This window comes from Urocitellus parryii, chromosome 14, assembly GCF_045843805.1.
Source record: "Urocitellus parryii isolate mUroPar1 chromosome 14, mUroPar1.hap1, whole genome shotgun sequence".
In the NCBI taxonomy this organism is placed as follows: domain Eukaryota; kingdom Metazoa; phylum Chordata; class Mammalia; order Rodentia; family Sciuridae; genus Urocitellus; species Urocitellus parryii.
In genome coordinates this window covers 49,088,118-49,232,296 of record NC_135544.1, presented here as the reverse complement: position 1 = coordinate 49,232,296, position 144,179 = coordinate 49,088,118, and the positions used below count along the sequence as shown (strand labels likewise).

General features: G+C 37.7%; 2 protein-coding genes and 1 pseudogene across 6 annotated transcripts; all 3 read left to right on the top strand.

Annotated features, from left to right (window-relative positions):
* The first annotated feature begins 28,288 nt into the window (after window positions 1-28,288).
* On the top strand, window positions 28,289-94,013 carry Ppp2r2a (protein phosphatase 2 regulatory subunit Balpha). Of its 2 annotated transcripts, XM_026411599.2 has the most exons (13): window positions 28,289-28,589; window positions 28,973-29,050; window positions 30,374-30,448; window positions 56,971-57,109; window positions 57,972-58,090; window positions 67,034-67,131; window positions 79,102-79,267; window positions 83,634-83,746; window positions 84,383-84,560; window positions 85,837-86,001; window positions 86,798-86,967; window positions 89,153-89,244; window positions 92,679-94,013. In XM_026411599.2, exons 5-13 carry the CDS (start codon window positions 58,063-58,065, stop codon window positions 92,956-92,958), a joined length of 1,290 nt encoding a protein of 429 aa, XP_026267384.1. In that variant the 5' UTR covers window positions 28,289-28,589; window positions 28,973-29,050; window positions 30,374-30,448; window positions 56,971-57,109; window positions 57,972-58,062; the 3' UTR covers window positions 92,959-94,013. The 2 variants fall into 2 exon arrangements, with proteins under 2 accessions (XP_026267384.1, XP_026267383.1); XM_026411598.2 differs by lacking the exons at window positions 28,973-29,050; window positions 56,971-57,109; window positions 57,972-58,090 and having other exon boundaries at window positions 28,291-28,589.
* Window positions 94,014-106,216: 12,203 nt separating this feature from the next.
* LOC113198748 (cytoskeleton-associated protein 2 pseudogene) lies at window positions 106,217-108,049 on the top strand (annotated as a pseudogene).
* Window positions 108,050-115,054: 7,005 nt separating this feature from the next.
* Window positions 115,055-139,430, top strand: Bnip3l (BCL2 interacting protein 3 like). 4 transcript variants are annotated; one of them, XM_026411600.2, is made up of 6 exons: window positions 115,055-115,240; window positions 122,086-122,269; window positions 128,441-128,513; window positions 133,765-133,868; window positions 133,973-134,122; window positions 136,665-139,430. In XM_026411600.2, the coding sequence occupies exons 1-6, from the start codon at window positions 115,141-115,143 to the stop codon at window positions 136,711-136,713; spliced, it is 660 nt and encodes a 219-aa protein (XP_026267385.1). In that variant the 5' UTR covers window positions 115,055-115,140; the 3' UTR covers window positions 136,714-139,430. The 4 variants fall into 4 exon arrangements, with proteins under 4 accessions (XP_026267385.1, XP_026267388.1, XP_026267386.1 ...); XM_026411603.2 differs by lacking the exon at window positions 115,055-115,240 and adding an exon at window positions 115,392-115,425; XM_026411601.2 differs by lacking the exon at window positions 115,055-115,240 and adding an exon at window positions 117,158-117,244.
* Window positions 139,431-144,179: the final 4,749 nt, after the last annotated feature.

Sequence of the window (144,179 nt, the reverse complement as noted above, 5' to 3'; positions counted from 1 at the left end):
TGCACTGTGTTTTTACAAATGCACATTTAGATCTTTTGAGCTGTTGTTGTCTTTAAAACAAATGCTATGTGAGGGGTCAAGTCCATAAGCACTAAACGTAAACATAAAAAGATTTCTTCAGAATAAAAGTATTTAATTTAAAGCACTTTACTGGCAGTCATTCCAAACACTTGGAGTATTACAGTTGTTATTTGTCTTTTTTGCCCACTAAATGGGTAGAAGCCCAAAGGTTCCTCATGCCCCTTTTATTAGTAGGATGACCATAGACATGTTCGTAAGTAACCCCTAAACAAGTGGAGGTGGTTGGTACCTCACAAGTCAACCTACCAAGCCCTAGAGAAGGAACATCACTTTATTTTTTTTAAAGATATTTTTTAGTTGTTAATGGATCTTTATTTTTTAATATTTGTATATGGTGCTGAGAATCGAACCCAGTGCCTCATGCATGCTAGGCAAATGCTTTACCACTGAGCCACAACCCCAGTCCCTCACTTTATTTTTTATTCAGGTTATTCAGTTTGGGTTTTGGCATAGAATCATATTTGTAAGTTACTTAGAGCTTACTTAGCTTGAAGCGCAACAAGTTCTGGATTCTGGCAATCACTCCAATTGTCCGGCACATCACTCCAGTATGGGGCAGCCCTGCCCACAACTCCACAGCTACCGGATGAGAAATCTTCCTATCTACTTCCTTCAGTGAGTGTGATAGCTTGAACTGCCACAGCAACTCACACGGTGCCAGACCCTCATGTGAATTTTATAGGACTAGATATAAAAGCCTAATGGAGATAAATTTGAAATTAGTGCTTCACTAAATTGGAAATGCCCTGGGGCATATCCTCCCTCTATCTCCCTCCCCTTTGCCCTGATTATTTAATGTAAGTTAAATTCAGTGTATAGTTTCAGCATTCTATGTGTTATAAATTCAGAGTTAGATAATTTACAAGGGACCTCAAAGTTCATTTATAGTATGAATTCTCAAGAAGGGCAAAAAAAAATCTTATTTTTCAAATGTATAATGCATTGACATGCATGTAGTCTATAAGCAGATATTCAAAATATCTGACTGTGTTACAATTTTATTGTGGGAAGGCTGGGTTCAGTGACACATACCTATAATCCCAGCTCCTCAGGAGGCTGAGGCAGGAGAATCACAAATTCCAGGCCAGCCTCATCAATTTAGCAAGATTCTCTTTCAAAACAAAACATGAAAAGGGTTGGGAATATGGCCCCTGGGTTCAATTCCCAACACCACAAATAAGGCTCCTTTGGGAAGAAGTGATGAACAAAAAATTGGAGAAACACTGATTTTGACCAGTATCTTCAGACCAATTAAGTCACAATTTGTAAGGAGTGGAACCCCAACAATACAATATTTTTTAGAAAAGACTATCATGATTTACACATTTATTATCAGTCCTAGATGAGAAATACCAAAAACATTATTTTTGCTTTGATCCCAGTGGGCTAAGAAAAGTTCATTAATACAAATATCTGGAGGGATTTTAGTTTCTTTAGTTTCAATGACAAAGTGTGTTTTGCCACCTCTATGAGTAAAGTTATTTAGTTTCCAATGCGCAGTTTTATGCTAAAAGAAAATTCAAATGCAATTCTTTTTTCCTAAAAGAGGGATGTCAAAAGTTCAATATGCCCAAAACAAGTACTACTGAAATACAAAGAAGCATACCCATAATTTAGACTTTTGAATGGTTCATAGCTCTAAGCATTGACTACAAAACTTTTTCAAGCTAGAAACATCACTATTACATAAATATTGAAAACAAAACATAATGTTTTTTAAAAATATCATATGAAGCCTGGCGTGATGGCCTATTCCTGGCTCCATTTGAGGCTGAGGCAGGAGGATTGTAAGTTTGAGGCCAGTCTGAACTATTTAGCTAGAGATCCTGTCTCAAAATAAAAATTTCAAAAGGTCTGGGCATGTAGCTCCATGGTAGAGCATTTGCCTAGCCTGCAGGAGGGCCTGGGGTCAAGCCTCAGTCCCACAAACAAACAAAAAAAAGCATACAAACTTTAGAAAAATTTCTACTTTCAGATTTCCTAAGACTAGAATTCAGATATGCAAGCAAATTTACATTAATTAATCAAATTATAGCAAAAAGTACAGGTTGTCAGAAGCCAAGCAATACAAATTTTTAAAAATTATTTTTCTGTGTATCCACAGACTTAGACTGATGCCCTATTATTCCATGGGCCAGTTGGGGACCAAAAAGGAGAAATAAAATGGCCAGCAGCACAGTCCCTCCTGCCTGTGAGGGTGTCGGCTTCACTAGGCCAAGACGTTCCTTTCAACTTTCATTCTGTTTAGTTTCATGGCACTTTATTAAATATTAGCCTGTTGACAATTCAGTGCGCATTTGCAGAACAAATTGTATCCTGAAAGCTTGAGGAATGAACTATAGCATTGAAAAAAATTTGACAATGTAACGTGTATACAAACATTTTTTTTTTTTAATTTAGATACAACATGTACATTAGGAAAACTGGGAAAACTGTTTCCTAGCCCAGCCTTTCATCTCCCACTCCCCTGTCTCCCTCCACAGCACAGGCTCCTTAACTAAGCGTCTTCATCTTCTGTCCCCAAATCTTCCTGCCTCCTTCTGTTTCATTTAAATCACAAAAGTGTTTGATCATTCAACAGAAGAAAAGAGAACACTCCCACCAGGGCTCCCAGGTGTGTAGGTTCACTCCCGCCTCCCTGGGGTCTCTCTGAGGATTTAGTAATAAGCAGCACACACCCATCTCCAGAATTCACACCACCTTGAACACCAGCCCAATTAAACCTCCATTTTGTACTAAACGTGCCTCCACCGGAAACAGCCCCCCTGTCCACTAGGAGCACCGCGGGCAGCCTCATTGTCCTGCTGGAAAGGCGCAGTGCCTGGGGCGTGACCCGCACCCCAGCCCCTCACAGGACAATCGCCACTCAGAGGACGAAGACTGTCTGGCACAGATTTCCTTTTTTTGTTTTGATTTGTTTTGCCTTTTAAGCACTAAATGATCCAAATCCGGTATAACTGATGTATTTGGTCCACCGTGAAAGGCCCAGAAGTCTTTTCCATGTTTCCATGTATGTAAGCAAATACTATATTTGCTGGGAAAGGCAATAGTTAATCATTGATTCTTTTCTTTTGTGAAGAGAGAGAGAGAGAGAGAGAGAGAGAGAGAGAGAGAGAGAGAGAGAGTGTGTGTGTGTGTGTGTGTGTGTGTGCACGTGCGCTGTGGATTGAGTGCAGGCCCTTGAGCAAGCTAAACATCTGTTTACTGCTGAGCTATAACCCCAGCCTCAAAATGGGATTTTTTTTTTTCTTTTTGATAGAGCATTTTCCTGTGTTCCTCACCAGATATTTCTAATGTCATAAAGTTACCTGGGGCTGTGACAAGCCATCATCTATAGACTAATTCTAGGTGATGACTCATCTCTGAGATTCTGCTCAGCTCCCCCTCCCTGCCCCCAGCTCCTACATGTTACCCTGAGAAGAAAAACAAAATTGTATTTCTCTGGGAAAGATAAACTCTTAAAAACTGTTCTCTTGGAATTTATCCTTATCCAGAACATGCTGACATAGAAGTGATAACAGTTAAATTTAGAAAGTTCCTTCTCAAATCAAAGAATACTCAGGCTGAGAGGAAAAACAGAGCTCACAGGAACCTGTTATTTCATTTCGCAGAGGAGGAAATGGAAGCCTGGGAGGTCAACTGGCTTGTCCAGGACCCCATGGGAAAACTCACAACTAGTTATTGAGTGTCTACAGTGAGGCTAGCACGTCCCACCCCAGGGTGCAACAGCCAGAGGGTCCTGGCAGGGAGGCAAGTGTCAGAACCAGGGCTGGAAATCAAGTTCTGGCCTCTCTCTTTGCAGGACCTCTGGCCTTGCCTCCTCAGCAGATTAGCATTCAGTGATTAAAAAAAAAAAAAATCTGAAAGACAAAACTCATTTGTTCTCAGTTCCTTCTGGCAGCAATGGGAGGACATTTGGAGGGAAGCCAGGGACATGACTGTGTCCTTATTCATAGAGATGATGCTACTGTCCCAGAGCCATGGGACGTGGGTCTTGAGTCACTTTATGATGGCCCTCCAGCCATCATGCACCATGTGAATCAAGAAGATGGTAGAGGCTGGGAGTGGACCCTGTAGCCACAGAACACAGACCTGGAAGGGAGCTGGCCCACACACCTGGGGACTCCAACCCAGACCTCTCGTCCTCAGGAACAATGCTGGAGTCAACACAGCAGCAAAGAGGAAACCAACAGCCCCAGAACCTGATTTTCCAACCCACTATGCACTTGTTTCTGAAAGATCTATATTTATCTTAGCTTCATGACTAAACAAGAATAGTGCAAGGTAAAATGACATGAATCACTTAAAGCCTTTCAGATGCAGAAGCACCAGCCTTGACAGGGGAAAAAACAGGGAGGTTAAAGGAAAAAAAGCATGCACATGTGTACACGCGTACAAAATGAAACCTACCCCACCAAAGTCGTGTCAAGGGCTGGGGTGTGGCTCAGCTATAAAGTGCTTACCTAGCACATGTGAGGCCCTGGGTTCGATCCTCAGCACCACATAAATATAAATAAATAAAATAAAGGTATCGTGTCCACCTACAACTAAAAAATATTTTTAAAAAATCATGTCAATTAAAATAAAATCTTCAATAGGAACTTTTTTGGAATACTAGCTCTGGAATATCCCTAAAATTGAGTATTTCTTTTCTTCTTTCTTTTCCTCTTTTGGTGATGGTTCTAGGGATCAAACCTACAGACTCCAAAACAAACAACAAAACAAAAAATACCTAGAGACTTGCACATGCTAGGCACATGATCTACCACTGAGCTATAGTCCAAGTCACTTATGAGCAGTTACTTTCTTAACAAATTCAAAGAGTGTGCATGTATGAATATGTCACAACAAATCCCATCATCATATACAACTGTAAGCACACGTGCAAAGAAATTCAAAAAGAAGCAGGACGTGCTCTCCCATCAAGAGTTGCTGTATGTGAGCTATTGTAATAGGTCTTCTTCCAAATATTAAAGGAGGTGCTTATATATTTTCGAAAACTTTTATCAGTATGTATGCCAAGTGAGCCTTTCTCCCTCACTCAGGATTCCACGATTCTATATGGCAAATAAATAAAATTTTGTGAGGCCTTTGCCTGTTTGATTCCAAGCCACAAAGGCTGAAGCCGAGAGCTGCAAAGATCTTGTGAAATCAGTTGTTCTTGGACAGGGGTAGTGAAATCCAACAATAGGGGACTATATCTTGGTTCAAAGATGTGATTTCACTCATGGGAGGCAACTGAAGAGTGGTACAAAGGATTTTATTTTTGTTCTAGGTTCAAACGCCCAGAAGAAATGAAATGATAAGAACTTGTCCCTCAGAAAAGAGTTGCTCATGGGCTCTCATGACCACAGGGTGCAGGTTGACATTGCCTTAATGGGATAGAGTTGGTCTAGTATCATTTCAACATTGCTTTGGTTCTTAGAATTCTATTTGCTTGCAATTTCTCTGCAAGTATTTACAGTAAGGCTCATTTTTATAAAGTTGTCCAGGCAGGGTTAGAAATCTAACTTCAAAGTGTGGTCCCAGACTGGCACATCACAGCAGGAGAGAGCTGGGGTCAGGGATCTGCATTCCAAGATTCCAGGGCTCTGGTTAGAAATCTGAAGTTTTGCATTTCACTTCAGTGAATCTTTCCTAAAGTTTGAGACCCCACAGGCCTAGAAGTTTCAAGTTACTTTAAACATTTTATATAAAAATATGACATCTGATATCCACTGAATTCCTATGACAGCGATGATTCATCTCCGGAGAATTATGAAGAGCAGGACTTTCTTGTGTTAGATGGAATTTAGGGAAGGCTATTGGTTTGAACTAGGCTCCTGCCTGCTCCAGGTCTAACGGACTAGACCAAGCCAGAATAGAGTTACTCCTGCTCAGTACCACATCATTATACTGAACTCTGAATTAGGCCAGTTTTCTAAAAAAAAAAAACAGAAACTCACAGCAACCAATCAGAAGGGACCCCACTTATCAGAGCTGCCAAAATGAGGAAGTCCCCTCTGAGTCCTATAAGGAAAGTAACTTAAAAATTATCAGTCCACTTTTTCTTCCCTCTTTCTGCTTTCTTCACTCTTTTCTGCCTATAAACCCAAGCTCCCCCAAATAAGTTTTCTACATCTTTAAATGAGATGATACCCAATTCATGAATTGCTAGCAAAAGTCAGTTAGATCCTTCAACTAAATTTGTCAAAATTTTATTTTAACACGATAAACTTTGCACGACTTTATTTCTTTCAAGATATTATGTCCACTAATCTTTAGTCTGGTAAAGGAATCATGAGCCTTTTATAACTACCACATTATCAATAGGACGTTATAATATACAATATGCTTTGATAGACATAATTCCACAAATATCAAACCGAAAAGTGATCCATTTCGTTATCTCTAGTGTTTTAGTCAGCTTTTCTGCTGCTGTGACTAAAAGATCTGACCAGAACAATTATAAAGGAGAAAAGTTTATTTGGGGAATCACAGTTTCAGAGGTTCATAGACAGCCAGCTCCATTCCTCGGGGCTCCAGGAGAGGCAGAGCATCGTGGTGGAAGACTGTGGTGGGGGAAGCAGCCCACCCCATGATCAAGTAGCCAAGGGGGGTGGGAGTGGGGAGAGAGAGAGAGAAACTCCACTCACCGGATACAAAATATATACCCCCCCCCACCCCCGCCGCTGAGTAGCACGCCCGCCTGCCATGCGTCAGGCCCAGGTTCGATCCTCAGCACCATATATAAACAAAGATGTTGTGTCTACCGAAAACTAAAGAATAAAATAAATATTAAAAATTAAAAAAACAAACAAACAAACAAAAAAAAACAAAATATATACCCCCAAAGGCAAGCCCCCAATGCCCACCTCCTCCAGCCACACCCTACCCACCTTTAGTGATCACTCAATTAATCCCATCAGGAGATTAATCTACTGATTGTGTTAAGGCTCTCATAACCCAATCATTTCTCCTCAAACCTTGCACTGTCTCACACGTGAACTTTTAGGGGATACCTCACATCCAAACCATAACACCTACATTACAGACAAAGATGGTGAAGCACAGAAATAAAGGTCTTAAGGAAACACTGAAAATCAAAGTCAAAATAGAATCCAAGTTTTAAAATTATTGTTCTTATGAAAAACTCCAAAGATTTACAACATAAAATACCAAAACAAACCTTTATATGCTCATTATGATCACATAATCATTCATTTGTATGTGTATTTTTATTTGTTTATTTATTTATTTATTTATTGGGGTACTGGTAGTTGAATCCTAGGATGTTGCAACACTGAGCTATATCCAACCTCTTATTTATTTGTTTATTTATTTTGTTTTGAGATACAGTCTCACTAAGTTGCTAAGGCTAGCCTCAAACTTGCAATCCTCCTGCCTTAGCCTCCTGAGTCCCTGGGAGTGTGCCACCACCTGGGCTTATTTTATATATATTTAAGGTAAAAATCACCATACATTGAAATGTGCAAATCTTATCAGGATCCTATTTTTTTTCCCTTAATTCCCGTCTCCTTTAGCAAAAATCTGGCTCTACTGCTTCCCAAATGTAAATGCTATTGACGGATTTCCTGTGCCTTCTTACCCTGAGCTGAATCACTCTTCCCTGGATTTGGGTTTGGCCAGGACAGGAGGAATGCCTTTGTTCTCAGAGAGCACATGGGTGTCAAATCTGGCTGCTGCATTGTTACCCACTCACAGCGACATCCAGGCAAGTCTCCTTCAAACTGTCCTAGAGGTCCTTAGCCAGGAACCTCCTTCCACAAGGGAAGCCCTGATGCCCTTAACCACAGCCCACGCCCCAGCCAGCCTTGCAGTCTCCACCTGAATGTTGTCCACTCCATGTCAGCCATTCGGGCCATCACACATGCATTTCATGCTCATTTATTTAGTCTACTATGTGCAGGGCACTTGCCTATACTTTGTCTCATCTCCAGAAATAGGAACCTGCAGGACTCCCTTTTCCCCTTACATGCTGGAAAAGAAAATGTAAACTGGTCTTCCATCTCAGGGCAGGAGATGAGTCAGCAGAACAGGAAATTCTCCTTGCACAAGTCCCTCTGATCCCGTGGGCTGGGCGTGTGTGGTATCGAGTGAGGGCTGGGAAAGGAGCCGGCTTCTTCTCTGGAAACCCTCTGAAAGGTGAAGCAGGCAACGCAAGCTGCACGGCGAGTTTAGAACTATTGACGCACACCTTGCCAACTAGAATCGCCCCAACTTGTTTGGAGAAAAGCTCAGCTGTTTCCAAATAAGGATCAGGGCAAATAAAGAAACGGGTTGTCAATGTCCAGGAGGCACCAGAGTGCGAGGTGGGGAATCCAGGAGTGAGCACAGTGGAAGTCAACATGCACTTGAGTCGCAAACCCAGCTTTCAGGGAAGTTTGATGAAGGAACTGAATTGAGGTGGGCTTCAGGGAAGGTTCCTGAATGCCACAAAAGGCCTAGCAAGCAGGCACATATATGAAGTGGATACCCAAAGGAGTGAGCTCTGGCCCAATCTCTAACTGTGCAAAGCCCACGGAGGAGACCCAAGCTTTACTAAGGGTGCTGCTCTGAAGTAGCAGAGACTAATCTCATCTGCAACCAGAAATCACTAACTCAAGGAGCTCTTCCCTTTGTAAATCCTCAGCTCTGCAGCCGATTTGAATTGGTTCAACTCTAACCCTTTCTCCTTTCCTTCCATCACTTTGCAGAGATGATGAGGGAGAAGAAGCTGAGGGAGGATGCTACGTAAACCAGGATTCTTTAAAATAACCAGGCTATGGGAATCGTGATTGTGCATGTGCGCGCACCCATGTGTCTCATTCTATTAAGTGGGGCGAGGAAGCAGTCTGCGGTGTAGAGAGGGGAAGCAAGCAGCCTGCTCTTAATGTTTCAGCTTTGCAGAAAAATACGTGCAGCCAAGAGAGGACTGAGATTTTGCATATGAGAAGGAGGTGGAGGAGGAGCAAAGGAGCTGAGATTCCAGCACTGAATTAAAAAAGGAATGAGAACGCACTTAGAAGGGTAGGCTGAGAGTCAGCCAAGAAATAAAAATGTGCTGGGGCTTTTAAACAGGGTGTAGCCACAGCCCGTGAAATCCTCTTCCACTCTGACTGGCTTTTTACATTCATCTGGCCTTCCCCTCACCCCACCGGGACCCATTCTGAATTCTTTCAAGGCTCTGATTCCTCCCTCCCCCTCCTCCCCCGCAGAGAAATTATATAGGAGCCGGGGAGGAAGTGACACATTTTCCTGCTTGAATGGAGCAGGCCTCTGCGACGGAGACTCGCCTGGCCTTGTCAGCAGTCTTATCTCGCTCTGGCCATCGCAGGCGCCCAGTTCCTTACACAATGCTTTCCTCTGGATGAACCCCGCGTGTTGTCTAGAATGCCCTAGAAAGCTCCATATAAAGGTTTGGGGTATCCACGCATGGTTCAAGTTCAAGTTCTCAAGTGCAACTTCCAGTCAATCATTAATCACAGAGAGTCGTATAGCACCATTAGACCAATGAGCTATGGAGTCCTGCCCCCAACCCCTTGGATCATTGGGAAATGGGATGGGAAAATCCCAAGGTTTGTAGTCTTCAAGACATGACTTTTCCTTGCCAGCTCCTCAATTCCTAGCTGTGTGACCTTGGACAGTTACCCCACCTCTATGATCTAAGAGAGGAGGGGGATTGGTAATCACAACTATTGCGCAGGATCTAGGGAGGATTTAATAAAGTGGTGGTTATGATGGTGAAGCCAGATTTAAAATTAGGTAGTCAGTGTAGTTAGGTAAATCGGGTCTAATATCGAGTAAGATTTAAAATGGAGGCCATGCAGGCCATGCTTGAAAATGAATTCCGGGAAACTCTTGAAATGTTAATGAAGTCCCGAGAAAAGCCTTAGGCCCAAAGTTCATCCCAAAGAAATGTTAATGAACAGCCCCAGCAGATTTAAAGATAGCCCATCCCAAAGAAGTGTTAATGAAGTCCTTCCCACCCAGATTACTTCTTTGGTCCACCTGTGTCCCAACCCTTCGGACCCTCCCACCTACATTCCATCACCAAAAACTATAAAATGGAGAGACAAGCGCACTTCCATGGATTCCATCTCTTGGGTCCCCTTCTTCCTCCAGGAGAAGTCTTTTCTGCTGTCCTTTAATAAACTTCTAATTTTCCACTCTGACCTTGCCTCGGCGTGCTTCTCTGGTGTTATTCTTCAACCTTGGGGAAGCAAGGTTCAACAGCGGTAACAATGGGATTGAAATATACATATAAAAAGAAGACCTCGGCCTTATGGAAATGTCCCCTCTTCCTATGCCAAGCCACACTATTTACCTTTATGTTACATTTTATCTATCTTACCTGATTAGCACTTAATTTTATATAGTAGTATCATAATTCCCACAATAGCACCAAATTTTTTTTTTTTTTTAGAGAGAGAGAGAGAGAATTTTTTTAATATTTATTTTTTAGTTTTCGGCGGACACAACATCTTTGATTGTATGTGGTGCTGAGGATCGAACCCGGGCCGCACGCATGCCAGGTGGGCGCGCTTCCACTTGAGCCACATCCCCAGCCCGCACCAAAATCTTAAATCAGTCTTCTGATCTAACATCTCAATGAAAGCTCTCAAAATAACTAAAAATGCTAACTGGATTATGAAGGATAAAGTTAAAATCATCGCAAGCAACAATGAACTGCTTGCAGTCTCACATGACCTGCTACTGCTTTCTCCCTGCCTAGTAGGAGCATAGGATTCCTAGCATATAGGATTCATCTTACTGTGTGGTGATTAGATTTCACATTCTCCCACCAGTCTAGAAGCTTCTTGAAGAGAGGGACGATGCCTCCTTTATCTGCATAAACCTGGAAGGTACCTAATGACTGTTCAACGAATTGTTTGGGTTAGGCAAACCCCTAGACTGTGAGATGTTGAACCCTGGTGTTCCCTGCCTGCAGAACAGTGACCAGCAACAGCAGGCACTGCTAAAAGGAAATTACAACAAATATATTTTGCAGATCTTAATTGATTTATTTGCAATGCTAAAATCAGAGGGCACTTGCATCCAGCATGGTACAGAAAGCACAGCCTGGCCGAGGGCAAGGTTACATTTATAGCCAGAGGAAGGAAGTGGCAGGCAGAAAAGGGAAATGAGGTAGAGACAGGCGGCCACGTGGGTTACAGCTCCATCTATTATACTCCAGCAGGGTTGGCGGCTTGTGATTGGCTGAGGCTCTGCAACTTGTTACAGGGATAGGTTGCATTCTGTTCCCATGTAATGTTAGGTTGCAGTTCACTAGGTAGCAGAACTGTTAGGCCAAATCTAAAATTTGATTTCTTTGGGCCAAATTTAATTCAGTTTAACACGTGTTAGATGAATACTTTGAGACTCTCGTGGATCTCAGCTTCCTAGCCTGGGTGAGAATGATTCTTGCGCCAGTGGACTGAATCAGATCCTGGTTTTCCAGTGGGCCACAGGGGATCTGGGGGTGGGTGGAGGATTTGAAAAAAATACAGATTCCTGAACTAGTCCTGACTAATTTGGTAGGTCTAGAGTACAGCCTATAAATTACTATTTTAAAAAATAAAAACAAGAAAGAAAAGAAAATTATCTTTCCCATACAGGACAAAACTTAGGCCTCATTATCAAAGAAATGTCTGACAGTCCTCAAGTAGCAAGATTCTAGATATCATTCCCAGTGTTTTCAGAAGATGCCAGATAATCAGAGTAGCTGACCAGGCTGAAATGATGAATTTTTTTTTTTTTGAATTTTTAAATATTTATATATTTTTTTCTTAGTTCTCTGCGGACATAACATCTTTGTTTGTATGTGGTGCTGAGGATCGAACCCCGGCCGCACGCACGCTAGGCGAGCGCGCTACCGCTTGAGCCACATCCCCAGCCCTGAAATGATGAGTTTATACAGCTTACCTTAAACAAATGGTGCCTCAGGCAGACTGGTAACCACACACACTTTAACCAGACTTTTTTTTTTTTTTTTAAGAGCTTTTAATATAATAATGTTAGGAACTGATTGTTCAAAATTTGTTTTCTTTAAATTTTTCTAAAAATTTTTTATTCACACATAATAATCGTACATATTTATAAGACACGATATGATGTTTTGACATACATATACATTGTATAATGATAAAACCAGGATGATTGATGTGCTCATCACCTTAAACAATTGTTATTTCTTTGTAGCAAAATATTCAAAATCTGGCTATTTTGAAATATACATTAATATTGACAATACTGATTTTATTAAGAAATATACCTCTTTCAGGTTCAAAAATAGGAGATTTGTTGTATTTATTTATTTATTTTCTGAATTTCTAAAGCAGGCAACTTCTTAGAAGGCAGATACACAAATGAAGTTATTCTGGATAAACACACTGTGCCATCCATTATTCAGGCACTGTCAGCTGGCTGCCTTCAAGGTAGAACCTGAATGCAGCTGCACCTGGGCCTCATGAGCACACCTCACACAATGCTAAAGTGGCCAGGGAAGGATTTATTTTTAGTCAGGAGCACTCTCTACTTTGGGGGTAGCATTACCTGTTAACTTTCACCAATAGGTAAGAAAACTGCTGAAAGAATCCTCCATGCAAGACAATTCGTCGGGGAGAATTCCAATTTTATTGCAAAAGGCTGTGTGCTTATATAGATCTAAGGAGAGATGGCAGGGCTTTGATAAATGGCAGGCCACCCGTTTATTGGTAAGTTCTTCCAGATATCAGTTCCCGGAGCCCAGGAATTAGTTCTTATTGGGGCTAAAGTTCCCCCCCAGTGAGATTTGAAATTGGCGCCTCGGGAAAGTTCACACCCGCGGGAACTTTTCGCCCCAGTGAAAAAAAAGGGGAAAATAGGAAGAGAAGGTCCTTAGGCGCCATGTTGGGGTTTTTCTCTGGGGTGCGCCTGCGGTTATACTTTTCCCAACAACTGCCTTACCTGACTGGAATTGTTCAACTTTGATGCAGTGGATAGTTGAACACACCTTCCAAAGTGATGTTCCTGATAGCCTTTGGCTGGCCAGCCCTTCACTCCTCTTTGCACTTGAGACAACTTAATTAGATGACAGAAGCTCACTTCTACTCCCTTATAAATATGTTCTGTGTCCTTAGGTCAGTATTTTGGATTGCACCTATTATTTAACCATGCAGGTGAGGGATGAGGAGGTCAGGAGTGAAGGAGAAATGCTGTTCTGTTTTGAACTGGAGCAAATCCTGCCTCCTCCTCCAATCTTTTATTTATTTATTTATTCTTATTTTTTATAGTTGTAGATGGACAACATGACTTTGTTTACTTTTATGTGGTTCTGAGGCTCGAACCCAGGACCTCACATATGCTAGGCAAGCATTCTGCCACTGAGCTATTTTGAAATATACATTAATATTGACAATACTTATTTTATTAAGAAATATACCTCTTTCAGGTTCAAAATAGGAGATTTGTTGTATCCTTCTTCAATTTGTACTCTTGTTGTACTCTTCTTCAATCTTTAATTAGAGCCTTTGCTAAAAAGCCATGTAACTGGGAAGAACCAATGGGGAACTTCTAGAGATTCTGCCCGTATTAGCAAGGGAGCCAAGAAGGAGAGTCAGAAATGTGTGCACCAAGGAATGCAGACCTTGTTAGCAGACAATCAACAAACACATCGAAAACAGCCAGATGTAACACGGCCCAAGTAGGGATGGGACAGGGAACGTGTTGTGATTATCAGCTGCCTTATACCAACGTGTTGTTAGCTATTCTTTGCTTTTATTTTCTTTTTTTGATGAAAATTTTGCAGTTTTTACATTGTCACTGAATGGGACCCATGACATTTCACAACAGGCAATTTAGAAAACTTTTGAAAGTTTTAGCACGTTTCTGACACTTGCAGAAACCTGTTCATATCCTCTAGGATAGTGGGCCATTGCCTGTCTGTCTTTTTCATTCCCCCTGCTTTGTGCATGTCACTGTGTGACTGCTGGTGCTCACACAGCCACCCAGGATCAGCAGTGTGGCTGCCAGTTTCCCAACGATGTTCTTTTCAGCAGCAGAGATGATCATACCATCCAACACTGCTTCCCACAGGGTACTGGAGGGAGGGCTCCAAGGAGTCACTGGCAAAGCAACTGCAGCCTGTTGAGGTGCAGAACGAAGTTTAGGACTCAACAGTGAAATGTGAAAATGCGGAGCTTTGGCTTACCTAAACACTGAGACATGCACAGACACCCCAGCGCTTTTCATCCATTTTTAGGGGCTAGCATGACTTGATGGAGATGATAGACATTTTCGAATTTGGCTTCAGAGTTTATTTCTCTGGAAGGTTCAGAAATTTCCCCTGAAAACCATCAAAGACCCCCACCCCTTGTCCTCTCCTCTCCCCCCTCCCCCAAAGCTGCCCAGCATGGCCAGGAGGAGATGACTCCTTTGATACCACGCAGGACTCTTGCTTAGCACGAGATTATTTACACAGTACCCGGTGACGACAGTGATATCAAATGGCACGTATTTCTCCATAGCACTTTGAGACCTTCTTTGGAAGGATTCACTCCAACCACAAAGGAAACTGGGGATGAATCTTCCAGATAAGACTAAAGCAGCTTGATGTCATCTTCAAGGTTTTCTTCAAAAACGTGTCTCCAGTGGGCAGTTAGGAGAGAATCTGCATTCTTAGCAACAACTTTTAAGGGCATATTTTGTAAATAAGTAGGAATGGAATGTGCTTCCTCACCTCACGCTCCAGTTCCCATTGTGGCATCGGCACCCTAATACATCCCATTGTCTTATCATCATCCTACACATCAAGCCCACGAATAACCATGGTGAAGACAAAAAAGGAGCCTCCCTTTTCAAATTGTCCACTGCAGGTTGCTGGCTTTAGCTTTGAACCCATTTCTGTGATAGTTACTTAGGCTTGGCCCTGGAGTCAGACCATCTGGATTTCAATCTTACCTGATGTTTATTAGCTGAGGGGTCTCGTTGAGTCTCCCCCGTCCTTCTCTCCCTCTTTCCTTCCACTAAAATGAGGGTAATGGTCTCTACCTTATGAGGTTGTTGTGAAGCACCAGTCAGTTAATACAATGGTGCCACGGAACAGTGTTTCTGTCCATGACAGATCACATATATGATGGTGGTCCCATAACATTATAATAGAGCTTGCTGGGCACAGTGGCCCAGGCCTGCAATCCCTGCTACATGGACAGGAGGCTGAGGCAGGGGGATTACAAATTTGGGAGCATCCTGGGTGACTCAGGGAGTCCTTGTCTCAAAATTTACAACAGGGCTAGTGATGTGCTTCAGTGGTCAAGCTCTTGACTAGCATGCATGAGGCGCTGGATTCAGACCACAGTGACACACACACACACACACACACCCCCCTTGTAGCCACCCTAGCATCAAAATACAACACATTGCTCCTGTGCTTGTGGTGATGCTCGTGTAAATAAACCTATTGTGCTACCTGTCATTATACATATAATCATGCACATACATGATACTTGATAGACAAATGATTATGTGACTGGTTTGTACATTTAATATACTAGACTTTTTATTGTTATTTTAGAGTGTTGCCTGTAGGTCAATATGCCCTGTTCCGATGGCAGCAGCCCCACTCATCTTGTATTCACCAAGTCTCCTGATGGAATTAAGTGGCCACATGCAGGGACTGACCTACACGGTGTAGGTTGGTGTGAACACACTCTATGATGTTCACACGATGGTGGAAACACCTCACAACGTACTTCTCAGAACTCATGGCTGAAGGTAGAAGAGGCTTAGATCAGTGTCAACACTAATACAGAGTGCAGGGGAGGTATTGACGCTGCTGCTGTCGTTTGTTACTTCCTCTGAAGTAAATAAAGGCTTAGAAACGCTGGCCATGCTGCTGCTTCGCACAACACAACTGTGGACAGAATGAGCAGCCTTAACCCTATTTAATCAGAGCCTTGAGTCTAATAAAAACACATTATTGCAAGTAGCACTTTTAAACAGGAGGACTGTTTAAGATGAACCCTAAAGGGCCAGGGTTATGATTATGCCAACATACGGGTATTTGCTAACCCAATTAAATCATCTCATGTGATCTTTTTCTTCCCAATAAATCAGTGGTTCCTGAAATTTTGAGCCATGAGCCCCATTCAAAGTCCAGTGAAGACTAAAAACCCTCTGCTGGGAACAAGAGTGCATTCACATGTATGTGGAATATTTTGCATGCAATACCATGAGCTTTGCTGACCTCGATTTAGGATTTCCCTGCTATAAACATAAGAGAATTAGAAAAAGAAAGTTCTGGAACAGAGCTTCTTTCCAAAATTCTTCAAGGCTTGTCTCCATGGTGACTGTTTCAAATGCCAAGTTCCAGGGCCACATCGTCATACGATGAACCTTGGGATCCAATTATTTTTGCCTTTATTTTTAACTTTCCCTCTTGCAGTGTTTCTTAGCGTTGGTCCATATATTCAAATCACATATGGAGATTTAAAAAATCCCAGTGCCCAAGCCACACACTGCATCCATTAAATCAGAATTTCTGGAGGGTGGGACCAAGGCATCAGGAGTGTACAAAGCTTCCCAGATAGCATGGGCGTGCCATCAATAATAAAAAACACATCTCTACTGCCTCTCTATGACTGAGATAATAATTCCATCGATCTGGGCATTCCAACTCCTTTCAAATCCCTGTATTCTCCCTTCTGAATCTTTTCTGTGTGGGTATAACATATTTCTCTTTAAACTAATAATTGGCTTTCATCTCCTGCCATTTAGTTTGTCACTATGAAATGTATTGTTCAACTGCCACTTAAGAAAGGCTTCATTTAACTCAGAGATGATGATGGGGAGGAAAGGCAGCAGAAGAAAGAACAAAAGCTGCTCTGGATTCCTAAACCCCGCTGGATCTCATGAGTATGCTTACCCAAAAAGCAGGAGACAAAGAGGAGGTGGTGGCAAAAAAAAGAAAGAAAGAAAAAAGAAAGAGCTGTTTTTGAAGAGATAGGTGACTCAATGAATCTGCATAAGTGGAGAAGCCCAGAGAGACAGGCAGGAACATCTGAGAAGTGACATTCCTTTCATCGTAGGAGGTGAAGAGCAAGGTGAAGACTGAGCAGGTGGGACCCCAGAGGCAAAAAAGTTTTTTTTTTTTTTTTTTTTTTCCTGTAGAAACATAATTTTCCAGTTAGAAGAGACCACTGGGATTCTTCTGGTGCTGTTTTTCATTTTATCCAAGAGAATGCAGGCCAAATTGGTGATGTCACTTCCTGGGGCTGGGGCGGGCACAGCCTGGTCTCCTGAAATCAGTGTTTTCTCCCCATCCGTGAGGCTCCTATGGCTGAGAGACATCAGCTGAGCACAGAACTTATTAATAAGGTGACCACACAGTCTACCATCTAAACCCAAACATTTTTTCTTTGAGTACTGGGAATCGAACCCATGGCCTTGCACATGCTAGGTAAGTGCTCTATCACTGGGTGACTCTCTCACTCCTTTATTATTTTTATCTTAAAAAATTCTTTATTTGGGGGCTGGGGCTGTAGCTCCGTGGCAGAGCACTTGCCTAGCACATGTGAGGCACTGGGTTTGATCCTTAGCACTGCATAAAAATAAATATTTTTAAAAAATTTCTTATTTTGAGATAGGGTCTTGCTAAGTTGCCCAGGCTGGGTTCAAACATGTGATCCTTCTGCCTCAAACTTCCAAGTAGCTGGGATTATAGACATATGTCACCACATCTAACTGAACCTAGACACTTTTGAAAGTAAAACAATATTCTGGTCTATTCGGCTGTTATAATAAAATACTGTAAAGCAGGCAGTTTTTCTTACAATCTTGGAGCCTGGAAAATCCAAGGTCCAGATATTGGCAGATTCTTTCTACATCTCTTGAAGGCCTACTTCCTAGTTCAGAGATGGTGACTTGTAGCTGTGTTCTCACATAGCAGAAGGACTGAGCTATTCTCTGGGGTTTCTTTTATAAGGGCTCTAGTCACATCCATGAGGGCTCTGACCTCATGGGACCAAAGACCCCATCTCTGAATACCATCACCTTGGTAGGTGCAATTTCAACACATGAATTTGGGTTTTGGGAAGGACACAAAGGCAACAGGTAAACCTATGCTTATTTTTCTCCCAAGCCCATTTGCTGTCTTTTTTCCTTTTCTTTCTTTCTTTCTTTCTTTCTTTCTTTCTTTCTTTCTTTCTTTCTTTCTTTCTTTCTTTCTTTTTTTTTTACACAATCTGCTTTTCCATGACCTTCAAGACACCTGTTGACTTTTCCAGTTAAGAAGTCTGAGTTGTCAATCAAAAGAACTGTTTCCTGGTTCTAACTCCTGTCTTCTCCTTTTCCTCTCTTTCATGTGGATCCTGGCATTCCCGAGGGGTGACACAGTGGATTCCGAGTATAATTTCACAAACGTACCTGCAGTAAGGGGAGTGAGGGTAATAAGAACTCCAGTGGGTGCCTCACGGCCCCAGAGTTGACTTCCCTCTTCCCCTGACTGACCGTGTAGCCTCCCAGATGAGCATGAAATTTCTTTTTCCCTCAGTGGATTTGTTTTCTGGGAAAGCAATGCTTTGATTTCTGTGACTTTTTTTTTTTTTTTTTCCTCATTGAAAGACTGGTCTACCCTGTTTCCACACGAGGCCCAGTTTAGTTAGGACTGGATTTAAATATCCAACACTCGTGGGTTATTTGATGACAATGTACCTTCTTCTCAATCTTCAGTGGTGCTGTTCTGATATTCCTGTGTTCAGAACTTTACTTCTGGAATCTTCCCCAAACAGAGCACCATTTCTTTAAGTAAGAAGAATGCTGTTTCCAAGGGGATAGCTTTATCTCTCTGCTCCACCACCTGGTTTCTTGCTCCAGGAGGTCCAAAGTAGTTCCCAGGCTCTGAGACGTATGGCCTCTTTATCAGCCTCATTGCACTGATGTGTAGTGAATTCCTTCCCATAAAGCTCTTGAGATTGGCTTTTGTGACTCCATTTCTAATCACACTTGAGACCAATCAAGAACAGGATATACTCAATCCATGTGTGTACATATGTATGCATATACACACAACCATATGTATATACATCTCAGATATCAATACTCCACCATCCACTCAGCTACTAACTGCCTACCTTCAGTTCTCTTGATGGCAGTTGGTTAATTCAATTATCTCAATTCTTGGTGTCTTACCAAGCATTGGCATTTCTCTGTTAGTGTGATGGTACTAGAAGCTCTCGCCAACACTCATTCATTTGTTGGATGTGTCAGGACTTGAGCTACAGCGCTATCTCCCAGCTTTGTTGAAACTGTTGCTTCCTTATTGTGTTGTCCTGATTTTTACTGGCTTCCCACCCCAGACACAAAACAATGTTTTCCCCTGTACAACTTGCCCGAGGCCATGAAGCCTGTTGTGATGAGACAGGTTAAACTATGGAGGTGGGTACCAGTGCCCTCGGGAAATCTTAGGTTTGGGAAGGACTCTGGCAGGGAAGGCAGGTGGGACTCTGAATAGCATCCTCAGGTGACCTGTAAAAGAAGTCACACATTTTTCCTTCTGCAACTTGGTACGGACTCCGAACTTTGATGTGGTGGAGGAGGTTAGATTGTGGAGGTGGGTGCCTCAAATAGCATTTGCCGAATGGTGCCTCATCTAATTTTCCTTGCTGAAAGCAATTTGAAGTTTCACTTTTGTTATAGTTTTATTGCCTTCCAAATTAAGAAGTTATTAAATTTAAATTTTTATTGCAAAGCTACCAACATACCATGTCAGAGAGGTTTTTGCAGGTCTATTAAATGTAAGCCAGATTTGATTCATTAAGTTTTCAATTTTCTCTAAAGCCATTTTCAAGTGTTTATGGCTACATTCATAACTTTTTTTATTTTTTGGTGGTGGTGGGGGGTGGGGAATCTGTTCTAAAAAATGAGGGGTCCCATACAGTCTTGCAAGGACATATTTAAACTCATAGATGAGTTTACATGTTTCCCCCAAAATGAATAAAGAATTTTTACTTGGCCAATTAGTTGGATTATTTTAAAAATGTATTTGTTTGAGAACATATCTTCTAGAAGTTCTCTGAATCAGAGTAAATGCAAATAAACCGTATAGAAATCAGAAGCTTGGTGGGATAATGGAAGGAGCATTAGATGGAGTGAATTGAGAAACAAAGATGGGCCTAGCTCTCAGCTTTTCCTCTCACTAGCTGGGTGACCTCCAGCAAGCCACAAGCATTAAATAACAAATGCCTTAATCTCTTAGAACCTGAGTTTCCTCATTTTATTTTATGAAGATCTTTGAGAAAATATTCACGACAAAGCTAATGAGCTGTCTAGATGCAAAATATTCTTGTTTATTTTGTTGCCAGGCCTAGTAAGATGATCTTTGAAACCTGAATTACGGTAAAAGCTGAAGCAAGCAGGTTTAGTTCACTCAAAAACTTGGAAAGCGATCAAAGAAAGCCCTGCAACCGCTGCCACCCCCACTTCCCCATCCACGTCAGATTGCCTGCGCTCCAGGCCCATTCAGAGTTGGTGCAGGTTTTGCATATTGAGGCGCTGTCCTGGAGGCGGGACCTCAGGAGGCACATGCCGACATCCAAGTCTACTGTCCAGTTGGGTAAGTGAAACTGAATTGTTCCTTGCTCTGAAGGGCTTAGAAACAGCATGGGCTGGATTGGAATATGACAGTAATCAATATTAGAGGACTTCTCCTTTCTGAAGTTTATGAGACACAAGAACCACTTACTGAGAAATAGCCAGGCGTGGTGACTCATGCCTGTAATCCCTGCAATTTGGGAAGCTAAGGCAGGAGGACTGCAAGTTCAAGGTCAGCCTGGACAATTTAGAGAGATCCTGTCTCAAGATAAAAAATAAAAAGGGCTGGGAGAGTAGCTCAGTGGTAAAGTGCCCCTGGGTTCCATCCCCAGAACAAAAAAAGAAGAAGAAGAAAAAAAAAAATAAAAATAAAAGAAACCTTGGTAAATAGAAAGCCTAGCAAAGATACATCCAGGGATCTAGTATTTAGGATTACATGTCCTATGGCTAAGAATGTGTATAAATAAGACCTTAGGACTCCTAGAAGTGTTCTTTTATTAGTGCTGCCCATAATTCCAAGGCAAGAAATGAAGGTTGATGCAGAATCTCCAGCCCTGGGGCTTGAAAGAGTTTCTCATGATTGCTATAGTGTGCCCGGAGCTGCAGATGAGTGAATAATGGCAAGATACAGTCAACCTAACACAGTGGATGTCCAAAAGGAGGTCAAAACACAGAAACAATAGATTAAGTCCTAAAGTGCATCGTCAAACATTGGAGCGGAGGTGGAGGACTGCCTGCTAGGAGGGCGGGTGATGAGAGCAGATGGTATCCGGCAGTATAGTTAAGAGCAATAAGCAAGAGCCTCTTGCATGCTCAAATAGATCTTTATTGTAACTCCAAAGTAACCCTTCCTTCCCTTTTAGTCATGATTGGTTGGTCAGTCTTCATTCATGCCTGCATATATTCCAACATGACCATTTCGCTATCGCAATAGGAAAAAGATTCACAGTCAAGGTATGGGCACATTTTAGTAAAACACTCTAAAATTGAAAATTTAAAACAAAAAGGTCAGCCTCATATGGAGAGGGGGGTCAACATAACTGAAGCATGTGACCAGGAGGAAATGCTTATGTGTAATACACTAATGTATGGCTAGAACTCATCTGCTGCAGGTGGTCGGTGCATGTCAAGAGCCACACAGTGAATCCTTTCTACCCAGAGCTCTCCAACTTGACTGTTGTCAGGTTTTGGATGTGAGATGTCCCCCAAATGCTCACATGTGAGACAAAGCAAGAAGGTTCAGAGGAGAAATGATTGGATTGTGAGAGTCTCTCCTAGGGATTAACTGACTGGTAATTGAAGGAGTAGGGTGTGGCTGGAGGAGGTGGGAATTGGGTCTTGGCCCTGGGTAGATATTTGTATCTGGTGAGTGGAGTCTCTTTCTGTTTTCTGATCAGCAGGTGAGCCTCTTCCCTCTGCCACACTCTCCTGCCTCGATGCCTTGCCTCACTGAGACCTCTGAGGGATGGAGCCGGCTGTCTATGGATGGAGACCTGTGAAACTGTGAGCCCTCAAATAAACTTTTCCTTCTAAAATTGTTCCGGTCAGATCTTTCAGTCACAGCAGTGAAAAAAAGCTGACTAAAACAACTGTAGAATGTGCCCCTCCCCTCACGGAACACTTAATATCTCACGAAATGCATTGGGAAACACTGCTCTCAGGAGTGCTCTAAGTATCCTGCCCTTCAACATTTATTATTAATGACTTCAGTCAGACACTTTGTAGTGTGTTGATCAAGTCGGTAGATGCCACAGCAGATATGCTAAATCAGTAATTCTCAAATGTGACTGCATGTCAGATTCACCTGGAAGTACCCTTTCAAAAAAAAAATTTTTTTTTTAATGTTTTTGATGTACTAGGGATTGAACCCAGAGCCTTCAGCATGCTAGGCAAATGCTATTCCCTGAACTATACACCCAGCCCTTTTTGATTTTTGTTTTGAGACAAGATCTTGCTTTGTCGGGCTAGGATTGTGGCTCAGTGGTAGAGTGCCTGCCTAGCATGTTTGAGGCACTGGGTTTGATCCTCAGCACCACATAATTAATAAATAAATAAATAAATAAAGTTATAAAAACAAACAAAAAAGATCTTGCCATGTTGCCCAGGCCAGTCTTGAACTGTCAATCCTCGTGTCTCAGCCTCCAAGTCCAGGTTTGGAAGCTTCTCGAAAGACCTGATAAGGGGCTAGGGTTATAGCTCAGTTGGTAGAGTGTTTGCCTCACATGTACAAGGCCCTGGTTCAATCCCTAGCACCACACACACACACACACACACACACACACACACACACAGACTAGTAAGTCAGAATCTTTGGAGTTCTAAAGTCTAAGAAACTTCTTAAAGAAAATTCTCCCCATCAGAAATGATTTGTCAATGTGCTGTGAAAGACTGTAAACTTTTTGAACATGTAGTGTGACTGACATTGAACTGCAACACAGAGGACTTTAGATTTAAGAACTTGCCAGTTTTCAGTTTGCTGGATTGTTTGTTTGTTTTGTGGTGCTGGGGATTGAACCCATGGCCTTGTGCAAGCAAGGCAAGCACTCTACCAACTGAGTTATAGCCCCAAGAACTTACCAGTTTTGTAAGCTAAAATTTGAAATGCTTTTAAACATTTTGCTACCAAATTTCAAGCTAAAGCCTTTGGAATAATTGTCCAGAAAGAATTTATAACTATGTGGCTTTTTAGATACTCTGTACAAATTATAGTACCTATTCATCAAATAATACCCAATAAAATCTCACTAATCAAGAAAATAATTGATAGAGAATAAGATAAAACCTCATATTTGTTTATTCAAATATTCACCATATTTCCAGAAACTATGTATCAATCCAAAACATAAGCCTTCCGAGAATAGATTGGTGAGATATAAATTAACAGCTGTACATGGAAAGACAGATCACAGAATGAGGATGTGTGAGATTGTCTGTGTGATAATCAAATCCAACATACTGCTGGCTCTGTTAAAGGGATCATGTTTGCAGAAGGTGGCTGGTAGCTGTTTTATTCAGGTGTATAATCAAGCCTGAATCATTATATTTAGTTTTGGGCATCATTGCAGCTAACTAGACTATGTGCAGAAGGATATGTCCAAGGCAATGCTGAGAATCAAAGCTGGGCCAGGAAGAAACCTGAAGAAATTGGGTGGATTATTGTGGAGAAGAGAAAATCTGGGAGACAAAGTTATAGTCTAATAGCTAAATGACTTTCATATCCACATCGAAGAGGTCACAAATGGGAAAGCTGGGGTCTGCAGCATCAAGTTGCAATGAAGCACGTTTTTGTATAATGTATAAAGTTAGGAAGAATTACTTAGTGATGATAGCTGTCTAAAAGCAGAATTGATTTTAATTCTCAGTTACTTTGAAGTTTCTTTTTTTTAAAGTTTATTTTTCAGTTTTCATTTTTATGTGGTGCTGAGGATCGAACCCAGCGCCCCACACATGCCAGGCGAGCACGTTACTGCTTGGGCCACATTCCCAGCCCCTACTTTGAAATTTCTAAGTCAAGGGTGAATGAGCACTGAAGGGCATGTTATGCAAGGAATCCAAATATTCATTGTAAGAATTGGGTTAATGAATGCCTCAAATTTCTCCCTGTCTTAACCCTATCTGTTTCTCTTATATAGGCATAAAACACATACCTGTGTTATAGCTGAATTCAAATGCCACCTAAAAAATCTTCAGTATGGAAGGAGACTCATACTGGGAAACAAATCGACTGTTTGGATAGCAGTTCACATGACAGGACATTTATGACCACTCAATAAAACAATACTGAAAATACATTTCAGGGATAATTGTTTAATCTTATCAAATTTGCATTTCTATGCCAGAGAGATTCCAGTTATATACTTGGAGAATGCACCTGAAGAGTATAAAAACATCTTCGGTTGCAATTTATAAAGAGAAGTTAACTGCATGAATTTACTAATCTTTCCCTCATCATTAAATATGTATCTTCTGAAACAACAAAAACAAAATGCTTCTGCATTATATTAAAACCATCCGTGCACACAGTTATACTAGACTGCAACATTAACTTTAAAGGTGGAAAACCTATAACATAAATATTATCATCAGGCTCTAAACCAACATTAGAATGGACTTTCAACGTTAATTTAATTCTTTCCCTTTAATATATGTTAATTATAGAATACTTAAAGAAACTCAAATGACAAAGGAGAAAAAAATTACCCATTGTGTTACTGCCCAGAGACATAGTCATGAACACCTTGGTGTATTTCCTTCCTGTCCTTTTTAACTTTACAAATTCTTGGTGTTTATTGTACATACTTGTGACCATATTGTATCTGCACTTTGTACCCTGCTTCTGAGGCACAAATAACTTCCTCTGTTTTTACAAATTTTGACGACATAATTATCCTCCTAGATTCATTATCATTTTTTTTTGTTAAACATGTGTAGGCTATCGGTGATTTTATAGTGGGTTCTATGCCTTGAACATCACAGTTTGAGTTATCAGTAGAGTCTAGATATGCAAAGTTTTGGGAAATTGTCTTCTAAATAAAATTCATAACTATTATGTAAAAAGCTGACAACGGCTTATCATTTCCCTGTGGAGCCCTTGCAACTGCTTCAGGTTACAAGGCATGGCTGCGGTGAGTTTGCCACAATTCTAAACCACATCTATCTCTAACAGGGGTGTGTCCTCTTACCCTGGAGTTCATGGTCATTCCTGGATAACCCTTTGTCTAACTGCCTGGAGGACAGAGGCTGCTAAATGGTGCCATTTCTCATTGAGTTTGGAAGAGGGTTTGTGTCCCTATCAACTCCAAATATGCTTCGTCATGGCAAAGAATAACTCTTAAGGGATTCTCCTCTGGGTGTTTAATATACTTTGAAAGTCCATCTTGCAATAACCCATGGTAAGACCTGTTAATTCTGTTCTGCTGCTGATATTGTAGATTCCTTTAGTGCCTCTTAAATCAGAACCCAAGCAGAATATCACCGAGACTTACAAGTGCTCCTGGATCTCACCAGGAAAATCCACAGGGACTTTCCCCCTTGATGTGCCTACATGAAGCCCCGTTCTGCAGGAAACCATTATTTTGTGTGTCTTCCATGTGGTCCTGTGTTTAGGTTATAGCTAGAGCCTCACATGAAACAAAGCTTGCATTATAGCATGTGGATGAATGCATGTCCTATGGAATCCTGTTAAAAAAATTTGTTCAGGGCTGGGGATGTGGCTCAAGTGGTAGCACACTCGCCTGGCATACGTGCAGCCTGGGTTCAATCCTCAGCACCACATACCAACAAAGATGTGTCCGCCGAGAACTAAAAAATAAATATTAAAAATTCTCTCTCTCTCTCTCTCTCTCTCTCTCTCCTCTCTCACTCTCTCTTTAAAAAAAAAAAATTTGTTCAAGGGGGCTGGGGACATAGCTCATTTGGTAGAGTGCTTGCTTCGCATGCACAAGGTTCAATCCCAGCACCAAAAAAAAAAAAAAAAAAAAATGTTCAAGGGACAAAAACCCAATTAGAAGTACCCAGTTAGAAGTAACTGGAACAAACCTATGTATAAGCAACTTACATATTTAACCAACTGCTGCCTAATAAATGCAGATGAGATGATCAAGATCATTTGTAAAATGCCTCTTTCTTCCAGAGTTAAGAAGGGTGAGTGAAAACGGTTATGATATGGCAAGCTTTAAGGAGCCTACATTTCAGTCATTTTCTTCCCAAGCCAGAGAGATTTATTTATTCATTCATTAATACAACGAATTATGTAGCTGGAGAATGGAGATGAATGACATTTTTCCTACCCTCAACCAATTCAGAGTAACAACATACATGTTTTTAGATCATTTTAACAGATCCAGAAAAGGAGAAGTGTGTTCGATTTTATACGTCTTTTAGTAAGGGCATCCAACCCAGCTTAAGGTGAGTAGGGAATAAGAAAAAATGTCAGAGAAATCTTCCTGGAGAAAGTTATGTCCACATTGGTTTTTTTACTTTTTAACTTTTAATTTTAAAGTCTGTCCTTAATCTTTTGTACCTCTCCTTCAAACTGTTTGCTGCTGTTGCTGCTCCTGCTGGAGTTCTTGTTGTTTAAAGAATCAGGAGTTTTATTGGCCCAGGAAGGAAAGAATGATGGATATGTTGGGACAAGGGTGGCAGGTGAACAGTGTTTCAGGGAGAGGGACAGCATCAGCCATGGTGTGGAGTGGGTATGAAAGCAACATGTGTGTTCTGACATGTTTGAAATGCTTATTGGACATCTGCAGAAATGTTAAGTGGGCAGGCAGAAGTGTAATTCTGCAGTTCCAGGGTGAGCAGAACTCTGGAGATCTAAAATTGGCAATGACTGGTGTATAACTGGTATTATATGGTATTTGCATGTGTAAGACCAAATGAAGTTGACCAGGAAAATGAGTAGTTAGAGAAGGGTGCCCAGGGCAGGGGCCATGGAAACAGATCACCCTAACATTTAAAGGGTGGCCCAACAGGAGAAACCAGCAAAGGAAATGGAAAGGGTGGCAAGAAAGGCTGGGGGAAAAAACCCAATAAATTGTCCATGGGACAAAAAAGTACAGCTGTTTCTTGTGGAGGAATCTCAAAAATTGTTTTACAGTTGAAAAATTCTGGGGATGGAGAATAAGGTGGCAAGTGCGGATAATGGAGAGGTGTAAATATCTTAAAACTTCATCTTCTTGGTCTCTGAATGCCTTTATCACTCCATTCAGCTTCAAGGTCAAATTCTGAATGTTTTTGAAAATGTTCTGCAAGTGTGTAAAACGTGGTTATCTGTTTCATGGTATTGTGGAGATTAAATGAGATATGTAAAGTTTACAGTAGCTGCACCATTAGAGCAACTTTCAACCAAGTGCACATCCCATGTTGGCCAATGTCTGGTATTTTTACCACCTTTTACTCTTAATTCTATTGCAGATTCTTTGACTCCAAATCTAGTAATGTTGGCACACAGGGATTCTTCTCTCACAGACCCTGAAGTCAGCATTTAGCAGCCTCGCTTCAGGGCCCAGGTCTTAACTGCTGATTTTACCACTTTTAGCTGGACAGACCTGGGCCACTTCTTCAGCCAGACTGCTCATAACAAACCCAGTTTTCTCTTAGGAGCCATTCTTATTGCTTGCAGTTGCCAGAGCCTCTCGCTTTGATTCCCGGAGCCCATGAAAGGTCATTTAATTCACCCAGATGGAATCAGCCCAGCTAAGTCCTTCAAGTTCTGTGAACTTTCACCTTGGCCGGGCAGCGAGTCTGCACCACAGTCCCTTTAGGCAGTGGCTTCGGGGCTCACCCGTAGCGTCATTTTCTCAAGGAGCAATACGGGTATTCTCTAAAAAGACTCAGGGTCCCACGGAGCCCGCGGGCGAGCACGTTAACTGGATAGCTGAGGCGGCTCCAGGTTCCGGCACTGCGCGAGGTCTCGGGACAGCGTGCGGAGGTGCGGACCCGCAGCGGACCCGTTCCAGCAGTGAGCGGAGCGCAGGAACCGCAAAAAGCTACCAGCTTCGCAGGCCCGGGCGCGGCGCAGGCGGGGAGGCGGGGACGCAGGGGGCGGGTCCAGAGCGCGGCAGGAAGGGGGCGTGGCCTGGAGCCCGCGCGGCCGCTCCCCGCCCCCTCCGCCCAGCCTGCGGCTCCGCCTCCGGGTGACGTCACTGGCCAGGCCAGCCGGCGCCATTTTGAAAGTGGAGTCGCCTGCCGCTGCCGCCGCCGCCGTCGCTGTCGTAGCCTCCGCCGCTGCGGGAGAAGGAGCACGAACGGGGAAGCCCCAGAGTGAAACCCACCATCCCGCTGGCTGGTTTGCCCGCCCCTCCTTCCTTCTCCCCCGGCCCCCGCCCCCTCCCCCCACAGGTGCCATCCGCCGCCATCCGCCCTCTCTACCCCCCCATCCCCAGGTGAGGGGGGTGAGTTCAGGAAGCGGAGACCCGGAGCCACTCAGCAGGGTCACCATTTGCTGTGCAACATGGCAGGTAAAGGAGAAATCGCCCTCGCCCGCTGACAAGGCGCCGCTTCCTCCCTCCTCCCTCCATCACCCCCTAGCGACCGCCGCGCCTCTCGTGCAGCCACCGGCGCCCCTCAGATTTCGGGGAATTGGTCAAGCGGGGTGGGGTGGGGGCGGGGAGGCGCTGGTCCCCGGGAGGTGGGAACGGCTTTGAAAACGAGGGTTGGAACCTTGGCATGGGCGTGGGTGGGGGTGGGGTGTGTGCCGGCGGCGGTGGGGCGAGGCGTGGGTGGGGCGTGCAGATTTGTCCCCACGGCTCGGGAGCCCGGCGTATCCTCTGCCACCCTGCCCCCAGCTCTTTTTGCGGATCTTCCTTCGTATAATTCCTATTTTTCCCCCTGCTGCAAGCAGCCTCCTTGGGTTTATAGACAAATATATTCTACACTGAGAAGGAAGACCGCTTCACAAGTTAAAATACAATGGAGGCATGTACGTATTTTCCTCCCACGGTGGGTTCGTCTCTATTTTGAGGGGGAATTTTTTTTGCTGCGAACCATTCCCCCCCCCTTTTTTTCCCCCTTATCCTTTATGACCAAAGGGTGCAAGGCCTTTAACATACAGCGAGTTGCACGGAGGACGTAGTTTAAACTTTGCGTTTTGCATGTTAGCTTTTGTGCAAATGTCCTTTTCCCAGAAGGGTTTCGTAGAGTTAGTTAAATAGTTGTGGAGTTCAGTGATATAAATAGCCTAAAGGAGAGATTTCGTTAAACCTCGCAAAAAAAAAAAAAACCGTGTAGAGAAAACCAGGTTGGAAATATTTAGCAAGGAATGAGATTGAAGGAAGAGGAGGTAATCGCTTTGAGGATTATTTTTGTACATTTTTGGCCAATATCTTCCTTTAACTAGTTGAATCAATTATAGGTTTAGTTTAGTTTTATCCTTCATACATCCAGGACATTTTCACCATTTTTTCTATAAAGCTTAAAGTGAAATCGATATTAAACTAACTTTCTCTGCTTTTTGTAGTATTTAGATTAGATAATGGTACCTTTACAAAAGTTAACATGATGAGTTGATTTACAGTTTGCTATAAATAAGTTACTCTTTGACCTTGTTGAATAACTAAATGAGATTAAAATTGTTTTGCACAAGATGATGACAAATTAGCGAAAAGAATTGTTTGCCAGGTCTTTGGATTCTGAGGGATGAAGTGAAGGGAAAGCAGAACAAGTTTCCTTTGACAGTCTCTTCAGCATTCATTTCTGTTCCTTTTCCTCTGTTTGGAGCCAGTGATTTGCTGGTAATGAATGCAAATAAATGGGTGTTATGTTTGTGGTGTGCAGGTTTTGGGCAATAGGGTTTATAGGAATCATTACTCCACAATAAGACAGTAATGTTTCCGAAGTTTTCTCTTCGTTCTATGTTTCATGGTATTTTAACTTTAATAATGCTTCTGCAGGCTTTTTGTACACTAAAGAAAAACTCTAACTTTGGTATTTACTTTTTTTCTGGTAGGTCTTGCTTGAATGTAAGACTCCTCTGTATTCAAGGAGAAGGGAAAGTGGAAGAGAAGTTTTGAACATATGTACAATAACAATAGAATGTACGCCTTTAAATATTTCATACTTGGAATCTTGTTTTTAATGCACTTCCAATTATTGGGGAGTTTTCCAAATTGGTGTGCTTGGTGGTGGTTGTGAGTGTGGGCAGTACTAGGCTGTTAGGATCATGCCAACCATGGATACTATCTCTCTGTTTATGAGAGTAAACATGAACTGAACTCAATTTAATTGGTATGTTTTCTTTTTCCAGGAGCTGGAGGAGGGAATGATATTCAGTGGTGTTTTTCTCAGGTGAAAGGAGCAGTTGATGATGATGTAGCAGAAGGTAAGAAAGTGTTTAATAATGTAAAATTTGAATATAGAATCTTAATCTTGATTACTGAAAGATTTGAACCTGAGCCTGTTGTAATTTAAGAATATTTTGTGGGCTGGGGATATAGCTCAGTTGGTAGAGTGCATGCCTTATATGCACAAGGTCCTGGGTTTGATCCCCAGCACCAAAAAACAAAATGAACGAAGATTATGAAAAAAAAAAAGAATATTTTGTGTTTATTGCACAAGAAATGAAAGAAGTTTTAAAAGTCAACTTTCTGGAAGATAGTCTTAACTTTTTTATTTGTGCCTTTAAAAAATTATTTTTATCCTGACTTGAAATGGAAGCAGTAAATTATTTATTTATATATACACACACACACACCCCCAAAACTGTTGTAAGAAAGCTCTGAAGTTAATAGGATAGAGATTTCCTTGTCATATAAATTCCACATACCAAATAAAAGATGGTGGATTTTCATGTTTGTATGTTGTCTTTGGATAATTAAGTGGAAGTAGATGCCATCAAATTTAACTCAGAAACATTCTTGGTAGCCCTTTTTATTTATGGGAAGATTTTTAGGTTCTTTTGAACTTTTTGTACTTTGGGAGTGTGGTATTAGTTGGCTGTTCTGTGAAGAAATGCTGGCTTGAATTATTTATTCTTGTGAGGATTCTTTTAGGTGCTTGAGGAAATGGTGGGAATATATGGCTTGTCTTCTGGGAAATATACTATTTTCTTGGACAGTTAAAAACTGGTCAGTTGAATAAATCCCCCCAAGTTTTATTAATTTATTTCAAAAGTTGATCTAAAATTTTGAAACTGTTTCAATGAATGTTTGAGGTGGCGGAGGCATTATTTCCAATATAGTAGTTACATTACTTCCTTGTTCAAAAATAAAATTTAAAGTTTCTGTTTTAATGGTATTCTGTGTCTTGAATTATAGTAGGAAATTTCCAAACAAAAGTCAGAGAAATTGTGACATAGATTTTTGATTTTTAAAAATTGGTCTAGTGAAAATTTATATATTCTTTTTCTAGATTATATTGTTCTTATACCAAAATCCTAGTTCTAGCCTACAAGTGTGGAGTTCTGTTTGTTTTGAGGGTTTTTCCAGGTGGTGGTAGGATGGTGTGGTGGCTTTGTGTTGAGCCAGCCAAATGCTTGTATTTGTTATGTCAGTATCATTCCTCATGAAGTGTCTGATCAGTGTGTGGCAAATGCTGTAGAAAGCCAACTGGCATACATAATACTCATCATATTTTACAAAGTTCTCTCATCTTTCTTTTCTGTTGGATCCTCTCAATTCTTTCAGATGAGAAACCAGAAGCTTAAAGAAGTTAAGAGACTCACTGATGGTCACACATATAGTGTGAGTCAAGGTTTTCTGTTGAAGCCCATGGATTTTGACTTGTTAGGATAAAGAAATCCCAAATTCAAGGGAGGAGGAATGTATTCGTCATTTTGTAATTCCTATTACCTGTTGAATAGTAGGCACTTACTATAGGATTTTAGTTCTTTGCTGTTGTGTAATACTCACCAAGTTATGAAAGTGGTATATACTTGGAAAACATTTCCTTGGATGAATTTTGTTTATTCCGTTTATCAAAGGTCTCTTAAGTGTTCAGCACTAAGGATGTAGAGCATCTAGAACACAAACTCTACTCTTGAGGAGCTCAGTTTATTAACTATTAGGCAGAAAAACCATATGGATTTTATGTAATCAGAAGAAATTGATTTTCCAAACTCTGAGCATCAGTTACCTAACTGAACCAGTTGATAGTTTGTGATTACATAATGGATCAGTTGTAGTTCTTGTTTGCTAACACTTAGGAGCTGCATTTTGCTACTGATCATTAAATAATTTTCTGAGGTGGTTAAATATTATTGCAATGTGTAGTGTATACCTAGCCTTTTAAAATGCCAAGGCTTGCTATGTGTATTTTAGTAAAAACATGGCTTATGTATATCTTTGCAAGTATATTATGTATGAAGAGCATGCAATTTTCAAATTACACTGCTTTAATTTTGAGTATTTTTATACTAAGTTTGCAAATCATTTTTGTTTGTATTAATAGAAAGTTTTGCTTTTCTGACATAGAATAAGATTTTTAATGTATTTTCCCCTTAGATTTAGATGGTACATAGGTTATATCTAGATCAGCCTATAGCTTAGATTACCTGTGTCTGTATCATTGTATCTTAGTTTTTTCCCATCAGGCTCCATCCACATTTTCTTTCTCCTCTTCTGCAGTCAATTGCAGGACATACCATTTTTCCTTCTGTAATGCTTTTCATACCTGCTTTTACCTTTGTTCAGTCTCATATTATCTCTAGAGCTGGACTAATTATCTAGTACTCTACCTCTGAGCCACAATCCCAGCCCCATCAGTGTTAGATTTTATATTTTTCCTTCATTGATAACTTTCATAAGGTGGTAAAAACACAGACTCTTTCCTTGTTCTAAGTCAATCTTAAATGCAGTCCCAGTTTTGTCAATTTTTCCCCCAAATGTTCAGTAGATCACTATATTCACTGAATTAAAACTAAATTTGAATATTTTAGCCTAGAATGTGCAATATTTCTTCAGAATGCCTCCTACCATGGCTAACAGTTGAACTAACTAGCTACTGTTCATCAAGCAAGTCCTATATACTCTTATGTCCGTTCTTTGTTTTTTGCCATTCTCACCTTGTTATGCCTGATATTACCCTACATTTCTTCTCATAGTCCTAGTTATTCAAATTATGCCCACAACCCTTTTATTTAATTACCTCTTTTGGAAATTAAAATTTTCTTTCGGGCATTTTGTTACATAGGTGTATTTCATACCCCAAATCTTTACACTGTAAACTTAATGCTGGATTAATTATTTTCATGTTCTATGCAGAATATCCTGCGTAAACTGCTGTGCCTAGAACAATGCTGGGCACATAGTAAGTGTAGAATACTTGTTGAAAAAGGAATCTCAATATTACCGTTATTAGATTTTCTCTGAAAAGGAAAGAACATGGGTGAAAGGCGCAGTTATTGAGAAGTATTTTTTGCAATGGTGGCTTAAGTTGCTTGGCAGCCTTTGTAACTAGATTGCTGATATATATATATATATATAAATAAAAACAAAAAAGTCAGAAGACCTTGGACTTTTTCCCTAGTACTACCACAAACTAGTGTATGTCATGCTGGATAAGTAAGTACTCCTCTGGGTTCCTGTGTGCTTAGACATAAAATAACAGGACTGGATTAGAAACTGCTGTTGATTATACTCTAGTTCTCAAACATGTCTCAGAAAGGACCAGCTCAGTAGTAACCTTATTACTATTGAGGTTGTGTTGAGATGTTGAACTTAATAGAGGCCTTAATTTAAAAATAAATCTTTACTTATTCAAGGCCCAGAATTTTTTATTAAGTAAATTACAGAGCTAAGACAGAACTTAACATTGGCCCATATAGTTCATTATAGGACATTTAACAACTATGTTGGAATTCTTGTCTTATATATGTCTTTACAGGCATGTACCCAAAGTAGATTATCTTTGGTATAGCTGCTAAACTGTTTGGGAGGAGGATGAGACACTAAAATCTCTCTCACTCTGATATTCTCTTGTCATACAGTTTTTATTTTAATTTTAATGATAGGATTTTTTTTTCCTTCATGGTTCTGGGGATTGAACCCAAGGCCTTATGCATGGGAGGCAAGCACTCTACCAACTGAGCTATATTCCCAGCCCAACAAATGTTATTTTTAAAAAGCTTTTTAGTTGTAGATGGATGCAGTACCTTTCTTTGATTTATTTATTTTTATGTGGTGCTGAGGATTGAACCCAGTGTTTCATGTGTGCTATGTAAGTACTCTTCTACTGAGCCACAACCCCAGCCCCATCAATGTAAGATTTTAATTTTTCCTTTATTAATAGCTTTCATATGATGGTAAAAGCATAGACTTGGGTGCAAGGCAGCATAGTTTGAATGCTCCCCATCACTTGAGGTATGATCTTAGGAGTTAATTCATCTCTTTGTGCTTATTTTCCCCGATTATTAAGTGTGCATAACATTAAAACCTATCCGTGTTATTTTGGTGATTAAATGAGTTTATACACATAAAACATGAATAGTACACACCACATAATAAGAGTCTTATAAGATTTTGGCAACTTATTATTATTACTACTTGAATGTTTATAGCAAATAAGGGAGAGTCCTTGGAGTGTAGAGAAATTGAGGTATTGTCTTTAAAAGGCTATTAAAAATTTTCATGGCCAAAGTGAAGGAAACAGATTATGTGTGTGTTTGTATGTATTTTCTGCATTAGTAATAAAGTTCAAAAATATTCAGAACTAAGTTGTAGGTTTAGAGACATATGAATCTGGTAAAAACCAAACAAAAAACATATAATGTAAAGCGATGAAATAATTACTATAAAAGCCAGTGTAACTGGGCGTGGTGGCACATACTCTTAACCTGTCTTCCACCTCAGCAGGGGAATTACAGGTTCCAGCCCAGCCTTAGCAACTTAGTGAGACCATGTCTCAAAAATAAAAAGGGCTGTGATATTGTCCAAATTATATTGTTATATTGTATATTGTGTATATGCAACAAATACCATCAGTGTTTTCAACTGTAATGTACCAATAAATAAATATGGGGGGAAAAAAGGGGCTGGGGACTGAACTACATTCCCAGTAAAGTCCCCAGTAAAGTTGGTGTAGGGGTTACCTTTAATTGGGTGGGAGGGAGTTGTGATTAAGAAGGGAGGACCTTAGGGCTGTTGTGATCTGGAAAGTGGTATTAGTATATTGTAATGTTTGTACAAAACGTTATTTTAATATTAACATAAAATCTCTCATTTTCATATTTTATCATCTTTTTTTTTAATTTTTAATATTTATTTTTTAGTTCTTGGCGGACACAACATGTTTGTTGGTATGTGGTGCTGAGGATCGAATCCCGGCCGCACGCATGCCAGGCGAGCGCGCTACCACTTGAGCCACATCCCCAGCCCCCATATTTTATAGTCTTAAAAACTTTCCTTTTTTAAAAAAACATTTTTTATTAGTTGTTGTGGGACCTTTATTTATTTATTTATGATGCTGAGAATCAAACCCAGTGCCTCATACATACTAGGCAAGCTGTCTACCACTGAGCCACAACTGCAACCCCCACAAACTTTCTTTTATGGGAAATTATTTTAGGGCATGATTTTTAATTACATGAAGTCTGATTTTTATGGAACTTGGTTGGTTGCAGATGTATCTTTTCCCCTCTTTGCTTCCTGCATATTTTTGGTAGGATTTAGACTTGTGGATTAGTTCTTAGAAAATATTTTTTAAATGGTAAAGTCGAAATAAGGACATATGTAGAATTTTGAGAAACAGATAATTATTAGGGTATCACAAATTTAATGGCTTTTAGATTCATTCCATATGTTTAATGTTACAACATAAACAGAACTTGAGATTATTTCTCTTCTTTGCTTTTTAGAGTAGTTTGCATGTTGGATTTGGGCACTGAGGGTAAGTCAGTAGAAAATAGTAGAAACCACGGTGTTTTTTAAAGTAGTGGCATTATCAGTTGTATTCCAAAACCCAGTGACCTGTGGCAGAGGTCTTAACACTCTTGTTTGATATCACACTCTTCCTTCAATACAGCTTTACTGCTGATTTAAGTCTAGTAGACCAGACTCAGTGTAATCACTTAAATAAGTGTAAATTTGGCCATTAAATAATATCAGTGACAGGATTTATGTAGTATTGAACAGTTTTCTTGTTTTAAGATACTAAGTTTTCTCCCATTTCCTTACTAATAAAAACTTAAGGGGCTGGAGTTGTAGGTCAGTGGTAGAGCACTTGCCTGTCACATGTGAGGCACTGGGTTCAAGTCTTAGCACCACATAAAAATAAAGGTATTGTGTTCACCTACAACTAAAAAATATATATTTTAAAAAAATTCAAAGGAATGGTGATCGAAAGCATAGTAACTGGTATTTTGTCTCAAGTTATGAAAACGACTTAAAATTAAGCTTTTAGTATTCAATACTCCTAACAGTAAATTAAACTTTGGAATTAGTCAAGTCTCTGAAAACTGGAATAAGTGCAATGACAATGAGATCCTTCAAATCAAAGAATTTATTTTTATCAATAAAGGAGGTTCTCATATTTGCACATAAAAGTGCCTCATTTAAAGTTGAGTTGGAAGAAAGGTACCTACATTTTAAGTTTCTTGTGTTCTTTAATGGAAAAATTGGAGATTGGAGGTATATGTTTTAGCTGATATCCTCTGTTGTAATGTCCTTTCCCTTATCTGATGTATTGATGGAAATTAAACAAGTTACTTCCTTAGACTAAGGAAATACAGGTGAAAGCTGTATAGTCAGTATCAGGATGAGATGGCATGGCATGGCTGTGTTAAGTAATCACAGAAGCTAGCATTTTTGAGTACTTACTCATATACCAGGCAGTGTTTCAGGTGCTTTTTAAGTATTCATTCAACGATATTCACATAATTAAGTAGACATTATTGAGAAGGTTAATTTATTAACTTGTGCAGGTAGTAAAGCTGGGATCTATCTCAAGTTTTAATTTTTTTCATATAATTTATTTCAGCACTTGAAATATATTCATGTGAAAGTGTGTGAGGTTGCTGGAATATGACTGGTTTATAATAGAGTTTAGTTATTTTTTAAAGTTATTTTTTAGTTATAGGTGGAAACAATATTTTTTTTTTTTTTTTTTTAGAGATAGTGAGAGAGGAGAGAGAGAGAGAGAGAGAGAGAGAGAATTTTTTTTTTTTAATATTTATTTTTTAGTTCTCGGCAGACACAACATCTTTGTTGGTATGTGGTGCTGAGGATCGAACCCGGGCCGCACGCATGCCAGGCGAGCGCGCTACCGCTGAGCCACATCTCCAGCCCGGAAACAATATTTTTATTTTATTTTATAAAATAAAATGGATTTGGGCACTGAGGGTAAGTCAGTAGATCGAACCCACTGCTTCATGCACGCTAGGCGAGTGCTCTACCTCTGAGCCAAAGCCCAACCCCTAATAGAGTTTAGCTGTAATCCCTACTAGGTCCCCCCACCCCACTCCCACCTCAGTGTTGGGGATTGAACCAGGGCATTCCCTTGCACATGCTAGACAAGTGCTGTACACTGAGCTACAGCCCTAGCCTTTTTTATTTTGTATTTTGAGATAGGGTTTTGCTAAGTTGGCTGAAGCTGACTTTGAACTTGAGATTCTTCTGCCTCAGCCTCCCTAGCTGCTGGGATTATAGGAGTGTGCCTTCATGCCTGGCTTGCTAATGACATTTGTAAACTGAGATGTGCTGTAAGTGGGTTATAAGGACTTTAGGACCTTCTGAAGTTTTATGCAAAATTGTGTTGTATGTGGTTATACATATGAATTTTTTTGGTCAGAGTCTGTAACTACTGTCAAGGTAAATATCATTTAGTCCAGTAGTTCTCTGTGTGTTGTCCAGCAACCCTTAAACTCATTCAAAAGATCTTCAAAGACAAAACTATTTTCATAATGATACTAAGATGATATTTGCCTTTTTTACTGTGCTGACATTTGGAGCAATGGTGAAAAAGCCATGTGGGTAAACTCATAGACATGTTCTGATTAATCAGGTAGTAGCTCCAGACAGTGCCAGTAGTCATGATCATTATTGCCATATACTAGCAGTTAAAAACCATTGATTTTTACTTAAGAATGTCTTCAGTGAAGCAGTAAAAGCTGTTAATTCTCAACTTGGGCATGTCTGTTGTGACAATGGAAAGCATACCTCGAGTGATGGAGCAGTGTACAGTGAGTGATTGTCTGGAGGAGGGGTGTCAATGCAGCTGTTTTGAGTTTTGAAATGAACTAACAGCTCTTTCCATGGAACCGTGTTTTGGGGGGGCTTTCAGATCTGGTTATTCTGACCTGGAGATTTGGCATTTATTTTCTCAAATGAACAGATGACCTGTTGCTTTACTGATCAATGTTTATTGTCACTATAAAATTTGAACTTTCAGGCAACAGTTTTGGAAAATATGTATCTGTCATGGGGATATTGAGGGCTTCCTAATACTTATTTCCGATTAAATCGGTAGTAATATTAATAAATACAGTTTTAGATACTGTGTAATAAAATGTGTCAACATTTGGAAAACCTGCATTACTCAGCGAATCAGTGTTTTACAGTTGACCAGTGCATGTGATGTTATCAAATCATTCATTTTAACAAATACAAGAAAGATTGTTGGATTTTAATGTTACAGACCATTGTGTCATGCTTTGAGATTCCACAGACGTTTAAGAAATCATTGTCAAGCTGAGTATAGTATTAAAGGGATATCCATAACTACCTGAAAAATCTAAAAATTCCTCCTTTCCCAACTACATACCTGAGTGAAGCGGGATTTTCTTCTTACATATAACTGACAAAACACCTTGTCAAATATTGAATACAAAAGCAATTAGGAGAGTCCTCTTATGTTAAGCCAGATGTTGGGGATTGCAACAATGTAAAGCATTCTAGTTTGGGGGGGTATTTGGACAGTGATATAGTTACTTTTCTTAACATTTTTGTATTATGTAGAGAATATTACTATTTTATAGTGAATAAACATTTTAAAATTTGAAAAGTCCTTTCATGTGCTCATATTTTAAGAGTATAAGGGAGATCCTGCCATCAACAAAATTTGATAACTCTCAGTTTGATCTGTTAATAGATTGCTTTTTAAGGAGTCTCATGAGCCACAAGATAAGTGCAGGATAGTGTACTACCACTTTCATGTGTGAATATCTACAAAGCTTTCCTTCTATAAAGGTGGAGCCTGTGACATAGATTATTTCAGCTTTCTCCCTTACTGTTTTTTAGATACCAAATTAGATCTACCCTAAGCTCTTTTGTCTTTTGTCTTGGTGAGGAAGGATACCTTCAGGACTTAACTTACCTCTCCGTTACAGAGATTAAATGCCAATAACATTTGCCAACACTTTAGCATTAAAAATTTTTAGGATTTTTTTCCCACAGTATTTCTGCTCAGGTAACAGCATTAGGTAATGCTGTTGGATCCTGATTTAATGCCATTTCTAGGCTTTCTGGTTATTGTAAGTAAATTGATGACCTTGACATTATGTGGTATTTTGAGCCCAGCATGTAGCCATTTGATGTGTTGTCTTGGAAGAAAGGCATAAAATTGGCATGGTAACTGTTTCCCAGCTCTGATAATCAAACTAATAAAAGGACTTTATTTACTTTTCCTCTGTAAATCCTGTTAAAGTACAGTAAACTTCTATTTTTAAATAATTGCTGCATTTCCCATTTTAACATTGTCCTATCAACTGTTGCTTAAAATTTTACTTTTTTTTGTGGCTATTTTCTACCCTTTTTAAAATTTCATCTAAAGCTTCACTCTTGGCATATGTGGAATCCTTGGCAAATCATTTTCAAGTATTCTATATGCCAAGTTACCAATGGTTATATTCTTGTGACCAGTTTCTGTTGATTAAATTCTCTGTGAACGTTCAATTATCAACTGGGTTTTTCTCTTCTGAAGTCTAAAAGAGCTCATGAACAATTCAGACTGTTTATGACCAATGACCTTGTTAAGAAACTTTGCTTTAACCTGTTGTTTTGTTGTGTTTATGTGCTCACTGAAACTCTTCTATTAGACTCTGAATTTTGAAGAATCAAGGATACTTTTTATGGTTATGATAGGTTTTATGGGACTAAGAGGGAATTCTTTCTTAAGAAACCTTGTAGTACTGGTCCTAATATTATATTAGAGGGATGAATCTTCTCTAAGAAATTGGACTTGACAGATTTAGTGTCTCTCCATTTCTCTTCTCTAAATTAGAAACTGCTCTCTTTCATTGGTCAAAATGTTAGAGTGATATATTGGATTTTGGACCATTTGTACATTTTATACTTCATTCAGAGAAAACTAAACTCGTCAGTGGCCTGTATTAAAAGAAGCTAGGGCTGAGGATGTAGCTCCATAGGAGAATACTAGTATGCCTAAGGCCCTGTTTTCTATCCCCAGCACCACACACACACATACACACACACACACACACACACACAAAAAAAAAAGACAAGCAGATACAGATACTAGAGTAGATAACAGGGATTGGTGGTAAAATTTTCGAAGATTTGGGACAACGTTAGAGCTGAACAATATTAACTTTTTAGAACCTGCCATTTAAATTCACTGCAGATCTGCTCTTTCTGAAAGTAGAAACCTTTTTGTGTTATCTTTATTTTTCCAGCTTACTACAGGTAAGCTGCCTAGAATAGATGAATTTATAAGGTAGCACAGAGGAATCTTGTATTTCTTATTGACTAATAAGAGTGGGAAAGCTCTGTTTCAAGAGAAACAGGCTATTGTAGGCCACAAATCTTGTCAAATTCGATATCTAGTGAAGTGATGCAGCATGCATGCAAAAGTGCTTAGTACAGGAATTGATAGTAGTAAAGAGATTGCCTGCTCCCACTCTTTTTTTCCTCCTTGACATAAGAGGAATTATTTTTTCTAGAAGTAGAATCACTTCTTTAAGTACAATAGTTTTTGCTTCCTGGTGTCTTTATTTTTTATTATAAAAATATAAAGTTCATCATCCTAACCATCTTTAAAGGTATAGCTCAGTGTTAACTTTGTTTAGACTATTATGAAATATAATCTCCAAAACTTTTTCATTTTGCAAAACTGAAACTTAAGCCATCTCTCCCTTTCCCTCCAACTCCTGGTTGTCTCTTGCCTGCACAGTAATGAAATCACCTAATGACATATTTCTCAGAACATGTCTCCATTGTCATACAGTGACTTTATGTTTGGGGTTCTAAGGAGGAACAGGTAGGTACGTCCTTTAAATGATTGGGGGAGGACAGGAAGATTTCTAGGCAGAACATCAAAGAACCAGATATGAGAATATTTGAGTAGATATTGGTACTGTTGACACAAATCTGTTATCTCAGACTGTTTGAAAACTATCACCAGTTTATCTTATAGGCTATTCAGTATAGGATTAGATAAAATCCAAATTTTTGACTAAAGTTTTACTTCATTTATTTTGTAGTTTCTGGTTAAAAATAAGAAAATCCCATGGGTTTTATAAGTCACATTCCATGACTGTAGTAAAATTTCTTATATTAAAAGGGACAACCAGTGCATTGTTTCATGTATGTTTTACTCAGCAAAGTCATCAGGATAATAGGAAAATTTGACACATACATTGCATTTCTTTTAAATGAAATTATAGATAAGGAGTGAGTAAAGATGTATTTCTTATAGCCTTTGGGGTTTTTTCCCTTCACATTTTTTAGTGGTGCATAATAGCCTTACATAATGATGGAATTTGTTATTATATATTCATACATGCACATAGTATTTACAATAGCCTTTTGAAGTAAGCAGTGCTGTTGCCATGTTATGTTGGACACTAAAGCTCAGAGAACTTGAGCAACTGTTAAACCTAAGGTTATGAGTTAGTAAAATTGATCCCCGTGCTTTTTATGCGTCTGTGTTTCTATATTGTGTTCAGTTTTTAGAAATAGTATTTGGTTTTGTCTGTTTCTGGTTTTCCTGAGGAGGAGGTAGAGCTAAGGTGAAACTTCAGTTTATTCACTAAGTGACTTTGAAAAAAAGTATATGTTGAATTTTCAGTGCTCTGGAGAATGTTAAGAAGATAAAAAACATTGTAGGAATATTAAAAGAATGAATTTTATTGAAAATGAGCATTTTCCACAACACTTTTGCTTTTGGCATTAACCTGTCCATGCTACTATAAGATCCTTTTATAGGTTAGTGTGCTACTTGATATTGAAATGAGACTTTAGCATAAATACTTAGTTGTTTCTTGGGGTTAGATGAATGAATCATTATTTCAAGTCAAGGTAGTGCTTTCAAATGGTTATGAGTTGGAATTTATTAATATTATTGGAGTATAACTGGAAATTTCTCCAGGTGAAAATTTATTATAATCTACAAATCTTGACCTCCCCCCCGCCCCCTTTGGTGCTGGAGATTGAACTGGGACCTTGTACAAACTAGGCAAGCACTGTACCCCTGAGCTATATCCCCAGCCTTAACCACCTTTTTTTTTTTTTTTGTACCGGGATTGAACTCAGGGGTACTGAGCCACATCCCCATCCCTATTTTTGTATTTTATTTAGAGACAGGGTCTCACTGGATTGCTTAGCACCTCACCGTTGCTGAGGGTGGCTTTGAACTCTAAATTCTTCTATGGCTCAGCTTCCCCAGCCTCTGGGATTATAGGCACATACCATCGCGCCTGGCCATTTTTAACAGTTTAGCAGTTTCTTAAAAGTTAAACATAGTTTTATTATCACATGACCCAGCAATTGTACACCTAGGTGTGTATATTAAAAAATTGAAAATACTAGTACATGAATGTTTATAAACAGCCTTGCTGGTAATAGCCCAGAAGTGGAAACAATTCCAATGCTTTATCAACTGTTTCATCAGAAAAGAAAATAGTGTATTTATACAATGCAGTATTATTCAGACAGAAAATAGTAATATGTGTTACAACATAGTTGAGCTTTGGAAATACTGTTCTAAGTGAGGAAGCCAGTCACGTAAGGCCATGACACATATTGTATGATTTCAATTATATGAAATGTCCAGAATAAGCGAATCTATTGGGATAAAAGGTAGATTTGTATTTGCCAGGGGGACTAGTGGGAGGGGAAAGGATTAGGAGTAGCAGGAATAATTGCCCGTAGATAGAGGATTTTTTCCCAAGGGGTGATGAATACCACGGACTGGAATTAAATGGTGATAGTTGCATAATTCTGTGATTATACCAAAATCTGAATTGTGTACTGATTTTGAAAAAATAATAACTGTTAAAAACTAATCGAGAGGATAGATGAGGTAGGAATCTCTGAAAAGAAATAAAAATTTCTTTTTATTCTCTTTTTAAAATAAATTTTAAAAATTTGTTGATAGACCTTTATTTTATTTACATATGGTCCTGAGAATCGAAACCAGCGCCTCACAAATGGCAGGCAAGTGTGCTACTGCTGAGCCTCAGCCCTAGGCCCTGGCCTGATTTTCTGAAAAATGAATTTCTCGAGCCAATTGAAAAAATTCTGCATTTACTAAAGAAAAAAAATATTAAACTTTGCATTATTTCTGTGTCACACACAGTCTACTTGCGCATCTGGTTTTTCCTGACTTTATTAATCAAATCTGGTTTATGCATCTTTTTTTCTTTATTTTTATTTTTTATTTTTATTTTTTTTAAAGAGAGAGTGAGAGAGGAGAGAGAGAGAGAGAGAATTTTTTTTAATATTTATTTTTTAGTTCTCGGCGGACACAACATCTTTGTTGGTATGTGGTGCTGAGGATCGAACCCGGGCCGCACGCATGCCAGGCGAGCGCGCTACCGCTGAGCCACATCTCCAGCCCATCTTTTTTTTCTTTATTGACAAAGCAATTGTTAGCAAATATTTTATATTTTGTTAACTTTTTTTTTAATCTAATAGATACCCGTAATGGTAAATCCAGATAATGGTAAATCCCGTAATGGTAAATAGTACCAGAGGTTAACAGGGCATCTTCATCAGTTTAAGATTTGAAGAAGGAAAATGTATTCAGAAATACATGAATTATGATGCAAGGTCTCTAGACCCTGATTTAAAAGGATCTGGAAATGAGTTGCCCAAAAAATTAGTTGTGTTTTTGTTTTTGTTTTGTTTTAATTAACTTGGTTGTGATTTCTGTGTGAGAAAAAAGTGAGTTGCTTTGAAGGTTGTACACATTTGGATTGTGCATCTAGATACACAATAATAAATGGACTGTAAATAAAGCTAAGTGAAATTTACAATAATGTTTAAGATATTCAAGTCTAAAAACAGTATGGCCAAGGCAGGAGGATTGCAAGTTCAAGGCCAACCTTCACAATTTTGTTGAGATCCTATCTCAAAACAAAAAGTGATGTATGTAGCTCAAGAATTTATTTGCCTAGTATGCATAAGGTCCCCCAGGTTCACTTCCCAGTACTGCAAAAGAAAATCGGGTTCATTGATGTCTGGTGTATCTTTTTAATTGTTCAGTAAACACATAAGCCCTTGTATTCATGTGTCCACTATCTCTAATTCACAATCTGATTTCTTGGGAATGCTTTAACATTGTTAACTGAAGTGCATATTCCTTGTGTTGATGAGAATACAGCTTCATTAAATTCTTTTTTTGTATTTTTTTTTATATAGTTTTAGACAGACACAATACCTTTATTTTATTTATTTATTTTCATGTGGAGCTGAGGATCGAATCCAGTGCCTCACACATGTAAAGCAAACGCTCTACCATCTGAGCTACAACTCCAGCCCCTTCATTAAATTCTTGATATGCAGTAATTTGTTAATCTTAAGAATTTTTATTCTCTAGTAGAAAGGTAACTTTCTGATTGAAAGCATAAGGTGTTTGAGTGCTCAAGAAACTGAGCTAACCACCTGTCTCAGTGCAAGTGCTTTACATGCATTATCTCATCTAATCATCTCAAATAGTCTCTGAAGACAAACTAGTACTTTCATTTTATAGTATAGGAAATTGAGACTTGGATAAAGTAATTTGCCCAAGGTCATATTGTTAGTGAGTGGAAGAGCCAAAAAACCTTGGTTCTCCTGACTCTATAAGTGAAAAATAAAATCATATAATTTCACTGTTTTTAGATGACATCTGTTAACATATAAGGCTAGATATTTCCATTATAATGTTTTTTTCCTGCTGTGACTGTATATTTCTCAAACATGCATAGTTTATGTATAATTGTTACATATAATTGTTTTCAGTTTAATTTATCTGAGAAGATAAATGGCTATATTATTTAACTGGATGTCTATCTGGTGTATGTAATTTAGATTTAAGATTTTTGATGTAAATATTATGATGAATATCCTGTGAGAATCTTATTACTTAAGAATATATTTAAGGGCATGGGATTTGGGTCTAAAAGGTGTCATCATCTTTTCATGGTTTATGGTATATATTGCCAAATTGCCTCAAATTGGGGTTGATTTTTCACTTCCTCCAGCAGCAAAGGGGTAGTGTTCATTTCCAGACCTTGACAATACCCAAGCACTGTATGTATTAGTCAGAAAAAATATTTTCCATTTATTTGAGCTTGTTTGAGTGTGTAGAACTGTTTCTGTCCTCTTTTTCTTTGGTGGTACTTGCCTTTTTCTTATTCATTTGTAGTATCAGTTCTTTTTTCCTCCTTTGAATTCTGCATTCTCTTTGAGGAAAGTTGTGTGGAGACTTCAAGAAGAATCATTTGGGTCTGGGAGATAATATGGGAGAATAAGCTTTATAAGTGAAGTGATGGTGGGTAGGCAGTCTAAGGAAACAAACATTTGAGTATTGCTTTGTGCCATTTTTCTTACCTGTGAGCTAGGGTAATTGTGTTGCCTTGATAGTCAAAGGTTTAAATGGACATGAATGCTTAGTTTGAGCACATACTGAGCACTTGGAAAATTGAGTGTTGTAATTATTTAATGCCTGATTAAGATTAACAGACTTGACAACAGAGTAAAAGCCCATTTCAGTCCACAAATCCAGATTAACTTATTGTTTGGAGGGTTTGGGGCACATTGATAGGCATTTTCAGTAAATATGTATTGAATTAATGAATAGCATTTGGCTTGGTTCGGTTAGGAGTTAAGTGTGGTCCTTTTTTGTCACTCCCCTTCATCCATCTCTCTCTCTCTCTCTCTCTCTCTCTCTCTCTCTCTGTGTGTGTGTGTGTGTGTGTGTGTGTGTGTGTGTGTATGTTAGGGGGTGGGCTGGAGAGATCTGAAGGTGTGCTGTCAGGGAAACCTGGTATAAGTATTGACCCTTCCTTAAATGCTGTGGTTCTGAAACCCTCTTAACTCCTTTTACTATATAAGGCAGCATTGTGAATGCGTGTAAATTCTTTACATTAGAAATACTTTCTCAGTAAGTACCCTCTTTCCTTTCCTCAGCTGTTTGTGTGATGATCCTATCCTATACTAGAACTTTTGAGTAGGCCAACAAATGTTTAGAGCACTTCAAAAATTATACAGGAATCTGAGGAGAATAGAAAGCAAATTTTCTCATACCCATGAACATTTGAATGTCTTGAGAATCTTGCTAAAATGCAGTTTATGCTTGTGTATTTATATCCAAGATGGAACCTATGGTTTTGCATTTCCAACCAGTTCCCAGTGAGTGTTGCTTTTGTTGGTGGCAGGTAGACAGCACCTTGAGCTACCAAGTAGCTTATCCTTTTTAAGGAGAAGGTAGTCCAAGTAAGGTCATATCTTAATTGTTTCACTCAGCATTTTTGATAAAACTGAGTAGATCTATTGTGCTATTCTTATATCAGCTAACATTGTTCAATAAATGAATAAACATGCCCTTGGGAGCTTCATGCTAACCATTAAAAGTGTTTTATATCGTATTACTACATGTTAGCTATCTCTAGTTATTATATTAATTTTGTGTTTGTATTTCTGGTTTGTGCAGGTTAAGATTACCAAGTAAAGATTTGCTTTTGTTAGTAATATACCTGATTCCCAGCATTGTGAAAAGGATGAATTTAAGAAACGAAACCTTAATTTTTATCTCTGTGTTGTTCTCTTTGTTTTGTTAACCTTGAAATACTTTTCAGAGTCAGGATTTCTCTTTCCTTCTCAGCCTTCTAAGCTTTGTTTTGAGTTGATTATTTACTACTGTAGCTCATGTATGTAGTTTTTCAAAGTCAGTTTCAAAATGCTTAAAAGAAAAATTAAAAGTTTTCTGTTGGGCTGCGGTTATAGCTCAGTGGTAGAGTGCTTACTTGGCATGTGTGAGGCACTGAGTTCAATCCTTAGTGCTACCTAAAAATAAATTTTAAAAAATTGTATTCTGTCCATCTACAACTTAAAAAAAAATTAAAAAGTTTTCTGTTGCTATTATTCTTGCATCAACTTCTCAGACTTTTTCAGTAGTTTCTTCCAGTATTTATTTTCATATTTTTAAACTGTGTTCATGTAGCTGTTTTTTACATACCAATTTTTATATCCAAATATGTAGTGGTAGCTAAAACTTGAGCTCTATTCTGCTGCCCCTCTCCCCTGACACATGCCATTTTGTCAATACTATTATACCATTTTTATTATTTAAACCAGTGTTCAGAGTTATAGAAGACTGCACAATGGCCTCCTAAAGGATATTTACACTGTAATCCCTGTAACCAGTGAATGTTGAGTAAATTAAGGATTTTGAGATAGAAGGATCATCTTGGATTGTCTGACCATTCCGTCAATGCAATCTCAAGGGCCTCTGAAAGAGAGGCAAGAAACTTGAGGGAAAATGAAGATGTCACAGCGGCATCAGAAGGTTGGAGTGGGGTGCAAGAAAGGGTCATAGGCTAGAGAAGTGCAGGTGGCTTCTAGGAGCTTAAAAAAAAAAAAAAAAGGCAAGAAAATGTATTCTCTCCTAGAGCTTTTAGAAGGAACCAGCCCATCCTAGTGGAACTTGAACTTTAATTTCTGGCCTTCAGAGCTGTAAGAGAATCAATTTGTGATACTTTAAACCATCAAATTTGTGCTCATTTATTACAGCAGCCATAGAAACTTAATGCAAGAATAGATGTTATTAATGTCCATAGAAATACTGTCTATTGTTGCTATTAAATAAGTTATGATTTTCTTTTTTTGTTTATTTATTTACTTTTCGGGGGACACAACATCTTTCTTTGTATGTGGTGCTGAGGATCGAACCCAGGCCACACGTATGCCAGGCGATCGTGCTACCGCTTGAGCCATATCCCTAGCCCCGATGATTTTATTTTCTAGTATGCTATCATTTTCTGTATGTAAATAGTAATCACCTTATTTATTTTATTTTTTTAATCTATCATTACTCTTTTCTTTCTGTATCTTTCAATGTAATTTTCAGCATGGTCAAAAGAATCAGTTTGTGTTCTTCCTGGCATTCTCCAGGAATTTTTCTGGAGTGATGAGCTCATTTTTTTGTGAATATGTCACTTCACTCTTCTATCTACTATTGTGTATGATTGGAATATTCTGTACTAAAATTTTTTAAATAGCAGTTTATGGGCTGGGGATGTGCCTTAAGCGGTAGCGCACTCACCTGGCATGCGTGCGGCCCGGGTTCAATCCTTAGCACCACATACAAACAAAGATGTTGTGTCTGCCAAAAACTGAAAAATAAATACTGAAATTCTCTCTCTCTCTTTAAAAAAATGTTAAAAAAAATAAATAGCAGTTTATGCTGATACCCAATTTAGATGGAATACCACAGAGTCCATCCTAACTTCCCCATTCTATATTTGTATCTCACTTTTCCCACAGTAAGAACCCTAGTTCTCAGCCCTGTAACTATCTTTAGTCAGGATATAAAGATATAAAAGAACCTGGATCTTTTAATATTAAGCCAGTGAACTTACCCTGAATTTCTGTGTCCTATTGGAACTTCTTATGTGAGATAACATTTTTTTATTATGGTAAGATTTGCATTTAAAAAAAATATTTCTTAGTTGTAGATGGACACAGTGTGTTTATTTAATTAATTTATTTTTATGTGGTGCTGATGACCGAACTCAGTGCCTCATATGTGCTAGGGAAGCGCTCTGCTACTGAGCCATAACCCCAGCCCCAAGATTTGCCATTTTTAAATGTACAATTCAGTAGCATTGAATACATATACATTGTTGTACAGCTATCTGTGCTTTTATCATCTTCCTAAATAATCTCACCTCCACCCCAATTCCTCTGTTCTCCAGCCCCTGATAACCCAGTTCTACTTACTGTGCATCTGGCTATTCCAGGTACCTCAGTTAAATGTAATCATACATTATTTGTTCTTTTGTGACTGGCTTATTTCATTTAGCATTAATGTTCTTAAGGTTCATCCATGTAGCACGAATCAGAATTTCCTTTTTATGACTGAATACAATTCATCATTCATGTATACCACATTTTGCTTATTCATCTATTGGTAGACGTTTTCATTGCTTCCATCTTTTGGCTGTTTAGCTAGTGCTGCTCTGAACATTGTAGTTCAGATATCTGTTCAAGTCCAAGCTTTGAATTCTTTTAGTGTGTACCTGGAAGTGCAGTTAATGCTTCATACAGTAATTCTGTTTAACTTTTTTAGGAATCTTAATGTTTTCCAAAGCAGCTACACCATTTGAAATTCTCACTAGCAATAACAAGGGTTACAGTTTTTTCTTCACATTCTCTCCAACACTGATTTTTTTTTAATAGCTATCCTAATGTGTATGAAGTATTATCTCATTGTGGTTTTGATTTAGCATTTCCCTAGTGGTTAATTAAGTTGAGCATCTTTTGTTCTTATTCATGGTCTTGGCAACTGTATCAAAAATCACTCCACCGTTTATGTGAGTTTATTTCTGTACTCTATTCTGTTTCATGGTAGAATCCATTGTGTGGATTTTTCTAATTGGGGTGGTTGTCCTGAGGATTTTGATAAGAATTTGATGGTCTTCTAATCCATGAATATAGAATGTCTTTTCATTTAATGTGTCTTCATTTTCTTTTAGCAGCTTTTTAAAAAAAATTTTCAGTATAGAATTCCTTGGATAAGTTTATTCCTAAGTACTTTATTCATTGCGATGCTTTTGTAAGTAGAATTGTTCTCTTAATTATCTTTTAAGGTTGTTCATTGTTATGTAAAATGCAACTGTTTTGGTGTGTTAATTTGTGTTTTTCAACTTTGTGAAGATAACAAATAACCTTATTGTTTGAGCAAATTGCTGAAATGCTTGCCCTTTGACATATCACCTAGAAATCTGGTGAGATCATGTTTGACCCTTGACACTCTACTGTACTTGTATCTGTACAGTATAACTACTTGGGCAGGTTAGGTCCTGTGTGGTAGCCATCTGTTAGATGTATTTGTGTTGATAACCTTCTTAATTCTGTTTCCTAAGTATTCATCTGTAGAGGACAAACTAAATTCTGGTTATCCAGCTGGCTATACATTTTTGTCAGTTTCAGAGAGAACATTTATTGCCATTTGATTCTCTTTGATTCTACCTTTCTTGTCCCTCTTATCAGTATTCTTATGGTTGGTTTCCACTGCTAGGCGTGAAGTTGGGTAGGTTTTACATCAGTGCATGATTTGTTAATCCTGCTGCACAGCTGTAGGTACATTGTAAAATGTTACTGTGCTCATTAAGTTTTGTATTTAGGAATTTTTCAAACTAAGTTTAAACGAATGTTTTGAACAGCTTTAGTGGCATTGAAGTTTTTTCAGAAATCAATGGTTACTATAGAAGAAAATATCCTGGAAATTGATGGTGTGGATTAAAACATCTTTGCTTTATCCAACAATAGAATTGAACTATGTGGCTAGGAAAACTACCATTTTATTCCTACCATATTTATTCAAACAAAGTCTTTTAAAGAATGTGTAAAGTGCCTTACTTAAACAAATAACTGTGTTGATTTCTGATGGAGGATGGTGATCCAAGCCCATGTGTTAAAACAAACAGACAAACACATGCCGAAATGACCAACAAGCATAATGGGGAGAGTTCAGTATCCTTGGAAACCCTGGAAGAGTGCCATAACTAAGCTGAAAAGAATTTGGCAGGAAATAGTACAAACGAGAATTGTTGAGGGGCAACATTGCTGACTGCCTTAGTGTTCATTTATGTGGTTGAGAAGCCCTCTTGGGGAGTAAGAAAAAGGACCTATATTGAATAGTGAGAGTTAGAATTAAAGGGTGCTCCATAGGGCAGTTGGTTGATGTAAGGTTTTGTATTTGGAACCAGGAATTAAAAACTGCACAGCTTAGAATGACTCTCACCAAGGGGGAAATGACCAGCAGAAAGAAACTGGCTACCCAACCTGGCAGGAAAGAGATTCTTAGCTGTGAAGCACAGATTTGAAACTTCTCTGAAGCTGCCTTTTTTGATTTACAGTACTACTTACTTCCTGGCCACATACTTATTACTGGATCTATTACCCGACCAAGAAGTATGATAGGCAACCTCTAAGTTGGCCTCAGTGAAATACTGCCTTCTGGTATTCATCTCCTTATGTGATTCCCTCCCTTGGATCTGCAAGTATGGCAAAAGTGATGGGAAGTCTCTTATGAGATGAGGTTACAAAAAGCCTTTGGCTTGTGTTGGACTGCCTTCTTTCACTTGCTCTGAGGGAACCAGCTCTAATTTTTGTGAGCTTCACTGTGGAGTTCATATGGCGAAGAACTGATGTCCCTGGCTAGCAGCCAGTGAAGACCTGATGCCTGCCAAAAGTCACATGTGTAAGTTTAGAAATGGATCCTTCGCCATCCAGTCAAGCTTTGACACGACAGCAGTTCAGCTCAACACATTGACTGCAGCCTTCTGAGAAACTAAACTGGAGATCCCAGCTTAATCACATCTAAATTCCTGACCCACAGAAACTATGAGATAATAAATGTTTTGTTAGGCTGCTACCTTTTGAATGATTTGTTAAGCTGCCCAATACTTGAGCTATATGGGGTGTAATAATGTAAATATTTTTCCTCCTAGGTCTGGAAGGTTTGAACTTAGCTCTAATGTTTTCAGATTGAGCCCAATATAATTCTTAATATTACATAAACATGGGCCTTTCACTTTGAAGATACATAAACAAAATGATAGAGACAGATTCAGAAGTGTAAAGTAAATGACTAGTATGAGCAAGTGATTTCCTATGAATTAGACTTACTGCTAAAAACAAGAAAAACTGTTGAAATTTAAGGAAAAACCCAGTGTTTTCCAGGAGGCTAATGGGCATTTAACAGGATGGGTAAAGCAGGAAAGATTTAAGTGAAATGTGTGATTCTTGACTGTTGACTTTTTGGAGGCAGGTAGCTGCAGAATGTTAGAAATATTTCCAATTATGAAAGAAAAAAAAATGAAAAGTTTAACAAAACTATAAGAAACACAAAATTTGTCCAGCATATAACAAAGTTCAGTATGAGAGGCCAGAACAAACAGATAAAAGATAAAGTCAGAAAAACAGTAAAAAAAAATTTCCTAAGTCAAAGACAACAGATCAAAAGGCGCATGGAATGCTGCTGACATTTTATGAACACTTATTTTTGCCAAGTATTTGGCATGTTGAAACTCATTCAATATTCCCTACAACCCCTATGTGATAGGTCCTTTTAATATTATTCTCTTAACAGATAAGTAAAGACTGGACAAAATAAAGGACATCTATACTTAAGAATAACAATGGATTTTTGAATTTTAGCATATAGAAGTAGTGCGTGTATGCAGTGAAGAAGCAAATACCTGCAAAAGAAAGTGTATTAGGTTAGGATTATATGTCCTCTGTAATTAAATGGTAGGACTATTCTGTCCAGTATGGTGGCCTTATGAAGCATGTGTGGCTCTTAACCTTTACTTTACTTAAATTAAATAAAGTAAGTTCATTTCCATTGTCATAGGAAGTTGGACAGTGCTGTGTTAAAAGATGATAGAGAGGCATTCAAAGAACTCTGAGGGAGAATTATTTATAACCTAAGAATGATAACTAGGTGAAGTTGTCCTTTACATAGGCAGGACAAAGTGGCTATTTTTTTTTTCTTTTCTTCTTTTTTTTTTTTTTTTTTTTTAAGTCTTTCAGTGACTCAAAGAATATCACTCAGGTACTTTTCGGGGTTTGGGGACTGCTACTCTCATTATATCCAACAGAGAAGTTAGCATGATGAGTCAGTTTCAAAATTGTTTTAACTCTTTCCATCTTGTTTCCCAGAATAGCTCAAGGCATATAAAGGTAGGGGAAAGTCTTCATCTGTGGCAGATAGTAAGAAGGTGCCCTTTTTATAAATCAAATTTCAGACTGTTGGAGCAGTACCTTTATCTGTGACTCCTTTTGGAAAAATTGTCTTTGCCTAGCTTCCAGAAATATTCTTCCTACCTCACCAGCAGCTCCTGTGCATTCATTTCCTTACTACCTGGTTCTTCTTCATCTGCTAAATATAGGTGAGCTCAAGCTTTAATCCCCAGACCAAATTTTTGGTTTTGTCTACCCTCACTAGTAAATTACTTTTAAAATGTCAAATGTTTTCATTAAATTGATGATATCCTATTATGTCTTCTTTTCCCTAAATGGCTTTCAAAGTTATCTAGCTTCTACTATATGACATTTGTACTTGCACGTCCAGTCAAAATCTATAACAAAGATGTGAAAATGGAATATTAAGCTACCCTTGGCCCCAAACATGCTCTTTCCTGTGTCTTTTTCAGTGTGGCACTACCTTTCTCCTCCTTAGGCTTTTACAGCCTTGAAACTTTAACTTTTATCCCTCAAATTCTGGCAGTGCCATCTTCAGGATGTGTTCTGAAGTCATTTGTCTGTGACTATTATCCTATCCTGATCATTCTCATTTCTTTCTTAAGCTACAGTAGTAACTTAAGGAAATGGTTTCAGTTTTGTACTTGTTCACACAACTGATAGTCACTTTATTTTTATCATTATTATTGTTATTATTATTGATACTGGAGATTGAACCCAGAGGCACTTACCAACTGAGCCACATCCCCAGCCCTTTTTTTTAGAGACAAGAGTTTTGTTGAGTTGCTTAGGGCCTCACTTAGTGGCTGAAGCTGGCTTTGAACTGTAGTCTTCTTTCCTCACCCCTCAACTCCCCGGTGCGTGCCATTGCACTCTGCCTGATAGTCACTTTAAAACATAGATTAGAAATACTCTGGTGGCTTCTTTTCACACTTAGAACAACTCAGTCTTTTCTCCCCGGCCTACAATGCTATATATAGTCTGGCTTTGGCCAGGGGCTCCACTCTCATTTAACTATCATTTCTCTTGTTTTATGTTAGTCTTGACTTTCTTGCTTTTATCAAGTTTGCCAACTTTACTTCTCCTTAGTCTCTCTATGTTCCTTTAACACATTTAGTTGGCTTATCCTCTTTCTCTCTTACCCTTATTTAATTTTGGCTTCTGCTTAAGTAACCTCCTCATAGAGGCTTTCTCTTCTCTTTTGTCTATATTTTTAGAGCACTACTTGACATATTTGGTATTTATTATTCATTTGTTTGTAGTTTCTTTCCATCACAAGAATATAAACTCTATGAAGACAGAGATTTTTGTCTGTTATATGTGCCTCCCCCCTGCTTCCACTTCCCCTCCCCCCCAGTTCTGAGAATATAAACAGGAGTTCTGTACCTCTGAGCTACATCTCAGCCCTGTTTGTTTGTTTGTTTATATATTTTTGAGATCAGACCTCACTGAGTTGCCCAGGTAGGTCAACTTGTAATCCTCCTGCCTTAGCCTCCCAAGTAGCTTAGATTATAAACTTGTACCACCATGCCTGGCTTTCCTGTTTGCTCTTGTATCCCAGCACCCAGGAATAATGTCTAGTACATAATGCTTAGAGCAAAAATAGGGCTAGGGATGTGGTTCAGTGTAGAGCATCTGCCGAGCATGTACAAGGCCTTGGGTTCTAGCCCTGGCACCATTTTTTTTAAAAAGCAAAATAAACAAAAATTTAGAAATTTTTGTAAAAAGCAGTGTCTTTGAGGGAAGGATTTTGGCGGTATTTTTTTTCTCTGGGGATTGAACAGAACCTTATGTATTCTACTTTTGAGTTGCACCTCCAGTCCCAAGCTCAGGCTTTTTTTGTTTTGCAGTACTAGAGGCAAGCACTCTACTCTGTACCACTTAGCTACATCCCAGCCCAAGATCAGTTTTGAGAATTAGAAGAATAAACAGCCTAAGTGAGAAAAACTTTAGTAGTACTTAATCTTCTTTTTCATTGAGATTCATGGAATAGAAATTGTATCTCACAAAGTGGAATCCTGTGAAAATACTTTCCAAATCATTTGAAAAATATGATTACAATGGTTTGTGAAGTATATTGGAGACAGTGAATTGCAGTTTAGGTACAGTTACAAACCAAATGAGGAAATCATCTGAGCTAACTCATTGGAACTAGAGGAAAATGATTTTTTAAAAAAGATGTACAAGCTGGGTGCTGTGACACATTCCTGTAATCCCACAGTCCAGGGATACTGAGGTTGGAGAATTATGAGTTCAAAGCCAGCCTCAGCAAAGGTGAGGCATCAAGCAACTCAGTGAGACCCTGTCTCTAAATAATTAAATACAAAATAGGGCTGGGGATGTGGTATAGTAGTTGAGTGCTCCTGAGTTCAATCCCTGGTACCAAAAGAAAAAAAAATATGAGCAAAAATAATTTATTGACTAAAATTCTTTTTCTTTAAAAGTACATAAGGCATTCCTTTTTGTTATGACTTGGTGAAATAATTAACATACTCTTGTGGATTGATCAAACATTGTTTTGTATGTATATTTTAAAATTCGTTCAATTCTGCCCCCTTTTGTCTGTGTTTTATTTAATTAATTTGTTTATTTTTGATGCTGGAGATTGAACCAGGGGGCACTTTGCCATGAGTCCTTTTTATTTTTAGATAGAATCTTAAGTTGCTGGCCTTGAATTTGGGATCTTCCTGCCTCTTGCTTGGCTACCTCTTCTTTAGTTAGTTTTTTTTTTTTTTTTTTTTTTTTTTTAGGAGGGTGGGTTACTGGGGGTTGAACCCAGGGGTGCCTAACCACTGAGCCACACCCCCATTCCTTTTTTATGTCTCACTGAGTTGCCTAGGGCCTCAGCTGCCTAAGCCACTGGAATTACAGGTGTGTGCCGCTGCACCTGGTTTGCTTTAGTTTCTTCATCTTCTAAGTGGGTATATTAATTAAACCAGCTTTATCTAGGTTGTTGTCTGTGAGGATGAAATACTAACATGGGGAGTACATTTTTAATGTTGCCTGCTACTGATGATATTATTGCAGTTTACTGACTCAGATCACTCTTGTTCCTTATCAGAGTTCTGGAGTAACTTCAGATGGATCTCCAGTTGTTTCCTCTGCTTCCTCTCTATTCCCAATTCACTTTAGTTGTATTCCAAGGCACACATTTCTTTGGATTATTCTTAGTTAAATCTCCCTTCTTAGTTTAAAAAAAAAAGCTGATTTTTGCCATTGGAATAAGGTCTGTAACATTTTTTTATACCTAAAAGTCTCTAGCCTTTTCCTCCAGATATTCTGATGCTTATCCAGTTTGTGGGGAACCTGAGAAAATCCTATCATAAAACAAATTTGTTGGGTGTGACTACCAAAACAAATGGACAGTGGAGTATGTTCTACGTTTTATAGCATGGCCACAATAATCATAGTTTAAATATTTTTGGCTGGTATAAATAACTGGATATCATTTCTTGTTATAAAACTTTTTCAGTAAGATAAATAGATGCAGGACCTTTGTGTAGTACTACTTTGGATAATTTTCAGGAGAAACCATTTGCATTATATTTGATAGGACACTAAACAACTTTATTTGCTTTGTGGAATTATTTATGAGCCAGTTAAAAGTTGGTGAACATCTAATGATGATAACTAACTTCAGTTTTAGAATGGTCAATTTATAGCTCTTCCTTCTAACTTATATAGCAGTTATATACCCAGGCTTATTGTCTGTTAGACTCAATGTATTAGCAACTTTTTATCTCTCTGTTCTTTGTTGCAGGAGGGTATGGTTCCATTCCATTTTATCCAAACATGATATCAGATTATCCAGGAACAAGTTATAAAGAAGGGAGACTGGTTCCAGAACACATCTCTGGAAATTACCCTATGGACCCTGACTCTCATGGCAACATTACAATGTAGGTTCTGTCTAAGCAATGATAGCCAGTGGTCTTTGTTGAGCTGATCACATGACATGTTCTTGTTTACTGAGTCAGATTGAGGAAAGTCTATTTTAAAAAGGCCAGTAGCACTTATTTTATTCCTTAAGTATTTACACCTCAATGATGTGGTTGGAAATCATAGTGAAGTTGAGGTGATGTTTTAGCCAAGAGACACACAGTATGTGATCCTCTCTGAGGCCTCTGTAAATCTACATCCAAAGAGGCAGCAAAGCAAGGGAACTAATACTAGTTGCTTGCTTGAGCTTTAGCCTTGGACTCTCATGAACTAAACAGGACCATTTGGAGAGCTGGGCTAGATTGACCCAAAGCCTAGAGACAGGTTTTTGTTTTTGCTTTCAGTAGCAAAGTCACTTAACCACTGTGTTTATACCATGTAAGTCATATAAGGCTTATTTCTTAACATTTATTCCTTATTTAGCTCACAATGCAACTCTGAGAAGGGTTTTTAAAGATGATGAAACAGTCTTTAAGAATCGAATTACTTCCTTAAGGTTATACAGACAACAGTGAAGTGTGGGACCCATGATAGTCTAACTTTAGGGCATTCCCTGTGCCAATTTCCTACAGATGTGGCCCTGAGAATGTGTTAACAGGTATACTCAGATGAAGAGAGCTGAGCCCTTGGGAATGGGTGCCTGAGAGTGGGTCCTGGGCAACCACAAGCAGCTTCATCTTACCTTTATAGTATACCATACAAACATTGCATTCTGTGTACTCCATAACGTGAAGAAGGTGGGAACACACTCACTTACTACTGCACTAAAAGTAAGAGGAGGGAACTTCTACCCTCAGGTACCTACTACTATCCTCCTTTCAGCCTCTCAGGTACAGGAAGAATGTCCTATCAGTGCCAACTGGGAAAAGTGTGAAGAGGAAATCACAGGAGTCTGTTGAAGGGAGAGGAAGAAATGTTTGGGGCCTGCTTCCCGAGAGCAGGTGAATAGATTAATAAGCCTTATTCACTTTTGAGAGGGAAAAATTTCTAAAGGGATGGTACAAACTTGATTTACTCTTCAGGGTGGCATAATACAATATTCTTAAATCTTGAACATAGTACATAGTTGTGGGAGGAGTATCCTGACCTTGGGGGGAAATAACAAGAACTTTGAGCTCCCTCTAGAGGTCCACAGTGGTAAAAGCATCATAGAGGTCTGCAGGGAGGTAGGTCCCTTTAGCAATAAACTAGCATTTATAAATGCATTCTCTCTAAAAACTGTTTTCTTACTTTGGGGGAGAAATGAGCCTATGAGAAGAAATTTGAGTTAATCATTATAATTAGCTCTGGGGCCAGTGAAAAGATAATGAAAATGAATCATGTGCCAAAACAAACTAGTATGTTTCTTAATGAGAGCTCTAGTGTTGAAACAAACCAGATCAAAATGAGAATATATGAGAATCTGATTTCTATACTATTATATATCAGAATGTTTTGAAGGTGCATCCTTATATTGGACAGAGACAAAGGTGATTTGTATATCTGCCATGTTCTCAACCTTACCTCCCCAACATCTGAAAAGAAAAGAACAAGTAATAGATTAGTAGGAAAAGCAAGTTGCATTCTTAGTGAAAACATGTAGGTAAGCTAACACGTGTAGTTTTTTAATTTTTAAAAAACCTCCTCTGGATGGGGTTGTGGTCAGAGGTAAAGCACTCACTTTGTATGCGTGAGGCACTGGGTTCGATCCTCAGCACCACATAAATATAAAAATAAAGATATTGTGTCCACCTATAACTAAAAAATGTGTATATATATAAAAAAAACCCCTCCTGACTACATGAAAAATGTATTGTAGAACAGAAATCTTAGTGATGGTCAGATGCACCAAGGAATTAGTTATGGGCCTAACTTTTACTACAGTCATTACTTTACATATGCGTGTGTGTGTGTGTGTGTGTGTGTGTGTGTAAAGTTGTAGATGGACACAATACCTTCATTTTACTTTTTTATGCAGTCCTGAGGTTTGAACCCAGTGCCTCACATATGCAAGGCAAGCGCTCTACCACTGAGTTATAACTCCAGCCCTGTAGTTATTACTTTTGTTCTTGGTATATTTATAGTAATCTTCAGAACTTAGAGACTTCAGTTCTTAAAAATTAGTATGAAACTAGAATGAAGGACTAAATAATGTTTGTGGTAATATTATGAATATGTCAAAGTTAATATTTTTTAAGTTCAAATCCCATCTCAAATGTAGCAGGGTCCTGGTAAATGATGCAAGAATCTCTAGCATCAGCGTTTTGTCCTCCAGCAGTGCAGCTTTCCGCTAGAGCAGAAAGTGTTCTGCTTTCTTGTCTTCCTTCCATTCCCATTTCATCATTCATTGACTTGAAACTTACTGAAAGTACTTTTTACTAAAGAACCATTGTTCATGAATTATAGGTTCTCTAGTGGAGATCTGTGGTCATAGGTAGTTTCACACCGTTTGCCAATGTGTTATCCCTTCAAGTCTTTTAATTATCCATATGAGAAGTTTCTGAGGAAGAGCATGTTATTTCTCTCCGGGCCTTATTTGCTTTTATCTGCCTCATGTGTTCTAAGTGTCTAGATAATACATATGCTCTGTGAAAGATAAATCCTCTGAAGACAGGCATCTGTCTGTCTGTCTCCAAACAGACTTGGAGATCATAAAAATTAATTGACATGAAGCAGAGCTGTAACTTTATCTTGTGTCCTGTTGGTCTTACTTGAGGATTAGTGAAAAACCAGGGCTTAGACGGGGAAAGAGGTAAAAAGGAGAGGCAGATTTCAGGAATAATTAGGACAAAAGGGTATCCACAGAGAAAGAACATTTGAGGTTTCTAACTCTGTAGAGAACTTAAAGACATGGGCATTTTTATGCATTGACAGTTTTTTTGGATTATTTTAGTAGTTTAACTTCAGGACATAATGTTTCAAGAGTATTGAATGTTTCATAACGCATCCAGAGAAGGTTGAATGCCAAGCAGCCCTTTAAAAATATGATAATCCTTAGAGGACCCTTGAAGGTTTTAAATCAGAAAAGAAGTGTATAACAAGTAAGTAAAACATCAGATTAGGATTTAGGGTATCGGGGATGAGATTCTAGTATCAAGATCGTGTTCTTTTCCTAAGGTATAGTTGGTATACTGTGAAATTCACCCTTTTTAGTGCACAGTCCTTCAAGCATTCACAAAAACCTAGCTACCACCACAATCAAGACCAAAGCCATTCTGTCACTACAAAAAGTTCCAGGCCCCATTGTAGACCAGTATTCCACCTATATAATAGCCCCTCGAAACCACTGATCTGTTTTTTCTTCCTTTAGTTGTGCCTTTTCCTTAATATCATATAAATGGAATCAGAATATATAGCCTTTTGAATCTGGCTTCATTCACTTAGCACATTGAATTTTGAGATTCACCTATGCTATTGCTTGTATGAGCAGTTGTTCCTACTTAACGTTAATCAGTGCTGTCTCAGAGTATGTATATACCATATTATTTGTTTATTCCCTAGTTGAGGGTCATTTGGGTTGTTTCCAGTGTTGGGTGATGACAAATAAAGCTCCAGATTTCTTTTTACATCCAGATTTTTGTGTAAGCATTAGTTTTTATTTCACTTGGATGAACACACAACAAATTTAACTTAAATTGCTGAAGTTATTTTTCCCAAAGTGGATGATTGTGCCATGTTGCATTCCTATCATCATTGGGTGAGAGTTCCCGTAATTCCACACAGCACTAGGTATTATCCCCTGTTTTTCTTTCATGTTGGTATTTGAACAGCATGTAGTGATATCTCATTACTTTTATTCTCTTTGTAAAGATCATCAAGGTTATTTTTGTGCTAATGGCTTTCACTTTGGTAACTGTTCTGTAATTCCTTGTTTATTTTAGTTTATACAAATAGTATCAAACATGTTTTGTAACTTTTTAAAAATTCAGTGACATATTGTAGACAATCTTCTAGATAAAAGTAAATTTGTTATTTTTTATCCTATACATATACATGGATAGCCTTTGTTAAAATATATACTAAAATAATAGTGGTTCTCTTAGAAGTGAAATTAAGGATGTTGACTCTTTTTTCTATACAATTTCCTTGTAAAGTTTTTAAAAAGTTAATTTTAAAGACATGATAATCTCATACTGTAAATGATCCTACAAAAATAGCTTTGTATATAAATATCTGATGACTAATTTTTAATTTGCATGAATTTGCTAAGAGACTAATTAATTACCTGTGGTTATGTTTAAATAGTGGGATTTCAAGCCTTTCTTTTTGTTTTCTCTTTTGTAAGTTGATTAGTTTAAGTATTTTTTTAAATACTTTGATTGCAATCCTGATTTTTGTCTTCCCTAAAAGTTATAGTTATCAAGTGGTTGGTTAGAACCAGTGTGGTTGTTAATCTTTAGCTAATTTTATTAATTTAAATTAGAGAATGTGGTCTTTAAAATTTATAATTAGAATTCTTTGAGTCTTTTCTATTGCTGAGTGTAACAAGTAAGTAAAACATCCAGAAGAAATGTATATTTTTTATATTGATATAAACTTTCTGTGTTTATCATTCATAATTTTAGGTATCTATCCCTTTTCCCTCCCTGGTCCCATCTACTTTTCTCCACTTGTAGTCAGTCACAAAGGGGGTGTGTCAACCTTCTAGATTTTTGTCAGCTCTATTCTTAATAACCCTGAAATTATCAAGAAAGATCTTTGAGCATATAAAGATTTATGACTAGCTTTGATTGATACATATAATAGGAAAGACCTTTTTTACTATTAAATTCCTCTTTTTTAAAAAAACAATTTTTATCAGTTATTGGGGACATTATTGGTCCAAGTGTGGCAGTTTGCAGGACCATAAATTTGTTCCTTGGTCTCCATGACTTAGAATATTCTTAAAAATATGATGCTGGAAAAAAATTGTTTAAATTTTCTAAGCCTGAAATCCAAACCTATATTATTACTATGTAATATTATTATCAAGGGTTTCTTTGGAGTAAGCAGAGGGTATAGGTTTAATGGATAAACTATAGCTTACTGTGTAAACAAGGGAAGATTATATTTGTTTTTTTTCTTTTTTTTTAAGTAATGAGTTGTTTTTTTTTTTTAAAGAGAGAGAGAAAGAGAGAGAATTTTAATATTTATTTTTTAGTTATTGGTGGACACCACATCTTTGTATGTGGTGCTTAGGATCTAACCCCGGGCCGGAACACATGCCAGGCGAGCGCGCTACCGCTTGAGCCACATCCCCAGCCCGGGGAAGATTATATTTGAAGTACTGGAATTTTACAGAGTTCTTCACAATTTTGCCAAGTCACATCACCAATTCAAGGCTGCTAAAAGGCTTTCATTTGTCACTACTACATGCCAGTATAAGCTTGCACTTAGAATATGTATTAACCCTTTTGTGTTAGTTGTCTTACATAGTAGAGAATAGAGTATCATCTTCCTTGAGCATTTACATACATATTGGTCATCATTTTTTAAAAATGTTTCCCATGTTTTTTCCACCCAAGGCCATAGGGATGCATATGTTAGAACACTCGATGTCATCCCACAAGTCGGGTCTTGAGGGTTTTTTCCCCCCCTTGTTCCTTTTTACATCATTCATTTTTTATTTTATAACTAGGTCTTCAAGGTCATCTTTTCTGCTATAGTATCTGGTCTATGAATCCTAGTCATCATATATTCATATCTTTCATTTCCAACTAACTTTTCACTTTGTGGGAGCATGGGGCAGTTCTAGGGATTAAACCCAGGGCCCCGTGCATAATAGGCAAGTGCTCTGCCATGAAGCCACATCACCACCACCACCACCACCACCCCTTTTTTTGTCTTTTTTATCTTCAAGTTCTGTTTCTATTGGGTGTTCTTCTGGTTGTAGTTCATATTTTCCTGCCTCTTCATTCCTGGTAATTTTAAGTAGGGTGCCAGACATGGTCAATTTATGCTGTTGAATATATTGAATATTGGATTTTCTTCTAGCACATAGTTAAATTATTTGAGTTTAGTCAGAACCTTATTTATTTATTTATTTATTTTAATTTTAAGGTTTTTAGGAAAGCTCCACATAGGCCCAGATCCATGTTCAGCATAAGATTCTCAAGGTAGATCCCTCTAACTCTCTGTACAGTATCTATCCTTTGGGTTACTCTGCCCATCCTTCTAGGTACTTCAGCTTTCTCAAAATTCCTAGTTTCTGTCTCTAGACCCAGTGAGATTGGTGGTCTCTGGATTTTTCTGACTTACTACCTTGTCTTGGAAGCTCATTCCAGTCAGTAAGCTGCAGTGGATATTAGTGCTCGATTTCTGTTCCTCCTCCTGTGGGCTCGAAATCCTATATGCCATAGTGCCCATTGTCTGAAAACACTTGTTTCTTATATTCTGTTCACTTTTCTTCTCATTCAAAACTAGAGGAGACTGATTGCCTGGTTAAGCATTATGGGAAATAAATTATTTGTTGTTTTTAAAAAAAGATTCAGTCTATCCAGAAATAAATGAATTTCTTTCCAGGTATGAAAGGTTAGAACAGCCCTCTGGTTGGGGCTAACAGTATAGCTGGATAGTAGTGTGTGTACGCCTGTTTTTATTTTTAAAAAGGGGAGGCTTATTTAAGTATTTACAAGTTCTTTATTTCTTAGAATTTATTTCACAATTGCTTATTTTGTTTTATTATACTCCTGGAGCCAGTATATGGCTTACTCTCTTTTCCTCCTTCTCTTTACTCAGTCCTGTACTTCATAATGATTTTCTTAAATGTATACTTAATCTTTTACTGGTTAACTATTTATCTATTGTGGTTCTAGTTCTTTCTTGTAATCCTCTTTAGGAGGGTAGACTTTAGAACATGTATCACCCAGTGCCTTGAATGTAGCAGGTGCTGAATTAAGTACTCAAAACTTTACTGTGGGGAATAGGCAGTAGTTGCTTGTGGTCATTAGTAAGTAGTATACAGATGTTTAATTCTAAATATTTTCTTGAACACAGGCATTTTAATAATGAAAAAGAGGCAATAAACCGAACATTTCTATATTATTCCACTGGTCATTCAGTGATTTGCAAAATCCTGTGCTGCTTCCTTATCCATATAGTTGTTCATACCTGCTAAATTTGAATACTGGCTCTGAAGCCTAATAGTTATGTGATTTTTCTTCAGCAAGTTATTTACTTTGTCTGAGCATCCCTTTGCTCTTCTCTAAATTGGAAATAATATCTATGTTATATTGGTGTTATAAAGATTAATAGTAGAATTGTATATAAATATCGAGCACATGTACATCATGGTAGTACATATCCCTGTGAATTGTTTTCTTTGACATTAGTTCAATGTCTTTGTATCCATACAAACCGTATTTGTTAATGTCAGTGTCCAGATGCACAAGCAAGGGTTGACATTTTCTGTAAATGGCCAGATAGTAAATCTTCAGTCTCCGACTACTTATAGATTGAGCTGGGTCCCAGTAAAATATCATTTACAAAAACAGGCATTAAGCCAGACACTGTGGCACATGCCTGTGATCCCAGCAGTGCAGGGGGCTGAGGCAGGAGGATCTGTAAGTTCAAAGCCAGCCTCAGCAATGGTGGGGCACTAAGCAACTCAGTGAGACCCTGTCTGAAATAAAATATAAAATAGGGCTGGGGGTGTGGCTCAGTGGTCAAGTGTCCCTGAGTTCAATCCCCGGTACCCCCTCCCCTACAAAACAACAACAACAACAAAAAAAAACCAGGCAGTGGACCATAGCTTTCCAGCCTGTGACTGTGGGTTACTCTTATTTCTTAATTGTATGGTTCTTTAAAATATATATGTAGATCAATACAGTTATAATCATGTCTGTACATGATTGTTTCATTGAAATCATTTATTTGGAACATAATTCTCAAATGGAATTTATAAAATCAATGAGTATCTTTGTAAAGTATCACTGCTCTCAAGAACTGAAGGATTTAAAGAATGTCAAGGACAGTTGGTATACCGTAGTTATTTTTAATTATCATTTCTATATACTATCTAAATGTTTCACCTGTCTGAGTTTTAACATGAGATCATTATATATTTGAGCCCTTCCTTGGCTATCTGATTGTGTCCTATTCTGTAAAAAGAAATAGAGAAGGTAGGTGACAAAAAGGGATGACAATGAGGTAAAAATTAAACCAGTGATGCTGATATTGTCTTTCCCACCACCATCACCAACAGTTACCATTCCACCCCCAAAAGAAAATAATTATTTCACCTTCTAAGGATAAGTATGACTGCTGACCCTTTGAAAAGAAAGGGTTGGAAGAAATAAAAGATCCATTCTTTGTAAAATTCTTGGTTTGAATTAGTATATAATATAAACAAAATTTCCCACCGTGTTCTAAACAAAATTTGATTAGACCTTTTAAATGCTGCTTTTTTGTTGCAAAATTTGGAAAAGATGTTTCTAAACTCACTGTGGTTAACTTTAATCCACAGCAGGGCACATGGCTAATATTCTGAGAGGAGGTTCTCTCTGTTTATTAACCCCATATTAGACTGTTATTTTATAAGATTAATATAGGGTGGGTTTTTAATTTAATTTTATTTTTTCCCATTGTAAAATACTCTCCTTTTTCTTTTTGCAGCACTAGGGTTCAAACCCAGGGTCTTACACACGCTAGGCAATCACCCTACTACTGAACTGTACCCATAACAAAATAGCATTTTATTTATTTATTTTTTTTTAAAGAGAGAGAGAGAGTTTTTTAAAAATATTTATTTATTATTATTTTTTTTAGTTTTTGGCGGACACAACATCTTTGTTTGTATGTGGTGCTGAGGATCGAACCCAAGCCGCACGCATACCAGGCTTGAGCCACATCCCCAGCCCCAAAACAGCATTTAAAAAATTTTTTGTGTGTGTAGTTGGAGATGGACAGAATTGCCTTTATTTGCTTATTTTTATGTGGTGCTAAGGATCGAACCCAGTGCCTCACATATGATAGTCAGGCGCTCTGCCACTGAGCTACAGCCCCAGCCCCTCAAAATAGTATTTTTAAATAAATCTTTTTAGGAAAGATTATCCTTTTAAAAGTTGTTAGTTTTCTTTGGCATTTAATTGTTGGTGGTTTGTGAGAATTCATTTGATGTGTCTGTCATACTGGGCCAAGCATGAAGTTCAGTTTAAGACTCTAACATTGTTGTATCACCGTCTGTCTTTTAAAACCATCTTATAGTTGCTTAAATAATCTTAAGATATTCCCAAATATTGGTAGTTTTTATTCTACTTAAATTTATATTATCAGCCTAATCCTGTGTATGTAATAGTTTTCTTTTGACTTGAGTGAGTTGTTTAAATGTTCAGAATTCTAAGTGAGTTCTGTTTATTAATATTTGAGGATAAAATTTGAATTTATGACTATTAAAGTTCCATCTGAAATTATTTTTACATTTTCAATTTTACCCTCATTCTAGTAATAGCTGCCTTAAAAATTTTATAGGTCATTTTTGGGTGTGGGAGTATGGTAGAGCAGTTGCATAGCATGCTGAAGCCCTGGGTGTGATCCTCAGCATCTAAAAATCGGCAAACCCCAAGTTTCTCAAAGATATATAGTTAGAAGATTAGCAAGATAACTATTGTTTTGTATTTGATCATTCTGTCAAAGAATGTTGCAGAAGTTGTTGATTTCTTTGCATTCACAAATTTTAGTAAAATATTAATAAACTATTAATTTATTATTCACTGTGCTTCTGTTTGTTAAAATAGTTTTAAGTTGGTTACTATGGGTTTTTTTTTCTTTTTTAGTGGATTAAAATATACTTGAAAGAACTTAAAATTCATTGTTTCTGTTGGTGAATTGATACATAGACTTGGAATTTGTCAGGAAACATGCTCAGCTCTGAAGTCAGTGAATTGGAAAACAAACTAATGTCTTTTGTTTTTGTTCTGATTATACAGCAGATATAATTTCTACAGTAGAATTTAATCATTCTGGAGAATTACTAGCAACAGGAGATAAAGGTGGTAGAGTTGTCATCTTTCAACAGGAGCAGGAGGTAAGTGTTTAAAAATTTAATATCTGATTTTCAGTTCCATCTTAACTGGAGCTTGTGTTGCACTGGAGAAGCTCATCAGAGGATGTTGGAATGTTTAAGAAGAGGTGTTTATTGAGTAGAACGTTCAATATATAGATATTCTGGTTCTCTTAGCTTTGTGTGTATATGTATGTGTGTTGTTTCGCTTTAAAAACACAACAGCTTTAATTGTAAAATGATTTGGTTAGAAAAGAGGGTGGAGTGGTTGAATAATCCAAGATTTTAACCAGTTTAGAAGCTTTGACCCTTGGTTTTCTCTTAATTCCATAAAGCAAATTTGCTTTGACCTCCTCTCAGCGCTTAGTTTGCTTTATGTAATTGAAGGTGGGAGGCTAGTTAAAAAAGCAGCTCAATTATTTTGATATTAGCTCATACTAAAACTGTTAGTATGTGATTTAAATGTAAAGGTTTAAATGCCAATTGCACGCATATGCATGTAAATAATTTACAAGGGCAGTGTTAGCTTTTTAAAGTGAGTTGATTGGATTTGTTTCCTTTCCTCTTAAAGAAAGGAATTTCTCATTGTAGAATCCATAATTAAAGTGCAGTTTTGCTTTGTTTTTCACCTTAGGCACACTGATTGACAGGGTCTCTTACTAAAATTTTATGCTGAACAAAATTTGTCACACTGGATTTTCCTCAACTCTCCCTCCATTTGTAGATTAGAGTTTGACCTTTAAAATTAATTGTTATGAAACATCTACCCCTGTCTATCTATAATATTAAAAAAGAATTTAAAGTAATATGGATAAATAATAGATTTTTACAAATAGATGTCTAAATCAACACAGGTTTTAAAGGATTGTGAAATTCCTTAAATAAGCAAAGAATCTAGTAATAATACTACTACTTTGCACTTCTATAGCGCCTTTGACCTGAGGATCTCAAAGTGCTTTACAAACACTAATGAATTAATCCTCACAACACCCCAGTGAGGTAGGTAATTTAATTTTAAAAGAAATGATTAATAGTGTCTGATTAGAAGATGCACAAACACTAAATATGTCTCCTTTATTTATTTATTTTTTAATTTAATTTTTTTTTGGTTGGAAGAATAAGATAAATAAGACTCAAGCTTTGCTTGACAAAGAATGGTCTGGTGGGAAGTGGGTAATTAGTTTTCTGTTACTGTTTTCAAGCAACTAAAAACTTGACCGTAGGTATCTTGAAATACTGAAGAGCTGAAATGGGACCTTAGAGGTCATTACAATTTCCCTTTATTGCAAGTGAGAAAGTTAGGATTTAAATAGAACAACCAGAAACCAGAACTTCTGACATGCTTAGTCTTTTCAATGTTTTTTGCTGCCTTTTTTGTTAGATAACCAAAATGTGTTAATTTTATTCTAGTGTAGAGCAGGCCTTCCTATAGACGTTCTCTGCCCTTGAAAGTGTTTTTTTTTTTTTTTTTGGTTTTGTTTGGGTTTTTAAAATATTTTTTTAGTTGTGGACACAATATCTTTGTTTATATGTTTGTTTATTTTTAAGAGAGAATTTTTTAATATTTATTTTTTAGTTTTCGGTGGACACAGCATCTTTATTTTTATGTGGTGCTGAGGATCGAACCCAGCGCCCCATGCATGCCAGGCGAACACGCTACCCCTTGAGCCACAGATTTGAGTGCCTTACGCACCCATGCAAAGCAAGTGATCTACCACTGAGCTACAACCCCAGTCCATTGAATGTGTTAATAGCTCTCTACAGTTAGCCTTTGTTTTAAAGAAAGGAGCTTAGAGAAAAGCTTTTATAAATTAATTTTGCTTACCTTTGGTTAATCTCAAAGGATAATACACAGGTTTTACATTCTGAGGATTTCAGAGAGAGTCTTTATTTTCGTTGAGGTTGTTTCACTTTGTTATTTTAAAATATAAGCTGTCTGGATTAAAAATTAACTTGAGAATGAAGTCATTTTCACTTTCAGTAGGTGGAAGTGTGTTAAAGTCAAACCAGATGTGAAAAAAAATGGCTAGAATTTAAGGAAAATGGGTCAAATTTTTCTTTAATAATAGGTTCAATAGGTGTAATCAAAATAATAGTTCAGTGTTTTCCTAAAGATTGTCAATTATATTAGTTCGAAATTAAAGATGCAACATGTTACTGAAGTTGCTCAGTTTTACTTGTGTTAGAAAATAAGGCCCAAAATTTTATATTGAAAAAATAATAATTTCTGCTGGGAGTGGTGGCACACATCCTAGCAACTCTGGAGGCTAAAGCAGGAGAATTGTAGGTTTAAGGTCTGTCTTAGCAATTTAGTCAGACCCTGTCTCAAAATAAAAAGGATTGGAGATGTAGCTCAGAGGTAAAGCACCTCTGATTCTATCCCCAGTACCTCCTCTGACCCCCCCCCCCCAAAGAAAGAATAAACATTTCCTGTGATTCTTTACTGAAATCCCACTGAAGATTCTAAAATGCTAATATGTCAAATACATACTCTCTTAAGAAGAAATGAGCAGAATGATTTACTTTGGGGGAAGAGTCACTGGTAAGAAAAATTAGGCTTCCTTTATGTGTATCTGTCATCCTTAATCTTTTTTAATAATTCAAAATAGGTGGTGCTGGGGTAGTTCATTGGTAGAGCACTTGCCTAATCTTAGTATGGCTCCAATATCCATCTCCAGCACTGCAAAAAATTAAAATCATTGTGTAGAACCTCAGTTAAGTAGCATATATTTTTAAAATTAATTAACACAAATATATTTTTTTAGTGATAGATTAAATAACAATAATGGTAATGGTTGGATTTCCCCCCCAAACTTAATCTTGTTAGTAATTGATTTAATGTATTTTTACCTAATTAATTTTCCACATTTTAAAGCCATGTCTTAATACATCCAAGAGTTTCTAATAAGCTGTTGTCTACAGAATGCCATTGGTTATAATTGTGTGGACTTTACACACTTTGCCTCTAATTGTTGGGCAAAATTTTACGAATTCACGTCTATATATCTGAAATAGTGGTAGCTTGAAAAGTGGAAAGAAACTTACAGATGATCTTCCTATTCTTTAGCTCAATCTCAGGAATAGTTATATAACAAAGTTATATTATTTAGTTTAGTGACACAGTTCTGGGATTAGAATTTGGGTCTCTAATTTTTAGATTAGCTATTTTTTTTAAAAGTCTTGAATTTTTTTTTTTTAATAACTTTATTTATATGTGGTGCTGAGGATAGAACCCAGGGCCTCCCACATGTTAGGGCAGTGTTCTACCGCTGAGCCATGACACCAGCCCTAGATTAGCTATTAATGTTACACTATTGTGTACGCTGCCACCTGGCCCGTGGGTATTTCTTAGTCTCTGGTAATGATATAATACAATGGTGTTTGATCATTGTGACTTTATCCTTTTACCTGTGATGAGATTCCTTGATAAACTTGACTTTACTGGGGACCAAAATATCTTCACCACTCTTTTTAGTGCCCTTACTTAAGAAGAGGTCAAACACTCTACCAGAGAACTTGGCACATCCGATTTCAACATCTTTTAACCCATCTTTTCTGATTTGTTTCATCCTTCAGAAATAGCAGGTCTCCTTCCATGTCATCCCATCGAATGTCCATCTGTGTTCTGCTTCTACTGCCTGTACATCTGTCCCCAAACCAAAATGTGAAGAAACTGAGTAGTTATTTAGTGGCTCTTCATTCAGTTCAAGTATATTTCAGACTGATAATTGCTTAATATTTTGACTGCCATTTAATAGTATTTTATTGAATAATAAATGCATTACACAGATTCTCTGTTGTAGAACAGGGTATGTGAGGAAATGGAGGCACAAAGCCAGAGAGCTTTCCCTGAGGTAGTCACAGCCATCATGTGATCAGTAAGTCTAAAATTGTGATAAATAAGCCAGTGTTGTTAGAGCATGTGCTGAAATGGGTGACTCTTTTTCATTTATCTTTACCATTTATGATAGCTTTTGACAAAAAAGAGATGATGGAATATTTCCTTTTTGTTAATGTAAATATTAATGCAATTTTTAGACACTTGAAGAGCTGTAAAATATGTGCTTTAGTTTTTAGAGATAAGTAAGATAAGTGTGGGGCGAGAGTTGGGCTTGAGGAGAAAGTCTAGGTGGGTAAAGTTCCTTTTTGAGTTTCTTTTTATATTCTTTTTGATTCATGTAAGATCTTTGAGTCCCTTTTTCTAGGAGTGCTGGTAACTTTCTTGAATTTTCTTCTCTCTTTATTATGTTTTTGTTCTGTTTTGCAATGCTGGGCAAACACTGCAAACACACTGCCATTGAACTACATATATCCCCAGACTTTTTCACCTTATTTTGAGACAGTGTTAAGTTGCCCACTCTGGCCTTTAAGTTACAATTCTACCTCAGCTTCATGAATAGCTGGAATTATAGGCATGTGCCACTGTGCCTGGCTATGCTCTTTTGTTATCTTTTGGGACATTTCCAAAATTGCCTAACAGGATAACGAAGTACCCTTAAGAAAGCATGTTCAGTTGGGTGTGGTGTCGCACACCTGTAATCCCATTGGCTTGGGAGTCTGAGGCATGAGGATCACAAGTTCAAAGCCAGCCTCAGCAAAAGTGAGGCACTAAGCAACTAAGTGCGACGCTGTCTCTAAATAAAATACAAAATAGAGCTGGAGATGTGGATCAGTGGTTGAATGCCCCTGAGTTTAATCCCCAGTACAAAAAAAAAAAAAAAAAAAAAGAAAGCATGTTGTTCATTACAAAAGATAACAAGTATTATTAATATGCTGACATCCTTCCTAAATAATTTGGAAAGCTTAGAATGAGTCAACATGCAGTTAAGCAAAATCCAGTATCATTTATACAAAAGATGTTGACTTAGTTTGATATTTATCTAAGTGTAAGAACAAAATCTGCTTCCAGGTAATGTGACAGTATTCACTTAGCATGGTTTTTCCTATGTATTAATCAGAATAGCAGATGTAGCAAGGTCCGTGAAGAATGATTGGAGAGATCTAGGCTAAAGGGAAGAGAATACAAATAGAGCTTTGATGATTAAGGCTTCATGAAGAAAAAGAGATTGATTTATTTTGTATGTAGGAATAAATTCACAAGAGATAGATCCCCTAATTTGTCAGGAATATTGTAGAGAGAATACATGAGAAACTAAAGAAAACGCCCTTACACTTTGTTTCAAATCAGAGTTCCTATCTACAAAGTAAGATTATTTTTCCAGCTACAAGGTTTTGACCATCTTTTTATTTTTCATTCATCCATCAGCCAAGGCCATGTTTTTCAGAACGTAAAACAATAGAATATCTGGGGCATGTATTTAAAATGCAGATTCCCACACTCCTCCTCCAAATTGCAAAATCAGAATTTGGCGCAGTTATGTAACCTCATCACTTCAGCTTTTTAAAAAGCCTTTTGAAAATGTCACCTAATAGAATAGGTTAAAATTGTCTTTATTACAGTACCAAGATAATGAAAAAAGTTCCAAAATGCATCTTGATGCTTATATTTAAAATACTTCAAAACAGCTTTCTTAAGAATGGAACATAACATTTTTTTAAAAAGCTCACAAAATCCTAAGTGTGTAATTCATGATTGTTAATAAAACATACTTGAGTAACTCTCCCATGAATCAAGAAGTGGGATATTACCAGCACTCCAGAAGTTGCCTTTTGCCCTCTGTATCTCCTATACCCTCTCCTCCCAAATCAAGCTATGAATTTGTTTTGCCTGTTTTGAACTTTATATGCATATGGTACATTTTACAGAATTTAAAATCTGGAATTTATAGGGTTTTGCAGAGATTTTCTCCCCCATTTAATATTTTTTTTTTATTCTTTTTAGTTATACATGACAGTAGAATGTATTTTGACATATGCATACGTGGAGTGTAACTTCCTATTCTTATGGTTGTACATGATGTGTGGAGTTACCACTGGTTGTGTATTCATATATGAACATCAAAAAGTTACATCCGATTCATTCTACTGTCTTTCCTATTGCCACTACCCCTGCAATTGTGTGTTAGCATCCATCTATCAGAGAGAACATTCGGGTTTTTGGGATTTTGGGATTTGGTTTTTTGGGATTGGCTTATTTCACTTAGCATGATTGCCTTTAGTTCCATCCATTTACTGACAAATGACATAATTTCATTCTTCTTTATGGCTGAATAATATTCCACTGTGTATATGTACCACATTTTCTATACCCATTCATCTATTGAAGGACACCTAGGTTGGTTTCATAGCTTAGCTATGGTGTATTGAGCTGCTATAAACATTGATGTGGTTGCATCACTGTAGTTTGTTGATTCTAAGTCCTTTGGGTATATGCAGAGGAGTGGGATAACTGGGTCAAATGGTGGTTCTGTTCCAAGTTTTCTGAAGAATCTCCATACTGCTTTCCAGAGTGGTTGCACCAATTTGCAGTACCACCAGCAATGTATGAGTGTACCTTTTCCCCCACATCCTTGCCAACATTTATTGTTACCTGTATTCCTGATAATCACCATCTGACTGTAGTGAGATTAAATCTCAGGGTAGTTTTAATTTTTGCAAAAGTTCTTAACCTTTCTGTGGATTCTTTGGAGAGCCCGGTAAATTTTGTGAACTTCTAATCACATAAAATACATGAGATTATATAGGAAGCCATCTTGAAATTTATTTATCAATCTTTTAAAAAGGGGCTGGGGCTAAGCTCAGTGGGAGCACTTGCCTAGCATGTGTGAGGCACTGGCTTGATCCCTAGCACCACATTAAAAATAAACAAAGTAAAGGTATTGTGTCCATCTACAACTACAAAAAAAGTTCAAAAATATTTTAGAACACTTTAATACTGTGATTTGTTGCCTACAGCCATAACCAGAGGAAATGTTGGATTTCAGCAATATGAATATGAAAATTTACCCCCACCTCTACCACATTCATGAAATCCCTAGTTTCATTCTATGGATCTTTGAGGGTTAGTCATCCATGAGCCCAAAGTGCAGAACTCTGGAATGCAGTCTCCTTTTACCAGTAAAAAAAAAAAAAAATTTAGTTCAGGCAACAGGATTACTTAACTCTGATACCAGATCCCCACATGTCCTTATTCTCAGCCCATAGCTTTGCCTACTTTGACTGGGAAGCAGTAACAATTTGTGTGCCAAATCTAATTTATATAACAAAATAAGAAAACATTTATGCTTTCTATCTATGTCCTGATTTTGTTATAAATTTGAGACTTTAAAAAGTTAGGTAATGCTTCTAAGTTAGGTAATGCTAGTTAAGTAAATAAAAGTTAATTCTCTATAACTTGATAATTATTCACACTGCTAGATGCTGGTTATAAAATGGGGGGGGCACCTTTATTTGGTATGAGACTAATTATAAATCACAGAAAAATCTTTAATAGTTATATCTAATGAGAAAGAGATTTAATCCTCAGACTTTAAAATATAGGTTGAGCATCCCTAGTCTTAAAATGATAAAGCTAACATGCTCTAAACTCTAAAACTTTTTGAGCACCAACACAATACCACAAGCAGAAAATTTCACACCCAACCTCATGTGGTATTTCATACTAAAAAAATGCACACAAGGGCTGGGGTTGTGGCTCAGTGGTAGAGTGCTTGCCTGGCACAATTATCTTAAACTCCATGTATAAGGTATATATGAAACAAATTTTGTGTTTAGACATGAATCCTAACCCCAAGATATTTTATTTTGTATATACCCAAGTGTGAAATTTGAAACATTTTTGGTTCCCCAAGCATTTCAGATAAGGATACTCAACCTGTAGTACTCAGCCTATAGTTGCTATTATGAATGACCTCTTCCATAGTCAGTAAATGCCTTTTAGGGAATTAAAAAATTGATACTTCAACCAAAAATTTTGAGACTGCCTCTTTCCCCCTTTAGTTACTGTTTTTTTTCTTCAAGAATAAAAAACCTAAATCATTCCTTTACATGAATAAAGACCTTTGTGTGTGAAAAAGGCTGATTTTTCTCAGGGAAAATTTTTTTTATTTAATTATATTTCACAACTCAAAACTTATAGCTGGGCATGTAATCCCAGAGGCTCTGGAGGCTGAGGCAGGAGAATTGTGAGTTCAAAGCCAGCCTCAGCAATGGCGAGGCACTAAACAACTCAGTGAGACCCTGTCTCGAAATAAAATACACAATAGGGCTGGGGATGTAGCTTAGTGGTCGAACGCCCCTGAGTTCAATCCCTCGTACTTTTCCACCCTGAGTACAATCCCTCCCCATCACCCCCACCAAAAAAAGTTCATGTTTTCTCAGATTGATATATGGCTTGTTTTGTTGGAACCTTGAATACAACAAAGTGTGTACTTGGGAGGAACACTTTGTTTTTATAATTTCAGGGACAGGGTTTAATAAGCATGTAGTTTGGGGGTTGGCAGAAGACAGAAGGAAGCACTTCACAGAGATTAAAATGGTGAGCCATTGATCTGCAGTATGGATTTAATTGATTATAGTATCATAGAATTTACTTGATCTTCTGGACATTTGGGTCTTTATTGCATCATTATTCATACATCTTTGCACATGTTATTTTTTCAGTAGATCACACTGACTTAAAATTACTAATATTTGAAAGCGTTTAATATTAATAAACTTTGGGGGGCTGGGGATGTGACTCAAGCGGTATTGTGCTCGCCTGGCATGCATGCGGTCCAGGTTCGATCCTCAGCACCACATACAAAGATGTTGTGTCCGCCAAAAACTAAAAAATAAATATTAAAAACTCTCTCTCTCAAAAAATAAATAAATAAACAAACAAACTTTGGAATGATGTCCTCCAGAAAAGCTATGTAAGCATGTACTTCTAGTATATGATTTTTGTTCATTCTTCCAGCACTACAATAGTAGTCATTATCATGTTTTACGTTTTTTTTTGTCAGTTTAAGGGGAAGAAACAACAAGACATAGTGGTGCACGCCTCTAATTCCATCTACTTGGGAGGCTGAGGCAGGAGGAACCAAGTCAGAGGCCAGCCTGTGCAATTTAGCAAGACCCTGTCTCAAAATAAATGAAAAAGGTTCAGTGTTAGAGCACTTGCTTACCACAGGTGAGGCCAGGGGTTCACATTCCCAGCATCACAAGAAAGGGGAGGAGGGCATTATTACTTAGTTTTGATTACTAATGTAGTCATATGTGCATATCTGCTAACCATTTTTATGTGAATTCTCTGTTTATGACCTTTGGCATCTTTTAGGAGAAATGTTAATAGTTTTCCTAAGGGTTTTTAAAGACTTCTTATACATGAAAGACATTGTCCTGTTGCCCTATGGTAGTTCTGTTGTTTTGTTTTGTTTTAAGGAACCTCTGTATAGTGGCTGCATAGTGTTTTCCATAGTGGCTACACTGTGTATGTGGTGTATTTTTAACATCATTAACTAAACATACTTAGAAAAATACACAGAACACTAGTACTTTTTCATATAACAAATATCTAGATTGTCTCAAAGTAAATAGGACTGGGCTGGGCACAGTGGCACATGATTGTAATCCTAGCAACCTGGGAGCCTGGGACAGGATGATCACAAGTTCATGGCCAGCGTCGACAACGTAGGGAGGCCCTCAGCAACTTAGTGAGACCCTGTCTCAAAAAAGGCTGGGGATGTAGCTCAGTGGTAAAGCACCCCAGGGATCAATCCCAAGTAATCCACTTCACCACTAAAAAGTGTTGTGATCCTCTGTGATGTAAGAGTTTATGTTTCTTAAACAAAACCCAGAAAACTTCTTTGATTTCTGTGATGTCTTGTATGAGTGGCACAGTGTTGAACACACAAGATTGTTTTTCTTCACATTCATTCACGATACTTGATTCATGCAGAGAACAATGCTGTCCTGGTCATTATAATCTAAAAGCCCCTGGCCAAGTTGTAGGAAAGTCTTATGCTGGCTGAGGGCTCAGCTCTCCCAGTCTGCTGTACATCTGTTTTCTGTTACTGCTCCTGTCATCTCTGCTGTTAGTCTTTGTCCTATGGGTATGTTAGGAATTCTTCTCTAACTTTACTGGTGTTTCAGGAGAGGAGAGACATCCTTCAACTTTTTAGACACAAATTTCTCCTTGTGTGATGTATTTTTGTTTCCTGTTGTGAATAGATGGTGCTTCTTGCAGTCCATTGCAGTTGCCCAACTCCTTGAGATTTTGGTTCAACCCATGCCGCTGTTCTTGAGTTTTCAGAAGGATTTTCTTCTTTTGTTTCTGAACATATTTTCATACATTGTACTTTCTTTATTCCAAAAATATATTGTATGTTTCGCCCTTGCTCTTTACATTGGTGACCTGAGTTGTATGGACCTTGATCAGTTTTTGCTTTTGACTCAAGTTTAACTTATGCAAGTTATTTGAAGGTGGGGATTCTGTGTTAAATCTCTGTCCCACCTAGATCTTAGTTAACATGGTACTATAAACAATAGTCCCTTAGACAAGTGTTTAGTAAGTGTTTAATGAAAAGACAAAGTTCAAAACAGAATATTTATATAAAAAATTGAATTGCTGCTTAATATATTGCAGTTTTTTAGTGTATAATGAAAAATCTTGTGAGACTGGGTGAGTAATTTTAGGTGTAAAATTTACAGCATTTCTTCTGAAGTGATATTAAGTGTATATATTTAATGGATTAGATATTAGGTGATCTAATATAGAGTGTAAGTATGGTAATGAGACCAAAACTCTGAATATGATTTTTATTACTCCCTGCAAATCTCCAAGGTGGCTTAAGTTCTGTGGTACACTTTGTATTAATGTCAGCAAACCTACTCCCTAATAATCGATACTGTTATTCAAGGACTCCAATATAATTGTGTCCATGAATGAGCAATCCAGATCATCAAGTTATTGGGGAAAAAAATAACCTGAAACTTAATTTAATAAAGGTTTTCTTTTGATATGGAGACTAATAATAGGATTTCTTCTTCTTCTTCTTCTTCTTTTTTTTAATGGTGCCTGGGATAGAACTCAGGGCCTCAGACACAATAGGCAAATGCTGATGAGTGAGCTTAAGCAATTCACTTGATAACTCATGTTTATTTAAAATAGTGGTCCATCAGTAGTAACCAGTTATTCTTTTGTTTTAAACTATTTTTCCATTGGTTCTTTTTTGAACAGTTTTTTTTTGATCAGCTATTTAATTATGTATTCAGAAGATGAAATTGTAAACATTATTATAATTCTCATTTTTTACTGAGGTATTAAGTGTTAACTGAAAAAGTTTACAAGTAGTACCCTTATCAAACAATTTAAATTATATTTTTTCAAGCTGATACTAAATGAAATAAATCATCAGTATGTATAAGGCTTATAAGAAGGGTAGTTTAAGGGAGGGTAAGCACTTGTTGGTGGGATGGGAAGGGCGTTGCTGGCTAATGCTGAATGTATATTTAATCAGTAGCCATGTTCTGTGTAACAGTGGTCTTGGGATAGCCTGTTGAATCTGTATCTTCTGCCTCCCTCTTTTCACATAAATGCAATGAGGTCATTGCATTTCTGAGAACTCTTAAGGCTTTTCAGCAGTGAAATAATCCAAAGACACAGGCATCAATAAGGATAAGGGAAAAAACATTAAATAACAGGTAGGAATTGACTCCCTAAGGTAGACAAAGTATAGCCTCAGCCTGCTTTTTCTGAGCAAGCTTTAAAAAAAAAATCTGGTTTTTCGATAAACTTCGTAATTATAGATGTTCAGGATTGTTGCTTTTATCAGTATGACTCCAGACTATCTAATGTGTAATTGTAAATTAGCAATTTGATTAATCCACTCCTTTCCTATTGAATGAAGCTTATTTATTGAGCTTTAGTCCCCCCCTCAAAGCTTTCTTATTTATTCCTTGACGACCTTTAAATGAAGAAAACAGAATATAATTGTATTTAAGATAAAGCTAACTAATGGAATATCCAGAATTTGCAGGATGTGTTGAAATTGATTACATATTATTTTGAAATATTAATCAACAATGATCCAAATATTTTTGTTTTCATTTTAGAACAAAATACAGTCTCATAGCAGAGGAGAATATAATGTTTACAGCACCTTCCAGAGCCATGAACCAGAATTTGACTACTTGAAAAGTTTAGAAATAGAAGAAAAGATCAACAAAATTAGGTGGTTACCCCAGAAAAATGCTGCTCAGTTTTTATTGTCTACCAATGGTAAGTGCATATCTCCTCTTCAATGCCTACTGCTTGAATCAGTCCCAAAGGGCTACTCACCTTTTCCATGAGGATTCATAAGAGTTCTCTGTGAGAGACATTAAGAAACTTTACCCCCCCCCCCCATTTTTAGATTCTCGAGTACCAGTTGTTATTTAATGCATGTCCCATTTGTAGTGAAAATAACAAGCTGCTTCACCATTGGGTTAGGTTGGTGCTATTTTTGTCACTGTTCAACTTCGTAGCTTTGTGCAAGTTACTAATACTCAGTTGAATTTTCCTCATCAGTAAACTAGAGATGATAATGTCTGTATTATAGTATTATTGTATTAAATTTAACAACTTTGCTTACATAAGGAGTATGTTAATTTCCTTTCCTCCTCCTTTCTAAGTGTACCTAAGTTCTATTGTATGCTGGTTAGAGTTGACTCTACAATTTGAAGCCCTTTATGACAAGTTAAGTATTGGAAAATTTCCTTTTGTTCCTTTGTATTTTTTTCCCTATAAATCACTGTTGGCTTACCCGTGGTATCTTGGCTGTGAAGAGAGTCATTACAGTGATTTGAGGAGATATTTCAGAAACCAGATAGCAAGTATATTAGAATTTTAGATTTTAAATTTTAAATCTTTTTTGAGACTGGAACAAGGGTTGGGAGAAACATCTCATTTTCTCAGCCCCCTTGCTATTAATAGGAGAAATTCTAGCACCTAGACCTCATCGTTTGCAGAGTATAAACTCAAGTGGCTTCTGCGGTAACATGCTAGACGACATTGAATGCCCCTTCATCCAGTTTATGCCTCATAGCCTTTTTATACTGAAATCTTAGAAATGTGGTGAACAAAATATTGCAACTCCTGATGCCATTTTACCTCCTCTTAGGGAACCATTTTTCTTATCAGAGTTCTCTATATCAGCCTGTTGAATCTGTATCTTCTGCCTCTCCCTCTTTTCACATAAACTGCATTGTCCTCTCACTAAAAATAAAGTAACTAAAGCCTTTAACTCACGGCATCATAGGTGGAAGTAGTACGTTTACTTCTGTTATGTGTTGGCTTCTAATTTTTTTTGTTTTAATATATATGGTAAAGTAAATTATTCTAAGACTCACTTTCATTGATGTAAAATAATGCAGATTCCTAGTTTGAAAAGTAGAATAGCAGTTGCGGTCATCAAGTATTGGAATATTCATAATAATTTTTGACAGCTCATTTCTTATAGACTATATCATTTTATTTTTTACAAAAGAAAGTTGTAAGTGTAGACTGAAGTAGAGAGAATAGTATAATGAAGCCCACATGCCTGTCTTCCAGTTTCAGCAGTTGTCAATACTTCTTCCTTGTTATTTGGAAGCAAATGCCATTTCAACTCATGTGGATTAAATTTTAACTATCCTTCACTTCTTTTTATGTCTACATGTGTTCTGTAGAGCCTTTGTTGTGCTCCTCTGGAAACATAATCACCAGATGAGCCTTTCTAGACCCTAAATGTTGTAAAAACTCAGTGGCGAGAGACGCCGCTAGAAATTCCAGTGGCTGGATCAGTAGTGTATGACTCTGTAGTTTTTATTAACAGTATCTCCCAAATAGATTTAGTACATAAATTTAAACTTGCAAAGTTTTTGACTAGTGTTACAAATTATCTGAAGGCACTATATAGTGAGTACATTGTAAATTTTTATCTTGATGAATTCCAAATAAAACACAAATAAATTGAGAATGCATTATTTTGTTTGTGCGTGTGCTAAAAGTAGTACTTAAAAAATAGGATCAAGGTGGGAGGATAAACTTGGCATGGGCATTTTCTAAGCTGTTGTGCCTGGGTGATAGGATGCAGAAAGGATAGAGGAAGGAGTAAGACTTAAGCTACATCTGAAATTATTTAAAAGGACAAAAATGCAGGTCAGGAGAAATAACATTTGATAAATCTGAGTGAGATCTTTATTTTGTGTGGTTTTTTTCTGTGAGAATTAGCATAATACCCACTCCATACCCCAGTGTAAGGGGTCTTTATAGTCATAAAAATAAGTTCAAAACTACTACTATGGGATATAGTGAACTCACCTAAAATTCAAATGGTTTTTTTTTTTTTTTCCATCTTTTGCCTTTCTCTGATGTGTGTGTGGGGTTGGGGGACACAACCGGGATTGAATCCAGCTGCCCTTAACCACTGAATCATATCCCCAGCCCTTTTTATTTTTTTATTTTGAGACGGGGCTTACAGTCAACCTGCAACCCTCTTCCCCTAGCCTTCTGAGCCCCTGGGTTTACAGGTGTATGCCATCATACCTACCTTCTCTGATTCCTTTTTTATGCCTCCATATTTTAAAAATATCTGACCAGCTTGTTGGCCATGAGTCTTAAATATACAAATATTAGCGAATTGCACTCAGAAGTAGGTTGTTTTCAAAGCTTTTGAGTTTTAGACAATAGCTGCATTCCCACAAAGGAGGGCTTGGTGGCATGTTTCTCTGCTCTCTTTGTGTTTGGCAGATGGACCCCAGAGACTTTGGGCTTCTAGAATTTTTAATTATTTGGCAGTTTTAGTGGAAGTTATGGAAGGAGCAGATCTCATTGAGAATCTAAAAATCCTCTCCTTGAAAGATCTTACATAATCTTTCAAGTCTTTAGGTAGTTTGTTTTTAGGGTATTTTCCCCCCTGTAATACTGCAAGGAACATAACTAATTTCATCTCTTCTAAATGTTTGATAAAGTATATTGTAATTTTTAAAAATCTGGATTGTCATTAAAGATCATTTAAACAGGCCATAAGACAGCTGTAGGGATGGGTAATAGGGTTGTCATCTTTATTATCAGTGATTTCAGATATTTATTTGTCCCAGAATATAGAATTTAGGCAGTACTTCTGTCTAAATTATATAAATATGGCTGGGGTTGTGGCTCAGTGGCAGAGTGCTTGCCTCTCACATGTGAGGCACTGGGTTCAATTCTCAGACCACATAAAAATAAGTTAACAAAATAAAAATATTGTGTTCATATATAACTTAAAAAAAAACAGTTACATGTTAAAAAATTATATAAATATACACACTAAATAGTACATAGGAAACACATAGAACTTAGCTGCAAGAGAATTGTAAACAAGATTACATAGAATTTAGAAGGAATAGATTATAGGCTACTATAATTAGTTGTTGTTTTGTTTTGTTTTGTTTTGTTTTTGAGAAGGGCATCTACAGGAACAAACACTCTTTAAAACAAAGGAAATAAAGATTACCAGGCTAGAGATTCACTGGTATCTCTCTCTAGAAATTGTTTTTGCATTGCTTTTATAAAATGGCTCTAAGTGTGAACTGAACTTAATGACCCACTTCCAAAGAATAGAGTGTGTGTGTGGCTGGGGAGGGGGATGTGCTTGTGTGTTAGGGAAGCCTAGTTTTGACAAACCTACCAAAGTTGCACAAGATGCTGGCATCAGAGCAATCTGGGGGAAGGGTATATGGGAATACTACTGTCTTTGCAACTTTTTTCTAAATCTAAACTGAAATCCAAAATAAAAGTTTATTTTTAGGGGTTGGGGATTTAGCTCAGTGGCTGAGCACTTCTTTGATATGCGCAAGGCCTTGAGTTCAGTCTTTTGTGTCTTGGGTCAGGGGAAGGGGAGAGGGGACAAGATAACTGTAAAGTTTATTCAGAAATTTTGTCTTGAAGGAATTGGGTCATATGCTTTCAATCAATCAATTTTTTTTTTTTTGGTTTTGTTTTGGGGAGCTGTTTCACACTTAGGAATCCCTGACACAGGGGAAAGACATATTTAAATGGAGGCATCCAGGGCTATGAAGGAATCTGTGGATCTTTGATAAGATATGCTTAGAGAATGGACTGAGGAAGAGATGCCTTGCCATTCCAGTTGTAAATAATAAGCAATGTGAAGGAAGTTTATCGTTCACTCTCTTTGATTTTTTTGAATTAGATACTGAGCATATTTGTATACCTATTTATGTGTATATGTAGATGTGTTTACATACATACAGTTTTTCCCCTGTAGTTTTTAAAAAATATCTTTATTTATTTATTTTTATGTGGTGCTGAGGATCCAATCCAGGGCCTCACACCTGTGAGGCAAGTGCGCTACCACTGAGTTACAGCCCCCAGCCTCTACCATGTAGTTTTAATTCTTTAAAGGATTGAGATCTGGCTGTGGCTTGACTTGAATAGCACATGGAATTTGTATGATTGCCATTAATATATAAATTTGTAATTTTTGTGTATGTTTTTTTACATGATAATTAGAATTTTTATTAGATAAAGGATTTAAAAAAATCTTTTGGGTGAAATGTAAAGTTATCTCTTAAAATTATTTATTAGTATCATTTATTTTTGAGGACTTTTATTATTCTCTCCTCAGATAAAACAATAAAATTATGGAAAATCAGTGAAAGGGATAAAAGACCAGAAGGCTATAACTTGAAAGAGGAAGATGGAAGGTATAGAGATCCTACTACAGTTACTACACTACGAGTAAGTACTTAAAAAATGATTCAGATGGATAGGATTTTATGTTCATACCACGTATAGCCTAGATTCTGAACAGAATAGGAATAACTGCAATTACAATTCTCAGCCCCCACCAGCAATTCTGTAACAAGGTAAGACATTGAGTTACTCTCATTTAAAGATAGAAACTGAACTAAACAGAGGTCTTGTTGTAGTCAGGGTCAGAACTAGGACTAAAACACAAGGGCATGTTTTATACTCTACCACTGCTCTTTTTCATAGTTGGAATGTCCAAGATTAAATTTGAAGATTCCTTTTTCTTCAGAGATGAAAAAAGTGCAAAGGGACTATATGCTTTAGTTGTAACTTAATAATACTATGTGCTATGATTTAATTTCTTTTTTTACCTCATTAATTTGAACCACAAATATTTAGTATCTTTCAAGTAAATGGTTGAAACAAAGAAGGCAAATTGTCCACATTGTTTTCTTTTTATTCCCATTTCAAATTGAAAAGATCAGCATCAGTTCCTTTTTAAGTCTGTAATATTATTGCTATTTTATGTTCTCACAAACTAAAATAATGAAGTGTTCTGAACTTTCACTGCTTAATGAACATACTGTAAATTCTGCTTTTTTTTTTTTCATGTGTTATTGACAGGTGCCAGTCTTTAGACCTATGGATCTAATGGTCGAGGCTAGTCCACGAAGAATATTTGCCAATGCTCATACATACCACATCAACTCAATTTCTATAAATAGTGATTATGAAACTTATTTATCTGCTGATGATTTGCGGATTAATCTTTGGCATCTGGAAATTACAGACAGAAGTTTTAGTATCCACTTTATTTTGGTTTTGGTATTTGGTAAAGAAAGCATATTATGCCCATATTAAATTCATCTTATTTCATATATTTGATTTCTTTTTAAAATATATCTTTTAATATAGGTGGCATCTTATTTTTTCCATGTATTTAAGTGACAACACAGGGGAATTGATGAATTGATTTCAAAATTGATTCATGGAATTTTAAGAGATTTGTATGTATGAAAATAGGAATTTGGTTTTATAATAATTGAGTTTTTGGTTGAAAAGATTATTGAGTATTATATTTGAAATTTTAATTATAAAAATATTTTTATTAATTTTGGAAAAGGAAATTCATGTATGTTATGATGAAAGATGATATAATGTCAAAAGAAGTTATCCAAACCCTATTTTTGCTCTTTATAACAACCTCCTGAAATTTTCCTGTATACATGTATGTGATATATCAACCTATATACCTGTGCACATTCATATAATATAGATATAAATATAGAAATGTATTTCTTTTTTAAACCTTGATCAGTGGTAGTTGTCTATATATTTTTCAAATAATTTATTGTTTCAAAAATTAAAAAATCTTTATCATAATTCATACTCTATCAATAGTATAGAAGAGCCTATTTTTCTGTGTCTTTACCAGTCTTTGAGAAAAAGTCTTTTGTCAGGTTGGGATTTGGCTCAGAGGTAGAGCGCTCACCTACCATGCATGAGGCACTGGGCTCCATCCTTAGCACCACATAAAAATAAAAATATTGTTATAGCTAAAAATAAATATTTTTTAAAAAGAGACTTTTTCTTTTTTTTTTAAATGAGTTGATTCAGGCATCTTTTTATATTCAGTCACTTGTATTTGTATTTCTTTTTATTCTTTTCCATTTTTCCCCCTAGATTTATATGTATACATACTTTAAAGTACTTTTTTTTTATATTGAGTTGATTGAGAAATAATATCCCTTTTTTACTCTCTTGAGGTGTGTGTTTTGGTATTCTCTAATAGTTGTGAAGACAAATTTCTTGGCCTTTCCTTTACAATTTTTGGCATTTGTATCATAATTGGGAAGACTTCTACAAACTAAAATTTGCCTGTTGTTCCTGAGAGCTATTTGGTTTTTAGCATTAAAAGTTCTAATACTTTTGGGATCTATACTCACACAAGAGTAGGCTGCAATTCAGACTTAATACTTATTGTTAGATTTATGAATTCAGTTTAGATTTGAGATGTGCAGAATTATATTTGCCAGTTTTTTTTTCAAGTGAAAATTCCTTAATAAAATCCTATCTAGATATTGTGGATATCAAGCCTGCCAATATGGAAGAGCTCACAGAAGTCATCACAGCAGCAGAATTCCATCCAAATAGCTGTAACACATTTGTGTACAGCAGCAGTAAAGGAACTATTCGGTTATGTGACATGAGGGCATCTGCCCTCTGTGATAGGCATTCTAAACGTAAGTTTATTTTATCTTTCTTAATAGCAGTTAATGTATTTGGAACTCACCTCAGTCATATGTGTCCAGAGCCTCCTGTACTCTGGTAACCTGCCTGACTCCATAAGGTGTTACACAGGTTGTTCCTTAATATGCAAAAGCATAGTTTGGCTTAAAAAAAAATAAGGGGTTGCAATATTCTTATCCTGTAGTTCAGTGTTGTTAAAACTCAGGAATTCCTAACAGGCTATTATGAAAATAATTTTACATCGCTACAAGAAAAATCCTAGTATAAATTTGGATGGGTGAAGATGGCATGTTTTTCACCTTGATGATATAGGTAGAGTCAGGTATTTTGTAGAATATACCAGTCTGGTACACTGAAGTCACAGGTCTCAGGTGGGTCTGGTTCTACTAAATTAGCCATATGACTTTGGAAGCATACACTTTTGAATCTTCATCTTTCAATATCAGGCCATTTTTGTCAGACACATGCCTGTAATCCCAGCAATAAAAGGGCTAGAAATGTAACTTAGTGGTAAAGAGCCCCTGGGTTCAATCCCTAGTTAATAACAATCCCCTCAATCATGTATGTCATTTTCTTAAACTTTTAGGGGAATTACTACTTTCATATTAAAGCCAGAAAGGAAAAAAAATCATCTGATAAAGAATCGTCAGTTTTTTATTAGCTTGTGATTTTTTTACTTCATTCTTAGAATGTTTATGAATGGTTGTTCAGAAAATTATTTGTTCAAGTCAGAATATTGTTCATATTGCACTTTTATATCTCTCTCTCATATTTTTGGCTTGTTTTTAGTGTTTGAAGAACCTGAAGACCCCAGTAACAGGTCATTTTTTTCTGAAATCATCTCTTCTATTTCTGATGTAAAATTCAGCCATAGTGGTCGCTATATGATGACTAGAGACTATTTGTCGGTCAAAATTTGGGACTTAAATATGGAAAACAGGCCTGTGGAAACATACCAGGTATTTGAGTTTTTTCTTTCAATGAGCATCTACCTTATTTACTTGGAAGTGTTCATAGAGTAGGATTTTTTACTATGTGATAATCCGAATGTACTGTGTGTGTTAACCATTAGATTTTCCATTCAGAGACCCATGGATATGTTGCTTTTCCTCATGTTAAGTGTGTGTGTGTGTTTATACTATGTGTGTTTCCAATGCCACTGAATTGTGGTTTTATTATCTGTTTGGTTCAATATTGTCAACTTTGTGTGCTGATATTATGTGGGAAGGAAGCTGCATTCTTTATTAAGGTCTGGGCAGTATAGTCCTGATAGGGTTGTATAAGCTGTGGCTAGGGAACATGTGGAGAGCTTCAGTTTGGTGTGCCTAGTTGCATGACTCAAGTGTCTTGTAGGCTGGAAGTATACTGTCTTTGACCTAAAGGAAAGGGGCTTGAAAGCTCAAAAGATGGCTTAGGAATTGCTTATTATGGATTATCAGTTCAGGATTCTTTTCTAGGCAGCCAGCCACTACCCTTTACTCATCTGCCCTCCACCAGAGATAAGAAATGAAGTGCACAGCCCAGCAGGGGCAGAGGCCAACAGAAACCTGTTATGCCCTGGACTATAATAGTGTAGAAGACACTTAATGCTGCCTAAGAATACCTAGGTTATAATGATCTCTTTATGTTACACAGTCCCAATAAAAATCAAAGAACAGAATTTCTCAGACTAAGTATCCTTTGACAGACATATAAACCACTCAAGATTCTCAGTGATGGTCTTTCAGATTTCAAAATAAAACACTACATTGAAACAGAAGCAAAGATGTGAAGTACTGCTTTGTTTTCAAAATAAATTTGGGTGCCAGCACTGTGCCACCCTATAACCCCAGCCACGTGGGAGGCTGAGGCAGGAGGATTACAGAACGGCCTAGGCCACCTAGCAAGACCCTGTCTCAAAATATAAAAAAGGCTGAGATTGTAGCTCAGTGGTAAAGTGCTCTTGGGTTCAATCTCCAGTACCCAAGAATTTTGCTAATTCTTTACGTTTGTGTAACTGCAAAGGTTAATGTATCTCCTGGTTAACCTTAGCATCTCCCCATTCCCATTGAGGATTATTCATTTGGATCTTAGCTTCATACTCTTGAATCATTTGGTGAGCAACATTGTACAAACTACATGCATTGTAAAATGTGCTGAATCACAGTAACTTAGCAGATGTGTTACCTGATTTCCCAATTCCTGCCAATGCTAAATTGGATTAATAATTCAGTGTCACCTCATGCACATATAGCCTATATAAATTCATAAATTTTTTTTGAATCTGTACAGTCTTGCTTTGCTCTGTTGTATGTGATTGGGGGATACTTTCATCTTCATTTTTTTCACATTAGTTACCCATGTTCAATCCTAAACCCACAAGAGTTGCAAGTTAAGATTAGGTTGTGGAAAGCATAATTCTGATTTAGAGTATACTTTATTATTCTATTTCAGTAAAAAGAATAGTCAATAAGTCTCCTTTTTTCCCTCTAATCACAACAAATACTGTGGTATTTTCTTTGTTAATTTAGCAATATTAATATTGAAATGTATCATGTTTCTCAATCTTCTTATTTTCCATATTTTTTCAAATATCAGTAAATATGGAATTCAAAAACAGATACATTTTAATTAGCTTTTGACATTGTGTAAGTAATATGGAGTGATGCACATCTAATAACCAAACCAAGGCTTCACTGCACTGTGCTTAGCATATGAATTTACTTAAAAATATAAGCCCAAGTTTAAATCTATTCCCAGAAAATGGCATTTTAAAGGAAGTAAGCAGTGTTTTATCAGTGTTTTTCAGTTAGTGGACTGAAAAACAAGTAGGGATGATCACATATTGCTCTTGTGTTCTTTTCTTAGTCTCTTCCGTTTCCAAATATTTTCTGTTTTAGTCGGGCATTTCAGGATACATGTGGCATGCCAGAGGGAGTTTTTCCCTGTTGTACTACAGGAAAATGTGCTTCCCTAAAAGGCGATTTGTATTTTGTAAAAGGCTTTTAAAACACTGCTATTATTGTTACCAAGAGTACTGAGATTTAAGATGTTTAGGGGTGTGTGTACCTTTTTTTTTTTTTTTTTTAAATAGAGACTTTTAAATTCATTTTCCTGATTTGAGTGCATAGGCTCTTTAGGTAAACTGTTTTGTCTTTTCCCCAGGTTCATGAATACCTCAGAAGTAAACTCTGTTCACTGTATGAAAATGACTGCATATTTGACAAATTTGAATGCTGTTGGAATGGATCTGACAGGTAATTCATTTTAATTTGAATCTCTTATTCTAATAGGAATTTTATTAGAAAGAAACTTGCCATTGCATACCTCATATTATAATTGACATATTAGCTAAAAAAGATGGCCAATTTTGGGGGAGGGCGGTTCTAGGGATTGAACTCAGGCACTTGACCACTGAGTCACATCTTCAGCCCTATTTTGTGTTTTATTTAGAGACAGGGTCTCACTGAGTTGCTTAATACCTTGCCTTTCCTGAGGCCTGCTTTTGAACTCATGATCCTCTTGCCTCGGCCTCCCAAGACGCTGGGATTATAGGCATGCGCTACTGTGTCCAGCATGACCAACTTTTTCTTTTTTAATATTTTTTGTTGTCAATGGACCTTTATTTTATTTATTCATATATTGTGCTGAGAATCGAACCCAGGGCCTCACACATACCAGGCAAGTGCTTTGCCATTGAGCCACCACCCCAGCCCTCTTGACCAACTTTTTTTTAAGTTAACATAGATTACTTCATTTTCCACCAAGGGAAATTTAAAGTAAATTTAGTAATTTTAGATGTAACATAGCAATACTATGATAAAAATTAAGTGTTGATTTCACTAGTAATATGGAACAAAACATCTGCAACAAATGGTTTTATCTAAATTATTATTTGGATGTCTTCAGGTGTTTTTCTTTTATGAACCAGATAAATCACTTTTCTCACTGGCTGAGGTGGTACACACCTGTAGTCCCGCCTACTTGGGGGCTTGAAGCAGGAGGTTAGCTGCTATTTCATCGAAATGTATGTCATTATTTCCAAAGTTTAAATAATAGTCTTATTTTCAATCTTCTGTATTATCACTTAATGTGTTCCAGTTAAAACATAATTTCTAAAACTTGTATTTAAAGTAGAGGTATTTTATTTGATAGTAGTTTTATCATAGATGCTTTATGTGTTTCAAGTTTCATAATAAGGTATTACCAAGGGTAGTAGTACTTGGAACAGATACCTTTTGTCTGGTTTTTATATTATACTCTTCTGATTTTGGCGTGAGTTCCAATGTTAGTTTGGCTGTACTAAGCAGAGAATTCTGTTGGTAGAAATAAGTAAACACTTGGAATGCCACTACTGAATCTGAGGTGTCAGAAAAAAGGAAAAGTGGGAAAAGGGGGTGTTGGGAATAGACAGATTTGAAGAGAAAGGAGGTACTGATGTAATAGAGTATGATGTACCTGTTTCCTCATGAAGTGGGGGCAGTGGGTGCACATTAATTTGTCACATTTTAGTTTTGCACCAGTTTTACATAAGCACCACATGCAAAGTCCATTACCTCTGAATTTATGTAATGACTTTCCTAAAGGCATACACACTCCTACAAACTGACAGTACAGGCATGTAAAGCAGAAACTCACGTTGATGCAGTACGGTCATCTAATCCACAGATCTCTTTACATTTCTACGAGTTTTCTCAGTTATGTCCTTTAGCAAAGAATCTGGTAAAGCACATATTCTAGGATCCTATGTTAAATTTATTTGTCGTATGTAGTTGTATTCTTTGTTCTTGAACAGTTCTTCATTTGAGTGTTTCTTAATCGAAGATTCTCTGATGTTTTCTCATGATTAAATTCAGGTTATACATTTTTGGCAGGGATGTCACAAAAATGCTGGCCTGGTGATTCCTTTTAAATTAAAAAGAGCCAAAGATTCAGTGTCTTTAATCCATTGAAACTTCACAAATTCAGAGAATATGGGGATACCAGTCTCATTTACGTAAATCATTTAAAAGCAATAACAGTTCATTATCTTCAGGGACATGGCACCAACTTCAGATTGGTTAAAATTGTTCTCAATAATAATAATAATAGTCCCTTATATGTAGGAGATAAGTATAACTTTGAACAAATCCGTAGTATCCTATCATTTCACTTACAGTAATAATTTGAACCTGTGAGAAGGAGGTAGTACATAATAGTGGTACTAGAGTAGTAGTACACCCCCCCCCCCCTTTTTTAAATCAATGGACCTTTATTTCCAAACTACTAAGGGTTTCACACTTGTGAATTTTTGCCTTTGAGAATACTTGGTGAATGTTGAGCAGTGATTGATATCAAATAGAAGTGACAAGAAAGTGTCTTGATGCTGGGGGTGATGGTGCCCATCTTTAATCCCAGCAGCTCAGAAATCTGAGGCACAAGGATAGTGAGTTTGTGGCCAGCCTCAGGAACGTTATGAGACCCTAATATCCCAAAAAGGTATAGTGCGGGAGTGTCTTGGGCAAGCAAAGTACTTGTCACCCCTTTGAACTTATATATTTTTTTCAAGTATTTATTTTTTTTAGGTGGACACAATACTTTTATTTCCTTTAAACGTTTCTATTGGTATAGGTGAAATGGTTTTCTTTATTCTTTAATTTCTTTTTTTAGTTGTAGATGGACACAATATCTTTATTTTTTTAGTATTTTTATGTGGTACTGAGGATCAAACCCAGTGCCTCACACATGCGAGTCAAGCGCTCAACCACTGAACTACAACCCCACCTCTGAAATGATTTTCTATTGATAAAAATATCATATGCTACTTTCTTGATATTCTCAGGAGCAAATTTATCATAAGCATTCATAAAATATTATCTGAACTAGATGTACATTGGGACAAGTTAAATAGCTTATACTTTATATCATAAAATAAGCATTGGTTTTTTATGAATAGTTATTTGTAGGCATTTGAGAGAAGAATAGAATTCGGAAATCCCATGATGGTTATTCCTTTATGAAGCTGACCAGACCAGGTGTGCTGGCACATGTGGACTCCCAGCTACTCAGGAAGCTGAGGCAGGAGGACTACAAGTTCATGGCCAGCCTCAGAAATTTAGTGATGCCCTAAGCAATTTAATGAAACCCTGTATCAGAATGAAAAATAAAGACTGGCAGATAGTGGGGCATGGGGCAGGGGCAGATAAGAAAGAACAGAATGAATCGGACATAATTTCCCATATTCATATAGGAAGACATAGTTAGGGAAACGCCACATCATATACAACTGCAAAAATGGGATCCTATTTATACTGCATGTGTGTATGTCAGAATACACTTTACTGTCATGTATATCTGAAAAGAGCTAACGATAAATTTTTTTAAGGGTTGGGGATGTGGCTCAGTGAGTAAGTGCTACTGGGTTTATTTCCTAGTACCAAAAAAAAACAGCAGCTGGCTGGCTGGATTGGTCAGTACTAAGAGAAGTTTTACTTGAGAATCTGTCAGCTTTGTTATAGTTTTGTTAGAACCAAGTTAACTCTCATATTTCTGGCTTATTCCAGTGATTGAGTTTTGCTAGCAGCCTCCTTAATTCAACTTTGCTTGAAGTAGCTACTTTCTGTAGAGTACTGGATTAGGTTTAATCATGAACCATTTTAATAAATACACAGCCCTTTGTTCATTTATTTGACTGACTCTTCTACTTCCACAGCGTTGTCATGACTGGATCTTACAATAATTTCTTCAGAATGTTCGACAGGAACACAAAGCGAGATATAACTCTAGAAGCATCACGAGAAAACAATAAGCCTCGCACGGTTTTGAAGCCACGCAAAGTCTGTGCAAGCGGCAAGCGAAAGAAAGATGAAATAAGTGTTGACAGTCTAGACTTCAATAAGAAAATCCTTCATACGGCCTGGCACCCCAAGGAAAATATCATTGCTGTGGCGACTACAAACAATCTGTATATATTTCAAGACAAAGTGAATTAGGGTTGGCATTCCTAGCGGAAGAGCCCACTTCCTGCTTAGTTGAGATAGTTGAATCTAGCATTCGTACCTATAAAAGAGAGAAGTCCATTGTGGCACCCCTTTCCAGTGTTTGACAGTGTGCCATTCGACAACACATTTTTATAGCTACATGGAGAAAACTCTGTGGGTTATCATTGTAGTGTTCTCCATGCCTGCTAGCCATTTAGGTAAGGGTAGGGCACTTTTAATTTAAATGACTTCTTGCACCATCTTGCCTAATGGACTAGATTGGACTGTATCAACATTGAGTTACTCCACTTTTTATGCCTTCCATTGTGATGACGTCAAACACAGTGAAAGCCTTCAGTCATGCTATGGGATTTGTGTATCCTCATTACTGTATCATTTGTTGGGTACACCCCTTCTCCCTTTTTTAAATTAAATACAGCTCATTCTTACTGTGGCTTGTAGCATTCCTCCTCTCTGGCCTCCTGGACTCTCCCCCTTCATCTCTCTTACCCTTGCTCCTTCCACCCAGTCTTGGTGGTGGTATATTAAGAAAGAAAGAACGAAAGCACACACAAAATGAGTCAGTTTGGGGTCAGTGATAAAGGGGGTATATGTTGCGAACAAATGTTCTAATAACAGTTGGCTGTAATCACTCCTTGCCATGTCTGGCACTGAAAATAAGGAAAAAAAAAAAAAACTACTACTGAATAAAAGTGACAAAGAATGGAGAATCTGGTTTTCTTTTTCTTTTAAATCTACCTCTTTAAGCCAGTATTTTGTGTCATACCCTTGGGCACAGTGAAATGAAATTGGGTTTCCATTGTTTTATTGGTATTTTGTTAATTATTTGTAACATTTTCTTCTACATGGGGAAAGAAGAGGTGTTCTGTTTGAACATGGTTTGAATACGTATTGGTATTAAGGATTTCGGTCTATAAATGCTACTAGTGTTTTTTTATTGTAGTTATGAGGGTATTGGATACATTGTATCTATACTTAACCCATTTTCTGTTAATGAAATTGTTGTAAATGAGAACCAAATCTGTAGAACTTCATTTTTAAAGACTTTTTATAGTGCTTAATTTAATTTTTGCCTTATTAAATATTAAGTCAAAGACTTAAAAATGTTTTTAACAAGTTAAGCTTTTTTTTTTTTTTTGTTATTCATTCATACAGTAGAACAGAAAACTAACGTTGAATGATTCCATAGGTTAAATTGACACTGCACTATTTTTTGGTTTTGTTTTTGTATTTTATTGCAGTCAAATCAGAATGAGTTGTACTTTGCCATAGATATTTTTCTTTGGTTTCCCAAAGCTACATTAAAGAAAAACTTTTTTAAAGGTACAGTGTTCAAAAAGTGCTTAATGGACTCCAACTGCTGCCTCAAATAAAAATTTAGTAATCTGTGACTGTGCTTTCCCTAAGTGGTGACACCTTACCCAAAGATGAAAAGGACCCCTGTTTTTAATAGGTGGAATGTACCTTTGTCAGTCCTGCAGAAGCTTTAATGGAAAGAAAAAAATGGACTTTATTTTTAAAAGATGAATTGAGCAGGCATTTATATCCATAAAGAATGGTCGTATATTTTGGTTGAGCAGTAATATAAGAGCCATGAATGTAGAGGACTCGAGTGCTTATATTTCCACTACTTATTGTTCTGTTCTCATCTTCAACAATGAAAAAATGATCAAACAGTCCCACCGTAATTCCCTATACACTTATGCAAATATTATTATTATATCTTGTAAGTTAACATTTTTAGCACACAAAAAATTTTATGTAATAAAATCACTGTATCTTTTGGAGTTAAATTTTGAATTTGTATTTAAACACATTGATTATATGTCTGATAATTCTTAATGGCACTTTTACTAATTGATTTGGGGGCCTTGGGGGTGCATTCCTAATTTGTGTTATTTATTTTTCACACTTGATTTGCAAGTGGGATGTTCCCCTAACAGAAATATTAATAATGCTCTTTTTTCTGATTGGGTATCTTTCAAGAAGATCCTTTTGGGAAGTGGTTTCCCTGCAGTTTGGTTGTATGTCTTGAGATAAAACCATGAGAAAGCTCTTGGAAATTCTCTTTTTATTCATCAGTAGCTATGATGATACTCATCCATGACACTAAAGGTTAGTTTTATATATTTAAGAGAAACAATTGCTAAAATTAAAATGCCTCTATCAAGGGAATGCTATTATAAATTATTGTAACATTATCTCAAGTATTTTTTAATTTCTTTGGTGTAGCAAACTATAAGCCCAGCCACTCATTTTATATGGTCATGGTTAATTTTTTTATTAATAAAAATTATAGAATAAACTTAGTCTTGTCAAGTTGCTTGTATTTCCTATTTTCTTGCCACTAATACAGTCTTTCCCTTAAAGAAATTTCATTCTATTAATTTTCTTAAATCTTTACTTGGTGGCTGGGCAATAAGAATAGTTAATTTATAAATATAAACACATTTTTATATGGCAAATAATTACCAGGTATTGGGCTTCACTGTGAAGCCCTTAGTCTCTTGAGTTAAAAAAAATGCATTCATATACTTTTTTCTTTTACAAAATTGAGGTTTCTTTTAAATCTTAAATTGAGTTAATTGTTGTAGATATGCTTTTAAAGAAAATGGAAACATGAACACTGAGCTTCTTTTAGTCTATAAGAAAGTTATGTGTTTACTAGAAAATTGTGTATGTAAAAGCTAACAAGTACTGATAAAAGCTTTTTTAAGTGAAATTTAAATTATTTTCTTTGGGAGTATTGCTGGAATATCTTATTTATACTTCGCATAAATTGAAGTAGACATAATAATGTACACTTCAGGAAGAACACAAGTGCCACCCCCACATAAAATAAAAACTGGAAAGGTGCTGGGCATTGTGGCATCTGTAACTAACCAACTCTGGAGGCTGAGGCAGGAGAATCACGAGTGAAGGACAGCTTAAGTAACCTAACGTGTCAAGGGGTATAGCTCAGTGCTGAAGCACCCTTGGGCTTCATTCCAGTACCACAAAGCAAAGCAGAATAAGATAGGTGATCAAGAATCAAGTTTCTTTTGTATTTGAGAATATCACTATTTTAAGTATCTCTTTTCAGATGGTACTTCAAGCTGTGTGTGTGTGAGAGACAGAGAGCCAGCACAAGTGAGCATGTTTAGAAAGTTGTTTACACTCCTCCCCCAAAAGTCTTGGAAACATACCTTACTTCATATTTTTTAATTATTCATATGAGTCAGATTACAGCTCAAGTATTACTCTCATTAGATCCTTTATTAACCTATGGTCTGAGTGTTTTAAGATGGTAAAGATTCCTTACCACTGAGGTCGACATTTTTAATAATTCAGTTGTTTCAATGTTTTTTTACATAGTGATATTAGACTGGGCAACCTCTTTCTCTATTCCAATGTAAACTTCTACTTGATACAGGCTTAAAGTATTAACTTGAAAATTTCTACCATACAGTGGTACAGTGCATGTCCAACAAAAGGCAATGCAAAGTTTAGGGTTTTGTTTTGTGTTGGTTTGCTTTTTTGGTAGACATTAAACTCCGGGGTGCCTTACCACTGAGCTACATACCCAACCCCTTTTTATTTAGAGACAGGGTCTTGCTAAGTTGCTTAGGGCCTCACCAATTTGCTGAAGCTATCCTCAAACTTGTGACCATCCTGCCTCAGCCTCCTGAATTTATGGAATTACTGTACTCAGCAAAACTTAGTTTTTACAGGGGAAAAAAAGGATTTGGGAAAACAAAGTAATTAGAGCTAAATACTAAGTACATAGTTCAGTGGTAGAGTGCTTAAGTAGCATGATAAAGGTGTTGGTTTGTTCCCTAGTACCACAAAATAATAATACTATCATTAAAAGGTGGTCAGAGGAGGGAAACTAATTGGTCCTGCTTTTACAGTATTCTTCTTACTGCACCTTTATATTTGAATAGTTATGAGTTCTTCAAGGACTTTCCAGCTAGGGGGACATAGGTTAAGTCTTGAACAGAATTTATAACTTATTTTTGAGAACATAGACCTGGGAGTTCTGTTTCTATACTAGAAGAGCTTTATGTTTAAAAAACAAATTGAGGTTTTTAAACCAAGTTTTACATTCCCAATACAACCACTATTCAACATGACCCTGGAGTAAAGTCTGGTGTGGTCAGACCTTGTTTGGAAAGGGGTAAAAATGTAATTGGAAGACTGTTCCAGCCTGGCAGGATGGCACACACATGTAATCCCAGCAACTCGGGGCACTGAGGCAGTAGAATCTCTGTATAAGTTCAAAGCCAGCCTAAGCAACTCAGTGAGACCCTGTTTCTATAAGATACAAGATAGGGCTGGGGATGTGGCTCATGGTCTAGTGCCCCTGACTTCAACCCCTGGTACACCCCTGCCAAAAAAAGAAATTTTGAGCTACACTTTTCTTTCAGACTATGTGTTAGCAAAATCATACCCTGTGTATCATTTTAAACACTTCTCACCTTTACAAGGAGACCATGAACTTTATTTTGCACATTAACTCAACTCTCTAAATTCCTTATAAAATAGGATTCTGGGGGCTGGGGTTGTGGCTCAGTGGTAGAGTGCTTGCCTAGCAAATGTGAGGCCCTGGGTTAGATCCTGAGCACCACAGAAAAATAAATAAATAAAGGTACTGTGCCCATTTACAACTGAAAAATATTTTTTAAATAGTATTCTGAATGCATATTGTTTTGGTCTTCTGTTTTTAAGGTAGGAAGAAATGCCACCAAGAGCATTTACTTAGACCTGGTAAATGCAATAGACCCTGATTTTCATCCTCAGCACACACCCCCCCCCCTAAAAAAAGGGGAAATTTTGTTACTCAGAGAAAATAATAATCACATTTTCATGTGTTTTGTTTTTGCTCTTTTAGGCACAACATATTTACATGTCTTATTCTCCACTTAATATTTACACCTTGAGCAGTTTCTCATATTTTCTGAAACCAAGATTTTCATGACTACAATGCCTCGGTTATCTCATTAGTTAGCCAGTCCCTGTTGACGTTTTTGTTTTTTCAAGTAGGAATACTGAAATAATGAATATAGCAATCTTGGTGTGAGAATCATTAGGATATATTCCAAAAAATAATGTATTAGTGGGGTGTGATGGCACGTGACTGCAATCACCAGTGGCTTGAGGGGGCTGAGGTGAGTGAATCCCAATTTTGAAGCAACTTGGTGAGAACCTGTCTCAAATTTTAAAAAGTGCTGGGATGTAGCTTAGTGCTAGAGCACTCCAGGTTTTAATCTCCAGTTATCACCAAAATAGTAACATATTAAGGGAGATGACTATGTTTTAGATCTGGTGCATAATGGCAAATTTCTCTTCCAAACTTCCAAAAAGTTTCACCATAAATATAGGGGATTACCCATGTTTCACACTTATTACTGAACAAAAACCCATGTTTTATCTTTGTAAGTTTGAAAAGGAGATGGTAACCTAATTTTCTGTTTATGTTTCATCTTTCTAATATGATAGTAATTGCTATAATGTGGATACGACACCTTTACCAGGCATGCTTTATCAATATTTTCTCCATGAGGCTTTTTTCTTTCAACAATACCCCCCTCCTTTTTTGGTGCTGGGAGGATTGAAGCCAGAGGTATTCTTCTACTGAGCTATATTCCTGCCCCCCTGCCCCCCCCCCTTTTTTTGAGACAAGTTCTCACTAAATTGCTGAGGCTGGCATTGAACTAGCAATCCTGCCTCAGCCTCCCAAAACGCTGGGATTACAGATGCACGCCACTGCACCTGGCTCAACAGTGCCTTTTTAAAAAGCAGTGTATCAGTATAGATTTTTCCTTTATGGATATTTTGGTGTCATCTCTAAAATCATTGCCTAATTCAAGGTCACAGCCTTTTTTTTTTAAGAAGTTTATTATTTTTCAGTTTTAGCATTCTATGATCCATTTTTTAATTTTTATGTATGGTTCATTTATAAAAGTGATATACAGTATGTATCATGTATAGATCAAGATTTGTTTTTCTTTGCACCTTTGTTGAGAACCAGTTGGCTGTATATGTGTGAAGGTCTCTGAACTGTCCCATTAATGTACATATTCATTTTCACTAATACCTTGTCTTTTTTTTTCTGTAGTTTTATATAATTGAATATTGGGGGCATTTGTTGTTGTTGTCGCTTTTCTGGTCCTGGGGATTGAGCCCACAAGTATTCTGCCTCTGACTACATTCATTCCAAGTCCTATTTTACATTGAATTTTGAATCTGTATCTTGTTAAATTGCTGAGGCTGGCCTCAAACTTGAGATTCTCCTGCTTTATCGTCCTGAGTAGCTGGGATTTTAAGTGTATAGCACCACACCTGATTCAATTTTTTTCTTTTTCAGAATTATTTTGCTTTTTTTGTTCCTTTACATATCTTAGAATCACCTTATTGACTTCAAAAATTGAAAGCAGTTCCTTACATTTTTGATGTTAATTTCACTGAATCCATAGGCCAGGAACAGTGAACATCTTAATATTTATCTTCTAATCTGTGTATTACAGCATATTGCTCAATTTATTTGTCTTAAATTTCTTTTATTAATGTTTTCCATTTTTAGCATACAGATCTTGCACATATGCATGAAATGTTTGCTACTATAAATGGCACATTTGTTGAAATTTTTATTTAGAAAATACAATTATTATATTCAGACACACTGAGAAATTCACTTATTTTTAAAGTTTTCTAGTAGACATTCACATTTGCATATTATTTTTAGTTTTGTTGTTGTTATTGTTTTATACCAGGGAATGAATGCTTAACCACTGAGCCACATCCCCAGCTCTTCTTATTTTTTATTTTGCAATAGGGTTTTTGCTAAGTCGCTTAGGCCTCACTAAGTTGCTGAGGCTGGCTTTGAACTTGGATCCTCCTGTTTCAGCCTCCTGAGCTGCTGTAATTATAGGTGTGTGCCACTGCACCCTCCAGGGTTCCTTTCTTTCTGATCTTCCTTCCCAGTGTCTTTTTTTCTTTTTACTGTTCTGTACTGGATAGACCCTCTAAAGTGACCTTGAATAGGGGAAGTGAGAGCAGGCACATCATTGCCTTGTCACCAATATCAAGAGCAAACTCCATCTTTTACCACCAGGTTTGTTTACTCTAGGATTTCTGTAGAGAACTGAATAGGCTGGGTGGTTGAGGAACTTCTTTTATTCCGAGTTTTCTGAGAGTTAATTATGAATGAATATTGGATTTTGTCTGATGTTCTTTCTACATCTATTGAAATGATCCTGTAGTTAAAAAAAAAATGTTGATATGGTGATTCCATTGAAATCCAAGTGTTGAACCGGTGTTGCCTTCTTGGAGTTTTGCTATTCTTTGCTAGTATTTTGTGGAGTATGTTTGCATCAATATTCATGAGGGATATTGATTGATCAGTAGTTTTCTTATGTTTTAATATTTGTTAGTGTAATGCTTACCTTATAAAACGAATTTCCATCCTCTCCTATGTTGAAGAATGTGTGTAAAATTGTTATAATTTATTTTTTGAATGGTGGAATTTATTTTTTTAATATTTATTTTTTTAGTTGTAGTTGGACTCAATACCTTTAATTTTATTTATTTATTTTCATGTGGTGCCGAGGATTGAACCCAGGGCCTCACAGGTGCTAGGTGAGTGCTCTACCGCTGAGTCACCCCAGCCCGAATGGTGGAATTTATTAATCGCAACTATTAGCTGTCAAGGATCACATAGTTAAAGGGACTCCACAAAAATTGCAATATTTCCCCCTACTGGGAATTCAAATGTATTATTGTTTTATTCTCTAAATTGCCCTCAAAGTTAGCAGAATCAAGCATCATAACTGAGTGTGCCAAATGACATACCAGAAAATTTCCCAAACCTGGGGAATTGGATAGCAATGCAGATATTGTAGGCATTTAGAACCCCAAATAGATAAGACCAGAAAAGATCCTCCCACTTCAAAATACAGTTAAATTCTGGAAATCCAAAACCAAAGAAAGAATTTTAAAAGCTGCAAGACATGCCAAGTCATATATAACAGCAAGGTGGTTCCTTGAAAAGACAATCAGAACAACAGATTTCCCAACAGAAACCCTGAAGGCCAAGAAGGCTTGGAACATGCAAATGAGATAAAAATAACAAAAAACTCAGGAAAGAATCAATCTCATTAGAAAAGTAGTTTAGCAAGTGGGAATTAGGATTTAATCAAAGAGTAAAAATAAAATTATCAGGAAGTAATATATTCCTATATAATAACACCAAATATAAAAGTAAATGATCTAAAAAATGTAATGGCCTACAATTTAAAGACATAATAAAAAATAAGATCCAACTACATGTTGCCTTCAAGAAACCACCTCACTTGTGAAGACATCCACAGGCTGAAAGGATGCAAAATGATATCCCATGGAAGTGGGGTTTGAAGGTAAGCAGGAGCACCTCCCCTAATACCAAACAAAGGGGACTGCAAGCCAGAGTTAGAAGAGACAAAGGTCATTACAAATTAGTAAAAATGATACTCCAATAAGAAATACAAGAGTAAATATGCCCTTAATGTCACATATAATTTCATAAAGCAAACATTATTTGACATAGTCTCGGATAGACCTCAAATCAATTATAGAGGATCACTTCACTATACCTCTCACTAATAGATCACCAGACATAAAATCAACGAAAGAGTTAAAACTTACTAAAGATTGAATGGACTTAATAGACGTTTACATAATATTTCATTCAGCAGTCAACAATTTCTTTACAGCTGCCTGTGGAGAGTGGTGACTTGCATCATGGTCTCTGACTGCCTCCTGGCTGCAGCTGCACTTGTGCTGGGAACTTTCTGTGCAACAGTGCAGGACAAAATTGCCCAGTTGCTATGGTGATGCCCTGCCTGAGGAGGTTCTGTGCAAGGCACAGAACTGTCAGTCTTGACTCTGAGTTCAGAAACCAGTTGCTGGGAATAGAGAATTATGAGCATAACCTAGATAATTATAATTGTTTGCTAGCACTTAGACCCTCAAGATGCCTGCTTTGAAGAAACTCTTTCACAGAAACCCTTTTGATGATAAAAATCATATAATAAAGGTGCTGAGCTAGCTCTGGGTCACTGTCCCTCCATCAAAGTTGGTCCCAGCTTTCTCTCTGTAATTGTTTGTCTTTCTTAATCCTCCATTGACCTTCGGTGGTTTCTAAGATTTGTCTGTGCAGGTCACAGCAGCTGCCCATGGAACTTTGTCCAAAGTAGAACATATTTTAAACAATAAAGCAGGTACTGCCAGATATAAAAATGTTGAAGTAATTCTGTGCCTTGTTATATTGTAATGGAATGAAATTAGACATCCATAGCAAGGAAATACAGGAACTATACAAACATGGAGTTGATACACTTTTTTTTTTAAAGAGAGAATTTTTTAATATTTATTTTTTAGTTTTCGGCGGACACAACATCTTTGTTTGTATGTGGTGCTGAGGATCGAACCCGGGCCGCATGCATGCCAGACAAGCGCGCTACCACTTGAGCCACATCCCCAGCCCAGAGTTGATATACTTTTGAGTGATGAGTGGGTCACTGAAGAAATCTGGAGAAAGTTTAAAATTCCTAAAGTCAAATGAGAATAGAAATACAATCTATGGGGGGCTGGGGTTGCGGCTCAGCGGTAGAGTGCTTGCCTAGCATGTATGAGGCGCTGGGTTGGATCCTCAGCATCACATAAAAATAAACAAATAAAGATATTGTGTCAAACTACAACTAAAAAAAAATATTAAAAAAATAAATACAACCTATGGGATACAATGAAGGCAGTTCTAAGGAAAGTTTATAGCTATGAATGCCAACATTAAAAAAGAATCAGAAAGATCTAATGATGCATCTGAAGGTATTAGACAAACAAGAACAAACCAGAAAGAAAGAAAGAATAAAGATCAGAGCTGAAACTAATGAAATAGAGAATAAAAAATTAAAAGAATCAATTAACAGAAAGGTGGTTCCTTGAAAAGACCATCAAGATTGATAAATCCTTAGCCAAAGTAACTATAAGAAAGGAGACTCAATAAAATTAAAGATGGAAAAAAATATGCATAGTGCACGCCCGTAATACCAGAAACAGGAGGGTGAGGTAGGAGAATTGCAAGTTCAAGGTCTGCCTCAGCAACTTAGTGAGAACTGGTCCCAAAATAAATGACTGGGATCTAGCTACATTGTAGTGCACCACTGCATTCAATCCCCAGTTTAAAAAAGAACAAGAGGAAGAAGAAAAGGCAACCTATATTCCAATAAATTGGAACACTAAGATGAATATATTTCTAGACACATACAGCCCAGCAAAATTCAACCAAGAGTCTATAGAGAACCTAAACTAACCAATAACAAGCATTGAGATTGAAGGAGTAGTGAAAACCCTCCCAACAAAGAAGAGTCCAGGATCAGACAGATTCACGGCTGAACTTTGCCAGACCTTTAAAGAACTAACACCAGCACTCTTCAAGTTATTCCATGAAGTAGGGAGGGAACACTTCTAAACTCATTCTATGAAGCCACTATCTTACTGAAACCAAAACCAGAGATGGACACATCAAGAAAATTACAGAACAATATCCTTAATGAACTCAGATTAAAAAAAAATCTTAAAAATATACTTGTAAAGAAAATTCAGCAACACACCAAAAATATCACTTACCATGATGGAGTTGGCTTCATCCTATGATGCAAGGATGGTTCAGTATTCACAAATCAATAAATGTAACACATCACATAACTGATCAAGGACAAAAAACACATAATCATGTCAACTACGCTCCCCCCCAAAAAACCCCAAACCAAACAAACAAAAACGCCTTTTCAAAATTCTACACTTTAATGATAAAATTTCATGATAAAAGCCCTGGAAAAACAAGGGATATAAAGAACTTACCTCACTATAATAAAGACTATATACAGACTTAAAGCCAACACCACACCGAATGGGCAAAAACTGAAAGCATTTCCTCTACAATCAGGACTCGGACAAGGATGTCCACTTTCATCACTCCATGCTCCCTGGTGGACTTGTGGTTAGGGTTCGACACTCTCACTTTCATCTCTCCTATTCAATATAATACTTGAAAGTTTAGACCCCCCAAAAAAAAATAGGAGGAAGAAAAAGAAATACAAATTGGAAAGGAAGATGTCAAATTATCTCTATTTACAGGTCCTATACTTGGAAGATCCTAAAGGCTCCACTAGAAGACTTCTAGATCTGATTGATGAATTCAGCAAAGTAGCAGGCTGCTACTGGGGCTGCAGCTCAGTGGTAGAGCGCCTGTCTCACACGTGTGAGGCACTGGGTTCGATACTCAGCACCTCATAAAAATAAATAAATAAAAATATAATGTCCATCTACAACTAGGGAAAAAAACCTCATTTACGCCAAATTAAACCCCTGAGGGGGAAAAATCAGAATAACAATTCTATTCCCAATAGCCTCAAAAGGAAAACAAAATAAAACTAAGAATAAGTCTAACAAAAGTAGTGACAGACCTCTACTGAGAAGTTCTGGAACACTGAAAAAAGAAATGAAAGAGTACAGTGGAAGATGGAACTACCTTCCATGTTTATGCATATGCAGAATTAATATAGCTTAGATGACCACATTTCCAAAAACAATCTGTACATTCAATGTAATTCTCATCAAAATACCAATGGTATTCATCACAAAACTAGAAAAGAAAACCACTCTTAATATTCATATGGAACAACAAAGACCCAGAATAACCAAGCAATTCTGGAGAAAAAGAACAATGGAGGCAACACAGTACCCCATTTCAAATTATACTATATTGCCATGTATCCGAGCTGGCGACCTATGCTGGGTTCACAAACTCTGACGACTTCAACAACTAAGAAAACGGCGAAAGAAGCACGCACCACACAGAAGTACCTTTTCTAAATCCGGGATGGCTCTCCAACCTTAGGGGTTCATGGAAAGAGTGAGCCACTGGATTTACTTATTCTTATATAGAGGATACACAGGGGGAGGTTCCATGGAACATTCTACCCCCCAAAACAGCAAAGGGGTAGGATTACAAAGAAACAGGTGAGTGTAACTCAACCCCACCAGGTGATGCCTGCCCCTGGAGCCACACCTCATTATCCAAGCGGAGGTAAAGCCCAAGTTATTGCGGGTCACAATAATGGTTCAGTATCTCTTGCTCAGGACTTAAGGGTGTGTATTTCCAGAGCAGCTCCCAACAATACTACATAGCTATGGTAACAAAAACAGCAGAAAAACAGATATGTAGACCAATGGAATAGAAGTAAGAGACTCACACATATACAGTCATATGATCCTTGACAAAGGCACAAAAATCATACATTGGAGGAAAGACAGCCTTTTAAACAAATGATGCTAAGAAAGTGATATTCACATTCATTGTTCTGAATCCAATGTGATCCCTCTCTCTCACCCTGCATAAAAGTCAACTCAAAATGAATCAAGAGTCCTAGGAATAAGACCAGAAACTCTGCAATGCTGGAAAAAAAAATATATATATATATATATGGGAGGGATGAGGAGATATATAGAGCCCAGTTGGTAGAGTGCTTGCCTTGCATGCACAAAGCCTTGGGTTCAATCCCCAGCACCACAGAAATAAAGAAAATCTCCAACATGTAGTCACACAACAACTTCCTCAATTCGATTTCTTTAGCTCAGGAAATAATAAAGAATCAACAGTGGGATGGCATCAAATTGAAAAGCTTTTGCACAGCAAACGAAATACAACATGAACAGAGAGTGTTCAGAATGAGAGAAAATATTTGCCAGCTCCTCTTCTCACAAAGTAGTAATCCAGAATATTTTTTTAAAAACTTAATATAAAAATATTTTTTAAACCACCAAATAACACAATCAAAAATGGGCAAATAAACTAAACAGACACTTCTCAAAAAAAGTACAAAGGGCAAACAATTATATGATAACATGTTCAACATTTTTATCCTTTAGGGAAATTCAAATAAAAAGTACCCTGAGATTTCATCTCACTCCAGTTAGGCTGACAATAATCAGGAATACAAATAAGAATAATTGCCAGCAAAAATGTCAGAGAAGAGTGTAAGGCGGCAGGTGGCGACCTGAGCAATACCGAGGGCTCGAGACAGAGTCGCATCCCTGGCCGTGCCCGGGACCTGCAGCTGCCTGCCCCAGAATCAGAAGGCCCAGTCTGTGTACCTCGTTAGCCCAAAGAATGATGACATCGGAGGACCAAGTCCAACAAGAGACAAAAATTCTGAAACTGACAACAACAATGGCTGATAAAGAAAATATCAAAATACCTATACAGAGCAAAAATAATACAGCAATGGTAAAAAGTTATATTCTTTTAAAACCTTCTAATGAATCAACCAATTCACCTACGGAAATTGAAACACATGATTTTCAGGATGGCACTCCGACTCTGCAGTTATCGATTAAAGGTGATCCCCCCAAATCAAAATATGACGTTAGGCCAGGCATTTCACCTTAAAAACAAAACAAAACAAAAATACTAAAAAGAAACCAATGCCTGCAGAAAAACCAAACCAAGCTGCTAACATGCCCAAGAAACCTGTGCTTGGGTCTTATCGTGGCCAAATTGTTCAATCTAAGGTTAATTCATTTAGAAAGCCTCTACAAGTCAAAAATGAGAGTTCTGCAACAACAAAGCAACTTTCAGCTACTGTCTCCAAAGCCACAAAGCCTGAACTTGTAAACACCACCAATGTAACAGCGAGAAGTAATAAAGCCTCAAATATAACTGCTGCTACTACTAAATTTGAAAGCACTAAATTTGTGAACACTAAACCTCAGACCACACAACTTGTGAGACCTCCTATTAGAAGTCACTACAATACACACAGAACACCATGAAACAAGGCATCAGCCAAACCCCTGCCAGTGTTAAAATTCGGAAAGGGCCTCAAGAAAAAGAACCCAATACGATTGTATCTAATGTCAAAACCAGTTCTTCTCAGGACATAAAAAGAAATAGGGTGTTATCAAGAAGCATAGCATCTGAAATTGTAGCCAAGCCTGCTTCATCTTCCAATACCAAACTGATAGAGAAGTCAAAAACCATTGACCAACAAAGACATATTATGGCAAAAGCAACTGTTGATAGATCAGCTCGGCCCAAAGAAACTGCAAAAGACAGAAAAGCTCCTCTGCGTGAGTGGAAAATTGGCAAAGGAAAAGTATTGAAAAGGCCCCCTAACCCAGTAGTTACCCAGCCCACATCTGAAGGACAAAATGAAAAACCAGTTGGGTCCTTTTGGACTACCATGGCAGAAGAAGATAAACAAAGATTATTTACTGAAAAAGTAAACAAGACAATTTCTGAATGCCTAAACTTTATTAATAAGGGGTTCCCCAAAGAGAAATATTGGTTACACTGAATGACCTAATTGAAAATATTCCAGAGATGCCAAAAAACTTGTAAAATATTGGATATGCCTTGTATGTCTTGAACCCATCACAAGTCCTATTGAAAATATTATCTCAGTCTTTGAGAAGGCCTTTCTGGCAGGGGCTCAGCCTATTGAAGAGATGTGACATGCCCTTGTGGATTTTCTAACAAGGAAGAGTCAAGAAAAAGTTAATTTGGGAGAAAATATTGAGACTTACGCATCCAAAGAACAAGTTCAAGAAGTCAACACTGAAGATATAGGTGTTAATTTAGAGCCAGAAAAACCAGAAATGGAGAATAAACATCAGAGAAATGTGGTATTTAAAGAAAGAACAAGATGACAAAATGAAAGCTCTGACCAATGATGTTAAAACCCCTGATACAGAAACTATAGCAAGTTGCTTAATTAAATATAATGTATCTACTACACCATACTTGCAAAGTATAAAAAAAGAAGATCCAATTTGATGAATCAAATTCTGCATTTAAGGAGCTGAAGTTTCTAACACCAGTGAGACGTTCTCGACGTCTTCAAGAGAAGACTTCTAAATTACCAGATATGTTAAAAGATCATTATCCTGTGTGTTTTCACTGGAACAGATATCAGAGCTAGGAGGCAAAACTGATGCTTTCGTATGCCGTCCTAATGCAGCACTGTGCTCTCTGTACTCTGAGACTGATACAGAAGAGAAATAAGTCTCCAATGAGGAATGAGGCATTTTTTATTATTATTATTCTTTGGTTTCCTTTGTTTTGTGTGGCTTTCTATTTCCCTTACATCTACAGTTGGCTAAGTATCTTAAGTATTCTTGGCAGTGAACTTCTTTACTAACATTCTTCTTATAGGAGTTGTCCTTCTGTGCATCCTGCCTTGTCGATCACAACATACTGAGTTTTTCCTTAATATAGGTAAATTTAGTCAGTTTGTTTATTGTGTTCCTTAAATATAAATAGGTTTTGTCATAATGGTAGCTTGTTCACTTTACTAAATATAAGTACAGTAATGATGCATCATCAGATGTTCTAGATAAAAGTATATTTTAATGTTGACATGTTTTAAAACTTTATGATGTACCTCTCTGCCTTTAAACAGAATACTGACAATATTTTTGCTTTTATTTAATTAGTATGAAAGTAAAATAATGGGACTGGGAATAGAGCTCAGTGGTATAGTGTGTGCTTAGCATGCCTGAAGCCCCTGAGTTCAATCCATAGCACCAAAAAAAAAAAAAAAGTCCCAATCTTTTATAGCTGGATTATGTTTAAATTTTAACCTCCATAGCTTCATTTGAGAGTTTATAAATTAAATTAGAATGGAGTTCAGGAAGGAATGTATATTCAAGAAGTGTCATTCCAATGTAGGTAGCATTTCTGAAATAATACTTAGATTTGCTTTCTTAACTCATGTCCCCTGAGACATGCTATTTACATACTGTGAACAGTTTTATTTTTCCCATATATAAATACCACCAATAAACTTGTTTTCTAAGGCCATGAACTAATACTTAAGTGTCATATATCCCATATCAGTCTATAGTTTCAAATAAGTGAACTATAAAAGAACAGTTGAACTACATATGTAATATGAATGTGAAGATCACATACTTGGTTTAATGTTCATGCCGTTTATGTAATATCTTTGTTTTATTTATTGTCTTATGTTCTAGAGAGTAGGATTTTCATTTTTGTGTGTATCTAATATGTATACAATAAAAGTACCTGTATAATAAAAAAAAAGTCAGAGAAAACAAACCCTTAAACACTGTTGGTGGGATTGTAAATTAATACAGCCACTCTGAAAATCAGTATGGAGGGTCCTCCGAAGGCTAGGAATGGAACCACCATATTATCTAGCTATGCCTACTCCTTGATATTAAGGAATTAAATTAAAAACCTGGGAAAAACTAGAAGGATAGAAAGAAGAAAAAAACTAGGAGGATAGAAAGAAGATAGAAAAACTAGAGGGATAGAAAGAAGTTACCTCAACACAATAAAGGCTATATACAACAAACTCAAAACCAGCATCATACCAAATAGGTAAAAACTGAAAGCATTTCCTCAAAAATCAGGGCTAAGACATTTAATTCTCCTAAAGTATTAAAGTCAGCATACTAGAGAGATATGCATACTCATGTTTATAACTGCACAATTAACAACAGCCAAATTTCAGAACCAGCCTAGGTGTGTGTCATCAGATAAATGGATAAAGAAAATATGGACCTACACAATGGAGTTTCTATCATCCCCAAAGAAGAACAAAACTGTTATTTGTAGAAAAATGGATGAAACTTGAGAGTATTATATTAAACAAAATATGCCAGACTCAGAAAGTTGAGGGTTGTGGGTTTTCTCTGATTTGTGGAAGCTCGAGAAAAAAAGTGGAGGGGGGAGCTCTCATGAAAATAGAAGGGACACCAGCAGGAAAAAGGGAGGGGTCAGAGGAAAGCAGCAGGAGAGGGCAAGGCAGATAATGGGGAATGAAATGGACCAAGTTATTTTACGTGCATGCACACATACCAGATGAAACCCATGGTTCTGTGTAATTATTATGCACGAATACATTTTTTTAAAATGCTAAAGGAAGATGAAGTGAAAGAATAATTGAATTTCTTGAAGAAATAAAAACTCCAATAAAGGTAAGAATACAGATAAACATAAAAGTCTGGGTTGTAGTTTTGGCTTTTAACAAGTCCTTTTGTTTTCTGTATTTAAAAAGCAAGACATTAAGCTAGGTGCACACCTGTAATCCTAGCAGCTCCAGAGGCTGAGACAGGAGGATCTGGAGTTCAAAGCCAGCCTCAGCAAAATCGAGGTGCTAAGCAACCAAGTGAGACCCTATCTCTAAATAAAATACCAAATAGGGCTGGGGATGTGGCTCAGTGGTCAAGCGAGTGGCCCTGAGTTCAATTCCTAGTACCAAAAAAATAAAACAGCAGGATGTTAGACTATCATAGATCCATGTTAATGGCACACAATGTTTAAAGATATGATCTATGCACAGGTGCGACATAAAGGGGGTATGTTAGCTCTCCATCATTGTGACAAATTTCCTAAGAAAATCAACTTAATGGAAGAAAGATTTCTTTTGACTCATGGTTTATGATGTTTCTGTCCATGGTCAATTGGCTCCCCTGCTTTGTGCCTGAGAGAAAGGCAGAACATCATAGTTATGGGAGCATGTGGTAGAGGAAGCTGCTCACTTCATGGCAGTGGTGCATGTCTGTAATCCCAGGAACTTGGGAGACTGAGACAGGAGGATTGCAAGTTTGAGGCCACCCTCAGCAATCTAGTGAGAGCCTCAGCAACTAGGTGAGATTCAGTCTGAAATTAAAATATAAAAAGAGCTGAGGATGTAGTTCAGTGATAAAGAATCCCTGGGTTAATTTCAGCAAGAAAAGGAGATATAATAATTACAAACATGTCCATCAAAACCCAATAAAACCTAGTTATAGGAATAAGCCAACAAAGGAGATCTATTGGAATCATACAAGTGATTAATAATAATATCATGTGAAGCAGATTTCAGAGGAAAGAATTAAGGTGAAAAGTAAGAAAGTAATTGAGAAGTAATTGACAATTCTAAATGTTGGAGTACCTATATCTATATCCTAACAGAGTTTAAAGACACATGAAACAAACACTGAAATAGCATCTCAAAAAAAAATAGACATATTCACAGTCTTATATATTAATACCCCTGTCTCAATAAATCATGGAACAATTAGGCAGAAAATCAGAAAAATTATAGTAGCTTTGAAAAATACACTATCCAACTTGATCTAATTGACATTTACAGAACACTCCACCCAACATGTTTTTCTCAAATGCATACATAACATTTATGAAAAATAATCTTACTTTAGGTAATAAAATAAATATCAATAAAATTGAAATAATTCAGGTTATTCACACTATGTATTTCCTGTGATCACAATAGAATTTAATAGAAAATAATTAAGAATCTCTGAAAATTATTCATGTAATCACCAACAACATGGTCTCTATGTAGAAAAGCCTTTGGAATCTACTCAAAAGTTACTAGAACCAGTGAGAACAAAACCATTAATAATAGTATCCAAAAGTAGAAATACTTAAGGATAAATCTGTCTAAAGATGTACAGAACCGATATACTGAAAAATTACAAAAAAATTACAAAAGACATTTAAGAAGACCTACTGAGAGAGATGTCTTGTTCATGGGTTGTTGCTCAAGATTGTGAATATATCAATTCTTTTTTTTTTTTTTAGAGAGAGAGAGAGAGAGAGGGAGAGAGAGAATTTTAATATTTATTTTTTAGTTCTCGGCTGACACAACATCTTTGTTTGTATGTGGTGCTGAGGATCGAACCCGGGCCGCACGCATGCCAGGCGAGCATGCTACCGCTTGAGAAATTCATCCATAGATACAAAAAAGTCCAATCATTTTCCAGCAGACCATTATTATGAATTTTCACAAGCTGGTTCTAAAATACCTATAACTTTAAATGAAAAACAAAGTTGGAGGGGTACCATTACCTAATATCAGGATTCACTATAAAGGTAAATCAACAAAATGTGTATTGGCATAAAGATAGATAAATCAAAGTAACAGAATGAAAAGGTCAGAAATAAGCCCACACATATATGAATAGCTAATTTCATAAAGGTGCAAAAGCAACTCATTGGAGAAAGAAAAACCTTTCAACAGATGGTGCTGGAAAAACTGGATGTTCATAACAACAACAACAACAATAACAAAAGAGCTCCATATTTGGCACAATTGAAAACTTTCACTGACCCAGATTTGGTGGTGCTTACCTATGATCCTAGCTACTCAGGAGGCTCAAGAAGGAGGATTGCAAATTGGAGGCCAGCCTGGGCAACTTGGTGAGGGTCCATCTCACAGATGAAATATAAAAAGGACAGTGGTAGAACCCTTGCCTAGTCTGTAAGAGAGAATAAATATTTCTTGTTTAACTTGGTGAGTTTAGGGTGGTTTGTTATGCACCATGATGTGGCGATAGCTATGAATATATACTCTTATGTGTAGACTCTAGTAGTAATGAACTGATCTAAGTAATTAAAAATGTGATAGAAAACAGGAAGAAAGTAAGAGGTACCTTATTTCTTCTCTTCAAAGTTTATCACATTAAATTGTTAAATAATATAACCATATTAAAACTACATAGTTAAATATTAAGAGAGAATATGACCCACTAAAACAATGGGTAATGGCAGTAAAGGTAGAAAAACAGGATGTTTTCTAATTTTATTATGGTTCAGAACTTTCTGGGTATTAAAAGAAATTGTTTAAAGAAATGGAGGACTAACCACGCATGGTGGCACATACCTGTAATCCCAGGAACTCAGGAGACTGAGATAAGAGAATTGGAAGTTGAAGTCTGGGCTCAGCAATTTAGCAAGGACCTAAACAATTCAGGGAGACCCTGTCTTGAAATAAAAAAATTAAACAGGATGGGGATGTAGCTCAGCAGTAAAGCACCTTTGGGTTAAATCCCCTATCATACCTAGTAGCAAACAAACACACATCAAAAGGAAACAAATTGGAAGTCTAACAGAATTATAGGTTTTCTTTTTTCTGAAATTAGGTTGGGGCAATGATTGCACAATTCTGCAAATCTAGTAAAAATATTGAATTGTGATCTTTAAACAGCTAAGTTGCCTGGTATATGAATTAAATTTTAATAATACTGTCAAAAGAAGATATTAGGAATAATACAATTACGAAGCAGGAATTTGATTTAAGAGTCAATAAAATAGAATCAAACCGTGTAATATGATGTATTAAGAACTATGTAATGTTATGAACGACCAATAAAAAAAAAAGAGTCAATAAAATAGACAAACCTTTAGGTAATATAATCAAGAAAAAATAATCAAGAAAATATAATATAATATAATCAAGAAAAATAGAGGGCAAATAACACAAAGTGAGAAATGAAAGTGACATCTTACAGAAACAGAGCAAATCCCCCTGAAAGTACCAGGCTCCTATGCTTTTATAAGGGAATTATATCCCTAAAAACAGTAATTTCAATTTCATTTATTTAAGACCAAAGAAAAGGAAACTTCCTAATTGTTTTTTTATAAAATCAACATAAGATTATATCAAAAATTTAAAAAGATTAAGAAATATCTGAAAGCCTTTTGAGGAAGCATCCTCCCCCCCACCCCCACCCCCCAAAAAAGGAAAAAAAAAAAACTGAACAAGGAGGGATAAAACAGTCTTGAATGCAAAGGCACTTCTGTAAACATATAAGTTACCCCCACCCCAATTAATCTATTAATTGAAATTTCTGACTAAAATTTAAAGAGTTTGCAATAATACCTGACAATTCAGTAATTAAAAACCTTTTTAGTATTGAATTTTCAAATATATTAAAAAGAATAGTTTAATATATCACCTTGTTCAAATAATGCTGAAGGGGTTGAAAGTGTGGCTCAGCGGTAGAGAGAGCACCTGCCTAGCATGCAGAAGACTCTGGGTTCCATCCCCAGTACCAAAAAATATAAAAACGTAAAAATAATAATTACCAACACAGAGTCAAATTTGGGACAGGCTTATTTTTAAATTCATCTGAAGAATAAATAGCCAGGAAAGCTTTTTGAAAGACAAGAGAAACTTTCTCTAGCAGTTACCTAGTAACTTTAGACGGTAGAATTAGACCCTCCTTTTGTGAGCATTTAGAACCTTAGAAAGCTAATTTCAAATCAGTGGAAGAAAGGATGCCTTAAAAATTAATGAAATCTTTGGGTCAATTGACTAAAAAATAGGAAAAATTGACGTTAAATATTTTACAACATATGAAAAGTAAATTTCAGGTGAATTAGGGTCTCAACATAAAATTGAGCCTATAAGAGCATTAGATAAAAGTTATGGGAGAATAGATTCATAATCCTGGGTGAGCTTCTTCCCAAATCCTATATACTTGACAGATTTAGTTACACTACAACTTTATAGGTCTGCACTGTGAAACAAAGTTACAAGAAGTAACAGACTGGGAGAAATACATTGCCACACATAAATCAGATCAAGGAAATCGTACAAAGACAGAGATCTGATGTAGGAGTGTTTAGGAACACAGTTGAGATTCACCCACGCACAGGCTACATGGCTTCCCAAGTCATGTCCCAGAAATAGGTTAGGTGGTTGATAAGATTTGAGTAATTATTTTCTTCTCTTCTCGGTTTTTCTGAAATTCCCTTTCATTTAGCAAGTTTCAGGAAACCTTAGATTCCACGGTTTTTGTCTCACCAGGTATATTTTAGGTTTAGGGCAGAGAGCAACTGGGAATTTTTGCTTTGTATCACGATACCCCTTACAGAAGTGAGTTCTTGACAGATATTTAAGGATTAAATATTTAAATATTTAAGGATTGGCTACAACGTGGAGATCCAGTCCGTGTGGGAGATTTGGGCGCTAGCACCTTAGCACCTCGCACTTCCTCGTTCCACAGTTCTCCGTATCCTCTAGCCCAGTGCCATCTGCATAATTCATTGCATCCGGTCAGCCCAAATTACACGCAAGAATTCGTTCCAGGCTCGCGCGTCAGCGTGACTTCGCGTCCTCACGTCCCGGACCAGCACGGGAACGCCCCCGCTCCGCCCCACCCCGCCCCGCCGCTTGTTGTGTTGTCATCACGTGCCCGGGGCGGGCCTTGACGTCAGAGGAGGGGGCGGGACTGCGCAGGCGCAGAAAAGGGGGCGGGGGACTCGGCTTGTTGTGTTGCCGCCCGAGAACCGGAGACGCTCTTAGCTGTGGCCGCAGCTCTTCCAGCCGCCCGACAATGTCGTCTCATTTGGTTGAGCCACCGCCGCCCCTGCACAACAACAACAACAACTGCGAGGAAGGGGAACAGGCGTTGCCTCCGCCAGCCGGCCTCAACAGTGAGTGCAGGGCCGACGGACTCGGTGGAGGGATGGGGGAGGAGGAGCTGCTCCGGCCGCGGCTGCCAGCACTGCGCGGGGGGCGGGAGGAGAAGGCCTCCCATTGGTCCAGGTTGAGGATGTTCGGGTGACTGACAGCTTCCGTCTCCTGTCAGGAGGAGGCGCTCGGGTCTTCCTCTCGGCCTGTGGGTCTCCCTCCCGTGGTCTTGGGTTGGGGCTGCTGGAGGCCACAGTCGCGGGGCGAGCTGACAGGGGTCTCCTAGACCCCGAGTGCCGGCCCTGAAGTGGAGCTTGTGGGGCGGGGAGGGGCGGGCCGTGGGGGCGGAGCGGGCCGCTGGGGGACGTGGGCCGGGCTGGGGACGTGCAGCGGGGACGCGGGGGGATGGACGCGGCTGGCGGGCGGAGCGCGGGCGGCCGGGACGTGCAGACGAGCAGGTGTGCGGGGCCAGTCGGCCCTCCCGCGCGGCGGGGCTCGGGGCCGCGACCTGAGCCCGCGGGCGGCGTCCCTTTGTTGCCACACGCGGGTCAGGAAAACCATTTGGTAATTCAGTGGTTACTGGAGTCACGTGTGGCGCTGAGGAGGCTCTGCTCCTGCTTTTTCTGTTTTCCTTTTTGAGCTTTCCCCCAAGTTGCCTAAGTGATTTTATTCTTGTTTCAAACGGTGGGTTGTGTACTCAGCAACCTGTTTAAGAACATCCTTGTGACCACCCGGGGTTGCACCCATCACGGAGTCTGGACAGTGGATTTTCAGAAACGGAATTTTCGTGGGCAGGATGGAGTGTCCACCGACTACAGTTGTTTTCCCTAACGTTCTGGCGCTCAGACGTCCTGTCCTAACAGTGTTCCTGGTTGTCGTGAGAGCGCCTACTCTTGGAAGGTCTTGCCCTCCCTTTCTGTAATTCCTCTCTTATGAAAGAGGTAGCATGGGGCCAGGCGGAATTGTTCAGAAAGCACTTGGGTGCTTAAAGGTCATGCAGTCAGTCGTTTTCATAAGAGGAAGGTGCTTCAACATGGCCTAACCATTTTAGGGAAGAGAGTTCCTGTTCTCACAGGGTGGCGGCAGAATTGGGATATTTTAAGATACTTTCATTATTTATTTCTGCTGCACCCTCCTTTGATGAAATTATTCCCTAAATGTTGACTTGTCAAAAAAAGCTTAAGTATCTGTGTTTTAGAATAAGATATTCATACTGTTTGACACAGTAAATAAGAGTCGATTTGTGTATCTTTAAATGTTACTTGTATTACGTATTAATGTGGGACTATACCCATTTTTAGCATACTTTTCTTAGGTGTATTTTAGAATGAGAAGAGACTTAAGAGATAAATGTCCCCTGTTATTTACTAGTAAAGATACAAAGGTCTTTCCCAAGTCCAGAGGTGGGAGCCCTGTTCCCACTTTGATCCAATCTGGTGCTCTTTCCAGGACACATCTCTTAAATAGGCCTGAGTGTGTATTTTATTCTTTCAGCCTATCATTCTGCCTCATGTACAGAGTGGCCAACCTGTTTTATTTCTTTTAGTATTTTCTTTCTTTCTTTCTTTTTTTTTTTTTAAAGAGGGAGAGAGAGAGAGAGAGAGAATTTTAATATTTATTTTTTAGTTCTCGGTGGACACAACATCTTTGTTTGTATGTGGTGCTGAGGATTGAACCCGGGCTGCACGCATGCCAGGGGAGCGGGCTACCACTTGAACCACATCCCCAGCCCACTATTTTATTTCTTAATTTTGCTCAGTGTTTTCTTGTGAGTTAGGAATTTGGTCAGTACATGTTCATGATTTCCCAGAAAGCAAAGGGCTTTTAACTTTCCTTTGACCATTTAACCAAAAAGGGGTGGTGGTAGTGAACTGTATATATGTTTGTTTTGGTGTCTGGCAGACCTGTGAGGTGCTTGATATCTTTGGCCAATCAGTTCCTGCTATGTTTTTGTTAGTTCTTACAGAAGTGGAAGGACACAGCCTGCATGTGATATCTACCAGATGTTGCTTTGGGAAATTTGCTAGGTAAAACTGTTTTATTTGGGATAGGCTGAACTTTCAAAAGTTTCTAAACAGCTTTTTGATAATGCCTTAATTAATTACTGTCTTGTCTTGCCTCTTTGTTTGCTTTTTAAGCTCATTGTACAACACTGGACTGAACAAAACAAAAAACCTTATTGATTCCTTAAAGGGATTTTTAGTCACTGGGCAAAACAACTTGTTCAGGCGTCTAATACTATCTGAATTGCTGATAAGTTCTAGTACTTTGCTGGGTAAAGTTGCACAACTGAAAAACAGAAGATGAAGCTCCATAGATTATCTCTGGTTTGGGATTTTATCTTTAGTTCAGGGGTCAAAGCAGAGTTTGAATAGCAAATTATTGAAATATTTGAAATAGTGAAACCTTTCTCTGATTTTTTTTCTTTTTTTTTTGGCCACTCTAGGGGGACTGTTTGCTTTTATTTCAAATTAGAGGGCAAATATCCAGACTATTTCTAAAGTTGAAAGGTCATTTTCAGTTGTTTGTTGTATTCTTAAGAAAGCTACCAAATTCCTTAAGAATACTTGAATAAGACTTTTATATCATAAGATTCAACATAGCCTATAAGGAAAATTAACATAGGAGTGTAATTCTTACTGCTTGAAGGGGAGGAAAACAGCCTTTTTTTTCTTTTTAAATCTCTTCAACTGCAATGTTCTTGCTCCCCTGGTATGGTAGGAGGGCTCTTAAGACTGTAACACATGACATACCACTGCCTTGTAATAGTGTTTTGAATAAATAAGTCACTGGTGTGTAAGCACCTATTTGTGCAAAAAAGTCAACATATTTTTTAGAAGAATGCCAGTGACTGTTGAAGGCCTGGTCTGGATTGTAGCATCAGATTCCTGAAACAAAGTCTTTGAGGAAAGAAGATAAATATGAAGTATGTTGTCCCTGTTGAAGGTACCAGTTATACACAGCCTCGATGGGGCTGGGGATGTGGCTCAAGCGGTAGTGTACTCGCCTGGCATGCTTGCGGCCTGGGTTTGATCCTCAGCACCACATACCAACAAAAGATGTTGTGTCCGCCGAGAACTAAAAAATAAATATTAAAAATTCTCTCTCTCTCTCTCTCTCTCTCCTCTCTCACTCTCTCTTAAAAAAAAAAAAAGAAAAGTTGGGGGGAAATGAGGAGAAATACTCTTCCTTCTTTACCTCCCCAACCCTCAAGAGGATTCAACTGGTGATTATGAAATCATAGGAGTGAATGTCATCACAGTTATTGGATCAGCCTTCATGATCTCTCTGAGCAGTTCCCAAGGACTTAAACTAGAAAATGTCATTGTGTCTATGTGCAAACTGGCATAAAAGAACAGCTTGTAAATAGTTTTTTAAAATAACAGAGAAAACATCTAGTTCTTATTTTAGAGCTTGCGTATTAGGAAGATAATTCACTCTGAATTTGTTTTCTACTTGTATTACTTGGACAGCACAATGCTCACATCTTGCCCTGCTTCCTTTCCAAGTGAAAGGGGACTTTGTGAAGGACTGGTAAAGTTAGAACATTAGGAAATTCCTAGGCTGGAAATGGAAATTACCCTCCAAAATGTCTATTGAAGCCCCAGTTACAATAATAAATATTAAAAAGAATTATTTGGGTAATGGTTACCCATTACCATTGGATAGTGGTTAAAATATGGTGCATTTTTATAATAGGTGAGGTGCAGTGCATTGGTCAGAACTGTGAATGTCCACAAGTATTGATATTGGAAGACATCTCCAAAGTTTTAGGTGAAAAACGTTACTTACAGAAATGTCCATATAGTACAATTCTATTTGTTTATAAATACAAAGACAAACCAGGCAAGGTGGCACACGTCTGTAATCCCAGCCACTTGTGAGACTGAGGCAGGAGGATAAGTTTGAGGCCAGCCCTTGCAACTTATTGAGACCTTGTCTCAAAAAATATAAAGGACTAGGAATGTAGCTCTGTGGTAGGGCACCCCTGGATTCACTCCCCAGGGCCAAAACAAAAAGTCTTTCAACAACTGTATTTCAAAAAACTTCAGAAGTCTCCCTTTAAAACCAGTTTGCATGTTTTCCTTTGGGAGTAGGAACAGGAGGTTTTGAGGAGAAGCATTAATTCTTTCATTTTATACTAATGTTTATATTTTCCAAGAACACATTTTTTTTACAATCAGAAATTATTTAAAAAGAAACAGAATATAATTATTGTAGCGACATGTACATAGTACTTACAGGAATTATCTTTCTATTCACTTTATTCAATAATCCTAACTACTCTGTGAGGCAGATACTACTATTATCCCTATTTTACTGAGGAAACTGAGACACAAAGAGGTTAAGAAACTTGTCCAGGGGGTGAAAGCACTAAGTGATAAGTGGGGATCTGGCTTGGTCTGTTTTTAACCACTGTACTAACGTTTGCCACATAAAAACAGTCTGCCTTAAGCAGAAGTGCTGTGAGTGCTCTCCAGAGTATTAAGGCCACCATGCATTACTTTCCCTAAACTTTTCTAGCTGGGTCTCTCCAAGGTCCCTAAAACAAATGCTAGATTAATAATGGCTTATGTATTTTTAGTGCAGAAAATATGATTCACATATTGGTTTGGAAGTTCTTAGGAAAGTAAGGACCAGAAAACTTGGCACTATTGCTGCCCTTTTTCCCTTTGATCAGTTGTACATCAAGTACAGAGTAATTGTGTTTTAGGGAAGATCGACTTCCATACAGACCCATCTGGAACTACTGGGTCCTTAGTTCTGTTTCTGCAGGAGGTAGCTCTGGGCTTTTGTTTATTTTACACATTGGGCTTCTGTACAAGAAGAACTGTTTTTATTGGTTTCAAAAGAAGTTTGAAAATTCTAGAAGCAATGGGAATAGGAAAAGGTTTGTTTAGCATATACCAGTTTCTCCATCTCTAGTGTATGTCTGTCTCTCTATCTCTCTTTATCTCTTTCTCTCCCCCTCCTTCCCAAAAATATTTTGCAGAGCTCTAAATTTTAAGGGACTCCAAATATTCAATTATCTCTCAGCTTTGCAACTTGTGTTTGTTACTCTTGTTTGGTGGCACTGTCCTGGGTGATGAATCTAGGACTGTGATTGCTTCTGGGGCTGCCTTTGATGGAAAGGACAGGCTAACTTTATTTAGCAAACACTGTTCTGAGAACATACTTTATAGATTCAAACTCTTTTTCCCTAGCATGTGCATGAGCTTCTGTTTACTAGGCACCTTCTATTACTATGGTAGTCCTCCAGGCAGCCCATGGAGGTGGGTCCTAGGCAGTGTTACCTCTGGGAGGAAGCTGAAGGCAGAAAGGAAGGTTGTACACAGAGGGTGGGAGGTAGGGTCAGACTTCCAGCCAGCCAGGTATGCCTGAGCTCTCCTTTCTCTTGTAAGGAGGACAGTGAACTCACCCTCCATCAGGTATAGTCATGGCCTTATTTAGAGTGTATTTTAGGTTTTGACTTGTTTTAGTGATTATTCTGATTGATGGAACTCTGCATTTAGCCCTGAGAGTCTTCAGCACTTCTGTGGAGAATTCAGAGGAATGGCCCTACCAACCTGCTGGGTTATATTTTCTAAAACAAAGTTTATTGTAAGGAAGGGAAGTTATGAAAACACTTCTCTTTTTGTTGTAACCTTGGTTTATTGGGTACTGTTATCGATTCTTATTAAAATTCAAGTACTAATAGTTCTGCAAACTCATTGGGCTAGTAAAAACTATTCAGGACCTATGCCGATTACAAGTGCCCCTCCTCCCCTTTTCGTAAGGCTCCACCCTCTTTGACTATTTACCCCCCACAAATTCACCGTCTCTCTCTAGTCCTGTGCAGTGGCTTCTGCTTCCAAACCAGCAGGACTTAATGAAAACCCTAGAAAGTAGGAACTTGTGGGAGAGAAAAGAGAGAGTCACATTCACCAGGTATGTTTGGTACATAAAAAAGAAGACAGAATAAAAGAGGAAAGGAAGAAACAAATATAGGAACTAGAGCTAAAACTTTTTTCCTCCCAGATTTTTTTGTCATTTTCACCTGATTTTGTTAAGAACCAGCTGCATTATTTTTATGCTCTAAATTTGTACATAAATTAAAAATTTTTCTTTTCTTTTTAAAAAATATTTATTTTTTAGTTGTAGTTGGACACAGTACCTTTATTTGTTTTTATATGGTGCTGAGGATTGAACCCAGGGCCTTGAACTTGCTAGGCGAGCGCGCTACCACTGAGCCACAACGCCAGCCCCCAAATTTTTCCTTGAATATAGATTTCTTCTGTAGCAGCTTCATTATTGTTTGTGGTAGTTAGTTGTTAAACCTATTTTGGTGAACTGTATGACTTTTCTAAGTCATATATTTATTATTTAATTTGTGATGCAGATACTAAATAACTGAGGCAGGCTAAGAATAGAGTGTGTGTGTGTGTGTGTGTGTGTGTGTGAGAGAGAGAGAGAGAGAGAGAGAGAGAGAAACTAAAATATTAAAGGCAAGTAGCCTGTCTAGTAATGAAGTAGCTATTTATTTTTTGAAAAGCAGCTTCTTTTTTTCAGGAAATTGTTGATTGTGTATAGATCAAACTGTAATAAGCAGGGAGAAAATTATTTTTAGAAAACTTGTTTTCTAAAAAGTTAGTTTTAGATTTCCAGCTTCTTCAAAATTAGTCATTTTCAATTAACCAATTGCATTTGCTGCTTCAGGAACAGAACAATATAGATTTTGACTTTATTGCACTTTGTTTACTTTCTTCAGAATACTTTTAAATTCACTTTAAAGCAAGTCAGAATTCTTATCTGAATTCGCCATATTAGCATCCGTGCACATGACGGATTTCAGTCTTGCTGTGGTTAACTTATCTGACTTGTCCAACAGGTTCCTGGGTGGAGCTACCCATGAATAGCAGCAATGGCAATGATAATGGCAATGGGAAGAATGGGGGGCTGGAACACGTACCTTCTTCCTCTTCCATCCACAATGGAGACATGGAAAAGATTCTTTTGGATGCACAGCATGAATCAGGACAGAGCAGTTCAAGAGGCAGTTCTCACTGTGACAGGTAAGTGAGATCCATATTTTGATGAAATTCAGGAGACAGGTGGGTTACAGGGCTAATTCCCATGAGAAAAAATTTATTTGCTTAAATGTTCAATTAACAAAATATACCTCCATATGTATTTAAATCAAAGAGCTAATTGACAGTCATTTGAGGGCCCTCTGGTTTTCTCCAGATTCACTAATTTTTATTATTTAGATTTTTTTTTCATTTTATTAATGTTTTTGGTACTGGAGATTGACTCAGGGGCACTTGGCCGCTGAGCCACATCCCCAACCCTATTTTGTATTTTATTTAGAGACAGGCTCTCACTGAGTTGCTTAGCGCCTTGCTTTTGCTGAGACTGGCTTTGAACTCTCGATTCTCCTGCCTCAGCCTCCTGAGCCACTGGGATTACAGGTGTGCGCCACCCCACCCGGCGCCCCAATTATTTTATTTCTACATGTTTATCAGTTTAAAATTCAATAGCATAAATGTTAATTTGTAAAATAAATCTAACTTCCTCCCAGTTTCCTTTGCCCTTGTGTCCTTTCCCCGAGTTGCATTGTGCTTGACTTGCCTCTGTAGAAGTCTGTCTCCTCATAGGAGGGTCACATGGCTCTTCCTTGCACCATTGTCAGTAATGATGCTGGCATGCAGCAGACACTCATAAATGTTTGGCTCACAGGATCTGCAAGTCGGTTCAGGTTCTGGCAATATTTGCACAGTGGAAGCACTAACCTCTGTCTGTAAAGAAAGTTCATTTTGAAGACCTTCTGTTCCTCAGGAGAAGTTTTACTTCAGATTTCATTTTTCTGTGTTTTATGTGGGGAAGCGAATTCCACTGATTAAGGATTGCTTGTGGTGACAGAGTAAGCATTGAGAGAGGTGTATGAGTGGAATGAAATCAAGTTATTAATTTGACACCTCTCTGAGCTTTTTCCTTTCCTTTCCTTTCCTTTCCTTTCCTTTCCTTTCCTTTCCTTTCCTTTCCTTTCCTTTCCTTTCCTTTCCTTTCCTTTCCTTTCCTTTCCTTTCCTTTCCTTTCCTTTCCTTTCCTTTCCTTTCCTTTCCTTTCCAGAGGGACTGAGTATTAAATGATATGTAAAGATTCTTTTTTTTTTTTTTTTTTTATCTAGGCATTAAACCAGAAGCACTTTACCTCTTAGCCACATCCCCACCCCTTTTTTATTTTTTATTTTTAGATAGGATTTCACTAAGTTGCCAAGGCTGGCCTCAAACTTGGCAATCCTCCTGCCTCAGCCTCTCAAATATTTAAAACCTCTTAGTGCAGTGGCAGCACACTGTTAGCATTCTGGAGTACTGGATAATTTTCTGGTTAATTAATAGTTAACTAATACTAAGCATGTCCAAAATGCAGACGCACAGGAGGAGGAATAAGGGAACATTTAAAAATATAAACAGTGACTTTCTTCAGAGGACAGAATTATGGATGTTTTTCCTAACATTTTTGTATCTTATAGAAATTGTGTATATAGCATCCATTAGTGTTTATCAGAAAAACATGTCAAAAAAGAGAGAAATGAATTAAATCTGCTAGATCTTCCTGCACATCTTATGATCCACTCATGTTAGCAAGGCAACAGCGGGCAGGCTTATTGACCGTGCAGCACACTGAGCACCCACTTTGTCCCTGCATCGTCTCTGACTTGTCCCCATGATTCTTAGAGCCAGGGATGTCTCTTGTCATAAGCAGAACAAGAGCACATTCTGAGCAGTTTGTCACTGATTCCAGTAGCAATAGCATTAGTCTGTCTTTCAGAATGAAGATTTATGTTATGGAATTTGTTGAAGGATTTCTAAAGTTTTCTGTTTAGATTTTTGAAGGTTTCTGCTTAATATGGCCTATTTTACTATATCTTCAAGTACATGAACCTTGAATAGTGATACCACTGTCTCCATTAATCTGTTGTTCACATGGTTCAGGGAAAAATCACCTGCTTATTTGTCTGGTAATCTTCTTTCATTTTGTTTGCAGTTATACATATGATGGAATATGAATACATTTTCCCAAGGTTGTATTTAAAGTTTAGGTTTCTAAATATGTGAAAAGAGGTACGGCGTATGCTTTTGAACACTTTCTTATTACTTAGCTTGCATACTCCAGGCTCTGGGTTACTGTCATCTGACAAAGGAGGCCTAGTACTTTAGCTCAGTAATATCTTACTTACTTGGCTGTTTAAAAACATTTCAAAATTAATGTCATTTGAATTGACATGCAACTCTATGTTTGAAGTTGTTGGGAAATGTTTCTTATAGGTGAAAGAGTTAGGATTGTAGAATATTAGTCCCAGAGCTGATTTGTGTTTATAAATTATTCTAAAGATATATTTTTGTCCCTAACAGTGGTTGTTAGAAGATAACCCCTGTATATATTGCTTTTTCTCCACCCAATTATAGAGACTTTTAAGCTTAACTGCTTACTAAATTCATCAGGGCTCTTTTAAAAACTCCAGTGCAAAACCCCATCCTTAGAGCTGCTGATTTAGTTGTAAGGGGTGAGGCAGAGATTTGGGATATTTTACAACCTCCCAGCTTCTCCATAGGAGCTATGGTTGAAGCCTTATTGTATTCCAAATTGTTAGGAGTAGCAAACAGTTGACCAGGGGAGAGCTAGTATTTCTGGGAGCGAGATTGGTGCTTGTGGGAGCAGTGCAGAGGTAGAGTGGTGCTGCAGTAGGATTCCTGCCTTGTCACTCTGCCTGTCTTGATTTGGTCCCAGCTGTATGTAAAGATAGCCCCTAACTTGATGCCAATATTGTTATAAGAACAAATACAGTAAACTGAGGACAAGAATACCTCTGTTTGTTTCCTGTGCTATTGCTGACATTTCTTATTAAAGAGAAAAGTTTTTTAAGTTTATGTGATATGTTTGACATAGAAACATCTTTTTCCTTTTCCTATCATTTAAGAATTTCCTATGTTGACTGTACTGGTCTTAAGATACCTAGGCCTAATAAGTCATTTCTGGTGGTCTTATTTTTCTTTTTAGAAAAAGGAAAAAGAAGGTTTATGGCTTTGCTAGCAAAAGAGAAACCCAGGGGACTCCTTTCCCAAAGTCTTTGACTCTCTCAGTAGGGACAGGGGGGCTTTATTTTTATTTATTTATTTATTTATTTTTGTGATTGCGTAATTATTATTATTTTTATTTGTTTTACTTAGTTACACTCGACAGTACAATGATCTTGACATATCATACATTTGAATCAAATGGGTTATAATTTCTCATTTTTCTGAGTGTACAGGTTGCAGAATTACATTGGTCATGCAGTCATGTATATACCCACAGTAATAATAATGTCTATTTTATTCTGCTGTCCTTCCATTCCCCGCTTCCCCTCCCCTCCCCTCCCCTCCCATCACTTCTCTCTACCCAATCTAATGTGACCCACTTCTTTTTATTTTTTTCCCTCACATCGTCATACCGGTATTCTGTATGACAAAGGGGGGTCTTGGTCTCCTTCCCTCTTCCATGCAATTCCCTTTCTCTCTCCCTTTCCCTCCCACCTCTCTTCCCTATCTAGAGGTAATCTTCTCATGCTCTTCCTCCCTACCCCATTTTGAGTCACTTCCCTTATATCAGAGAAGACATTCGGCATTTGTTTTTTGGGATTGGCTAACATTCGGCATTTGTTTTTTGGGATTGGCTAACTTCACTTAGCATAATATGCTCTAATGCCATCCATTTTGAAGGGGGTTTTAAAGGAACTTCAAGGGTTACATTCCAGGTGTGCTCCAGTAGGAAGCCCCCTGATGGCATGTTAGGATTCACTTGTTAATTTGGGAGATATTCACTTCCCAGATCCTCAGCAGGCCTCTCCTATGTGTAGTTTGTGTGTTCCAAGGCAGTTAACTAGGGAAAGAAAAGATAACACTGTCTCCCCAATCTTGTTAGGGAGGGGGAGAGGGGAGAAGAGAGGAAAAATCTTTTTTTTTTTTTTTTTTTAAATAAGCCTTAGCACAATGAGTGCTACATTCAGAAGGTGAAGGTAACACTGTTTCATTTCCCCACTGTCAATTTCTACCTTCCATTTCTATGGAAAAGTGGGAGATGACATCTCCAAGTTATTTCCTGATGAGAGAGGGCAAAGTTGGAGGGAAGTGACCTAGAGTTCTTGTTTTCTGTCAGGAGGGGCATGGACAGTTATGGGTATTCAGCATCATAGCAGTCCAGAGGAACATGGTGGGAGTTGGCAGGTGACTGGACAAGGTATATATAGGGCAAGGTTTATGCTGGGACAACAATAAACAAGACAGCAAAGCATTACTTTTTTGATAAACACTTAACATGAAAACAATTAGTATTTCAGCCAGTCTCTAGAATGCAGGACAGCCTGTGTCTCTAGAGTCCTTTGTGATATTTAAATGTTAGGCACTCTCTTGAGTACCCTTCCTTTACAGTCTCCGGCTTTACTTTTGTTGGGTCTGACAAAAGTGTACGTCTTAAATTATATTAAAAAAAATTTTTCCCCCTTTTAAATGTCCATGTAGGACTGTGCTCAGGCTGTACTTTCCTGCCAGGTGTTTAAGACCAAGCTGGTCAAAACTGACCTTGTTCCTATATAGTCTTAGGAGTCAGCTGATGTTCCTCAGAGATCACTCCTGGGGACATTTGTGAAGCCTCCTGGCTCCTTCAGGTTTCCTCTATCAGTGGTGCCATGTGCCAGGATGGGTCAGGTCAGGGTCTTGATGACCACATATGTGGCTTCTCTTGGAAGCTTTCTCACTAACATCTCCATACAGTGACCTTATACACATGCCCTTGGTGACTTTAGTAGTTAATGTCTGTTCCTTTGAGCAAGGTAACACAGTCTATTTTTCACCTCTATTTTATTTGAGTATTTGTTTGTTTGTTTGTTTTTTTGGTGCTAGGGTTCAAATCCAGGGCCTTGCCCATGCTAGGAAGTGCTCTACCACTGAGATACACCTTCAGACCTGTTTTATTTTTCATGGGATGGGAACACAATGTGTCTATTGAAAATTCCGGTGGCTCATTGTAGTTACATAGTATCATTGATAAAACTAAGAAATGGACTTAGCACATTATATTCATAGATTGTAACAAGTATACTTTGTGATCATGTGTTTTGCCTAAGAATTCATGTGTAGATTTTGTAGTTCTGGGAATATATTTTGTACTAGCATAAAGGTTTGTGTTCAGATATAAGTTTATATAGTTCACTCTGAAATATCTCAGAGCACGTATTTTTGAAATAAATAGAATAATGTTTCTTAAACCTTTCAGTTTATGTTACATTCTGAAGAATTATTAGAGATGCCAAAGAACTTTTGCATGTAGATTGTATATTTGGATATTTACTGTTTTAGAAATTTACAAATGGGGCTGGTGGTGAAGCTCAGTGGTAGAGCACAATTGAGAGCCTAAATCCAATCCTCTCACCACCTCCCCCTGAAAAAGAAATTAGGACAAAATTTAGAATATGTAGTTATTCATTGAAAAATAATAAATTTATTACATTTGAACATAAGTAACTTTTTGAGTAAAAAATAGCTTTATCATAACAAAGATTAGTAAGAAATAGTGACAATTGTTTTATATTTCACAAATTTAATATCTGGCTTATTAGAGAATAGGTGGATTCTCACCTGATTTTATATCCAGTCTGCTGTAATATTACACATCAGGTAGAGTTTTCTGCTATAATTTTATGAGATAATGACAATGGAAATAGCAAATAAATCCTAATAATATTGTGAAAGAAAACTTAACCTTGAAGACCCTATGAAGTAGTCCTTCGGAACTACTCTTCATACTTAGAGAACTGCTGGGAGCAAATTATTTAGTGATGAAAAAACTTTGAAAGAACCCCAAGCTAGGATTCTGACTTTGAAGATCATTTTGCTTTTATTGAAAAAAAAAAAAGAATAAAACAAGAGAATGTGACATTATTTGCTTTATTAAATTGCAGATTTAGCATTGTAAAGGAATTCATCACCACTGATGAAGTCTGGAACAATTTGTAAGAGCCCTGATTTTATTTAGTCACTTCCTATCACATGAAATTTGCTTGTTTAGGATTATGATAAATACTTTAGGATTAACTGCTTTTGTATAGTCATCTTGCTGTAATTTTATTTTCTAATTTCATGTAAAGACTGATTCATTTGATAAGAAGAGGGGTAAAGCTAATAGCTCAATTCTTTCTCTCCTAGCCCTTCACCTCAAGAAGATGGGCAGATCATGTTTGATGTGGAGATGCATACCAGCAGGGACCATAGTTCTCAGGTGTGTGTGTTTATTGTTCTCATTTATAGTAAAGTAAGCAGTTAGGAGTGATGAAGGTTCTCTAAGTTTTTTGCTGAAGTATATTGAGAAAGAAGATATTCAGAAATCTTAACAATAGTTTGAAGCTGTTCTAAGTTACTCAATTTCCAATTTTGGAGTTATTTAGGATAATATTTGTTCTTGTTGCACTTCTTTAGATCTAAGAATTTGGGGCCCTTTCACCCTAAAAGTGTTGGAAAATTTTTGTCTATGATGTAACATTCCTAATATTCCAGGCTACTTTTTGACTTTATAAATAGAAAAACTGAGATGTCTTATTTAAGATTGCAATAATTTCAAATGAAGGCTGTGTTAGAATCGAGTGTGAAAACTTTGTATCTGAAATCAAAGCAGCGACTTCCAAGGTGAATTTGCAGCAAGAGAGAAACATTCTTCTAAATTTTGGCAAGACTCCTTGAATTAAAGAAGATAAATAATTCACTAGAAATTGATATGGTTGGAAGTATAGTATTAAAAGAAAAAAGGAAAAAATTAAATCTTACAGAGGTTTGCATCAAAAAACATAAAATATGGTGAGTGTATAATTGTTGCTAATGACTTAGAACATTCATGGCCTGCCCTTAATCTTATGTAGGTGTCAGATCAACTTTTATCTTTTTTTTTTTTTTTTGGTACTGGGGATTGAACCCAGGGGCACTTTAGCACTGAGACACATCCTTAGCTCGTTTTGTTTATTTATTTTGAGATAGGATCTCACTGAGTTGCTGAGGCCGGTCTTGAACTTTTGGTTCTCCTGCCTCGGTCTCTCAAGTTGCTGGGATTATAGGTGTGTCCCACTACACCTGACTAGAGTGCAGATTCTTGAGGGCAAAAACCATCTTCTTTTTATCCTGTGTTTAGGCGCTTGAAAAATATTGAATGAATGTTTACATGAGTTATTTTTTTTTAAAGAGAGAGAGAGAGAGAGAGAGAGAGAGAGAGAATTTTAATATTTATTCTTTAGTTTTCGTCGGACACAACATCTTTGTTTGTATGTGGTGCTGAGGATCGAACCCCGGGCCGCACGCATGCCAGGCGAGCGTGCTACCACTTGAGCCACACCCCCAGCCCAACATGAGTTATTTTTTTAAAAACCCTTGTTTTGCAGTGTTCTCACTATACGTGATCCTTGGCCCCTTTGCAATAGAAATAGTTTTCCTGTTACTTGATTTGCCCAGTAATCCATTTCAAAAAGCTGCACAGTTTCTCCATATTTGGGCTGTGCTCTATTTTTGCCATTCTCTGAAACCTAGAAAATCTACAGATTGAATACCATGTATTTTATGATGGGCCATATTCTGTAGAGAAGTTTATAGCAAATGGCAAAGCTTTTGTGTAGTGAGGTGATCTGATGAGAATTGTTGATTCTCTGGCTAATGTATGTCAGTTTGGCCCCATACAGTAAACTGTAACTAATGTTTACAAAAGTACTTGTCCCCATTGCAGGAAGTATGACAAAGATCTGAGAGAGAGAGAGGAGAGAGGAGGAGAGAGGAGGAGGAGAGAGAGAGAGAGAGAGAGAGAGAGAGAGAGAGATATGAAATTAAATCTGTGTTATAGCCTTTCCTGAAGAAGTAGTCTTCAATCAGTATCAGCTTCTATATACAGACTGAAGATCTAGATTGGCGTTTTCCAAAATGTGTCTGAGGAATATTTGCTCAATGGGAAGCTCCATAAAACAGTTCTAAAGTCAGATTAGTGGAAAATAGTACAGCCTGACTCCTCAGCAGTAGTCACCAAAGGTAGTAGCTGTGAAAATTCCTGCATTAAGGAAATCCAGTTTCACTAAACCAAATGTTTCTCTAGCTTATTTGACCTTACACCTTCCCCTCCTCATACATACTTCCCCCCTTACTATCTTAATAATCCCATGGAATACTTTGATCAGTACTTTCCTGGGTTATGGAATGGCAGCTATACCATTAGGCTTACCTGATCATTGAGTTGACATGGAATTCTAGAGCTGAATACATCCACTTTAGAATTTCAGAGGAATTTGTGAAGTTCAGGAGTTCACTGTGTCAGATTCTAGTAGGATTACCAGTGGATCCCTAATCAGAAACAAGTACCTAAAAGAGCATTGACTCTCCTCAGGCAAAGGAAAAGCCACATTGACAGATCAGCCCGTTGAAACAAGGGTAAGTTTTGGCAGAAGCAGTCCCTAACTCTTGTAAGAAAAACATTGCTGAGTAAGACTGTTAATAAGGTAGATATGAATAGGGATCATTTATTTAAACTTTGAAAAAGCCTTTTGCATTGTTTTTCTTTTTAAATTGAAGAAACAATTTAAAATTAATTACTTTGGGATTTGGAAAAATTACTTTTTTTTTCATGAATGAGAAGAAAGTTTAGGGTTAAGAAACACTTAAAAACAGTAAACAAAGGACTGTTAGTATGCTTCATCACATGGGATATTTTCATGTGTGTCTGTCTATAAAGGATGGATGACATTTTCAAGCTTCTCTAGGAGGAGCAAGGAGAGGAGGCACTAACATTTACCAGGAGTGTGCTAGGAGCTAAATTTATTTTTAAAAATACTTCTCACTTTTAATGTTCTCAGTCCAGTGAAAGAGGTGATATCATCCCCTTGGACAAATGGGGAAAATGAAGCTTTGCCCCAATTAAGTTACTTATTTAAGACAACAAAGCAAGTTTATGTTAGAGCTATAATTGAAAATGGGCCTTTCTGGGACTGGGGTTGTGGCTCAGTGGTAGAGCGCTCATGTAGCACGTGCAAGGCCCTGGGTTCGATCCTCAGTACCACATAAAAATAAATGAATAAATATATTGAGTACAACTACAACTAAAACATATTTTTTTTTTTAAAAAAAAGGAAAGAAAACTGGTCTTTCTAAGCTGTGCATGATCCCTGTTCTTTCTACTAAAATTAGCCACTGAATGGAATTGGTCACAGGAGAGCTCATAGGGCTTGCGAATGAACTAACAGGTCTGATGAGTTATGAGTATGGGGACTGCTAAGGTAATACATTTAGGGAAAAGATAGTTAAAACTACTTTTAGGATAGTAGTACTCAAGTTTCCATTTTCAACCATTTTGTATCAGGAAATGGACCACAGGTGATCTCAAGACATTTTTGCATTGTATTTCAGGACCAAAGAGTGTTGGGTATCATTGGAAGATGATTCAAACTGGAAATAACCTTCTCTGTCTTGTAAAACTGGTCTGTTCATGGATCACAGTATATAGTTTAATATTCACTTTAGAGACCTAAGAGAACAGGATTGGCCAGAGAAGGAAAATCTAACTGTGAAGATAAGGGGCTCCCACATAAGAACAGTCTGAAATGCCCAACTCTTCTTTGAATAGATGTAAGTGCAAAGAGAAGATCATTGATTCATTTAAAAGCATGAATCTCATATAATTAGATCAAGTGCACTTTTACCCTTTTTTGGCCATTCCAAGAAGTGGAAAACAATTTAAAACCTGAAAATTAAATGTAAGATAAATGAAAGGAAGCTCAGAGCAGTGCTAAATGAGGGGAGCTTACCATTCTTTATGTAAACATTAGAATAAGAAATTTCTTTAGCTTTTTAAAATGCTATTCCAGAGAAAACTTTGCTTTACTCAGCTGAGAGAAAAATCCCACCATGTTAGGGGGGAAAAAAAGCATAAGCTCTTACTGCATGTTCCCTCTGTTGGAAAGTGCAAAATACTGACTTATTCAAAATTCAGAGCTAAATCTGTGAGCAGTTTTAGATAGGAGGCCACAGGAGGCAATTTCAGAAGCTATCTGCAGTATGTTGAGGAGTCAGATGTTGTGTGCACACAAACTAGTCTGTATGCAAATTGTAACAATTTATTGTTTTTGGTTTAGGATGATTTCAGTGCCACTCCAAAGAGCCAACTCATGATTCTGAGTAATCTCCAATACCCAATGGAAAAAGCTCAATTCTAAATGCTGCATTGTGTGTCATTCATTGGGATTTGCCAAGTTCAGCAGAACTAGATAAGAGTGATACTGACAAGTAGCAAGAATCCACAGGGATTTGCTCTGGTTTTGTTGGGGAAAAGGATTGTATAGAGATCCAATCTCAAGCTCTCTTCCTTGGGCAGCCATAAACTAGACCTGTCAGAGCTGAAGGCTGTGAACATGCCAGGCTTTGCCTTGCAACTGTCTCCTGAACAGAATGAAAGCTGTGGTGAGAGAGACAATCCTATGCAAACAAAATGAGAACACTTTGTAGCTTTGAGATCTTTTGGTTTGGGGTCATAGTGTTGCATTCCTTAAAACTGAAGAAATAATACTGAGGAATTTCTTAGTCCTGTGGGTTCTGTTAAAAGGAAGCTTTTGGAAACTTTAATTGTTCTTGGCTCATATCTTGGCCTGAAACTTCAGGTTGTCATTAGCAACAAAAATTTCTTTTTCATTTATTTGATAGAGTAAGTGTTAAATTCTTGACTCAGTTTAAAACAGATTATTCCAAAAAACTTTTTGCTAACATGGTGTCAAAACCTTGGGAAATATTTGGATAGTGATTTATCTAAAAATTGTTATATACTTCCAGAGAGTAAAACCTGTTGCTTAAGAGCAGGTGTGTTAAAGTTTGCCTGGATTGCATGCTTGTCCTGTCACTTCCTAACCGTGGAAGTTTAGGCAGGGTACAAAATGCTGTGTCTCAGTTTCCCCATCTAGAAAGTAGGTTTTAACAGTCTTATTTTATAGGGTTGATACAAGTGAAAATTGATGAATATAAAAGCCTCTAGAACGGTGGTCGTCTAAATGCTAAGACCATTATTTATTTCCTTATCATATTTCCCACTTGATTTGCTTTTCAGCACTTGTATTTTTGTTATATCTTTTTTGGTATGTTTGCGTTTATTTAATTTTTTCTATGAAAATCTAAATGCATATAAAAATCAGGAAAATAATGTAATGGATGTTCATCTGCACTGGATTGAATAATTATCTAGATTCTCCAAACTTTAATTATCATTGTATCTTCAAATAGTTTTGAAGTTCATAGTTTATACTTCACTGTACCAACAATCAAGCTCACTGAGTTCATTTTAGGATACTCTTAGGTCATTTTGTCAGCTTTTTAGAAAAATAGCCTTTTTCTATTATGAAAATGGGGAAGAACCTTCTGAGTATAGTTCTTAATTTTCTGTCCACAGATTTGTTTTTGTATTAGAAGGAATTGTACTTTTTTTTTTTTTAATTCTTTGTTGAAAGTTGAATTCTTCTTTATAGTCAGAAGAGGAAGTGGTAGAAGGAGAGAAGGAAGTTGAGGCTTTGAAGAAAAGTGCAGACTGGGTATCCGACTGGTCCAGTAGACCTGAAAATGTTCCACCCAAGTAAGTTCTTTGCGTCTCCCTGTGGGTTCTGCAGGGGGCCTGGAGACCCCTGAGGTATGTCCAGCAAATGCATCTCTGACTCCATCTCTGGATTCCTCTCTCAGGGAGTTCCACTTCAGACACCCCAAGCGCTCTGTGTCTCTAAGCATGAGGAAAAGTGGAGCCATGAAGAAAGGTGGTATTTTTTCTGCAGAATTTTTGAAGGTGTTCATTCCATCTCTCTTCCTTTCTCATGTTTTGGCTTTGGGGCTAGGGTAAGTACCATTAAACTCTTGTTAAAATTTTTTCCATTCATTTCATCCTCATACTTTTTGTTGAGATGTAAGAAATGCATGGGAAAACAGTTTGTATTGCTTTGCTTTTTTTTCTTTTTTTCTTTTTTTTTAATTTTTAAAATATTGTAGTTATAGATGGACACAATACCTTTATTTTGTTTATTTTTATGTCGTGCTGAGGATCAGACCCAGTGCCTCACATGTGCCAGGCAAGTGCTCTACCACTGAGTCACAGCCCCAGCCCCATATTGGTTTGCTTTTAATGTTTTAGTTCTAATAAAGTAAATTTTAGTTTAAATAAAGTAAACTTAACAATGATTAAACTGGGCATAGTGGCATATACCTGTAATCCCAGCAGCTCAGGAGGCTGAGGCAGGAAGATCTTAGTTTCAAGGCCTTGACAGCTTAGCAAAACCCTGTCTCAAAATAAAAAGATAAAAATGATTGGGGATGTGGCTTAATGGTAAAGTGCCCCTTGGTTTGATCCCCAGTACCAAAAAAAAAAAAAAAAAAAATGGATAAGTTAAATTTGATACATGATTTGATTGGTCTACTTATAGGCCAGTTGGGGTTGTTTTTGTTTTTTAGTTGTAGATGAACACAATACCTTTATTTTTTAATTTTTATGTGGTGTTTAAGATTGAACGTGTGTTTCACATGTGTTAGACAAGTGCTCTACCTCTGAGCCACAACCCCAACCCAAGGTAGTTTTAATAATAGGTTTTTCCCTTCATTTGGAAATAAGATATTCATCTTTTTTAAAATTTTAATATTTTTTTTATTTTTTAGTTTTCATTGGACACAACATCTTTATTTTATTTTTATTTGGTACTGAGGATCGAACCCAGCGCCCTGAGCATGCCAGGCCAGCACGCTACCACTTGAGCCACATCCCCAGCCCAAGATATTCATCTTAATCCACTAAGTGAAATTTTAATTTTAGACTTTGTTTTTGTTTTGCTATTGAGAATCGAACCCATGGGCAGTTTACCACTGAGCTACATCTCCAGCCATTCTTTTGGGGGGGACATACCAGGGATTAACTCAGGGGCAGTCAACTCTGAGCCACATCCCTAGCCCTGTTTCATATTTTAATTAAGAGAAAGGGTCTCACTGAGTTGCTTAGCACCTTGCTTTTGCTGGGGCTGGCTTCTGGGTCATTAGGATTATAGGCATGTGCCACCACACCTGGCTTATTTTGTTTTGTTTTTATTTTTTAAAGACGTGTTATGCTCTTTAAGCATGCCCAGTGGGTCATTTTTCATGTATAATCCTCAAAAGATGGATAATCCCTTACCTTCCCCATAAGGAGCTCAGCATCACAGAGGCAGATCCCAGTAACATTCCATACCCTTTGTCTCTCCTGATGCTTGGTCTGCCTGAGTGAGGCAGTAAGGGTGATCAAAAGCATCAGAAAGAGAGGTGCTTAAGAAGGAAGGGAGGGTATGGACCCTGAGGCAGGGGTTAGATTTTAGTAAGTTATAAGGGCTCAGTAGTTCATTTGCCCCAAAGAGGTAGTTTTTTGACCTTGCAGTATTTCTTGCTTTTGTAAATCTTCAGACTCTTCTTGCCTCAAGTGTAGATGTTGACATAGATGAATATTAAGAAAAGGGCTTAAAAACATTAAGTTGCTTTTATTGCACTGGGGGTAGAGGTAGTTGTTTATTTTCCTTAATTTCCCTTTGCTTGTGTTATTAAGAGGTCAAGTACTTGCTTGGAATGGAAAAGTCACATTGGGACCCTAATCCTTTATAGAGTTGTAGTAAGTAAGAGCCTTTTTTTTTGACTTGGTATTTTTTTAAATTTCTAATCAGTAAGAGCCATCTTAAAGGCACTGGTAGCTCTAATTTTTTGCCTAAACCTAGCACCCAAGTAATTTCACACACTTTTTTTTTTTTTTTTTTTTTTTTACCTGAAGTAGCAATAGAACTTTTTGTCCACAGAAAGAAACATCTCAAAGGAGAAGAAGACCTTTTCTCTTTGGCTGTTCAGTCCTGAGTTAATGAGTAAACAGAATCCGATAAAACCAGATCTGCAGGGCTGGTGACTGGTTTGCCTGCCTGTAATCCCAGGTACCAAGGAGGCTAAGGCAAGGGGATCCCAAGTTCCAGGCCAGCCTCAGTTACTTAGTGAGATTCAGTCTCAAAATAAAAAATTAAAAGGACTGGGGATATAGCTGAGGAATAGAGTGTTCCTGGGATCTATCCCCAGCACACCCCCAAAATTCAAATAAATAAAATTTTTAAAAAAGTCAGTGGACTGAGGATGTGGCTCAGTGGGAGAGCACTAATATGGCACATGTGAGGCCCTGAGTTCCATCCCCAGCACCACAGAAATATATAATAAATAAAAGAAAGTGGTAGCTCCAGGAAGTCAGAATTAAGAACTGTGTGTGTATATACTGTTGGAGCCTTTTGCAAGAACTGCAAAGCTTACAGTTCTTCAGTAGGAATCATCCTATGGACAAGCTGGTATAGAGATGTAGAAACAAGTAAGACATGATCGCTCTGCTTCCTTTCAGCATCTATATTGGAAAACGACTGAGCACACCTTCTGCCAGCACCTACTGAGGGAAGGAAAGCTCCTGGAGACGCGTGTGGCCTGTGAAGTGGTGTATTGTCACAGTAGTTTATTTGAACTTGAGACCATTGTAAGCATGACCAACCTTCCCCCCTATTTTTACATATCCAGTCCAGTAACTCTCAATTCCAGTATTTTATTCAAACTTGGTTGAGTCATTTTACTAACTTTATTCCCTTTTTGGCCTGTAAGACACTTTAGAATTTCCTAACAGAATTTACTGTTGTTTAGAAATTTGCAAGGGCTTTTTTTCCGCAAATGCCACCAGCAGATTATAATTTTTTCAACAATGCTGTTGTCTCCTGTTAGTACCACCAGAATTAGACCTGCATCACTCATGGTAGGAATTTTACTCTGGCAGTGTAACTACCGTCTCTCTTGAAATGAGATCAGGTTAGCAAATGATATAAAATGCTTTGTTGTTTTAGTTTTTGTTTTGTTTTCCAAGACAGTCAAGCTCTTCCCAAAGCTTGAATTTATAGTTATTAAAAAGAAAGCAAAAACAAAACAAATAAAAAAAAAACAATGACAATAAAAAGCAAGACACAAGAAAAAATATCCTGGGCAATAAAAAATTATTTTAAACCAGCTTTGGAGCCACTTTTTTTCTAAGCCTCCTAATAGCGTCTTTTAGTTTTTAGGAGGCGGGTTGTGTAAATGATAGGTAGGAAATAGAGTAAGAACTAAGATACATCAGCAGATTTTATTACTAGTATGCTGTAATGCTGTCTTTTCTATGATGTGGAATCTTTATTTCTGATAAGGAAGTCTCAGGCCTAGTCATGCAAATTGCTTTTGAGTTTTTTGTGTATTTGGTATTTCCGTGTAGTAGCTGCATGTGAATTTTTCATGACTTTACTTTTTTTTTTTCCTTCATTTTTTTTCCTCTAAGAAGAGACTTGAGTGAGTCCATTTTTGGTGTTAACATAGGCTTCCTGTTTTAGGAAGCTTCACTTATACTCTGAAGCCTTTAAACTCTGAAGAAAATTGCTTCAGAATTATTCCAAGCACTTGTGCAACTTTGAAAAGCAGACTTGGGTTGTGGGAACAGTTGGCAAAGTTCTGGAAAGATGCCATTCGTTTCCTTCTGGTCCCTCCCTTGCTGGTGTTTACTGTGCGTCTTCCCAAGGTGGCCCCTGGGATTCCATGGGCATTGGTGATTTTCTCATGTAATAGTCTTTTCAATTATGTTAAACTCTTGACGTTTCAGTACACTCAGCAGATCCCTTCAACAACGTGCTTTTTTGTTTGTTTCTAAAATGTGAAGCTTTTAGGACCAAATTGTTAGAAAGCATCAGGATTGCCAGTTATTTCAAGTAGATTTTATTGGATTTCAGAACATACAGCATGACTCTGAAGGATACTACTGTATGTTTTATATATAAAAACTATTACTGTTTATGATGTAGACATTGCTGTTGAATATTTAGAGAACCAATTGTTAAAATTGTTAAAATTTAAAGCTAGCAATCTATAAAATGCATCAGGTTGACTTGAATAAAAAACACTATGACAACCAGGTTTGCCAGTTTGCAGAAACTAACTCTTCTTTCTTGAATCAAGGTTGGTAAAAATGATATATTACAGTGGGAAGTAACACAGGTTCAACAAAAAATTGTTTTCTGCTTTTTTTTTGAGAACATAACTGGCCATCTTTAAGAAAGGTGATATATCCAAAATAGTTTCCTGAATTATTTTCTTTTTTCTTTCTAGCATTTGATATCTAAATAATTTTGGATATCTTTTTTTATTATAACTTGTTTCTGTCTTACTGGTAGCATTTGATTTGCCTTCTAACCTATTTATTTCAAGTCTTTATGTTTCAGTTTCTTTGGGAAGAAAGTATATCTGATGGTCCACTGTTGTTGTTTGTTTGTTTGTTTGTTTTTGAAGAGCCTGAATAAAATTGGAAAGGCTGATAAAGAGAACTAAACTGCTATAACAATACAATTTGTATTATAATTGGTGGCATGGGAGAGAAGAAGAAAATTGTACTTTAAGAGCAACTTTTTATAGGCAATACGTTGCCCTCTTTCTAAATTCAGTAGCAGTTTATCAGTAGTGCCATTGGATTTTGGGTATATTTGTGATTTTTTTTTCCAGCATTGAAAATAAGTTCAGTGTTGCCCTTTTTGAAGTTATGGAAAATGATTTCAGACATGAATACTTTATCACAGTAGAACTCACCACACGAGGAGCTCATGCAGTATTTATCTATAGCCCTTAACATGTGGGATGAATGTTTATGTTCCTCCTAGACTTTTGTTGAATGAAAACACACTGTCTGATTGGGAAGGAGAATTCAACGATTAACAGTTGAAATTCTGAGATTAATGTTTAAAAAGCTTTACACCTGTTTACAAATTGGGGCTGAAAAGGCAGGTTTCATTTTCTTATGTTTGATGAAAACTGGCTTAAAATATTTGTAAATAACATCAAGAGCAAAACTGCACAACCTTGCACATTGAAAAGTGTAGCAAGTTACCTTGATTGCAGTAAAATTATTTACTAGACTAAAAAAAAAAAAAGAAAAGAAAAGAAAATTGAAGACTTAGCCAGCTAGATGAATTTATAAAAAAAACAGATATTGAAATTATTGGACTTAACTGAGCCAAAGTGAATATGCATTCTTCATCTATTTAGTTAGCATTTTGTATCATTAAATACAGTTTACAATACATGTATAACTTGTAGCTATAAACATTTTGTGCCATTAAAGCTCTCACAAAACTTTTTCTGTCAGTATATTATTTTGTACTGTGTATATTGCCTGGGAGTTTAGAGGTCACAAGGCCTCCTCTGTTTATGCAAATCTTGCCACGGTGCCTGGCTGTTCTGGGAGAGTCGGGTGGCGCTGCTGCCCTCTGGGCTTCCTCTTCTCAGGGCAGTGGTCCCTACATAGTGCTCATGGAGCACTGCAGCTGCTGTGTGTGAAGCCCGGTGGGTCTGGAGCCTTCAGAGCATTCCACCAGTCGAGGGGATGTTGTTCACAGAGGAGCCGGTAGAGCGAAAGCCAGGAGACCAGCCAGTGTTCAACAAGTGCAAATACTCAGAAGGAAATCCGGTGTGCCCATGAAGAAGCTGGAGGGCAGCTCAGTGGGGTGTGCGCGCTGAGTGCACAAGGCCCTGAGTTCCGTTTTCAGCATCAGAAACACCCTGTTCAGTGGGCTCTCTGCATCCATGGTTCCACATTTATGGATTCAGTTAACAGTGATTTGAAAATACTTGGGGGAAAAAATTGTGTCTACTGAATATGTGGAGAACTTTTTTGGGGGTGGTGTTTTTCTTTAAACAATACAGTATAACAGCTACTTACACAGCACTTGTATCAGGTGTCATAACTAATCTAGGAATGATTTAGAGCATACAGGAGGATTGCACAGATTATGTGCAAATTCTTTGCCATTTTCACAAAGGACTTGATCATTTGCAGATTTGGGTAGCCCCTGAGGTCCTGGACCCATTCCATCAAGGAGAAGAGGGTCAGCTGTACTTGGCTCCGCCTACTTTTCCTGCCTTCCCTTCAGGCTACCATCTCTCAGAGCTTAGTATGTTTCTCTCAGCATTCATGGTAATTGCTCTAAAATATAAATCTGATACTATCTTGTGTCCCCTGAAATCCTCGAATGGTTGGTCCCCATTGTCTTGGCTCAGGTTGGCTTCTCGAGGCCTTGTCTGCCAGTGGCTCTCCTTTACTCCCATCTTCTCTCTCCTAACCCTTGGCCCTTTGAAAGTGTCCTTCCCTTGCCCACCCTTATCCTCACCTACCCTTATCCTCACCTGCATGTCTCAGGATCAGCGTAGGTCACACCCCCTGGTAGCTAGGGTAGGTGCTGCCTCTGTAATCTGGCACAGCTGGTGTTTGTCCCCACTGCCCCACCAGTTACCTATTAAAGTTGTTCTGTTTACTTGTCCAGCTCCTTCACAGCCCTTGTAGGTGAGTGCCTGGTCTTTATTTCTCACTGAGTCTCAGAATTGACATAGTGCTAACAATTTCATGCATGTTAAATGTATTCAAAACAAAGTTCAGTAATTTTCAACACCCCCAAACTAGTTTCAAGCTAGTACTATTGGATTTAGCTGAAGTGAGTGGCAAGTTATGTTTTGAGATAACCTAGGAATCGTGAACGGTTGAATTGTAAAGCAAGTTGCATAGAATAGCACAAGGTGTTTGAATTTTTTCATTTTTGAGAAAAAAAAAGATAATTAGAATCATAATAGACTAGAGCTCATAGAAACCTTGAAGTGACATGCATTGAACTGATAGATTAAAATTCTTCGTGAACCCGAGATGTCTTCCTTTCCTAGAGACATGCTTTATTTACAAATAGTGGTCTTATCATCTGTTGAGGTTTTTGTTTGTTTTTCTAGTTGTAGATTTATTTATTTTTATGTGGTGCTGAGGATCGAACCCAGTGCCTCACACATGCTAGGTAAGTGATCTACCTCTGAGCCGCAACTCCAGCCCCTCAGTTAAGGTTTTTTTTGGGGGGTGGGGAGTGTACCAGGGATTGAACTTGGGCACTTGTCCCCTGAGCCACATCCCCAGCCCTATTTTGTATTTTATTTAGAGACAGGGTCTCACTGAGTTGTTTAGTGCCTTGCTTTTGCTGAGGCTGGATTTGAACTCGCAATCCTCCTGCCTCAGCCTCCCGAGCTGCTGGGATTAACAAGTGTGTGCCACCAAGCCCTTCCCTTCTATTGAGTTTTGACTGACTACTGTTGAGTTTTGACTGATGTTGGTGTGTGGTCACACACAATGGGATGCTACTTTCACACTCCAGCCCCTCTTTCTAGAGCAAGCATCTGAAAGTGTCTTTATTTTTATATAACAATTCTATAGCCATTTATATCCATAAAATCACAGCTTCTAATCAAAACATTACTACAATAATTCATGTTCTTAGAAAATGCTTGTCAGCAGTTCCATGGGAGACCTGGGGTTAGCACTAGGCAGTGTTGTCACTGGGGTTTATTTTATTCTATGCAAATGGCTATGCTAATAATCCTGGTGTGAAGACAGATTTTGAGCTTGCACGATACCCATTTGGGCATCACTAGGTTCAGCATTAGGAATAAATTTGAAAAAGAAAAAAGTCTAAGCATTTCAACTCTCTGAAAGTTAATTTTCATAGCATCTGTGCTTTTTATAAATAAAGTGCTATAAAGTTCCTGCCAAAGAATCTGTACTTTGGGTGGGGTGTAAGTGTGAGAATAGCATGAAAAAACTGCTGCCGGTTTCTTAAACATTGCTGTGTTAGCCCTACAGGTTAATAAAACACAGATTTGAGTGAGAAGAAGAGGGCCAAAATTAATGATGGAAACAATGAAGGAGCACATATCACGAGCCTGACTCTGGACTTTGAGCTCTAATTCTCATAGCACCCATTTGAGGCAGTTACTATGTGGGTTTTACAGAAGAGAAATGTCGTGTTCTGTAGTGAACCATCCCTGTGTGCTTTCTTCCATTGGGGCTTCAGCCTGTGGCCAGTAGCCCTAACTCAGTGCACAGCTGTCCCTCACAGAAGGCACTCTCCCTGGTTGCTAGTCAACTTTATTTTTGGATATGCCCTCCCCTCATTGGAAAAGAAGTCATGTATTACTGTGAGGTGAGCACAACTTGAAAGGAATTTCCAATATCAACTGATCATGGTGTTTTCCACTGGTTTTACTTTTGTGAATTTTATTTTTTTTTTTGCCATTTACATGTAAATGGATGTGAGTTTTGGGAATTAATTATATGTAAGGATAAGGAATCTAGTCCACACAAGCACCCACGACTCCTGTGTTGGATACATTCTGTTAACCAGCACCTGTTTGTCGTGTCCACACTGGCTCCATGTCAGGGACTCTGCCAGGACACCAGATCCATCTTCTGTATGGGACAACTCGGGGAGATTCTGGTGTAGTCCACCAGTATGCACAGTATGGTCTGTCAGAAAGTCACAAGCTGCCAGGGGCACCGAGGGCTGGGGTGGCATTCAGCAGCACGATGGGAACTGCTGCACGGTTACTGCCTGCTCATTTCTGCCCAAGAACCTCCCCATACCCAGCTGCATCAGCCCCAGGAGCCCACCTTACACCCCCTGCCACCACTACTGCCCAAAGAAGAGAAATGGATTTCTCAGCCCTTTCCTCCAGGGTCACCAGGTCTTGAGTCAATCCTTTTACTGACGCCTGATTGGAGAATTGCTTGTGTTCTACCTGCCAGAGAGGCTGGGAAGGTGAGCGGAGGTACCTTCACCACCAGGATTCATGGAGTGATTGATGCTTCCAGGATAGAACCTGCATGCTTAGCATGTGCAAGGCCGTGGGTTCAACCAGCAACCTGCCTGAAAAAAAGCGGGGGGGGGGGGAAGTGGGCAGTCAAAAGGAAAGATAAATGTCATCTATGACTGGACAACAGACACGGGAATTTTTCATCTAACAGGAAGTAAATAATTGTACAAGTTGTTAGGACGTGTTAGGAGAGAGAACACTGGGAGAATCTATATACATGAGCATTCTCAGAGGGAAGAGATTGTGGATAAAACCTAGTTTGTGATGAAGATGGGAATTTGAAAACTACCCAGAAAATAAAATTGAGTAATAGTATATGTCACCAAAAATGTCCAAGGTCACTCCTAGGTTGCTTCTCGATGATGGGCCCATTTCTGAGGGACAGCCAGTTATTGAACAACCCAGGTGAAGTGTTAAATGGGCCATTGGATACATGTGTCTGGAACTCAGAAGGAGAAGTACAGGTTTGGGGCACAATCAGCAAACAGGCGGTAGGTGAAGCCATAGCATGGGTGACATGACCTAGGGGGAGAGAAAAGAAAGAAGGCCCAGGAAGATCTCCAGAGACCTGCAGCACTGAGAGATTTGGACAGAGGAGAAGAGCTAGAGCTTGGGAGAAAACCAGGCCGCACACACCGAGCCGGGAGTTTCTCACCATCAGTGTCAGTGAGGGAGAATGGTGCATTTGTTGGTTTCGTCCACATGGATACCACTGACCTTCACTCGGCCTTTTTGAGGACAGCTGGGGATGGGATCCAGTTGAGAGTGCTTTGCCAGTGTGGAGGTACAGAAGGGGAGACAGCCCCTGGAAGATGTGGCCTTAAAGAGTGTGAGAAGTGGGTGGGCCGGGGGCTTGAGGAAGGACTTTTTAAAGACGGAATAGACTTAAAAGCATATTTAAATGCAAATGGGAAGACTGTATTAGGGTGTTGCAGAGAAGCAGACCAACAAAATGTATAAAGAGGAATTTATTATAAAGATTGTCTCCTGTGACTACAGAGGCTGGCAAGTCCAAAATCTGCAGAGCAGGCTGGCAGGTGGGAGACCCGGGGAAGAGCCCAGGGGGCGGTTTACCTCCAAAAGCCAACTGCTGGCAGAATTCCTCTTGCTCCCTGTTGTCCTTTGGAGGCCTTCAACTCATTGAGGGGATGAGGCCCACTCATATGATGAATATCAA

What these genes read in the sequence shown, in the direction of transcription:
- Ppp2r2a (XM_026411598.2), top strand. An exon ending in CTACAGTTACTACACTACGA is followed by an intron (nt 83,747 to 84,382) that starts GTAAGTACTTAA and finishes TGTTATTGACAG; the next exon opens with GTGCCAGTCTTTAGACCTAT. An exon ending in AATTACAGACAGAAGTTTTA is followed by an intron (nt 84,561 to 85,836) that starts GTATCCACTTTA and finishes AATCCTATCTAG; the next exon opens with ATATTGTGGATATCAAGCCT.
- Bnip3l (XM_026411600.2), top strand. Translation starts at nt 115,141, where the DNA reads ATGTCGTCTCATTTGGTTGAGCCACCGCCGCCCCTGCACAACAACAAC. An exon ending in GGCAGTTCTCACTGTGACAG is followed by an intron (nt 122,270 to 128,440) that starts GTAAGTGAGATC and finishes TTTCTCTCCTAG; the next exon opens with CCCTTCACCTCAAGAAGATG. An exon ending in GTTTTGGCTTTGGGGCTAGG is followed by an intron (nt 134,123 to 136,664) that starts GTAAGTACCATT and finishes GCTTCCTTTCAG; the next exon opens with CATCTATATTGGAAAACGAC.